This window comes from Natator depressus, chromosome 3, assembly GCF_965152275.1.
Source record: "Natator depressus isolate rNatDep1 chromosome 3, rNatDep2.hap1, whole genome shotgun sequence".
NCBI classification, from domain to species: domain Eukaryota; kingdom Metazoa; phylum Chordata; order Testudines; family Cheloniidae; genus Natator; species Natator depressus.
In genome coordinates, this window is record NC_134236.1 from 183,304,936 (window position 1) to 183,434,898 (window position 129,963).

The 129,963-nt window shown below is 46.8% G+C and overlaps 1 protein-coding gene across 2 annotated transcripts; it reads right to left on the reverse strand.

Annotated features, from left to right (window-relative positions):
* Positions 1–50,493: 50,493 nt before the first annotated feature.
* STON1 (stonin 1) lies at positions 50,494–112,453 on the reverse strand. 2 transcript variants are annotated; one of them, XM_074949442.1, is made up of 5 exons: positions 112,129–112,451; positions 62,956–64,206; positions 62,233–62,493; positions 52,451–52,653; positions 50,494–50,763 (listed from the first exon to the last, which is right to left on the reverse strand). In XM_074949442.1, the coding sequence occupies exons 2-5, from the start codon at positions 64,154–64,156 to the stop codon at positions 50,689–50,691; spliced, it is 1,740 nt and encodes a 579-aa protein (XP_074805543.1). In that variant the 5' UTR covers positions 64,157–64,206; positions 112,129–112,451; the 3' UTR covers positions 50,494–50,688. The 2 variants fall into 2 exon arrangements, with proteins under 2 accessions (XP_074805543.1, XP_074805542.1); XM_074949441.1 differs by having other exon boundaries at positions 62,233–64,206; positions 112,129–112,453.
* Between the last annotated feature and the right edge of the window lie 17,510 nt (positions 112,454–129,963).

The following is a 129,963-nucleotide window of genomic DNA, read 5'->3' on the forward strand; positions in this document are numbered from 1 at the left end:
AAAAAATTCTGCAGAAACTTTATTTTCCATCAAAAAATATTGTGATGGAAAATTAGTGAGCAAACAATGGGGAATTCTGAGACTAGTAGCCAGTCAGAGCACAGAAATTTATGGTAACTAATCAGAGCACAAGGGTGAGACGTGGTAGAGCCTTTTTCACAATAATACTTGTGCGCCCCATGTTCCTTTTGTTCATGGGGCAGAGGTGTGACATTCCCCTCTGGTGTTGTCTAGACCGGTGATCTGCTAGGTCACTCCAATCGTTGACTCTGGGAGCCAGCCTTACCCTGCTCTGCTGTGAGAACCCCCACTCCTGGGCTGTTCAGGCACAGCCTCTGGCATGTAAGCTGCTCCTTGCATTGTGCAACTGAATGACACTAGCCAATACCTCCGGTCCCAAACACAACCTTAGGAACCTCCGTCTTGCTGTGTCCAGTTATATCTGCTCGATGCTGCAAGCTTATATGAGTTCGTCAATTTAACAAAGAAATTGATATGCACCAGCTTGTTATCACAAGAGGAGTCTCTGTTGTGCTTCAAACCAAATGCACTGCTTCAGGTAGAATAAACAAACAGATTTATTAACTATAAATATAGATTTTAAGTGATTATAAATCAAAACATAACAAGTCAGATTTGGTCAAATGAAATAAAAGCACAATGCATTCTAAGCTGATCTTAACACTTTCAATGCCCTTACAAACTTAGGTGCTTCTCACCACAAGCTGGCTGGTTGCTCTTCAGCCGGGCTCTCTCCTTTGATCAGCATTTCAGCCACTTGGTGTGGTGTCTGTAGATGTAGGTGGAAGAGAGAGGAAGAGCATGGCAAATGTCTCTCCCTTTTATCATGTCCTTTCTTCCTTCTTGGTTTTGCTGCCCCCGCCCCTTCAGAGTCAGATGAGCATTACCTCATTGCAGTCCAAAACTGACCAGTGGAAGGGGGGTGAATCACTCAGAGTCTAACAGATCCTTTTGTTGTTGCCTAGGCCAGTGTCCTTTGTTCCTGTGAGGCTGGGCTGGGTTTGTCCCACACATGCTTTGATGAGGTGTGAACTGCCTCTCTGTTCTTGGAGAGTTTTTGCCTGGGCTTGCCTTAAGCCATGAGGATACATTTTCAACCTCATAACTATATACATGAAATTATAACCTATAACATTACTGTAACAATTACTATAACATCTCTATAACAATCATGCTCAGTGCATCATGAACCTTCCGAAGACGCCCAATATGACAAACTTTGCATTGGATACCACACAATCATGTTATAAAGATGAACATGGGGATGAAGGGTGTTCCCCTGAGGTACAGAGCGTCACAAGAAGTGAGCTGAAAACCATAAATTTAGCTGAAATAGGGCATGATAGGTGGAAGAGCTAGCTCAGTCACAAGCTCCATAATTCCCTGTAACGCTAAGAAAGGCACACCATGAGACCCACACATTGTGAAGCAACTGAAACTGGTTGTTCCATCCTTTATCCTTCTCCCAATTTCACAGAGCCAGGGAGTGAATGAGGCCAGAAAGCAGTGTGGAGCCACAGGGTTTCTTTGCTGGTGACCCTAATCAATGGCAGATCTTAGGGGAAATCAGTTGATTTTCAGGGTGGAACTTTAGCTTTCCACATAGAATTCCACATGGGATTTTGCTCTCCAAATAGAAGAATTATAGGGGAATATAGAGGCCATGTAACTTGAAGGTGTACCCTGTAAACTTGGGTAGAAAGAGTATACTATCCTGGAGTAATAGACTCTGAGGCCCTTATTATCTCACAGGTAGGAAGCTGTCTGAAGCTATTGTTTAAATACCAGCAACCTCGTATAACTGCAGAAATTATTGCCTACATTTGCATCAAGCTATCTGTTTATTAATAGAGCAGATTTACCCATTTAGCAGCTCATTTGGGAAAAAAAGTTCATTATTCTGAGATAGATAGATTAGATTAGACGTTTATCCAAATTATTCTCAGGAACCCAGTGTCATCTTTTTTTCTTTTCCTTCCTTTTGAGATTACTTGATAGATACTTGGATATAGTGCAGTTTGGCTGTATGAAGACTGAGCCCTTCCCGCTGGGTGAAATTTCAGCTTGGGTTTGCTTTTTAAGGCTTAAAAATGAAGGGATTTTAATGAAAGTGCTGGCAGACGCTTAATTATACAGCTAGAATAATAACTACAGCTATAAAAAGAAGACACATCCATAATAATATTGCAAGCTGAAATCTCACAAACAAGACAGAAAGCAAATACAATTTTCTACTGAAGTAACTTTGTACTGCAACGGAATATGTTTATTGACACTGACAACATGTGGAATTAAATGGCAGTTGCTTATTCAGCTGTTCTGTGTGTCCCACATCAACACAGGAAAAAGGCAAGCATGTTATTTTGCTTACAGAGCAATTTAAATGGTAAAATGAATTTTTAAAGCCTAGTATTCACTTGAAGCTGGCTAGGGCAGTGCACACACAAAGAGTCATTTTTCTTGTCAAATCTGATTGTCTTGTTCATAAAATCAGAGAATCAGAGAAGATTAGGATTGGAAGAGACTTCAGAAGGTCATCTAGTCCAACCCCCTGCCTCCAACCCCCTGTTGTGTTAGTAGCCTGCAGGACCTCATCTTCGGTGAGCTTAAACACAAAAAGGAAGCTTACAAGAAGTGGAAACTTGGACACTAGGGAGGAGTATAAAAATATTGCTCGGGCATGCAGGGATGTAATCAGGAAGGCCAAAGCACAATTGGAGTTGCAGCTAGCAAGGGATGTGAAGGGTAACAAGAAGAGTTGCTACAGGTATGTTAGCAACAAGACGAAGGTAAGGGAAAGTGTGGGACCCTTACAGAATGGGGGAGCAAAACATTATTCCAATTTCCTTACCCCCATTCCCTGTTCCCATTTCCCCCTTTAGCAAAACATGATTCCAATTTCCCCACCCCCATTCCCTGTTCCCATTTCCCACACCCACACACACCCCCACTTCTTGATTGACTGCAGACTATATAGTAAAACTTGAGTTCTGCTTAGCTATACCTTAATCAATCATTTTCCTGAAATTTAACTAACCAATCCTAACATATTGTAACATGATTATGTAACCAGTTATATCCCACCACCTTAATTAGTTTACACCCAGCAAAATTAATTATACAGCAGACAGGAACAATCACAGAACCAGACAGAGATTATACAGACAAACAATAGCAAAGTAGGAACTATAATGATAAAACAATACAGAAGTGAGGATTTCACATCCCAGCTATTGATAAGTGAGTTCTTGCCAGACAGAATGCTATCAAACTAAGTTTCCTTTTACATCTTCTAGGCACTTCCCTTTCTCTGGAGGTGATAGGCATTATCAGGGCAGAATTGTATTCCTAACAGCCCAATAGCACCTTATTTCAATGTGACTAGTTTGGAATGTGAGGATGTGACCGGTCGCTTCCCAGCTTATGGCTGCCTCTGTTGCTTAGCCAAAGGCCTTAATCTAAGAACAGGGCCTCAGACTGTCACAGTAAGAGAAGGACCTTACACTGGCAGACAGTGATTCTGATTCTTTCTTTTATACCTCTAACAAGCCAAGTGATAAGAATACACCTAAATTCTTAGAGTATAGGCCTTTACCGACAGGCCTGAATATCTATATCCTAACAGCAACCTAGTGATAGATGATGTGGATAAAGCTGAAGTACTCAATGCTTTTTTTTGCCTTGGTCTTCACAGAAAAGGTCAGCCCCCAGACTGCTGCACTGAACAACACAGTATGGGGAGGAGGTGAGCAGCCCTCAGTGGTGAAGGAACAGGTTAAGGACTATTTAGAAAAGCTGGACATGCACAAGTCCATGGGTCCGGATCTAATGAATCCGAGAGTGCTGAGTGAGTTGGCTGATGTGATTGCAGAGTCATTGACCATTATTATCCCGGGGGAAGGATAGCTCAGTGGTTTGAGCATTGGCCTGCTAAACCCAGGGTTGTGAGTTCAATCCTTGAGGGGGCCATTTAGGGATCTGGGACAAAAATGGGAGATTGGTCCTGCTTTGAGCAGGGGGTTGGACTAGATGACCTCCTGAGGTCCCTTCCAACCCTGATATTCTATGATTCTATGATTTCTGAAAACTCATGGCAATCAGGGGAGGTCCTGGATGATTGGAAAAAGGAAAATATAGTGCCCATCTTTAAAAAGGGGAAGAAGGAGAATTAAGGAAGAAAGGAAAGGAGGTGAATACAGACCAGTCAGCCTCACCTGGGTCCCTGGAAAAATCATGGAGCAGGTCCGCAAGGAAACCATTTTGAAGCACTTGGTGGAGAGGAAGGTGATCAGGAACAGTCGACATGGATTCACCAAGGGCAAGTCTTGCCTGACCAACCTGATTGCCTTCTATGGTGAGATAACTGGCTCTGTGGATATGTGGAAAGCAGTGGACATCATATATCTTGACTTTAGCAAAGCTTTTGATACTGGGGGAAGGATAGCTCACTGGTTGAGCATTGGCCTGCTAAATCCAGGGTTGTGAGTTCAATCCTTGAGGATGCCATTTAGGGATCTGGGGCAAAAATTGGGGACTGGTCCTGCTTTGAGCAGGGGGTTGGACTAGATGACCTCCTGAGGTCCCTTCAAACCCTGATATTCTATGATCTCCCACAGTATTCTTGCCAGCAAGTTAAAAAAGTATGGATTAGATTAATGGATTATAAAGTGGATAGAAAGCAGGCTAGATCGTCAGGCTCAGCAGGTAGTGATTAATGGCCCGATGTCAAGTTGGCAGCCGGTATCAAGCAGAGTGCCCCGGGGTCGGTTTTGTTCAATGTCTTCATTAATGATCTCGAGGATGGCGTGGACTGCACCCTCAGCAAGTTCACGGATGACACTAAACTGGGAGGAGTGGTAGATACGCTGGGTAGGGATAGGATCCAGAGGGACCTAGACAAATTAAAGGATTGGGCCAAAAGAAATCTGATGTGGTTCAACAAGGACAAGTGCAGAGTCCTGCACTTAGGATGGAAGAATCCCATGCACTGCTACATGGGACCGACTGGCTAGGCAGCAGTTCTGCGGAAAAGAACCTGGAGATTACAGTGGATGAGAAGCTGGGTATGAGTCAGCAGTGTGCCCTTGTTGCCAAGAAGGCTAACGGCATATTGGGCTGCATTACTAGGAGCATTGCCAGCAGATCGAGGGAAGTGATCGTTCCCCTCTATTCGGCTCTGGTGAGGCCACATCTGGAGTATTGTGTCCACTACAGAAAAGATGTGGACAAATTGGAAAGCATCCAGTGGAGGGCAACAAAACTGATTAGGGGACTGGGGAACATGACTTATGAGGAGAGGCTGAGGGAACCTGGCTTGTTTAGTCTGCAGAAGAGAAGAATCAGAGGGGATTTGATAGCACCCTTCAACTACCAGAAAGAGGGTTCCAAAGAGGATGGAGCTCGGCTGTTCTCAGTGGTGGCAGATGACAGAACAAGGAGCAATGGTCTCAAGTTGCAGTGGGGGAGGTTTAGGTTGGACATTAGGATACACTATTTCACTGGGAGGGTGGTGAAACACTGGAATGCGTTACCTAGGGAGGTGGTGGAATCTCCATCCTTAAAGATTTTTAAGGCCTGGCTTGACAAAGCCCTGGCTGGGATGATTTAGTTGGTGTTGGTCCTGCTTTGAGCAGGGGGTTGGACTAGATGACCTCCTGAGGTCCCTTCCAACCCTGATATTCTATGAGTCTATGAAAAAGATGGAGACTATGGTCTGAAGGTTCTGCTGATGGAGGCAGCCCTCAGACCATCGTTGGAGCCGTCCTGCTCTGAATTGGCACTGATAACTTCAGTTTCGGTGTGTAGTGCACCACCAGCACTGTGCCCTTCTCAGCACCATTCTCCATCCTCGGTGCCGAGTAAGACGCACAAGAAAGAGGGCACTTTCCGGCACTGAAGAGGGACACAAGGGGAACTACTGATGTGGTGAGACACGTGCCAGACTACTCATCCTCCCAGAGACATGATCAGCTCCGGTGACTCTGGCGAGGGCACCGACCACAATTCAGGACCCACCTCTGACTCCTGGTAGCAGTTGTGGTGCCTCGTGCCTGTGGGCCCCCTCAACCTCAGAGGCCCTCCGGGTTGCAAATGACTTAATGTACCTCCCGATACTGCTCATTCCCCAAGGGCCCATACCAGCCAAGGCCACTGGGGACAGAAGGGCACAAAGAGCGGAGAGCTCTTTAGCAGCACTGGCAGTAGCAGCACCTTCCAGGAGGTGCATGGCCCAGCTTCAGCAGTCCCTGACCCAGCATTGGTCACTGAGTCCCCGACACCACCTGGAGGCAGAACTGGGCACAGTGCCTCCATGGTCTCCAGATGAAGAGTCCTCGTTGGGGTCCGAGGTGGAGTCCTTCATGCCGTGGAAGAAGAACCAGTACCTAATTCACATACTGGAGTTTGACACAGGCACCACAACTGCTGCTTTGCCACTGGGTTACTGACCTACACAATGGCAGTATTGGAACCCATGGGGGTTTTCCCTGGCACCAGGGCCACCCTTCACAGCAGTCATACTCAGTTGTATCTGAGAGGCAGACCACAGCACTATCCCACCCGGCACCAGATACTGACTGTGGCACTGATGTCGGCCCTAAGGTCACCAAAATGGGCCAGATGGAGACAGCACAGGTTGAGGAGGAAGTAACAGGCCCTCCAATAGTGCTAGCCTCCTCATCGTCATCAGAGGAGGCAGTGACAAGTCCCTTGAACCCACTCCCACCGGATGATATCAGAGCTTGCCTGAAGTGGGTCACCACAGACTTGGGACTGGAGATGAAGGAATGGGTCAATGAGGTGGTATTGGGACCAGTAAAGGCATTTTGCCAGACCGCTTCCTCTCTGCGTCCTACCTTCAAAAGGATGGAGAAAAAGTACTATGTGCCATCCACTGGGTTTTTAGTACTTATATTCCCATCCCCCTCCTAGACCCCTAGTGGTATTGGCAGCCAATGAGAGGGACAGGCAGGGACAGCCCAACACCACCCCAAAAAATAAGGAGGCCAGGAGACTGGATTTGTTCGGGAGGAAAGTTTATTCCACGGGCATCTTCCAGCTCCGTATCTCTAACCAGCAGGCCTTGCTGGGGAGGTACAACTTTAAATTGTGGGATTCGCTGGCCAAGTTCTGGGACTCCATGCCACAGGAATAGAGGCAGGAGTACTCTGCCATCCTGGAGGAGGGCAAGATGGCGGCTATGGCCACCCTTCAGACAGCTCTGGATGCAGCCAACTCGGAAGCCAGAACAAAGGGGTCAGAGGTCACCATGAGGTGCTGTTTGTGGCTCCAGTCATTGGGCCTCTCCCACAAGGAGCAGCAGTCGGTCCAAGACCTCCCCTTCGAAGACAACGCTCTGTTCTCTGAACAGATGGATGCCAAGCTGCATGGCCTTAAAGATTTGAGGACCACACTCTGCTCTCTGGGCCTGTAGACACCCTCGGCCTCCAGGAAGCATTTTAGGCCACAACAACCTCCCAGGTGATCAGGGCTCCTGAAGCAGGAATTCTATCAGAGAAAAGGGAAGGATTATAACCTTTGCCAGCCCCTGCCTTCTACATCGGCCTCCCAGTCGGGCTCAAGTAGATACCCCGGAGGGTCCAGACAGGCCTTTTGAGGGTACACCCAAGAACGGCTTACCAGACTTTGTCCAGGATCCTTCCCCTTTTTTATTTATGGACTGCCTGTTTCCCTTCCACACTGCATGGTCCCACATAACATCGGACTGTTGGGTGCTCAGTACTGTGACTATTGGGTACACCTTGCAGATTTCCTCATCTCCTCTCTCCTACCCCCAACCTCATCCCTCCTCAGGGACCCTTTTCATGAGCAACTTCTCATCCAAAAGGTGGAAGCCCTTGGGATCTGAAAGGGAAGGGGTTTTACTCCTGATATTTCCTCATTCTCATGGCCAAAGAGAACCTATGGCCCATCCTGGACCTGCATTCCCTCAACAAATATCTCAAGAGATTGAGGTTCTGCATGGTCTCCCTGGCCTCCATTATTCCCTCCCTGATTCCGGGAGACTGGTACGCCACCCTTGGCTTAAAGGACACTTATTTCCACATTTCTATTTTCCCTGGACACAGGAGATTTCTCTGATTTGTGGTGGGCTGATGCCACTACCAGTTCACTGTGCTTCTCTTTGGCCTGGCTGCGGCCCCAAGGGTTTTTATGTATGGCAATGGTTGCAGCTTACCTGAAATGTCGAGGTGTACAGATCTAACTGTTTCTCAATGATTGGCAGATCAAAGGCCGTTTGCAAGATTAGGTTTGGTGCAGCATGGATATAGTATGGGCCAACTGTTGGGCACTGGGTCTGTTGATAAACAAACAGAATCAACGTTAGTCCTGGTACAGAGAATCGAGTTTATATGGGCAGTGCTCGACTCTACTCATGCCTGGGCCTACTATTCTGTGCCTCAGTTACAAAACAGCATTAATGGTCACAGTTTGTACTTTTAAAATAATCACTATCACCTTACTTTGTAAGAACAATTACCCCTATAGTCCTAGTTCTGGACTATGTCAGATCTGACCCCTGCATCACAAACCAGCTGCTTACCATCACTCAGGTATTGCCTCAAGCTGCTAGGTCACATGGCAACATGTACTTATGTAGTTCAATAAATGAGGCTAGGCCTCAGACCCCTACGGTTGTGACTGGCATCCGTCTACTCCCTGGGCAGACCCACTTGGACTCAATTCTCATGATCCCGCCAATAGTCTTAGCATCTCTGTCTTAGTGGATTGACCCACGCTTTGTGATGAAGGGGGTTCCTTTTGTGGCGACATGCCAGTCAGTAACCTTGGTTTTGTATGCATCAGACCTGGTGTGGGGAGCTTACTTCGGCAGTCTCAGAACCCAGGGTCTCTGGTCTCAGGAAGAGCTCTCCCTGCACATATACATCAGGTAGCTCAGGATGATATGCCTGGCCTACCAGGTGTCCTTTCTCCAGCTGTCAGGCAAGGTTCCCCCATGGGACTTAAACATGGTTTTGTCAAGACTCATGGGCCCCGCTTGAGCTGTTAGCGTCTTGTTCTCTACTGCTCCTCTTGTGGAAGTTTGCCTTTCTCGTGGCAATTACTTTGGCCAGAAGGGTTTCCATAAACAAGTCCCTGATTTCAGAACGCCCTTATACTGTGTTCTTTAAAGACAAGGTCCAGCTGCTCTCCCACCCGGCCTTCCTACCAAAGGTAATGTCACAGTTCCATAACAACCAGGACATCTTTTTCCCTGTCTTCTTTTCAAAGCCCCACAGCACCAATGAGGAATGTCAGCTACACACATTAGACAGGCCCTGGCCTTCTATGTCGAAAGGACTAAGCCCTTCCACCAGTCAATGCAACTTTTTGTGGCAGTGGCGGACAGGATGAAAGGACTTCTGGTGTCATCCCAGAAGATTTCGTCCTGGATAACCACCTGCCCCCAAGCTTGCTACGAGTAGGCAAAGATTCTACCTCCAGCCATTGTGACAGCTCATTCTACCAGAGTCCAGGCTTTGTCAGCAGCATTCCTCACACAGGTACCAATCCAGGACATCTACAGGGCTGTGACATGGTTGTCAATCCATACTTTTGCATCCCACTATGCCATCACCCAACAGGCTCATGACAATGACAGTTTTGGGAGAACAGTGTTGCAATCAGCACATCCATAAACTCTGAGCCCAGGGATACTGCCTGTGATTCACCTAGCATGGAATTGACATGAGCAAGCACTCGAAGAAGAAAAATGGTTTCTAATCTTCTGTAAATGTTGTTCTTTGAGATGTGTTGTTCATGTCCATTTCATGACTCACCCTCCTATCCCTCTATCGGAGTTACCAGCAAGAAGGAACTGAGAGGGTGAGGGGCTGGCAGCACCCCTTATACCACCGCATATGCATGGAGCTCCAAGGGGTGATAGGGCTGGTCCTACAGATACCACTAATCGAAAAATCTCCAGCAACTGTGCACATGGCACACGCACAGGTAGTATCAAATGGACATGATTTAGTTGGGGATTGGTCCTGCTTTGAGCAGGGGGTTGGACTAGATGACCTCCTGAGGTCCCTTCCAACCCTGATATTCTATGATTCTATAACATGAGCAACACATCTCAAAGAACAACAATTAAGGAAGGTTTGTAACCCTTTTATCCTATTCCATCTCCAAGAATATGATCCCAGCAGCCCCTCTGTACCCATCAACCCTTAAGGACTGCTACAGATAAACACGGAGAATGGGGGAATTATTGCCAAACCAAATATACCCAATTTATAGATCTTCATTTTTCTGTTTTTTTAAAGCACTACAAAGTAAATGTAGAAGAGAATGGAATGGAATGGACTGGGAGGGTAAAAATCAGCATGTTTCCTGCTGCCTTTGATTGAGTTATTAGGTGTTTAATTTAGCAGGTGATCTTCACATTGGACTTAGAAGCTAAAAAATAGCAGAGGAACTTGTTCTCATCAAGGCCAATTTACCATGACTGGAGTTGACTTCACTAATTTAAAGAGGAGTAGAGTTGAGTTTATCAGTTTAATAGTAGCCATAGTGATTCTAGCAACAGGAAGAAGTGTTTTTGCAGAGGACTATCATATCATATTTGTTACCATCAAAACTGTCATTTTAAAACTATTTTAATGTATTTCTACTGCAAACAATCCATTAGTAATATTCAGCCATAACAAAGCCCTTGTCCCACAATTCTTATTGCAGCTTTGTACAGCACAGCAATAATAAAGCCAAAGAAAAATGTTTTAAAGCAACATAATCCACAGTTACAGTTAAACACACATCTGGCAGACAAATACTATACTCAGTGCAAACTCTTAATATCAAATCATTTGTGTTCAGAAAGCTTAAACTAAGATTTGTTTAACCTCTGAATGATGAAGATGAATCCTTGTCACTTTTGGCCCCTGTACTGTGGCTCTCATCTGTGGTCTTTCCATGATCAACCATGAATTGTAATAGTATTGTGATTATTGCCTAATTCTTAAATATAGTGCTTTTTGTCAGTAGAGCTCAAAATGCTTTGGATTATCCCTATTTTGCATATTAGGAAACAGAGGCACAGACAGATAAAGTGACTTGGCCAAGGTCACCCAGCAGACTAGTGGCAGAGCCAAAATGAAAACCCAGATCTCCTGAGTTGCAGGCCAATACTTTATCCACGAAGCAACACTGCTCCTCCGCACCCTGTCCCCTTTGTACTAACTGTAGCCCTGGAAATAATTACTCTCTTATGAAACAGATTCCTCTGGTCCTTGATTTTCAGCCAAGCATCATGTGCAGAGTTGGTTCCAGATCTTGCCTCCTTTTGTGATCTTTTCTTAGAAGCCAATAGTTTATTTAGGTCTATGGGACATACCACATGAATTTTCACCCCACAATCTCTAACCACAAAGATCTCAAATAAAACCAAGTTTTATTGAAAGAGAAAATATCATATCAAAATAAAGTGTATGAAAAGAGTACCCTTACCTCAGTAAATCTAGACAGCTACACAAAAAACTGTTGATGATAGAGAGCAAAGAATAAAATACTTACACCTTTAATGTGTTTTATTGGTCCCTCACGGTCTGTTAAAGGCTCACTATTGCTTAGAGTTACCATACGTCTGTATTTTCCCAGACATGCCCAGCTTTTTGGTTCTTAAATCGCTGTCTGGGAGGAATTTTTAAACATCTAAAAACGTCCAGAATTTTGCCATTATTATTTTTCCCCAAAGAAGAGTTGATCATTCAAGAAAGAGAGTGAATGCTGATCATTTGAGAAAGAAAGTGAATGTTGATCACTCGAGAGAGTGCCCGCTTTTCCCCAGCTCCCAGCGCTTGCGTTGCAAAACAGCTGTTTCATGCGACTGGGAGGGAGGGGTGAGGAGGGGGAATGCGGCATGCTCAGGGCAGGAGGCAGGGCCAGGGCAGGGATTTCAGGAAGGGGTCCAATGGGGCAGGGTGGGGGCAGAATTGGGGAGGGGACTTTGGGGAAGGGGTTGGAATGGGTGCGAGGAAGGGGCAGGGGAGGGATGGAGTTGGAGCGGAACTGGGGGGGGGGGGTGAGCACCCACCAGCGCTGGGGAAAGTTGGCACCTAACCCTATGGTTCCAGACAGGTATGATCATTTTTCGATAGTGGTGATAGCGCAACATCGACAATTTCAGTGTCTTTTCTGATTTCATACCATGCACGGTAGTGTTTCCTCAAGCGCTCTTTATTTGATATTTTATTTTACTACCCCCAAACACAATGCCAAAATGAAAGTGTGTAAATTCACTGCAGAACTAAAGATGAAATTCCCGTGTTTTCGACGTCATAAAGAAGAATAGGAATCTGAGTGCTTGGTATGTAGACCTGGTACTTACGTCTCTGTGAAAAATAAAGGCACTAATGATTTACAAACTCATGTGGACTCAGACAAGCACAAAAAAGTAGTTCGAGGAGAGAGCTCATCAAGAAAATTGACAGATTATTTTGTAAAACCAGGCAGCAAATCAGAGGATGTTGTTACTGCAGCAGAGGGTGCTTTTAAGCATCATAATAGTGTGACAAAGCTCTGTCCTTGCCTCTATGGGTCCCGCGTTTCCTGGCGGATTTCGCTAGCCTCAGAGGCTCACTGTGACCCTCCACGTAACCCTTTTCTCTCTAAAGACAAGGGTCACAGTCTACTGAGCCATTTTCATCATAATCCAGCGAGGGAGGTGCAAGGAGTTATCCTTCCTTGCACAGTCTCTGTTGTCTCCCAGTCTCAGTGATTAATCAGGGGACACAGCGGGGGGGGGGGAGCCCGGGCCCACCCTCTACTCCAGGCTCCAGCCCAGGGACCCTAATAGTATCAGCTATGGTAGCTGACCTTTTAGAAACATAACATGTACAATTCCCTGAGCTATGATTTAATTGGGGATCGGTCCTGCTTTGAGCAGGGGGTTGAACTAGATGACCTCCTGAGGTCCCTTCCAACCCTGATATTCTATGATTCTATGATACTTCCCCCACAGCAGCCCTCACTTCCTCAAGCTCCACTTCACCCTTACCTCAGGGCTTCCTTCCTTGTGCCTGATATGGTGTGTACTACTCAGTCTCTCCAACAGCGCAACTTCCTCCCACAGCTGCTGACATGCACCCCCACCTGACTAACTGGGAGGCTTTTAACTAGTTTCAGCCAGCCCCTGATTGGCTTCAGGTGTCCCAATCAACCTAGCATTCTCCCTGCCTTCTGGAAAGTTCTTAATTGGCCCCAGGTGTCTTAATTGACCTGGAGCAGCTGTCATTTCACTTATCCTGGTACCAGGGATTTGTTTAGCCTGGAGCTAATATATCTGTCTCCCAGTACTTTTCTATAGCCATCTGGCCTTGCCCCGTCACAATAGCTTTAAGTCAATGGATTGCACATCTGTTTTGTTGAAGAAGACATTCCCCGATTCTGAAGTAGCATGGAAATTTTCAAGTGCTAGAACCAAGACAGAAGCAATTGTTATCTCTGTGCTTGCACCGCATTCTACTGATGTTGTTCTGAAAATGTTTGAAGAAAATGACATAGCTTACTGTGGAGTTGCTACAGATGGAAGCAATCATGGTTCAGTGAAAATATTTCCAGTAATTATTCAGTATTTCGATAGGAAGAATGGCAGTTTGCAGTCAAAACTGATTGAGGTCCAGAACACACCTAATGAGACTGCCGACACGATTGCTCATTACGTAAAAGAAACGCTTGAAAAAATGGTTTGTTCAAGAAGTGTATTGCATTTACAGGTGACAACTGCAATACAATGTTTGGAGGACTCCGGCATGATGAAGATGGAAAGAATGTGTTTGCAAACTTAAAGAAGTTGTTGCAGAAGACAACATTAATTGGTGTGGGTTGCCCAGCACACATTTTGAACAACTATGTTCACCATGCAGCAGAAAGAATGACTGTTGACACTGAGAACATTATTTTTAAAATTTACCAGTACTTTCATACCTACACTGTCTGAACTGAGCAGCTGAAGGAGTACTGTGAGTCTGTTGATGTTTAATACAGAAAGCTGCTTTCTCATAGCAAGACACAATGGCTGTCATTATTTCCAGGCATTACAAGGCTGATACAGATGTTACCAGCCTTGAAGTCATTCTTTCTGTCACAGGACAAACCACCCACAGAGCTTAAGACATTTTTTGAGTATGAATTAAGTGAGATTTACCTCTGGCACATGCATTCACTCATGAGTGTATTCCAAACTTACATCCAAGAAATCGAAAGGGAAAGCAATTCTGTTGTGGAAGTGCTGAAAAGTGTGAACTCAGTTCACACTATCCTTCTTGAACGCAAGACTCACAACTTTATGTCCCTGAAAGTTAAGGGACTACTGGCACAAAAGCGCATGGAAGGAATTGATGAAGAGTGTGACAAATTCTGTGCTGAAGTAGATAATATGTACAGCCAATGCTTGGAATATTTGGAGAAGTGGCTTAGACCCCTGGAAGACTTCTCTTGTTTCAGGTGGATTATCCTGAGTGAGACACCGAATTGGAGTGATGTGGAACCTTGTATCAAGTACCTGATTGATAAGGGGGTGCAAATTGATGACGTGAAGTGTTTTGATCATGTCAGCAACCTGAAGAAGTTTACGGAAAGTTGCAACAGTGATGAAGAGTTCAGTAATTATTTGCTAGCACACCAGAAGTGGACCAAATATTTTGAGAAATCCAAAAACATTGAGTGTCATTCAGAACTGTTAAAGATTGCACAGTTCTTCTTTGCTATTCCTTCTCACAATGCAAATGTAGAGCTAATTTTTTCACTGATGCAAAGCCAGTGGACAAAGGAAAGGAAAAACTTGAATGTTGAGTCGCTGAAAGAATTCTACTTGTACAGTACAACTTCAGACAAACTTTTTGTAAAGATTTTCATGCCTTCTTAAAGAGCGATCAACCACTGCTGAGAAAAATGCGATCTATAGAGAAGTATGTGTGGGCACATGAGGAGAAAGAAAACTGAAGAACTGGTGAAAGGAAAGGACTCGCTACATATAAAGAAGTACAGTAAACTTTAAATAATTAAACTTCACTTTTGAGGCCATATCACTTTTTCTTATATATACTCGATATGGACATGTAGCGCAAAGCATATATAACAGTATAACAACACATTAATACAACGCGAGTTGGTAGATACTGGTGCAAATACCTCCCCCCATGGAGTGTGCTCTTTTTTGAATGTTCAAATATGGTAACCCTACTATTGCTCCCTCACTGGTAAGTTGTGGTTGAACCTGTGAGTTTCTCAGTGTCCCATGGCACAGTGAGCTCCCGTGACTTCTTCCTATCAGACTCATGCGGCCTGAAATATCCCAGACTACCTTTGACGTGATGGTGTTAAGTTGTATTGCCATATTAATCATTAGGGTCATGGGGACCCTAATGTTTGTGAAGGTGCACTTAATATTTGTGGAACTGGAGTAATCTCCCTTTCTGGGCAATTCGGGGTCCCTCTTCCATCCCAATACCCAATAGTATGTGCCATTTCATTCAATATTATGTAGAATTCCATTTCCATGTATGAGACATATGGAAATATTTGAATTTACATGACCATGTCTGAAGCCCCACACCATTAACACTAACAATATAATTAGCAGTAGTGTCTTCTTTGAACCTGCAGCTCTGCGGAAGCTGATTCCATTAACATGTAAATAGTTCTTACTGATTGGGGCTGAGATAACATGCCACCTCTTCCCTCTTTCCCAGTGACTCTCTCTTGGCCAAATGGTATTGACATCTGACTTTATCTGACCTCTCTAGGGTTTCAGTTTAAAGAGATTAGGTCCTATTTTCCAGTAATCGTATTTTAATAAAAAGAAAAAGAGTACTTGTGGCACCTTAGAGACTAACAAATTTATTTGAGCATAAGCTTTCGTGAGCTTTTTTATTCTCGTGAAAGCTTATGCTCAAATAAATTTGTTAGTCTGTAAGGTGCCAAAAGTACTCCTTTTCTTTTTGCGAATACAGACTAACATGGCTGCTACTCTGAAACCTGTATTTTAATAGTAATTTCCACTTGATATAAAGTATGAATTCTTGACTGATGGACTGCCCATAGTTGGGACTGCCCCTTCAACAACACTACAATGATAGGCCTTCTGGATTTCCTTAGTTTTAAAACCCAAGTTGCCTATTTAATCCCACCCCTGTTTTAGAGGGAGACAAGTTTGCTCTACTTATGATGTTCAGGGCTTTGGGTGACTATCTCACTGGTGGTCCCTGTTGTCTTGATTTGCTCTTGGCCATGCCCCTTGCTGAACAGTTCCTGCGGGGGACCAAATATGCACCACATTCCCCTCACCATGCACACACACACACAAAGTCTCTGAAGCTTCTCTCACACCTTGCTCTTCCCCAGCTGATTGTTCAATCCACTCGTTCCCTCATTAGCTCAGCTATTTCCAACACCCAGTCCTCAGTAGCTTCCCTGGTCTCTCACAGCTATACTGCTGCCTTTGCCACAGGGCTGTTTTTCAATTCTCAGCCCTGCTATAGGCTAGCTTCTTCTCTCAGCCCTAAAGGGGCAAGTTCTCCTCCTGGTTTCTAGCTGTGGTTCCTGCATCAGGCTTTGCTACCTGGCCTTCTCTCTGCAGTTAGCTCCCAGGCTGCTGCTCTCACACACTAGCCCTCTGACTGCCTATTTCTGTTCCTGATCCTCTCATCACTTTTGATCATGCAGAACTCTCTACTGGCAAGCTAAAGATCTGGGGCCCTATTCCTCACAGGATGTCTTATGGTTCAATCTTTTTTCAGTCAGGTCATTCTCAAAAGGGGAGAGTGAGAGGGAAAGGGTACCCAGTATAGAGTGAACAGATTCATCACAATATTATATGATGTGAGATTGCTGATAATGTGCCAAATTCTTATCCACAAGTAGAACTATGCAACCACATTGATGACAGTAGGGTTAAAAGCAGGATTTAACTTTTTTTAAAAAAATTATTTCAGAAAGGCTTCTACTTTGGCTGTGAACATCTCATACAACTGTGATAAATAAAGTGGGGGGTGGGGGAGCTCCCTTTTATGGACACCCAGCCAGCCAGTTAGCTATAAAATCCCTCTTGGTAGCTGTTCTCTACTTCCTTTACTTTACTACTCTACTTGACTTGTAAAGAATCAAAAAGTCTCACTGCTATGCATAGGTAAAAGGAAGTGAGTGGGCACCTGGCCAAAAGAGCCAATGGGAAGGCTCGAACTTTTTAAAATTGAAACAAGATTCCCCTTTTGTCTATGTGTGGTTCTTGTCCCGGAGAACAGGGACAGGGCTGGACTATGCTGTAAGAGTTTGCGCCACGTATGAACAGTCATTAAATCATACCTAGAAACTACTCATTTGAAACCCCAGATATGTAAATGGATCAGGAACTGTCTAGGAAGATGCGATTAGGTTTCTCTCTTTTATTTCTTTATGGCTTATGGACTTCTCTGTGCTAACCCCCAGCTGCCTTTGTTTTGCTTGTAACCACTAAGCTGGACCTCAAGAAAACCATTCTTGATGCTTAATTATTATATTTGCTCTTTTAAATCTAGCAATAGCCTAAGTTCCAGATGTATTCTCTTTCCTTTTGTTTTTAATAAAATTTACCTTTTTTAAACATAGGATTAGGATTTCTGTGTCCTAAGACATTTGTGCATATTGTGATAGACCCAGGCCAGTTGGGTACAACAGAGTAGTCCTATTTGGAATCAGGAAGTGGGCGGGCAAAGCTAAAGGATCCCCCCCCCAGGCTAAGAGGGTGATCCACAGGACCTGGAAGCCAAATAAATACGGCAGACAACTAATGAAATAACAGAGTCAGGAGTGCGGTTAAAGGGTCAAATGAAGGGAATTAGACGGGGACACCGAGCAGAGAACTGCGGACAGCGCCCACTGCTTCTCAAAGGCATCAAGGGAGTCAGTGGATGCTGCACAGAAGAACTCTGCCCGGATACATGAATGGATGGAGGATCAGAAATAGGCCCTACAGTCACAGGAGACTCCATCGGCCAACCTCCTCACCCTGGTTTTATAGATGGCCACTTTAGCCAGGGCCAGGAGGAGGTTGACCAGGAGGTCCCGTGACTTTGTGGGGTCACGGATAGGGAGTGCTTAGATAAGGAGGTGAGGGGAAAAGTACAACCAAAAACGTAACAAAATATCTGTGAGGAGCCAGAATAGGGGCTACAACCTGGCGCGTTCTAAGTAAATGTGCAACGGGGTTTCCCTCACGCCACAAAAGGGGAAGGTGTTGAGGCTAGGGGTGAACCACGCGAAGTACATGCCCGTGCTCACGGCCCCGTGAAGGAGCTGCCAACTTATAACCCAGGAGGGCCTCGGGACCAGGGTGGAGTATATGCTGGCCCACGAGGGATCCTCACCCTCTAGCGGTAGCATGAGGTCCTGCCATTTTGTATTGGGGCAGGGCACCAGGGTGAGGACGTGAAGGGTTTGGAGCACGAACGTGTAAAGATGTTTCCTTGGTGTGGTCTGGAAGCAGACTGGCTGCAGATCGTGCAGCCGGCTCACGGTGAAGGGGCGGGGGGGGGGGGTTGGTTGGGTCCACAGGGCAGGGGCCCGATGAAAAGGTCCGGCGGGCCTGGGGTGGAGCGCACCCTCATGCAGGACCCGGTTGAGGTAAACCCGAGCAGCGGGCGGCAAGCGGCCCTCACCTCCTGAAGTAAGCGTCGGGGAGTACGAGGTCTGGAAACCCCCATGCTCTGAGCGAGCGTCAGGAGATCCAGCCAGTCTCCCCAGTCATAGTCCAGGAGGTCTCCGACTCTTGTGACTCCTGCCAGGACCAACCTCTGGTGCACCCAGGGGGACTCCGCCACCTGCACTCGGAGCCGCTTTATCACCCTGCCCTCTAAATTGTGACAGTTCTCTGGTGGAGAGAGATACGTGGCAGAAAGGTAAATGCCGAGATAGAGCAGTGGACCCACACTCCACCAGATGGCCTGAAGCGCGGGTGGGAGGGAGCTCACCTGCCACCTGTCCCCGACCACCAGGCCAGAGCTCTTGACCCAGTTGACTCGGGCGGAGGAGGCTGCCACATAGATGGCCTGGCAAGCCTCCACCCACACCAGGTCATCCAGGTCCTAGACCAGGAGGAGCACGTCATCAGCATATGCCGACAGGACCAGCCACAGCTCTGGCTCCTGTAGCACCAACCCTGTCAACCTCCTACAGAGGAGACAGAGGAAGGGCTCGATCGCCAAAGCGTACAGCTGGCCCAAGATGGGGCATCCCTGTCGTACTCCTTCCCCGAAGCTAACCGGTTCGGTCAGGGTCCAGTTGAGCCGGAGGGGTCCCACCCGCCTTGTCCCCCACCCTAATGAGCAGGGAGGGAGGGGGAGACACCAGAAAGAGAAGGGGAAAGGGGATGCAGGTCGACCACTCCTTCCTGCTAGGCTACAGGCAGGGGAGGAGGGCGCCAAAAAGGGGTGGGCTGGACAGGGGGCAAATCAGGGGCTAGGGATCTGTCACCGGCACAGGGTGGGATTCCGGCTCCTCTAGCTGCACTAGGAAAGGGGGGGAATACACCAGCTTTGGGGGGTGCAGTGAAGGGGTTTCAAAGTAAAATGGGGAGGGGCACAAGTGCACTGAGCGAGGGGCTAATCAGGCTGGAAGTAGGACAGGGAAACCAAGGGGCTAGCTTCAGAGGCTGGGGTGGGGCAAACAATCAAAAGCTGCAGAGGGAAAAGGGTGGGGCAGGCCAACAAACTGAAGCTAGTAAGGGGGGGCTGGGGCAGAGGGGAGGAACAAAAGGCTGCAAGAGGCACATGGGGCAAGTTGCAAGGGGCAAAGCTGGGGGGGAAATCAGTCCAAGAGGGGGGCACATGCACCCATGTGCGCTTGCAAAAAAAGAGTCCTTATTTGTGCTGGCTGCTGCTTCTGGCCCAAATGGTGGGAAAAGGGTGTGGCAAACCAAGCAAGCAGCTGAGTCCAGAGGAAGGAACTGAGGCAGATGGTAAACAGCCAGTGGGGGTGGTGGAGGGGCAGCGGTGGTGGTGGTGGGGGTTAGGTGGGGACAGATGGATCGGGGGGCAGGCTCCACACCACACACCCTGTGTCCCACAAACACAGTCAGAACCCCCACCACAAGAGCACAGTTCGAAAGTTACTCAGTCCATAATGGCCCCCTCCATGGTGGTCTGCAAAGTCTTTAGGTGCTCCCCCACTGGTAGATGGTCCTCTTCTTTTTCTCCTTGGGGCTTCAGAAGCTCCAGGCAGCAAGCTCCGTAGCAGCAGCTCCAGGAACTCCAGGCAGCAGAAAAGACCCCTCTCAGGTGGTGGTGGTCACAGCAGCAATGGCTGGGGCTGGGGTCCCTCACTCCCCCCCTCTGGGGAACGGGCCAGCAGCCCCCCCGCAAGGGGCTGTAGTTAGAGCTATAGCAGCACCTGAGGTTGGGGGGTTCCAGCAGCTGGTCAGCAACCAGGTAGCAGAGAAGGAGGGGGTGGTGGCTAGCCCAGCCAGGAGAGCAACTGGAGCAGCAGCAGCAGCAAGAGCCCAAAGCCCAGCAGCAGCCACAGCAGCAGGAGCAGCAGTCTCCCTCCTCACTCCAGGCCAGTTGGGTTCAACAGAGTAGTCCTACTGGGATCCGGGAAGTGGGTGGGCGAAGCCTGCCCACTGCTAAAGGATGCCCCGCCCCCAGCCTAAGAGGGGGATCCACAAGACCTGGACACCAAATAAATACGGGGGACAACTAATGAAATAACAGGGACAGGAATGTGGTCAAAGGGTCAAACGAAGGGAACCAGATGGGGACACCGAGAAAGAAACCCGGACAGCGCCCACTGCTCCTCAAAGGCATCGAGGGAATCAGTGGATGCTGCCCAGAGGAACTCTGCCCGGATACGTGAACGGACAGAGGATCGGAAATAGGCTCCACAGTCACAGGAGACTCCATCGGCCAACCTCCTCACTCTGGTTTTATAGATGGCCATTTTAGCTAGGGCCAGGAGAAGGTTGACGAGGAGATCCCTTGGCTTTGTGAGGCCACGGATAGGGAGTGCATAAATAAGAAGGTGAGGGGAAAAGTGCAATCAAAAGCATAATAAAATATTGGTGAGGAGCCGGAATAGGGGCTGCAGCCTGGCACACTCCAAATATATGTGTGCCAGAGTTTCCCTCACGCCGCAAAAGGGGCAGGTGTCTGGGATAGGGGTGAAACGCGCCAAGTACACGCCCGTGCTCACGGCTCCATGAAGGAGCCTCCAACTGATATCTCCGGCAGGCATCGGGACCAAGGTGGAAGGAGCCTCCAACTGATATCTCCGGCAGGCATCGGGACCAAGGTGGGCTCGATTGCCAGAGCATACAGCTGGCCCGAGAGGGGGCACCCCTGCGTACTCCTTGCCCGAAGCTGACCGGTTCAGTCAGGGTCCAGTTGAGCCTGACCAGACACTCTGCAGAGACATACAGCACCCGGAGAAAACCCACAAACTGGGGTCCGAAGCCAAACACTCGCAGAATGCTCAGGAGATACCCGTGGTCCACCCTGTCGAACACCTTCTCCTGATCCAAGGACAGGAGGGCGAACAACAGACCATCCCTACACTCGAGTTCCAAAAGGTCCCGGACCAGATATAGGTTGTCAAAGATGCTGCGGCCCGGGATGGTGTAGGTCTGGTCTGGGTGGACCACGTCCACCAGCAAGGACCCTAGCCGCAGCGAGATTGCTTTTGCTACGACTTTGTAGTCCGGACTGAGGAGCAAGACAGGACGCAATTTTGTAAATCACGGAGGTCCCCCTTCTTTGGCAATAAGGTGAGCACAGCTTGCCTGCACAAAAGAGGGAGGACCCCACTCTGCAAAGACTTGGCCCAGATGGTGACTAAGTCTGGGCCAAGGACACTCCAGAATATGCGGTAGAACTCCACGGTCAGCCCATCCATGCCCGGAAATTTATTGGTGGGCATGCAATGGAGGGCTTCCAAGAACTTGGCCAGAGTGAGAGGCAGCTCTAGCCGGTCTCGGTCACCCGCACTGACCATAGGGAGCTCCTCCCAGAGCACTCTGCAAGCGTTAGGATCGGTTGGATCCGGGGAGAAAAGGCTTGCGTAGAAGGCTCTCGCCCTCCCGCACATCTCCACATGCGGGATCTAACAAAGGCACCCTGGGCCTGATGATCTTCCAGGGCCCGGAGCTCCTCCCGCTTCTCCCGTCGTGCTCCGCAGAGGGGTGGATCCTCTCCAGCTCTAAGACCTCCCGTTCCAACTGCTCTAGCGCTGCATCCCTCCGTTTGCTGGCGCCCCGGGTGTAGTCACAGCAGAAGAGCTGGGCCCGCACCTTCCCCAGGTCCCACCACCACTGCGCTGAGGGAAAGGCATGCCGCTGCCCTCACCAGGCCAGCCAGAACTCCCGGAAGGACGTCACGAAGCCCACATCCTCCAACAAGCTGTTGTTGAAATGCCAATAGGCCAGCCCCAGCCTCTCTGCTTAGAGGGAGGCCGTCACAGTGGCTAAATGATGGTCAGAGAATGGGGCCAGAAGGATGCTGAAGGAGTGGGCTCGTGAAAGGTGGAAGCGTGATAAATAAATGCGGTCCAACTGGGAGTGGTGTGACTGATGGGCCTCCACCAGGAGAAAAGTGAACGTGGAAATGTCATCTGGGTGGTGGCCGCGCCAGATGTCCACCGGGGAGTGATGTTCCACTATCTCCCGGAGGACGTCCACGGCGACCGGGCACTGCTCGGTCCCCAAACGGTCCCACTCCTCGAGGGTGGTGTTGAAGTCCCACCCAGGACCAGGCACTCTTGAGGATCCAAGGTGCCGAGGAAGGCGGACGCCTGCTGATAGAATTGCAGCCGCTCTTGGCCTGATGTCAGGGCATAGACATTAACAAGGTTGACCATGAGCCTCTCCATACAGACCCGGAGGTGCAGCAGGCAGCCCGGCACAGCCTTGGCGACCCCCAGCACCTCGGGCTGTAGGTCAGGGGAGAACAGGGTCGCCACTCCAGCTGTATGAACTGTGAGATGGCTAAAGTAGACCCTGTCCCCCCATTCCAGCCAACAGCTGTCTTCGGTGGCCAGATCCGTATGGGTCTCCTGAAGGAAAATCACAGAGTACCCCCTCTCCCGAAGGAAGGAGAGCACCTAGGACCTGCAGAGACCCATCCTACAGCCCTGGGTGTTCAACATTGCAATGATGAGCAGTGCCATGAGGAGGGCTGGGGGGGATCCTCGTCAGCCAGGACGCTCGCAGCCCCCATTGGTCCACGCAGAAAACCGTGACCTACCCCATAGGTGAGCAACGAGTCACGGAAGCCACGGACCTGATGGTAGGCCACAGCAGCCTGCTTCCCGGTCCTTTTACTCTCCCCCATAAGGGCCCTTGCAGCCCAGAGGATCTGATGAAAGTCCCCCCATCGCTGGAGAGGAAGCTGTACCTTGTTGTGGGAGCCACGGACGTCTTCTAAAAACTCCTGCAGCTCCTCTCGCAGTGCATGGGGGGGTGGGATTACTGTTTCCTGGTCATCCCCTGACAGGGCCCCTGGCACAGCCCCATGGTCCACCGAGACAGGCAGGCAAGGTGCGGACCCCCGACAGGGCACCCGATGGCCTGGTGCCACACAGCCTGCCTTGAATTCTGGGGCAATAGGGGGCTGCAGAGGGAAGATAGCAGGCCCTAGTGGGTCGGGACAGGGAAACACAAAGGCTGCTCCCTGGGGGGTCTGTCAAGGTTCCTTCCCCACTCCAAACTCTAGGGTATGGATGTGGGGACCTGCATAAAAACCTCCTAAGCTTACTTTTACCAGCTTAGGTTAAAACTTCCCCAAGGTACAAGCTATTTTACCTTTTGCCCTTGGACTTTCGCTGCTATCACCAAACGTCTAACCGGTATATTACTAGGAAAGAGTCCGTTTGGAAACGTCTTTCCCCCCAAAATCTTCCCAAACCCTACACCCCCTTTCCTGGGGAAGGTTTGATAAAAATCCTCACTAATTTGCATAGGTAACCACAGACCCAAACCCTTGGATCTTAAGAACAATGAAAAAGCATTCAGTTTCTTAAAAGAAGAATTTGAATAGAAGAAAAGGTAAAAAGAATCATCTCTGTAAAATCAGGATGGTAAATACCTTACAGGGTAATTACAAGTACTCCTTTTCTTTTTGCAAATACAGACTAACACGGCTGTTACTCTGAAACCTGTCTTTATGCAAGGCACTGCATTTAGCCGTATGGAGTGGAAATCTATCAACTGCATGAAAAAACTTGTGCAGATACAGACAGACATCATCTTCCTTTCCAAATGCAAACAGATGGACATCGTACCAAAAGGACTGAAGGTAAAAAATCCATTAAAATCTACATACTACACAGACTATGCTGACAGCTTGTGCCACACGCTCTCAAAGAAACTGCAGAACCACCTGATCAACATCCTCTACAGCAAACAGGGAAAGATAAAGAATGAGCTCTCAAAAATGGATACTCTCATAAAAAAACAACCTTCCACATAAACTTCCTCGTGGATGGACTTTACTAAAACTAGACAAGCCATTTACAACACACACTTTGCTTCTCTACAAAAGAAAAAGGACACTAAACTTTCTAAACTACTACATGCCACAAGGGGCCACAGCAATGGTTCCCTCAACCCACCTAGCAATATTGTTAACCTATCCAACTATACTCTTAGCCCAGCAGAAGCAGCTGTCCTACCTCGGGGCCTCTCCTTCTGCCCCTCCACCCCCACGAACATGATACAGTTCTGTGGAGACCTAGAATCCTATTTTCGACATCTCCGACTCAAGGAATATTTCCAACACACCTCTGAACAACATACTAATCCACAGAGACCTCCCTACCAACACTACAAAAAGAAGGATTCTAGGTGGACTCCTCCTGAAGGTCGAGACAGCAGACTGGACTTCTACATAGAGTGCTTCCGCCGAAGTGCACGGGCTGAAATTGTGGAAAAGCAGCATCACTTGCCCCACAACCTCAGCCATGCAGAACACAATGCCATCCACAGCCTCAGAAACAACTCTGACATCATAATCAAAAAGGCTGACAAAGGAGGTGCTGTTGTCATCTTGAATAGGTTGGAATATGAACAAGAGGCTGCTCGGCAGCTCTCCAACACCACTTTCTACAAGCCATTACCCTCTGATCCCACTGAGAGTTACCAAAAGAAACTACAGCATTTGCTCAAAAAACTCCCTGAAAAAGCACAAGATCAAATCCGCACAGACACACCCCTGGAACCCCGACCTGGGATATTCTATCTACTACCCAAGATCCATAAACCTGGAAATCCTGGGCGCCCCATCATTTCAGGCATTGGCACCCTGACAGCAGGATTGTCTGGCTATGTAGACTCCCTCCTCAGGCCCTACGCTACCAGCACTCCCAGCTACCTTTGAAACACCACTGACTTCCTGAGGAAACTACAATCCATCGGTGATCTTCCTGATAACACCATCCTGGCCACTATAGATGTAGAAGCCCTCTACACCAACATTCCACACAAAGATGGACTACAAGCCGTCAAGAACACTATCCCCGATAATGTCACGGCTAACCTGGTGGCTGAACTTTGTGACTTTGTCCTTACCCATAACTATTTTATATTTGGGGACAATGTATACCTTCAAATCAGTGGCACTGCTATGGGTACCCGCATGGCCCCACAGTATGCCAACATTTTTATGGCTGATTTAGAACAACACTTCCTCAGCTCTCATCCCCTAACGCCCCTACTCTACTTGCGCTATATTGATGACATCTTCATCATCTGGACCCATGGAAAAGAAGCCCTTGAGGAATTCCACCATGATTTCAACAATTTCCATCCCACCATCAAACTCAGCCTGGTCCAGTCCACACAAGAGATCCACTTCCTGGACACTACAGTGCTAATAAATGATGGTCACATAAACACCACCCTATACCGGAAACCTACTGACCGCTATTCCTACCTACATGCCTCCAGCTTTCACCCTGACCACGCCACACAATCCATTGTCTACAGCCAAGCTCTGCGATACAACCGCATTTGCTCCAACCCCTCAGACAGAGACAAACACCTACAAGATCTCTATCAAGCATTCTTACAACTACAATACCCACCTGCGGAAGAGAAGAAACAGATTGATAGAGCCAGAAGAGTTCCCAGAAGTCACCTACTACAGCACAGGCCTAACAAAGAAAATAACAGAAGGCCACTAGCCGTCACCTTCAGCCCCCAACTAAAACCCCTCCAACGCATTATTAAGGATCTACAACCTATCCTGAAGAATGACCCAACACTCTCACAAATCTTGGCAGACAGGCCAGTCCTTGCCTACAGACAGCCCCCCAACCTGAAGTGAATACTCACCAGCGACCACATACCACACAACAGAACCACTAACCCAGGAACCTATCCTTGCAACAAAGCCCGTTGCGAACTGTGCCCACATATCTATTCAGGGGACACCATCACAGGACCTAATAACATCAGCCACACTATCAGAGGCTCGTTCACCTGCACATCTACCAATGTGATATATGCCATCATGTGCCAGCAATGCCCCTCTGACATGTACATTGGTCAAACTGGACAGTCTCTATGTAAAAGAATAAATGGACACAAATCAGATATCAAGAATTATAACATTCATAAACCAGTCAGAGAACACTTCAATCTCTCTGGTCACGCGATTACAGACATGAAAGTTGCGATATTACGACAGAAAAACTTCAAATCCAGACTCCAGCGAGAGACTGCTGAATTGGAATTCGTTTGCAAATTGGATACAATTAACTTAGGCTTGAATAGAGACTGGGAGTGGCTAAGTCATTATGCAAGTTAACCAGCTTGTTTTTTCCTACCCTCCCTTCCTCAGTTTCCAGGTCTGGAGGAGGTCCTGGTAGAAGACCGGCAGCCTGGAGAGGTCTCGCGGAACACCTCTTGGATGGAGATAAAGGAGCTGCCAGTCATATCGGAACCCTCGGAAGTGGCGCAGGAAGGCGTGCGCCAGTACGCTCCACACTGGGCTACCTGCACCATAAAGGAGCCTCTGCAGGGCCTGGAGGCGGAAGACATGGACCTGAGTGTGGAGACACTTCAGGCCCTGCCCTCCCTCCTCTAGGGGTAGATGGATAACCCCTGCAGAGAGCCAGTGCAGTCCTGACCAAAAGAACTCCAGAATCGATGTCCAGAGGTTGGCCAGGACCAGGGTGTTGAGCCGGTACCAGAGCATGGACAGGACTAGTTGATTAAGCACCAGCGCTCTCCCTCGAAGGGAGAGGCACCGGAATAGTCCTGTCCATCTCTGGAGCTGCTCTATCACCCTGCCCTCTAAATTGTGCCAGTTCTCCAGCGGAGACGCATGCGTGGCAGAAAGGTAAACGCTGAGATAGAGCAGCGGACCCATGCTCCACCAGATGGCCTGAAGTGCAGGTGGAAGGGAGCTCCCCTGCCACGAGTCCCCTACCACCAAGCCAGAGCTCTTGACCCAGTTGACCCGGGCGGAGGAGGCTGCCGAGTAGATGGCCTGCAAAGCCTCCACCCGTGCCAAGTCGCCCGGGTCCTGGACCACAAGGAGCACATGGTCGGCGTACGCCGACAGGACCAGCTGCAGCTCCTGCTACCGCAGCACCAACCCTGTCAACCTCCTGCGGAGAAGACAGAGGAAGGGCTCGATCGCCAGAGCGTACAGCTGGCCCGAGAGGGGGCACCCCTGCATACTCCTCACCCAAAGGTCCAGTTGAGCGTGACCAGACACTCTGCGGAGGCATACAGCTCCTGGAGAAAACGCACAAACTGGGGTCCGAAGCCAAATGGTCGCAGAGTGCCCTGGAGTTCCGTGGTTCACCTTGTCAAATGCCTTCTCCTGATCCAGGGACAGGAGGGCGAACGACAGACCATCCCTACACCTGAGTTCCAAGAGGTCCCGGACCAGATACAGGTTGTTGAAGATGGTGCGGCCCAGGACAGTGTTGGTCTGGTCTGTGTGGATCACGTCTGCCAGCACTGACCCCAGCCGCAGCGAGATGGCTTTCACTACGACCTTCTAGTCCGTGCTGAGGAGCGAGATGGGACGCCAATTTCATAAATTGCGGAGGTCCCCCTTCTTCGGCAATAAGGCGAGCATGGCTCGCATGCACGAAAGAGGGAGGACCCCGTTCTGCAAAGACTCAGCCCAGACAGTGACTAGGTCTGGGCCAAGGACACCCCAGAACACGCGGTAGAACTCACCGGTCAGCCCGTCCATGCCCGGAGATTTATTGGTGGGCATGCGACAGAGGGCTTCCAAGAACTCAGCCAGAGTGAGAGGCAGCTCTAGCCGGTCTCGGTCGCCCTCGTTGACCGTCGGGAATTCGTCCCAGAGCACTCTGCAAGCATTAGGATCGGTCAGAACTGGGGAGGAAAGGCCTGCGTAGAAGGCCCTGGCCCTCCCGCACATCTCTGCCAGATCCGTGAGGGGGGTGCCGTCCTCTGCTAGGAGGCAGGTGACGTGCTTCTTGGCCCCCCTCTTTTTCTCCAGGGCGTAAAAGAAGAGGGAGCCGCGATCCATCTCCCAAAGGAGGCAGATGCGGGATCGAGCAAAGGCACCCCGGAACCGATGGTCCTCGAGGGCCTGGAGCTCCTCCTGCTTCTCCCGGCATGCCCTGCAGAGGGATGAATCCTTGGGGCTGGCAGCCAGACGCCGCTCTAGCTCTAAGACCTCCTGTTCCAACTGCCCTATAGCCGCATCCCTCCCTCGGCTGGCGCCCTGGGTGTAGTCACGGCAGAAGAGCCGGGCACACACACCTTCCCCAGGTCCCACCACCGCCGCGCTGAGGGAAAAGGCATGCCGCTGACCTCGCCAGGCCAGCCAGAACTCCCAGAAGGACGCCACGAAACCCACATCCTCCAACAAGCTGTTGTTAAAATGCCAATAGGCCGGCACCAGCTTCTCTGCGCAGAGAGAGGCTGTCAAGGTGGCTAAATGTTGATGGGAAAACGGGGCCGGCCAGATGCTGGAGGAGTGGGCCCGTGAAAGGTGGAAACGTTATAAGTAGATGCAGTCCAACCAGGAGTGGCGCGACTGATGGGCCTCCACCTGGATAAAGTTGAATGTCGAGATGTCGTCCGGGTGGTGGTCGCATAGGACGTCCACCAGGGAGTGATGGTCGACTATCTCCCGGAGGACGTCCGCGGCGGCCGGGCACTGCTCGGTCCCCAAGCGGTCCCACTCCTCGAGGGTAGTATTAAAGTCCCCGCCCAGGACCAGGCACTCTTGGGGATCCAAGGTGCCGAGGAAGGCGGACGCCTGCTGAAAGAAATGCAACTGCCCCAGGCCTGATGTCGGGGCATAGATGTTAACAAGGTTGACCAAGAGCCCCTCCACATGGACCCGGAGGCGCAGCAGGCGGCCCTGTCCTCCAATTCCAGCCACCAGCTGTCTTCAGCAGCCGGATCCGTATGGGTCTCCAGCAGGAAAACCACAGAGTACGCCCCCCGCCCCCCGAAGGAAGGAGAGCACCTGGCACCTGCGGAGACCCATCCTACAGCCCCGGGTGTTCAACGTTGTGATGGTGAGAGGTGCCATGAGGAGGGCTGGGGGGATCCTCGCTGGCAGGGACGCTCGCGGCTCCCAACGGATGGCACAACAGTCTATGACCTACCCCGTAATTGAGTAAGGAGTCACGGAAGAGGCGGACCCGCTGGTAGGCCGCGGTGGCCTGCTTCCCGGCCCTTTTACCCTTCCCCATGAGGGCCCTTGCGGCCCGGAGGATTTGATGGAAGTCCCCCCATCGCTGGAGAGCGAGCTGCACCCTGTTACGGGAGCCACGGACGTTCTCAAGGAACTTCCGCAGCTCCTCTTGCAGCATATGGGGGGCCGGGGTCACTAGTCCCCAACTTTTTTCTGGAGGGACCACTGACACAGCCCCATGGCCCACCGAGATGGGCAGGCAAGGGGCGGACACCCGACGTGGCGCCCGATGGGCTGGCGCCACGCGGCCCCCCTCAAACCCCGGCTCAATCGGGGGCGGCAGAGGGAAGATAGCACCCCTGGTGAGTCAGGACAGGGAAATACAGAGGCCGCTCCCTGGGGGCTATCCTCTGGGAGTGAGGAGATGATGGCCCCGGGGCAGCAATGAATCATAGAATCATAGAATATCAGGGTTGGAAGGGACCCCAGAATGTCATCTAGTCCAACCCCCTGCTCGAAGCAGGACCAATTCCCAGTTAAATCATCCCAGCCAGGGCTTTGTCAAGCCTGACCTTAAAAACCTCTAAGGAAGGAGATTCTACCACCTCCCTAGGTAACGCATTCCAGTGTTTCACCACCCTCTTAGTGAAAAAGCTTTTCCTAATATCCAATCTAAACCTCCCCCATTGCAACTTGAGACCATTACTCCTCGTTCTGTCATCTGCTACCATTGAGAACAGTCTAGAGCCATCCTCTTTGGAACCACCTTTCAGGTAGTTGAAAGCAGCTATCAAATCCCCCCTCATTCTTCTCTTCTGCAGACTAAACAATCCCAGCTCCCTCAGCCTCTCTTCATAAGTCATGTGCTCTAGACCCCTAATCATTTTTGTTGCCCTTCGCTGGACTCTCTCCAATTTATCCACATCCTTCTTGTAGTGTGGGGCCCAAAACTGGACACAGTACTCCAGATGAGGCCTCACCAGTGTCGAATAGAGGGGAACGATCACGTCCCTCGATCTGCTCGCTATGCCCCTACTTATACATCCCAAAATGCCATTGGCCTTCTTGGCAACAAGGGCACACTGCTGACTCATATCCAGCTTCTCGTCCACTGTCACCCCTAGGTCCTTTTCCGCAGAACTGCTGCCTAGCCATTCGGTCCCTAGTCTGTAGCGGTGCATTGGATTCTTCCATCCTAAGTGCAGGACCCTGCACTTATCCTTATTGAACCTCATCAGATTTCTTTTGGCCCAATCCTCCAATTTGTCTAGGTCCTTCTGTATCCTATCCCTCCCCTCCAGCGTATCTACCACTCCTCCCAGTTTAGTATCATCTGCAAATTTGCTGAGAGTGCAATCCACACCATCCTCCAGATCATTTATGAAGATATTGAACAAAACCGGCCCCAGGACCGACCCCTGGGGCACTCCACTTGACACCGGCTGCCAACTAGACATGGAGCCATTGATCACTACCCATTGAGCCCGACAATCTAGCCAGCTTTCTACCCACCTTATAGTGCATTCATCCAGCCCATACTTCCTTAACTTGCTGACAAGAATACTGTGGGAGACCGTGTCAAAAGCTTTGCTAAAGTCAAGAAACAATACATCCACTGCTTTCCCTTCATCCACAGAACCAGTAATCTCATCATAAAAGGCGATTAGATTAGTCAGGCATGACCTTCCCTTGGTGAATCCATGCTGACTGTTCCTGATCACTTTCCTCTCATGTAAGTGCTTCAGGATTGATTCTTTGAGGACCTGCTCCATGATTTTTCCAGGGACTGAGGTGAGGCTGACTGGCCTGTAGTTCCCAGGATCCTCCTTCTTCCCTTTTTTAAAGATTGGCACTACATTAGCCTTTTTCCAGTCATCCGGGACTTCCCCCGTTCGCCACGAGTTTTCAAAGATAATGGCCAAGGGCTCTGCAATCACAGCCGCCAATTCCTTCAGCACTCTCGGATGCAACTCGTCCGGCCCCATGGACTTGTGCACGTCCAGCTTTTCTAAATAGTCCCTAACCACCTCTATCTCCACAGAGGGCTGGCCATCTCTTCCCCATTCTGTGATGCCCAGCGCAGCAGTCTGGGAGCTGACCTTGTTAGTGAAAACAGAGGCAAAAAAAGCATTGAGTACATTAGCTTTTTCCACATCCTCTGTCACTAGGTTGCCTCCCTCATTCAGTAAGGGGCCCACACTTTCCTTGGCTTTCTTCTTGTTGCCAACATACCTGAAGAAACCCTTCTTGTTACTCTTGACATCTCTTGCTAGCTGCAGCTCCAGGTGCGATTTGGCCCTCCTGATATCTTTCCTACATGCCCGAGCAATATTTTTATACTCTTCCCTGGTCATATGTCCAACCTTCCACTTCTTGTAAGCTTCTTTTTTATGTTTAAGATCCGCTAGGATTTCACCATTAAGCTAAGCTGGTCGCCTGCCATATTTACTATTCTTTCGACTCATCGGGATGGTTTGTCCCTGTAACCTCAACAGGGATTCCTTGAAATACAGCCAGCTCTCCTGGACTCCCTTCCCCTTCATGTTAGTCCCCCAGGGGATCCTGGCCATCTGTTCCCTGAGGGAGTCGAAGTCTGCTTTCCTGAAGTCCAGGGTCCGTATCCTGCTGCTTACCTTTCTTCCCTGCGTCAGGATCCTGAACTCAACCAACTCATGGTCACTGCCTCCCAGATTCCCATCCACTTTTGCTTCCCCCACTAATTCTACCCGGTTTGTGAGCAGCAGGTCAAGAAAAGTGCCCCCCCTAGTTGGCTCCCCTAGCACTTGCGCCAGGAAATTGTCCCCTACGCTTTCCAAAAACTTCCTGGATTGTCTATGCACCGCTGTATTGCTCTCCCAGCAGATATCAGGAAAATTAAAGTCACCCATGAGAATCAGGGCATGCGATCTAGTAGCTTCCGTGAGTTGCCGGAAGAAAGCCTCATCCACCTCATCCCCCTGGTCCGGTGGTCTATAGCAGACTCCCACCACTACATCACTCTTGTTGCACACACTTCTAAACTTAATCCAGAGACACTCAGGTTTTTCCACAGTTTCGTACCGGAGCTCTGAGCAGTCATACTGCTCCCTTACATACAGTGCTACTCCCCCACCTTTCACGGGAGGTGGAGGGGACAGGGACAGGGTTGGCATCAGGGGCAGGGCAGGGATCCAGAGTAAGAGCAGGGCAGGGGCAGGGCAGGGGTCGGGAGCAGAGTCAGGGAGAGGGGCAAAGGCAGGATCCTGGTCCCCAGTAGCCAGGCCGCTGGGAAATGGCCCCTCTTGGTCAAGCTCAGGAATCTGGGGGATGGAAGGGGGCCCTCCGTGATGCTGGGCTCTGGCTCCATGGCCAGCGTAGTAGTTATGGCATCAAAAGGTGGACAGCCTTCAGTGGGGTCCCCGCCCAGGAAGGAGGTTGGTTGCCCCATGCCCACGAGAGACATCCCATGGGGGCTCAGTTCCCAGCCGCATGGCACCAGCCATCGCCTAAGTAGGCTCAGCGGCCATCAGCAGGGTGCCACCCGTGGCCGGGCAGATGCAGGAACCCAGGGAACCCTCGGAGGCAGGAACGGAAGCAGCGGTTAGGGGGAGGGAGCATGGAGAAGGGGGGAGCCGGGGTGAGGTAGCTCAGATTGAGGCCTGCTGACAGAGGGTTGTCCTCCCCCTGGGTGTCCGGGGTCAGACCGAGGGCCTCAATCTCCTCGTAGATGGAAAGGAGCTCACCTTCCACCACCCCAGAGTTCTCCCTGCCAGTGCCCGAAGCAACGCTCACCTCGGGGCTCACAGGGGCTCCAGATGGTAACGGGGCAGGAGGGGCTCCATCGGGGGCCTTGGAGGGAAGGGACTCCAATGGAGGGATGGTACTGCCCTCCCGTGCTGCCACGTCTTCCCCAGCCGGTACCGGTAACTGGAACGCACCCAAGGGCAAGGCAGAAGGCTCGGCATTGGAGCCTCCTTTCTGGTCTTCCGGGGGGCTTCCGCATCAGTGGAAAGGAGCGGAGCTCGAGCCTTCCGCTTGCCCCACTTCCGCTGGACTAGGGCCCAGCCCTCCATGGCATCATCGGGGGGCCGACTAACAGGGGTTGGGTCAGGGGGCAGGGGCGATGGCTTGGGGACTGTGGGCAGCAGCGGCGGGAAGGTATGAGGGAGGGAAGATTACCTCTGGGGCGGGCCCTCTCCCATGATTGGTGGTATCCCTACCGCACCCTCCTCTGGGGGCCCCGCCGGATTGCAGACAGCAGAGGCGGGGCTCTCCCGCTCAACTGGGCATGCTGGGGGAAGCACCCTTTGGGTCCAAGCGGGAGCACTGGAGGACTGAGTAGGAGGAGGGGTGGCTCCGGGCACCAGGCAGCCACGGGCACCGGCGATGACGGGGCCGGCGCCCTGCCAGGGCTTCAGGGTCCCGGATGCCCCTCCTTGCCGGGCCAAGGGGCAGTCCCTCTGGACGTAACCCATCGCCCGGCAGAGGCCCCCTCCCCCGTGGAATAATGCACCCAGTAATGGGCCCCTGGTAGGGGACCAAGAAACCCCTCAAGCGCCTCTCCACCACATGCCGCCGGCGGCAGTTGAAGCTGCACTTGCCGGTGGAACGAGAGGACATGATGGAGGGTGGGGTCTTTGCAGCCCAGTGAGAGAGGGCTCACGACAGAAATGGGCTTCCCCAGGGTCCAAAGGGCAGGTAATAGGGCAGCATTGGGAAGGAAGGGAGGGACGAAAGTCAGGACCAGGCGGACGCCCAGGTCCTCTAGCGGCTCCAGGAGGACGAACACCCTCCCCTCCCCAACACTGCCAGGCCCTTCTCCACTGCCTCCTGGGCGGTGGCCTCTGATGCTAAGAGGATGACGACCTTGCCATATATTTTGGAGGCCACCACAATAGCCATGGGCCCCAGCACCCTCGCCAACGCCTGCACATAGGTCTCCATATGGGGCAAGGTGGGCACCAGGAGGCAATGGACGCCGTGCTTCCTGGTCATGGTGGGAAAGGGGCCCCGGCCACTATAGATGGTAGCGGAGGTGGTCGGCGGGAGAGATGACGTAGCGGCAGGCGGGGTGGGCTGCTGCCACTTGGGCATACGCCCTGGGGGCCGGGGGAGGGGCACCCGCAGAGTTGGTGGAGGAAGCAGTGGGTAGGGATGCCATGGCAGTGCCTGCCATGAAGGGCCTGGCTTTTTTAGTGGGGCCCTTCCTCTTCTTCTTACCCTGGCCCTTCCCGCCAGTTGGGAGGGCTCCCCCAGAATCTGAGGGGGCGAGGGACATGGCAGCAGCGGAAGTCACCCCGGTGCCTGCCGCTGCCGGCACCCCAGCGGGGGCAGTGGCAGGTGGTTTGGCAGCAGCGGTTGAGGTAGAGTCTTGGGGTGGGTGATGGAGGGACAGGCGGGGGAGGGGCAGCTGGGGCTGCTGGAGGGGTCCCACCTGCCATGTCCACCGCCATAATGAGCAGGGAGGGAGGGGGAAACACCAACACCAGAGAGAGGAGGGGAAAGGGGAGGCAAGTCGACCACTTCTCCACACTAGGCTGCAGGCAGGGGAGGAGGGCGCCAAAAGGGGTGGGCTGGACAGGGGGGCTATCAAGGGCTTGTAGGGGACAGTCACCGACTCAGGATAGGAATCCAGCTCCTCTAGCTGCACTAGGGGAGGGGGATCATAACGTTAGGGGGATACAGTGAGATGGGGCAAACTCAAACAGGAGAAGGGCACAAGCGCATGGAAGGGGGCATGGGTGCACTGAGTAAGGGGCCACTCAGGGCAGGGGTACCACGTGGGGAGGGGGGAGAACCAGGCTGGAGGTAGGACAGGGAACCAAGGAGCTAGCTTCAGAGGCCGGGGCGGGGCAAACAAACAAAAGCTGCAGAGGGAAAAGGGCAGGGCAGGCAAACAAACTGAAGCTAGTGAGGTGCTGGGGTAAAAGGGAGGGCAACAGGCTACAAGGGGCAAAATGGGGCACGTAGCAAGGGACAAAGCTGGGGGCTTACTGAAGGGGGTCAGTCCGGGGCGGGGCCACGTGTGCTTGCACAAAAAAAGTCAGTAAGGGCTAGCTGCTGTTTCAGGCCCAAAAGGTGGAGAAAGGGCACGGCAAGCCAAGCAAGCAGCGGAGTCCCAGAGGCAGGAGCTTGAGGCAGATGGTAAGTGTCCACTGGGGGTGATGGAGGGGGCAGTGCCGATGGTGGTGGTGCAGGGGGTTGGGGACACACACAGATGGATTGGGGGGCAGGCTCCACGCCACACCCCCTGTGTCTCCACACACACAGTCAAAACCCCCACCACAAGAGCACAGTTCAAGAGTTACTCAGCCTTCAGGCCCCCTCCACAGCAGTCTGCAGAGTCCCTGTGTGCTCCCCCAACAGCAGATGGCCTCTTCCCCTCCTCCTTCGGTGCCCAGCAGCTCCCAGGTAGCAAAGGCAACAGCAGCCCCAGGCAGCAGCCCGGTGACCAGGCAGGCAGAAAGGACCCCTCACAGGTGGTGGTGGTGGTGGTGTCTACAGCAGCAGCAATAGCTTGGGTAGGGGTCCCTCACTCCCCCCCTCTGGGAGCAAAGCAGCCCCCCAGGGCTGTAGTTAGAACAGTAGCAGCACCCAAGGGTCGGGGGGGGGGGGAGTCCAGCAGCTGGCCAGCAACCAGGTAGTAGAGAAGGGGGGTGGGTGGTGTCTGGCCCAGCCAGGGGAGCAGCTGGAGCAATGGCAGCAGCAGCAAGAGCCCAAGGCCCAGCAGCAGCAGTCTCCCTCCTTCCTCTAGGCCAGTCAGGTTCAGTAGAGGAGCCAAAGGCAGGGCTACTGGATGAGCAGGTTTCTGTTCCCTGACTGACCAGAGCAGGGGCTGCTCCAGGCTAATGAGAACACCTGACTCCAATTAACCTGCAAAGACTCAGGCCATTAAGTTAATGTGAACACCTGACTCTAATTAAGGCTCTTCTGATACTATAAAAGGGCTCACTCTAGCCTCAGGCTGAGGAGAACTAGGGGAAAGGAAATGTGACTGAAGGGCTGAGTAATGAAGAGACTCTCAAGTCATTGGTAAGGGAGCCCTAAGGTAAGAGAGAAGCAGGAGAGCTGTGGGGAAGTGGCCCAGGGAAATGTAGCAACTCTGGCAGTGAAAGGTTGGCTGCCAACAACTGCTACCATTAGGGTCCCTGGGCCAGAACCCAGAGTAGAAGGCAGGCCTGGGTTCCCCCCAACCCACCACTACAGAAACATCTCCTGGGAGGAGAAGATAGGCCCCTGTCAGGACAGGAGGCTAAACCCTTATGGAATAAGCCCATAGGGACAACAGAGACTGTGGGAGTTCTCTCACCAACCTCCTTGCTGACTTATGATGAAAAGGGCTCAGTAGACTGTAACCCTGGCCCTAGAGAAAGAAGGGCTATGTGGAGGGTCACGGTGAACTAGAAGCATAGATCTCAGAATTTTAAAAGGACACATTTTTCCTTTTGGCAGCCTGCAAAGCCAGGGAGGTTTTTTCTTTCTTTTCTTTGCTGCCTGAGGGAGAACAGGCATGCAAAGTCTTCAGCCTGCCAAGCCAGGGAGTTCAACAAGTAATCTTTTTTTCTAGCTTCATGGCAATGAAATAGCTATGCTAGAGTAGAGTAGGGCAGCCCTCTGCATGAGGTTGAGGTTGGGCACAGAAACCAGTCTTCCCAAAGTGGCATGCCATGGAGAAGACAGACCCAGATGAAGCCTAGCCATCCAGCTCCATGATGGAAATGCAGGAAGGGGATGGGGGAACGGGGACTTCCCAGGAGGGAAGGGTCAGCCCTCCCGCAACCATGATCCCGGTGCCAGGATGGAGGGATACCCTTAACTCAGGCTGAGTCCTTACTGAGGAAGAAAGGAATTTCTTCGTAGAGGTGAAGCACTTGGAGGTGGAAGCTGAGGTGAAGTGCTGGAAGGAGGAAGTGGCAGTAAAGCGCTTGGAGGCGGAAGCAGAGGAGAGAAGAGAGGCGAAGCACTTGGATGTGGAAGTGGAGGAGAGAGGCAAAGCACTTGGAAGTGAAGCTGAAGCGCTTAGAGCTTGAAAAGGCTAAGCTGGATCAATCACGTAGCCCTAACAATCCTTCTCCAGGTACTGCTCCCCATTACAAAAAATTCCCCACATACAAGATAGGCGATGATACAGAGGCCTTCTTAGAAAATTTTGAAAGGGCCTGCCTTGGGTACAGCATCCCTACAGACCAGTATTTGGCGGAGCTGAGGCCACAACTCAGTGGACCCTTAGCAAAGGTGACAGCTGAAATGTCTAAAGAACACATGAACAAGTACCAACTTTTTAAACAAAAGGCCAGAGTTCAGATGGGACTAACGCCCAAGCATGCCCGTCAGTCATTCAGAGCCCTAAGGTGGAACCCAGATGTGGCATTTTCCTGACACGCCTACCACATTGTAAAAAAAAAAAAAAAAAAAATTGGGATGCCTAGATATCGGGAGCAAGTGTTAAATGTCTGGACGATCTGTCTCTAATACAAATGGATCAGTTCTCAGAGGGTGTTCCTGAGGAAATAGAAAGGTACATCCTAGATGGGAAGCTCAAAACTGTAACTGAGGTGGGGGAGACCGGAGCGAAATGGGTGGAGGTAGCAGAGAAGAAAGCTAGTAGCAGTTGGTGCGGATACCAGAAGGGGCAACCTGAGATGACACCCCCACCATCGGAGTCAGCCCAAGGCCCCACCTCACAAGGAGGAACCCTTCACACAGCCAGGGAAACCCCAGATACCTTCTCGTCCCACAACTCCACTCTCCAACCACCCATCTCATCCCAGCCCACAGTCAGCTGGGTGATGCTTTAAATGTAATGAGCTGGGGCATGTGAAGGCCAACTGCCCCAAGAGCACCAGCCGACTGCAACTCATAGCCCCAGGGTCCCACCAAGAGCCTTCAGGCCCAGATGCCTCAGAAATACCCCCAGAGCAAAGTGAAACTGAGTGTGGGTGGGAGGAAGATTACTGTGTGGAGAGACACTGGACCACAGGTGTCAGCTGTCCACCAATCCCTGGTGGACTCCACATTCATTGATCCAGAGGCCCAAGTGATGGTACAACCCTTTGAGGCCAACTCTTAACTTGCCTACAGCCAGGTTGCCTGTCCAGTACAAGGGCTGATCAGGAATATGGACTTTTACAGTCTATGACAATTATCCCATTCCATGCTGCTGTGAGAAGACTTAACCTCACATGGTTGGCTAACAAAAAGGGTGGGGATGGTCACCCGCAGCCAGGCTAAACAGGCCTGCACACCTAACTCCATTCCTGAGCCCCCTACAGGGACCCAGGCAGAGGTGGTGAAAGCAGACCCCAGACCAAAGTCTATGGCAGCAGTTGTAGATTCAGTTCCTGAGACCCAGCCAGAACCAGCCCAAGAATCGGAACTGGCAGAGCAGTCAACACCAGAGACCCGTGCTTGCAACCCCACCAGAGTTGGGGGAGCCAGCACCAAAGGGCACCACAGAGCCTGCACTTGCAGCAACACTAAACCAGCACAAGAAGCTCAACCGGAGCCTGAAATACAACCTAGGGCACTAGTGGAAAGCGGCTCACAATCGACGGAGACAACCCCATCACCTGCATCACTTCCAGTGGAACCAAGCCCAAGTCCACAACCCAGCAAGGAACTAATGTCTCCAGCATCAAGGGAGCAGTTCCAGGAAGCAGGAAGTGGATGAAAGCCTCAAGGGAGCATGGAGTGACCCACCGCCTCTCAGTTCTTCCAATAGGTCCAGGTTTGTTGTAGAAGGAGGACTCCTACAAGGAAACCCTTCTTGTGCCCACCAGAAAGGACTGGCATCCTCAAAGACAGTTGGTAGTTCCAACTAAGTATAGGGAAAAGCTCTTGAGGGCCCATGATTACCCTAGTGGTCATACTGGGGTGAACAGGACCAAAGACCATTTGGGGAAGTCATTTCACTAGAAGGGAATGGGCAAGGACGTTTCTACCTACGTCCAGTCTTGAGGTGTGCCAAAGGGTGGGAAAGCCCCAAGACCAGGTCAAGGCCCCTCTCCAGCCACTCCCCGTAATTGAGGTTCCATTTCAGTGTGTAGCTGTGGATATTCTGGGTCCTTTCCCTAAGAAGACACCCAGAGGAAAGCTATACATACTGACCATCATGGATTTTGCCACCCGATGGCCAGAAGCAGTAGCTCTAAGCAACACAAGGGCTAAAAGTGTGAGCCAGGCATTGGCAGACATTTTTGCCAGGGTAGGTTGGCCCTCCAACATCCTTATGGATTCGGGAACTCACTTCCTGGCAGGGACCATGAAACTTCCTTGGGAAGCTCATGGGGTGAACCACTTGGTTGCCACCCTTTACCCCCATCAAACGAATGGCCTTGTGACGAAGTTTAATGGGACTTAGTGGGCCATGATATGCAAATTCGTGAATGAGCACTCCACTGATTGGGACCTAGTGTTGCAGCAGTTTGGGGTTTTCATCCTTTGAACTTGTTTATGGCCACGAAGTTAAGGGGCCATTACAGTTGGTGAAGCAGCAATGGGAAGAGGTTACATCTTCTCCAGGAACTAACATTTTGGATTTTGTAACCAACCTGCAAAACACCCTCAAGGACTCTCTAGCCCTTGCTCAAGGAAATCTACAGGATGCTCAACAAGAGCAAAAGGCTTGGTATGATAAACATGGCAGAGAGCATTCCTTCAATGTAGGTGACCACATCTTGGTCCTGAAAGCACTCCAGTCAAATAAGATGGAAGCATCGTGGGAGGGGCCATTTAAGGTCTGAGAGTGCCTCGGAGCTGTTAATTACCTCATAGCATTCCCAGTCCCTACCATAAAACCTAAAGTATACCATGTTAATTCTCTACACCCCTTTTATTCCAGAGAAATCAAGGTTCTCCAGTTTACAGCCCAGGAGAGAGATGATGCTGAGTGGCCTGAAGGAGTCTACTATGAAGGAAACCCACGGTGGCATAGAAGAGGTGAGCTTTTCCATCACTCTTCGGCGTAAGCAGTGACTGGAAATCCAGGAGCACCAGCTTTGTGCCAATGTTTTCAGCCACCCCAGGATGGACAGAACAGGCATACCACTTCATTGACAAAGGTGGTGCTCACCCATTTAGAGCCCAACCCTACCAGATGGCTCCAAGCCCAAACTGCAATAGAAAGGGAGATCAAGGACATGTTACAGATGGGTGTAATCCACCCCTCTGAGAGTGCATGGGCCTCTCTCATGGTTTTGGTTCCCAAACCAGATGAGGAAATCTGCTTTTGTGTGGACAATCATAAGCTAACTCACCCAGAAAACTATCCAATGCCATGCACAGATGAGCTATTGGAGAAACTGGGACGTGCCCAATTCATCTCCACCTTAGACTTAACTAAGGGGTACTGGCAAGTGCCACTAGATGACTCAGCCAAGGAAAGGTCAGACTTCATCACCCATGTTAGGGCTGTATGAATTTAGTGTGCTCCCTTTTGGACTGCAAAATGCACCCTCCACCTTCCAGAGATTGGTGGATAACCACCTGGCTGGATTTGGGGAAATTGCAGTAGCCTACCTTGACGATGTGCCTATATTCCAGGTGTTCTGCCCATGAATCTGAGAACAGGTCCATGGGTCCAGATCTAATGCATCCAAGGGTGCTGAGGGAATTGGCTGATGTGATTGCAGAGCCATTCGCCATTATCTTGTGGTGATCGGGGGAGGTCTCGGACAATTGGAAAAAGGCAAATATAGTGCCCATATTTTTTTAAAAGGGAAGAAGGAAAACCCAGGGAACTAGAGACCAGTCAGCCTCACCTCAGTCCCTGGAAAAATCATGGAGCAGGTCCTCAAGGAAACCATTTTCAAGCAGTTGGTGGAGAGGAAGGTGATCAGGAACAGTCAACATGGATTCACCAAGGGCAAGTCATGCCTGACCAACCTGATTGCCCCTCAATGATGAGATAACTGGCTCTGTGGATATGGGGAAAGCAGTGGACGTGATATATCTTGGGGGTTTTTTTTAGCAAAGCTTTTGATACGGTCTCCCACAGTATTCTTGCCAGCAAGTTAAAGTATGGATTGGATGAATGGACTGTAAGGTGGTGTGACGGGGCAAGGCCAGATGGCTATAGGAAAGTAGTGAGGAACAGGTATGTTAGCTCCAGGCTAAACAAATCCCTGGTACCATGGTAACCAAATGGCAGTTGCTCCAGGTTCATCAAGACACCTGGGGCCAATTAAGATCCTCCTAGAAAGCAGTGGAGATAGCTAGGTTGATTAGGACACCTGAAGCCAATCAAGGGCTGGCTGGAACTAGTTAAAAGCTCCCAGTAAGTTAGTGAGGCACATGTGTCAGGAGCTGTAGGAAGAAGCAGCTCTGCTGGAGAAACTGGGCAGTACAAAATCTATCCGGCACAAGGAAGGAGGCCCTGAGGTAAGGGTGAAGTAGATATTGAGGAATGGGGGCTGCTGTGGGGAGTGGCCCAGGGAATTGTACTTGTCCTGTTTCAAAAGGTCAGCTACCAATAGCTACTACTATTAGGGTCCCTGGCCTGGAGTCCTGACTAGAGGGTGGGCCTGGGCTCCCCCACCCCACTCTCCACAATTAATCACAGAGACGGTGAGATAATGGAGACTGTGTGAGGGAGGGTTGCTTCTTCTGACCTCCTTTGCTGACTTATGATGGAAAATGGCTCAGTAGGCTGTGAGCCCTTCTCTCTCTAGAGGTAAGGGTACATGGAGCGTCACAGTGAGCCTCTGAGGCTAGCCTAAATCTGCCTGGAAGTGTGGGACCCACTGAGACAAGGTCAGAACTTTGTCACAGTGGATAGAAAGCTGGCTAGATTTTTGGGCTCAATGGGTAGTGATCAATGGCTCAATCTCTAGTTGGCAGTCATTATCAAGTGGAGTGCCCCAGGGGTCAGTCCTGGGGCCGATTTTGTTCAACATCTTTATTAATGATCTGGATGATAAGAGAGATTCCCCCCAGCTTAGTGTCATTCGCAAGCTTGCTGAGGGTGCAGAGGTAGATATGCTGGAGGGTAGGGATAGGGTCCAGAGTGACCTAGACAAATTGGAGGATTGGGCCAAAAGAAATCTGATGAGGTTCAACAAGGACAAGTGCAGAGTCCTGCACTTAGGACAGAATAAATCCATGCACAGCTACAGGCTGGGGACCAACTGGCTAAGCAGCAGCTCTGCAGAAAAGGACCTGAGGATTACAGTGGATGAGAAGCTGGATATGAGTCAGCAGTGTGCCCTTGTTGCCAAGAAGGCTAACAGCATATTGGGCTGCATTAGTAGGAGCTCTGCCAGAAGATTAGGGGAAGTGATTATTCCCCTCTATTCAGCACCAGTGAGGCCACATCTGGAGTATTGCGTCCAGTTTGGTCCCCCCACTAGAGAAGGGATGTAGACAAATTGGAGGAAGTCCAGCAAGGGAAACAAAAATGATTAGGGGGCTAGGGCACATGACTTACGAGGAGAGGCTGAGGGAACTGGGCTTATTTACTCTGCAGAAGAGGAGAGTGAGGGGGGATCTGATAGCAGCCTTCAATTACCTGAAGAGGGGTTCCAAAGAAGATGGAGTTCAACTGTTCTCAGTGGTGGCAGATGACAAAACAAGGAGCAATGGTCTCAAGTTGCAGTGGGGGAGGTCTAGGCTGGATATCAGGAAACACTTTCACTAGGAGGGTGGTGAAGCATGGAATGGGTTACCTAGGGAGATGGTGGAATCTCCATCCTTAGAGATTTTTAAGGCCCGGCTTGACAAAGCCCTGGCTGGGATGATTTAGTTGCGGTTGGCCCTGCTTTGAGCAGAGGGTTGGACTAGATGCCCTCCTGAGGTCTTTTCCAACCCTAATCTTCTATGATTCTATAACACCTCCAAGCTGTCTTCCAACGCATAAGGGAGGCAGGAGTAACCATTAAGGCCCAAAAATGTCAAATAGGCCTAAACAGGGTAACATGCCTTGGAGACAAGGAACTATCAGCCCCCTACAGGCTAAAGTAAATGGTATCCAAAATTGGCCTGTCCCTAAGTCAAAGAAGCAAGTCCAATCCTTCTTGGGCTTGGCTGGGTATTACCGACGATTTGTACCACATTACAGCCAAATTGCCACCCCACTGACAGACCTAACCAGGAAAACACAGCCAAATGCAGTTCAGTGGCCTGAAAAGCATCAAAAAGCCTTTGATCAGCCTAAGGCAGCCCTTACGTATGACCCTGTACTAAGAGCCCCAGACTTTGACCAACCTTCTGTCATAACCACAGATGAGTCTGACCATGGTGTAGGAGCAGTTTTAATGCAGGAAGGACCAGATCAACAATTCCATCCTGTCATGTGTCTCAGCAAAACTTTCTGAGAGGAAAAGCCACTGGTCAGTCTCAGAAAAAGAATGTTACACAATGGTATATGCTCTGAAGAACCTATGCCCATATATTTGGGGACAGCGTTTCCACCTGCATGCCTCACTGAAGTGGCTTCACGCAGTCAAAGATTAACAAAAAACTTATTGTGGTGGAGTTTAGCTCTGCAGCACATTTCAGGAGCGTCTAACAAAGTGGTCTAACAAACCCAGGAAGGTTTCCCAGAATCAGCCAGTTAAAAATGTCCTGTATTCTAAGTCATTGTAGTCCTTGAAATGTGAAAAATACTATAGTTCTTCATGTAATTAGTAGTAAAATTAGAGGTGCATGTATCTTAACTCTGTTTCCTAAACCTCCAGGAAGAAATCCTAGCTTGTGTGGACCTGACCTGAACCAGGCTGGCCAGCACTGTCTGTGATATGGGGGGGCGTGTGATAAATGAAGGGCAGGGGGTTGCTCCTTTTTATGGATACCCAGCCAGCAAGTTAGAGAATAGCTACCAAGAGGGATTTTATAGCTACTTGCTTTATCTGTAAAAAATTAGTCTGGCTGCATGCATAGATAAAAGGAAGTGAGTGGGCACCTGGCCAAAAGAGCCAATGGGAAGGCTAGAACTTTTTACAATTGAAACAAGACTCCCCTTTTGTCTGTGTGGTTCTTCTCCTGGAGAGCAGGGACAGGGCTGGACTATGCTGTAAGAGCTTGCACCAGGTATGAAAAGTCATTAAATCATACCTAGAAACTAATCATTTGAAACCCCAGATATGTAAGTAGATTAGGAAATGTCTAGGAAGACGTGATTAGGTTTTTCTCATTTCTTTATGGCTTATGGACTTCTCTGTGCCAACCCCCAGATGCTTTTGTTTTGCTTGTAACCACTAAGTTGGACCTCAAGAAAACCATTCTTGATGCTTTATTATATTTGCTCTTTTTAAATCTAGCAATAGCCTAAGTTCCAGATGTAGTTTCTTTCTTTTTGCTTTTAATAAAATTTACCTTTTTTTAAAAACAGGATTAGGATTTGTGTCCAACATGCACAAACATTTTAGTTTAATTAGCTGGTGGCAACAGCTGATTTCCTTTGTTTTCTTTCTCAGCTATTCCCCAGAGCAGGTGTGTGAAAGGGCTTGAGGGTACCCTACAGGGAGGAATTCCCAAGTGTGCCTTCCTGGCTTTAACTGTTTTTTGGTTGGGTTTTTTTTCCACTTGAGTGGTGGCTGCATCTACCCATCCAAGGTCAGAGAGAAGCTGTAACCTTGGGCATTTACCACAAGCCTGGAGTAGCCAGTATTAATTGCCAGAGTAGGGAATCAGCCTTGACGACGACATGTCATGTTTATTATTGCAATAAATTTCACAGTGCTAGTGCTGCTGGAAAAAAAAAGTAGAATGTAAAATAATGGTACAGCTTGCACCAGAAAAGTGTTCCAAAAATAAATAGTTTAACCTGTTTGTTTGTATTCAAGCAATTTCATAGCCCACTCTTCCACCCATCTCATTTATCATATAGCTTACAGAGATTTATAAGTAGCCCACATTGCATAAACATAAATTGTATACTTGTACAGCTCTTGGAACATTGCAGCCCCAAGCTCTACCGTAATGCATATAAAAGATGAATAGTAATAGCAGCTTTTTCAGAGGGAGTCATGCTGAATAAACTGCCCCAGACAGTGCTGGTCCTAGCCCATTGGGGACCACAAGTAGGAATATTCTGGGGGTCCCCACACAACAATAAGTGAATAGGGGGCCCTCTTGAGCTGCATAAACCCTAAGCAATTGCTTAGTCTGCTTATGCTTAGCACGAGCTTTGGCCCCAGATAACAATGTACCTGTTACGTACACATTCTACTGATGTCTCCAAAATAGCAGCAGGAAGACTTCATTGAACAGACTGGTTGCCACCCTAAGGACTTAGAAGCATGTCAAAAAAATTCTAAATTTTTAATGAGCACATGTGCTGCTAAACTGAGTTACGGTGACTCATCTAACACTTTGATGGAGAATTACCAATGGTTATTTTCTCTGGAGTTGACTTAGGTATAGTAAAGGTATAAGGGAATGAGACAATATTTATTTGATCTCAAGATAGTTTAATATGTAGTGATTCACTGGGTTTAATTTAATTAGCACTGTGGATGCTAACTACATTTCTCAGTATTTCAGAGAATGTTCTACTAATTTCAATAATACAGGACATAGGATAGCATAACAACTATGATGAATATACAAATAGTTTCAATCTTCAGGAAATTCTCCCGGGGATAGTTCCTGTAGGATAGTGGGGAAACTGTCTAATTGGGTGTCTGATTTGCAGGTATAGACTGTTACATGTTTCTTAGGAAAATTAATCCCTGGTTTTAGTTGGCTGAATTATTTAATTATATCATCAGAAACTTTCTTCTCTAGGAGCTAAATTCACCTTGGGAGTTCTATTCAGTTACACCATTAACACTGATGACCTCTTTGTGACAGGAGTAAAATTAGCCCCTGGTGTTTGTTAATCCAATTCTTCAAATCTCTGAATATTCACACATTTCCACATGGTGGTACTGGTAGGCAGTAACTATTCATTCCGTGCTGTCCATATAACTTGTCAATATTTTAGGAATTGTGTGTTCATTAGGTTACATTCAAGTATCTCAGAGAATTTGGAGGAAATCTTGGATAGAAGGAGCCATGGTAGTCTTATTTTTAGCATATTGTGCTAAAAGTCCAGCTACCCAGTGATCCAGTTTACCTAGCGGTATTTAAAATTTAGGCAGAATGGCCTTATACTCATTCATACAGAGTGAAATCTCTTAATGGTGAAGTGCTATACATATTGATAAAGAAAACTGTTAATTTTAATTCTATTAAATATAAAATCACCTTGATAAAAATATTCAATAAAGGAAAAGAAAAAAAATTATAGTTTGAAATACAACTTTAATTTTAAAAAATCAATATGCTGTGTACAATGTTTTGTTACAAGATTATCAGCTTGATTTGTTTTGTACTTATATTGACTGAACAAAATGATATTTTGAATTAAGCATAATATTGATTCAAAGTTATTTATAAATGATTGAAATGATAGCTGAATATTACTAATGTCAGCAATTAGTTAGAACTGTTGGTCAGCAAAGACAAATACAGTTAAAGCAGATATATGGAAACTGGTACTGTAATTGAGTATTATGTCATATCAAGTAGGCTTAACTAAAAGGAACGCTTGAAAGCATTTTTTTTTTCAGCTTTGTACACTTAGTGTTTCATAATCTAGAAACACAGCAGCTTGGCACAACAATTAATGGAATGCATTATCAAATTGCTCTCTACAGAAGGGCAATAGAAATGGCAGCTAGAGAACTATCCACAATCATTACGGGTTTCTAAATGGATATCCAGTAACGATCAGTTTCCTCTCTTGTTCTCTTTCCTAGATGAACCACACAAGCATTGTAGGATGTTTATTTACAAGCACCAAGAATTTTCTGCTGTGCATTTTTGTCCATAACTACTACTATTTGTTTCTCTTTATTGTTAGAGACCCAGATCCAACTCCCATTTTGTCAAAGATTTCCATTGACTTCAATGGAAGTTTGACTGAGCACATAACTACTGTATGTCAAGTGCTCATCACACATAATAATGCTGTGAGAAGAAATCCAGCTTGTTACCAGCTGTTTGAGAAAACAGAACTTGTGTACCTGTTGTTGTAAATAAACAGATCTAAAAATTTTATTAAGCTAATGTTAAAAAAATATATATAATACATAGGTTGGGAAAAGTGTTTGTACATCTGGGTATAGTGCTTAGATTATCCACAAATATAAAGTTTGTTTTTAAAGTCATATGATACATAGAGTACATAATCAGCAATAACCCAAATTTAGGTGAATAGATTTAACAATACAGTTTAGATATTAGAATCCAAATACTTGGGTACATCACTCATGAAAAGTTGTACAGAGATTTGGTTGTGGAAAGCAAAATATATCAATGAGGGGAGACTGTCACTCAGTAATTGAGAATTAAGTTGGTTGTCCATTTAGAAAATGCAATCCATGAAGGAAAGTGTTTGTTACTTTCCTGACTGTGCTTCTCATCGGCACTCCAGCTCATCCCTCCTGGTATTGCCGATGTCCAGTGATGTGTTCTTTGTAGATATCCCTCGACCACCTGATGGCGTCTGACACCATGAGTTGCTGCATCAGCCGAGCGTAGGGTTGACCGATTCTGCATTCTGCATTCTCGCAGCTCCGACGATCAGTGCATTTGTCTGGACTTGGTAACCCTTAGCTCTCAAGGTTTTGGCCAGAAGGATATATTTCTCTACTTTTTGAGCTCGGGCATCGTGGAAGGCTAGGGTCCTGTTCTCAAATGGCACTGTGATATCCACCATGATGATCTTCTTCCAGTCTTTGTTGGTGATGACGATGTCCGGCCGCAGTTGGCTGTTGGTTCCAGAGATGACAGAGTTTATGGCAACCTTCCCCATGGGTGATGGGATGGCTGTGGCCAGGTGATCTTGGATGGTGTTGTGTCGCAGCTGAATTACACTAAGAAAACACCCTACTCTGCATCAGTGATTTCTGCTCCAAATGTAAAACTGACCTGCAAGATCTCAAAATTCTGCTTCCACTTGGCAAAGGAGCAACAGTAATTGCTCTTTGGTAATGTTATTAAATGTTGGCATTTTAAGTGAACAATGTAGTTGGATGAGTTTAAGTGCCTATAGCATTAGCTAGAGCCGAGCATAAGGCAGACATGCTGTGCTAGCTTCCCCATACAATTCTGTCAACATAATCAGTGATGACTTGTGCTTCCAGTCCTGAGCAACTGTTGAGTAAACACTGATCATCATGTATGATTATACCAGTGGTCCCTAGTGTGTATTCCCTCCAGCCCCAAGCACTAAGTCAAACCACATATGAACCCAGGTAGCTTCAATGGACATTTTAAAACAATTAAGCCTTAAAAAATCAGAACTTTGATCATAACAAAATAAAGCCAGAACAAAAAAAATTCTGATTAAAAACCACAAAATTCCTGAAGGATATAAATCCCTAAAGCCTGGTATATAAATATAACCATCAATTTTCTTCTGTAGCCAATTCCTTTATAGATGGCAATGTAAGAAAAAGTCTTACTTTCCCTGTATGTTTACTTTCCCCTCTGCCTTACAGTTCAAGGCAGTGATGCCATACAGGCTCTAGTTTCAAACCAACATCTGGAACTTGAGTCTTGAAAGACATCCACAAAAAACAACGGGTAGTGATTAGCCACCTTTATAACTCATAAGGCCAGATGTCAACTGGTGTAAACTGGCAACGCTGCATTGAACTTAATGGAGCTACGCTGATTTATGCCAGCTGAGGGTCAGGCCCTGTTCACTCTCCTAGGCACTGAAATAGATTAGCCTCACCTTGGCATAGGAATTTCAATCAAGACTGTCTGAGACTTTGCATTGAACAATCCTAGAGGAAACAGTGAGAGCAACATTTACAGCCCCTGGAGGGAGAGAATTAGGAGTTTTATTCCTGAGGAAGTTTTCTCACTCTACGTTATGTGGAAACTCTTAATGGGAAATAAGCGTATGCTTGTGCTGTTCACAAACATGGAGACGAACATATCATATTTACAAACTACACTCAAATGTGCAATTGATCCTGCTGTACCCTACCCAGGTGCTGGTTTGTGCCATAAGTATTTTGGATGTTTTTATTGTTAAATATCGATATGGCAAACAGACAATTTTTTAGAATAGTAACATTAGTTCTCAACATGGAGCATGAGACCGTTCACAAGTAATAGGTACTTTGCAGATAAATATATTACAATCTGTACACTAAGGGCTCAGTCCTGCAAACTTACAACTGTACAATCAGTGCTTACTCACACCAGTAATCCCATACTGGGCTGCACACTTGAATTAAGGCTATTTAAATGACTAACAATTTGCAATATCAGACCCAGAAGCATTACAAAAATTGTGAACAGTGGATTTTCAACTGCTGCATTTATTATACACTAGATCAGGGATCTCAAACTCAAATCACTATGAGGGCCACATGAGGACTAGTACATTGGCCCGAGGGCTGCATCACTGAAACCTTTTCATACAATGATACAAAACTATAGTCAAAAATGAAGAGCAATATAGTATGCTATTAAAAGTCAATGTATTAACTTTTTTAAAACTGTAATGCGAAGAGGGATTTTAATAAAATATAAACACTCAGTAATGCACCTCACTCAAATGACAAAACACGCATTTACTTTTACAATTACTTCGGTTAAAGCCCCCCACTCTGCCCCCGGCCCTGCCCCCACTCCACACCTTCCATGAGGCCTCTTCTCACCCCACCCCCATTCCAACCCCTTCCCCAAATCCCTGCCTCTTCTCCGCCTCCGCCCCTGAGCGTGCCATGTCCCCACTCCTCCTCCCTCCCTCCTGGAAGGTCCAAACAGCTGTTTGGCGGCAGGAAGCACTGGGAGGTAGGTGGAGGAGCGCGGACACGGTGCGCTCAGGGGGTGGGGGGAGGAGAGGCGTGGGGGAGGGGAACTTGGCTGCCGGTGGAGTTGGCGCCTATAGTGGGCCACAGGAAATAATTCTGCAGGCCACATATTTGAGACCCCTGCACTAGATCATTGCATTTTTTCTTACAATAACAAATATTTACTATGGAAATTAATTCCCACCAACATTTTCCTCCATTGTTTTCATATTTAAAGAACACGTAACCATGTATTACAAGTGCCTCGTCTCCTTTTACTGCATTAGGCAGGTGCTAGCCTTATCTGGGTCTTCTCCATCAAGCCTGATCCACTTCTTTTCAATTTCAACCTATGGTTAGAAAATATACATGTACAACATTAGCAAATGACTAGGTATTAGAAGCCTGACCATGCACTACTGAAGTCAATGGGATTTTTGACATGGACTTCAGTGGGTGCAGAATCAAGCCCTAGAGGTAGAGGCCTGAAACACAGGACTCAAGATCCAATGAATTTCAAATCACCACACCCAAAATTTGTTTGGTAGGGAAATGGGAAGTTGGTTTATCAGGTCTGGTTTGGGCCCCATCTCTAAGAATCATGTGTTCAGATCAAGGATATTCTTTTATTAAATAATTACTTTGTTCAAAGCCATTAAGCCAACAAAAAAATGCATGCAAGCTTATATGCTTCAAAAGTAAATCACACATGCTAAGGGCCTGTCAAGGTTCCTTCCCCACTCTGAACTCTATGGTACAGATGTGGAGACCTGCATGAAACACCCCTAAGCTTATTCTTACCAGCTTAGGTTAAAAACTTCCCCAAGGTACAAACTTTGCCTTGTCCTTGAACAGTATGCTGCCTCCATCAAGCATTTTAAACAAAGAACAGGGAAAGAGACCACTTGGAGACATCTTCCCCCAAAATATCCCCCCAAGCCCTATACCCCCTTTAGTGGGGAAGGCTTGATAAGAATCCTCACCAATTGGTACAGGTGACCACAGACCCAAACCCTTGGAGCTTAAGAACAATGAAAAATCAATCAGGTTCTTAAAAGAAGAATTTTAATTAAAGAAAAGGTAAAAGAATCACATCTGTAAAATCAGGATGGTAAATACCTTACAGGGTAATCAGATTCAAAACATAGAGAATCCCTCTAGGCAAAACCTTAAGTTACAAAAAGACACAAAAACAGGAATATACATTCCCTCCGGCACAGCTTATTTTACCAGCTATTAAACAAAAGAAAATCTAATGCATTTTCTAGCTAGATTACTTACTAACTTAACAGGAGTTGAAAGGCTTGAATTTCTGATCTGTTCCCGGCAAAAGCATCACACCGACAGACAGACCCCTTTGTCCCCCACCCCCTCCAGATTTGAAAGTATCTTGTCCCCTCATTGGTCATTTTGGGTCAGGTGCCAGCGAAGTTACCTTAGCTTCTTAACCCTTTACAGGTGAAAGAGTCTTGCCTCTGGCCAGGAGGGATTTTATAGCACTGTATACAGAAAGGTGGTTATCCTTCTCTTTATATTTATCACAGGGTCTTACCAAAATCACTGTCCATTTTGGTCAATTTCATGTTTTTAGATGTTTACATCTGAAATTTCAGTTTTTTAATTGTGAGGGTCCCGAATGAAAAAGGAGGCATGAAGGGGTCGTAGGGTGGGCACGGGATTGCCACCCTCACTTTTGCACTGCCTTCAGAGCTGGGCAGCTGCAGAGCTTCCTGCAGCTGTGGGAGATAACCAGAGGTGGGTCTGATCTCCCCGCAAGAGTGGCCGTGCAGGGGAAGAGGAAGTCCTGTCCCTCCCCAGCCCATGAACTGGCAGCTGGAGCCTGGTGAATGGTAGGAGCCCCTGGCTGGGGCACCCACCCTCTCCTTCCCCTCCAAAAACTACATTTCATGGGGGAGGTCTGATTTCACAGTCCATGGTGTGTTTTTCATGGCCGTGAATTTAGTAGAGCCCTACACATACTTTGTAAATGGTGTATTAGAACAAAAAGATTGCAGAAAGCAAAGAAGTGAAGAATACCTGGCAGTTGTAGCAAGTTTTCTGGTTCAAATGTTTCTGGGGCTGAACATCACACTCTATGCCCAGCGATTTTACTTCAGTCCCTGAGGCACACGCATCAAGCATGACAAACTGTACAGTTGCAAATGGATACCAGTCAGAAGGTATTTCCTGGTCTGATCCAAGTTCTAGTTTGTAAGACAGACTGTATGGATGATATGGGCCTTTGAAAGGAAAAATCACAGTACATTATTTTCTCTCCATTTTTAATACATGGTTAATCTGTTAACTGGGTATGGTAGTGCTATCTTTTAGTAAACTGTAGTTATTACATAATGCAAGATTACTCTATCATCTGTCTAGCTATTTATAAAGTGCCTAATCACTTGGTATCTAGGCACAAGATTATACCAGTTATCATTTTCTGCCTATTTCAACACATTTCTATAGCAGTCATCATAGTTTTTTCAAATCAGTTTTCACAAAAGTCACCACATACATTGAGAGCTGGATGGACACCATAAACCTGTGTCTAGGGCCATGGCTCCTGGATTTAAATGATTACATTAGAATTTCAGCTTTCATTTTTAAAATAATTCAGTTTCTATCTCGCATGGGTGTGAAGAAAAGCTTGAAAATATGACCCAAGTGTAACCATGCTGTGCTGTCTGCCAATAGTCTGAAACAATAGCCCTCAGATGGATGAATTACCCCATGTATCTCAATGGAGTGTTAAACTCTGAGGCTTGGTCTACACTTAAAATTATATCAACATAGCTATGGCGCTCAGGGGTGTGAAAAATCCACACCCCTGAGCACCATACCTATGCCAACCTACTGCTCAGTGTAGACACGGCTAGATCGAATGCTCCCAGTTGCTGGAGGACATGGAATTCCTACAGTGGCAGAAAAACACTTTCCATTGCTGTAGTCTGCATCTATGCTAAGAGTGTACAGCAACATAGCTATGGCGCTGTCACTATGCTTCTGTAGTATCTATCGGGTAGACATGGCCTAAGACCCACTGCTCTGGGCAACTTGCCAACACTGCCCTAGCAGAATATAATGTGTGTGGCAGGAGGTCAAGAGTGAAGTACAGAACGCCACCCGTCCAAGCAGGTACACCGCAACTGCTGAGATAAATGTGTGGGGACCTGCTGCTACCCTGGCCTCTCCAAGATGTGGGGGAGCTCCAAAAATCCAAAACTGGGGGAGGAGGAATCTCATGCCACCATCCCTGACTCTTTTCAATTGCATGGGGCCCCCAGCTGCTGCATGGGGGTAGAGCCATGGTGGGGAGGGGGCATGTGTTGCAGTATGCCCCAAATTGCCTTAATCTGGCTCTGAATCCTATAAATTCAGTTTTTTAAAATAACTTGGGAGAGGCAGGGGAGTTCATTTTTCCATCCATTGGCACACAAGCACCTCAGGGTGAACAGCTAGATTTCCAAAGACATTGAAATCAGCAAGTTTGCTTTGTGAGTTCAAGCAAAATATTGGAATGAAAAGAATCTTCTACATCACAGCTTCCTCTGCAAAGTCTTCAGAGCAAACTAAGTGGTAGTGCTGCCTTTTCTTCCTCCCCAATGCTTGTTAAAGCATGTGCAGTGTCAGTTTAGAGAGGAACTGTGTACTTTAACCACAGTTTGGCTTCAGGCAGGAAAGCATTTTTACAAAAAGGACTGACCATACTTTGTGAATGGGACTGTAGGTTTAGATTTCATCTATTACAATGAATGACATGTCAACCTGCAGCATAAAAGTGCCTATTCTTTATGAACTTACATTTCTCAATGGCAACCACTAAACAGGGAGGATGAAACCAAATTTATGTGAAGGTAAAGAAAAAGATTATATGCTTAGCATTATTTGTCATGTGGATGTCATCAACACATAGTGCTTACATTCACAACATCATCAGCAATTCATAGGGTAAAAATGGACCTTTGAAAGAAAGTAGTCAAAGCAATTACCTACAGTATCAATGCATTGTGAGAAGGTAAATGAAAACTGATTTACCTATCTTAATAAAATAGGAGGAGGGGAAATAAAGTGACCTTTACTTTCTAAAAGTAACCACAGTCATCAGGAAACAGAGTTTCTCTCTTGTTAGTTTTGAATATCTATTACTTGTATTAATCAGTTCTTACAAACTTAGACTGTCATATGGAGTATAGATATACTTAAATGTAACATTTTTAAAGTATTTCAGAAATATTTCAGATATCTTGAAGTCTTACTCAAGACCTTGTTGTTAACCAACTCTTATCCCAAATCTTTTATTGAGACCAGTAAGATCATTATCTATATTTATGACACTATAATTAAATCTCAGTCAGAACTTCCACTACGGGCCCATATTTTCAGGGTGTTTAGTTTGGTGTGAACACAATCCAGCATGAAATTTGGCATATAAAATAGGATTTTCAAAGGCACTCAGCACTGGCCTAACTCTGCACTCACTGAAGTCAATGGTAAAATTCCCAATGAATTGAAAAGTCCACCCATAATGTTTCTAGCAAGCAGAACATCTTAAAATAATTTTTAGAAAATAACACATATTTGACCAATTTTGATGGTCTGAAGGAGTCACATTTATCTATAAAGTATATACATGTATTTTTATTAAAACTACTTAGCTGCAAATTTCCCAAAAGAAAAATCTAGTTAAACCTACCGCTCCCTCATTTTAACTCCAGTTTGAAGTAAGAATATTAATCAAAATATTTCTTGTATATCTATTTTCCTTGCATATGCATATTAATTTTTGATACCACCATTCCTGAAGGCATTGTATGTCGGGGGGTGTGGCAGGTATAACCTGGTCCTTTGGTGAATAAGGAGTTATCCTCAACTCAACTTGCCCATTCCCTTTTTAGGTGTTGTGGGGATGTGCTATTTATTGGCTGCTTGGGAGAGAAGAGGGGAAGGGGATGGGAAATGTCTTCTGGAAGACTGGGATATACCATGAAGATCATGTGACTGAGCTGAATCCCAAATTGGGGAGGTTTCCCTTTGTTCTCCTCTCCTACATCCCGTCCCCTACTTGGGTTAATTTATTTTGCTTTTTTGCTATAAAAATAATCTGTTGAGAAAAAATCCTGACTACAGACAGCTTTTCCCCCATGCTGATTCATTCCAATACACGTAGAATCATAGAAGATTAGGGCTGGAAGAGACCTCAGGAGGTCATCTAGTCCAACCTCCTGCTCCAAGCAGGACCAACCCCAATTACATGGAATGCAAAGACATCCTTGGGCTAAATGTTCAGAACTGCAGGTATGCAATCACACTGGTAGGGCATGTGCTCTCCTTGATTGTTTGTACCTTGTAAAATATACATTAATATTTTAAAGTGTTGTTTTATATGTAATCTTTTACTAAAAGGTATCTTTGCTCCCCTTTATATTGTGTTTGCAATCCTTATTTGACTAAATGCACATGTAGCATAAACCAGGTTTAGATTATTAGATCTTGTCTAAGTGCAGAATTCTGAGAACTGCCATCCAGAAGCAGCACAAGAAATTCACTGCTAAGTCCACTCTCAAACTTTTCAGATTTCTTTTAATGAGATTTGTATCAAGGCAGATACCCATCAACCAACCAGATAATACATATAACTCTCTAATTCTTCCTTTCTTTGGTGTCTTGTTTAGGCATTCTTCCATTCATCTTGTTTGTATTTTTACTGTACAAAAGCACAGCTTTAATCCTTACCAAATACCATAACAAGATATTAGTTGTATAAATAGTGCAAGGGGAAAAAAAGTCTTGTATCTATAATTGTAGGTGCTAAACAAAAATATCTAGTTCCTAAAAATCTCTCTCTCAAAAAAAAAAAAATCAGACCAACAAAATAATGGGAGGAAATTTAAAGTATTACAAAAGACATCTATAATTTATATAACATTTTATAATTAATTAATTAATTAAGGGTCTAATTCTGCAGCACTTAATACTAAGTAGCACTTACCAACTTATCTACATGCTACTCAGTATGAAGAAGGCCTGCAATATCAAACATTTTAGGCCTGGTCTATACTTGATATATGGACAAGTAAAACTATTTTCGTTGTGTGATTTAGCAAAATAGTTATACTGATAAACTGGACACTGGTACCCCACTAGGAAAAACAATAATTTCTCCCCAGTCCATCAATACTCTCAATTCTCTCCACAAGCTTTCCACCTTACTGTCCATTCTTTCTTGTTAATCCGTTCCCTTCACCTTTGCATTCTATTATTTCCCTTCTTCCTCCTTCAGTTTCCATTCCCCCATACTCCCATCATATTTAATCTCTCGTTTGCTCTTTAGATGTCAACTCCTGCCTCTGAACTGCCCAGCTCCCAATTCCCACTTGTTAAATTTTTGAGCTTTCTCCCATGCTGCCCTTCACACTTTGGAGGATCTCCCCATAAACACCCACAAAGCTATCTCATTATCATCTTTCAAAACCTTGCTTAAAACTCTCCATTGCCATGAAACCTATAAAAAACTTGACAACGGTTAGGCCACTAGTGTGCTGAGACTAACGCCTGTTACGAGGGCCCTATCAAATTCACAGTCCATTTTGGTCAATTTCATGGCCAGAGAGTTTTTAAATAGGTCAATTTCACGTTTTCAGGTTTTACATCTGAAATTTCAGCTTTTTAACCAGGAGGGTCCTGACCCAAAATGGAGGCGTGGGGATTGCCACCCTCTGCTCTGCCTTCAGAGCTGGGAGGCTGCAGAGCTTCCTGCAACTAGGAGAGAGACCTGGAGGTGGGTCTGATCTCCCCTGAAGAGCGGCTGTGCAGGGGAAGAGGAAGTCCTATCCCTACCCAGCCCAGCAAACTAGCAGCTGGAGCCCGGTGAACGGTAGCCCCTGGCTGGGGCACCCCCAGCCCTGCCCTCCAATAGCTATATGTCATGGGGGAGGTCTGATTTCACATTCCGTGACATGTTTTTCACAGCCATGAATTTGATACGGCCCTACCTATCATAGTGGCCAATATTGTCTCCTTGTTCTCTCATGTCAGTCTTTATTCATCTGTTGTCTCTTGTTTTATACTTCGATTGTAAGCTCCTTGGGGCAGGAGCCATTTTTTGCTCTGTGTTTGTACAGCACCTACCACAACGGGGTCCTGGTCCATGACTAGGGCACTTAGGTGGTACAGTAATACAAATAATTAACAATAATTTCTATCCCTCCCTCTTATGTCTCTTTCCAACTTCAGTCCTTTCTCACAGCCTGACCTGAGCTGCTTCCTCATCACCCATAGCATTTGCTGATGTTGCAACTCCTTCCCTCTCCCCTTGCCAACTGCTCAACACTCTCTAGCCCCAGTTTCATCCCTCAGTTTCCTCGGGGTCTCTCACTTGAAAGCAGGGAGGCTGCCTGAATGGCTGGAAAGGCAGAGAGGGGAGTATCTGTCATGAACCCCAGCTACTCTGGAAGATAGTCAAAAGCAAGGGAACTGAAAGGGGATGCCAGGATGGAACCATAAACCACGAGCCACAGATCAAAGACAAAAGTTAGGCACTTCTAGTAGAAAATTGCTTCTCAACCCTGTATACCTTACTAGAATCTTCTATGTGGTAGGTACAAGCTACATTTTGGACCAACTGTAAAAATCAATGTAGTACTTTACTGCACTTGTACTTTTGTCATCCATACACTGATAGACCATTCTAAGCTGGTGAATAGATTCATCACACCAAGTAGTTGCTGTCTATCTGCAGAGTTTTCCTCAAGAGTTTATAAAACAAAAGAAAAATAAGTTAACAAATTGAAAAATTGCTCAGGAGATATTCAGTCCAGTCCTGTGACCTTTGGGCATGAAGCCCAGCCTTCTCAAAAGCACCATGTGTCGTGTCTTTCCAGCCAGACACTCTTATGGCCTTTCCCTACTCAAAGGGAGTGGTAAGCTGGGCTGGAACGAACCTGATAGCCTCCCTGTACCTGAGTTTGTGGGTCAGTCTTTCTATAGTGGGTATCAGTGCCCTGTAATGGATGAAATGCCAGAACTACTCGTGTGTGAGATCTCATCCTTTAGTGACTGCACTCTATAAAGGATACAGCCTCTAATTCTACCAAATGTGCAAGAGTATTTAATGCAATGTCATTAGTTAATATATTTTTTAAAACAATATACTAATCTGATTCTTATCTGCTGGTAACACTGTGAGACCACACATTCTCACAGTGACTTTACTGCCATAGGACCAAATCCTGTGCACCTTATCCATGCAAGGAATCCCATTGTCTTCAATGGGATATAGCATACTAATTACAATAACCAGAATTTTGTCCACATTTAACTTTTTTCACTGGGGGGGGGGAGTGGGTAGGGGAGGGCATATTTACTAGAAATCTATTTGTACATTGTTTTCTCAATGTCATCAGCACCTTTATTAAGAAATGGAACACATTTTTTCATTCATTCTATTCTACTCCATTTTCAATGGATAACACTTTAGAAGAAAAGAGCTATCCTAAACAGAAAAAGTACATTTAGAGACGAAATTTCAAACAGTAGGCAGGTGCATATGCAGTCCACATACTGGTTGAGGCAATTTAAATTTAATATTTCCATTCTTTTTGTGTCTGTTCTATTATATTTCTATATATTTATATTATATCTGTTCTAATATTTCCATTACAAGAATCTCTCTCTCTCCCTCACACACACACACAATATCAAACTGGGAAAATTTAACATCCTAATTATTTTAAACCATGAGCATGCTTATAAAGGGCTATAGATATAGGATATAAAAGTTAAAAATGGGAAAGAACTACTTTAAAGAGTTTATTTGCTTTTTTAAAAAACAGTTTAGAATTTAAACTTTTGAGTGATGGAGGGTCTAACAGGGAAGGCTGTTGATTGGAGGCGGTGACTTTGTACTAAAGTATAAATGAAAGCTGCACTTAACAGCGTTAAAGTTTTGCTGGGCTTTTTCAAGATGTAATTTGAACTGCTAGGTGGTAAAATATAAGATATCTTGCTATTTTGATCCATTTGCTAATCTACCTTCTTGCACCCATATTTCTAGAAGGTATAATTTCTGAAAATGGTGTACATACAAGAGAATGTAATCGTTGTCATTGCCTTGCACAAAATATTCCAAAAGCCTCACATACACAATGCATATCCAAGGGGCCTTCATTCTCCAGCACTTACTAAGACAGAGCAAGACATTTTTTAGTCTTTTTTATGCCTCATGAAAATAATGCATTGTTCTATTAATCTGAAACTGTCACTAAAAATAAGGTTTTTAAAAATGAATCTTTATTCATATTTTTCTCTTTTTAAAAAAATCTATTTTTCCTGAATGAAATAAAGTTAACTGGCTTCCCCAGTGGAAAAAATGAACAATTTCCATGTGTATGATTAAAAGTAGCGCTGTCGATTAAATGCAGTTAACTCACACAATTAACTCAACAAAATTAATCGCAATTTAAAAAATTTATTGCAATTAATTGCAGTTTTAATTGCACTGTTAAACAATAGAATACCAACTGAAATGTATATAAATTTTTTTGATGTTTTCTACATTTTCAAATATATTGATTTCAGTTATAACACAGAATACAAAATGTACACGGCTCACTTTATATTATTTTTATTACAAATATTTGCCCTGTAAAAATGATAAAAGAAATATTTTATTTCAATTCACCTCATAAAAGTACCATAGTGCAATCTGATTATTGTGAAAGCGCAACTTACAAATGTAGATTTTTTTTTTGTTACATAACTGCACCAAAAAACAAAACAATGTAAAACTTTAGAGCCTACAAGTCCACTCAGTCCTACTTCTTGTTCAGCCAATCGCTAAAACAAACAAGTTTGTTTACATTTGCAGGAGATAATGATGCCAATTTCTTATTTACAATGTCTCCTGAAAATGACAACAGACGTTCGCATGGCCAGCGTTGCAAGGTATTTACATGCCAGATATGCTAAACATTTGTATGCCCCTTCATGCTTCGGCTACCATTCCAGAGGACAGGCTTCCATGCTGATGATGCTCATTAAAGAAATAATGTGTTAATTAAATTTGTGACTGAACTCCTTGAGGGAGAATTTTGTGTCTCCTGCTCTGTGTTTTACTCGCATTCTGTCATATATTTCATGTTATAACAGTCTCAGACGATGACCCAGCATGTTGTTTGTGTTAAGAACACTTTCACTGCAGATTTCACAAGACACAAAGAAGGTACCAACACGAGATTTCTAAAGATAGCTACAGCACGCAACCCAAGATTTAAGAATCAGAAGTGCCTTCCAAAATCTGAGAGGGATGGGGTGTGGAGCATGCTTTCAGAAGTCTTAAAAGAGCAACACTCCGATGCAGAAACTATAGAACCCGAATCACCAAAAAAGAAAATCAACCTTCTGTTGGTGATATCTGACTCAGATGATGAAAATAAACACGCGTTGGTCTGCACTGCTTTGGATCATTATCGAGCACAACCCATCATCAGCATTGACACATGTCCTCTGGAATGATGGTTGAAGCATGAAGGGACATAAAAATCTTTAGTGCATCTGACACGTAAATATCTTGCAACACTAGCTACAACAGTACCATGCGAATGCCTGCTCTCACTGTCAGGTGATATTGTGAACAAGAAGTGGGAGCATTATCTCCTGCAAATGTAAACAAACCTGTTTGAGCAATTGGCTGAATAAGAAATAGGAATGAGTGGACTTGTAGGAATCCAATTACTTTTGGACATAACTCTACATTTGTAAGTTCAGCTTTCATGATAGAGTTTGCACTACAGTACTTGTACTAAGTAAACTGAAAAATACTATTTCTTGTATTTTTACAGTGCAAATATTTATAATAAAAATAAATATAAAGAGAGCACTGTACACTTTGTATTCTGTGTTGTAATTGAAATCAATATATTGAAAATGTGGAAAACATCCAAAATATTTATATAAATGGTATTCTATTATTGTTTAACAGCACGATTAATCATGCTTAATTTTTTTAATCGCACGATTAACCACAATTAATTTTTTTAATTGCTTGACAGCCCTAATTAAAGCTTAGTTCACTTTTTTTTTTTGCAGTGGGCATTTATTTAAGGCATGACGACCACAGAGAAGAAACATAACCCAAGGCACTGTGGTGTTAGTGTTTATATTTTTCTATGAATACAAACTCAGAATATTAGTTAGTCCACAAACGTGGTACTAGATGGCTGTGCTTTCACAAGGAAAGCGAACATGTCAATGTTGAAACCCAGTAGACCTCTGGACTCCAAGGGAGATTGACCACATCACCTTCTAACTACACTGACACTATCTCTTGGCAAGAAGATGCAATAAGCTTAAGACTCCGAGGTTCTAGTCCCAGCTCTGCCACTGACCAGCTCGGTGATGCTGGTCTGTTTTTGATTCCCATCCCACCTTTGTCTGTCTTGTCTCTTTAAATTGTATGATATTCATGGGCAGGAACCATTTTTTAATATGGGTTTACAGAGTGCTGAGAACAATGGGGCCCTGGTCACAGTTAGGGGCTCTAGGCACTACTGTAGTACAAGTATTGAAGAAGAAGCTACCATCATCAAGATGAAATTGCACATTAGAAAAAACATTTAAGGTCAAATTCTCCTCTCATTAAAAGGCCCAGTCCATCTCCCATTGAAGACAATGGGAGTTGCACTAGGACTGGGCCCTTACACTAGTGTAAATTAGGAAAGTCAGTGAAGTTATATAAGATCAGCATGAGAGAAGAATCAGGCTCCTCCAGTAGAAGAGCTGCACCCAAAAAATACTATTTTGATAATGCAGAATATATTTACTTGAGTTTTTATCCGGAAGTCTGTCTATCTTCCACACTACAGCCCTATAGGCACTTTCATATTTTGCTGTTCCAATTGAGACCTGAATTACAGGATCAGATTCAACTTCATGTAAAGAACCAAGGCATGTTTTTCTGTTCATTTTTGCTTTTAGGGACTTCTGTCTTTGGAGATTCATGGTCCAAAGTGCTTTGATCCACTGTGCAGGAACTGGAAAGCATATCATGACATTTTCACAGTATTTCATGGAATGCAAACGTGCTGGAATCAGAGAAGTAGAAGACATGTTTATAAAAGCCTGAAGTTCTATGTATGCTCCCTGAACAACTACTGCAGCCTTTAAAGAAAATGGAAGGTCTTGCCCAATATACAGTGTCTTGAAACGCATCAGTTCTATCCTACAGGCATCCAGAGGTGTAAACTTAATAATTCTAGATTGCTCAAACTCATGTGTTTTGACACACTTATGGAAATGGTAGTCAAGAATATCAATCCATTTCTTCTCCAGGTCCTTGTCAAAATAAAATTCATCTCTTTTCTGGAGTGCTAGATCATTTAAAGTAAAAAAGCATTCAGTATTGCCATTCACAAAACACATACAATAAATGTGTGTGATGACAGCACTTTCTACAAGTTTTCCTTCTGTTTTAGTGACTTTCCCCCAAAACTTATCCACTATTTCTAGTATAATTTCTTGTTCCTCATAATTTCTCTTTTGCTTACAAATGGCAGGAAGCTTCATTAACTCTTCCTCAACTGTTGCAAGGAAGTCAGTGAAGTCATTGTAATCCATGGTTCCTAACTTTAGCATCTGCTCCACCTCTGGTTCATGGACCACTTCTGCTTTGGGGTGGTATTTTCTTTTCTCTGTATAAGACACATATTCAATCTTCACGGTATGGATTTTTCCTGAAACACTACAGTTCTCTAGCTTGGGTTCTGACAGTTTACAGTATGGTTGGAGCTGGAATTCTTTAAAAGGTTTTTCAAGGCCCTTCTCGTAGTACATTTGTAAAATGCCTCCAGGTAGGACTTTAAGATAAATAGGACCCCACTGCCGAGATGACATCATATTCTTCTTCTCAGGAATTCTTAGCATGAAAGGCCAACCATCTTTTTTCTGGCTCCTGAAGAGACTGTATGGAATGAAAGAAGAGAGATTATGCCATGCATGTAAGCTGGAGGCAGACAGGCTTCCCAAAGTATCAGTTTGCAAATGTTCAAGCCTTTCACAGATATAACTGAAGGAATTCTGATTGAGACTTTTCTGATCATGGCAAGTGTCTTTTTCTTTAGGACGGCAAATACTTCTGCAAAGCTTTTTATCCTTTCTTTGTGTGTCAATATTATAGGGAGACATGCTAGTTGAACACCCCTCTTTCCAAAATAGACTTGAAAAAGCACACTCATTCTGAAAATATTGGAAGCGTTCCAATTCCAACTGATCTTCTAATTTATTGCAGCTTTCTTGGTAAGTAGGATTTATTTCACCCGGGGCTCCTTGTTTAGAGACTAAAATCTTAGGTGGATTATCATTAGGTGCAGTGCTCAGTTTCTGAAAAGCTAAGGAAGAACAAGTCCCAGGTGGTGGGTGAAGGTTAATGTTTGATGACAATTCAGGAATAGGATAAAGGATGTGAATTCCTGATTTGGGGATACAGCGACTTCCTGGATATTCTTTGGTAGGTGTAGAAAGTGGAGAGTTACTAGGAGGTCCAGGATTTAAGTAAAAGTCAGCTACAGGAGAAGAAAGTGGAGTTCTGTTTGTAGAAGTTGACCTACTTGAAGATTTATGCATATTAGCAAGATTGAGATTAAGACCATTTGCTTTACAGGTATTACTATTTTCCACTGATTTTTGAGGAGATTGAGACAGGGGTTCATCATCAAAAGTGACCCAGTTTGCTGGATATGTGGAACACATCTTGTAGGAAAAAACTTGAAACACTTATACAGGTATCACCTCTGAGTCATCTGTTGAGAAATAACACAAAACAAGAACAGACGTAATAAGAAATAAATGCAATTACTTGAAAAACTTACAACATTCAAATTTCATAAGGCCTAAATTTTTATGAGCATCCAGTTTTGGGTGCCTCAGTTTCTGGATGCACAACCTGATTCACCTTAGGCTTGATTTTTAAAGTACTGAGCAGACATTTTTAAAGTACTGCCACAGACCTCCAATTGCTGTCACAAATTGGGCACCCAAGCTTAGCGGACAGCTTTGAACATTTGATACACACACACACACACACACACAAACACTGTAAGTGGAGCTGACAGAAATACCTATAGGTAAGGTTGCCTAACATTTTCAATTAGAAGGTTCTGTTATCTTTGGCAAAATAACTGTTTGAGCTGAAATTTTCATGCTGGGTATCTGCCTCATGATGAATTTTTTGGGGAAGTTCAGCAAAAATGGCTCATCTGTTTCCAAGATGGAGGCTAGGAGAAAAATGCATTGCTTTGCCCATGTTAAAAAATTCTTACAACTGTTTTGCTGAGAAGCTAAGGCACCTCCATGCTTTGGGGCAGAGACTTAACATTTGTAGATGGGCATGTGTGTGCATGGAGGAAGCTTCATTAACTCTTCCTCAACTGTTGCAAGGAAGTCAGTGAAGTCATTGTAATCCATGGTTCCTAACTTTAGCATCTGCTCCACCTCTGGTTCATGCCCTATGCTCTTTTTCTGTCTCTGAAATTTCACCCAAATTTGGCTGAGTTATAAGCCTCTGAAAATATAAATTTACATATCTCAGAAGTTTGTTGTGGCTGGCAGAAAAATTCCCTGAACATTCCATCCATACTGAGCCTGATCTACCCACACAGAGTTCTGTGCCAGCCACAATTCACATGCTCCAACAAGGGGTTGAGCAGATTTGAGGCCAGTGAGACTGATGCCTAGGCAGTATGGAGGAGGAGGAAACCGTCGAACTCAAATGCATACGACTAGGTGCAGAGGGACAGGACGGAAGGGTCCTATGGAGGAAAAAAGTAATTAATGTAATTAAAGACTGTCATATTACATAATCATGGGGGGGCATATTAAGGTTGAACAGGCAACTTGAATTCTGGCATTTCCTAACTTTTGAGTGCTACACTTTACAACCTTAAAACATTCTTAACATAGGGATGTGTGCATGGGGGGTGTGTGTGCTATGTATAATTTTATTTACAAACACATACCTAAAAGTTCTGCTCACTCCACTAGACTTTTGTGCTGGCTCTTTTTCTGATGATGGTTGTTGGTAATAGCAGTAGGAAGAAACACATCCAAAGTGTGGGGGACAAACATATTATTCTTGCCCTTTGCACCTGTGATGTCAAAAGCCAGCTTTGAAGGAAATACTAGGATTTGTCCCCACTTAAGTTTAGTATCCATGCCTTTTTGTTCTTCAAGACAGTTAAGAATAAATAACTTGAGCAAAACTACAAGAAAGTAAGACTGAAGCATTCAGACCAAATTGTGGTGTTAGAAAGTATCTTCATTGTCTATGCTAAGGTGAGCCAATTTTTCCCAAACCACACAAAGTTTTCTGTAAGTACTGTAAATAGATGTGGTCACCTTAGGGCTTCTTACCATCAGGATTTGCACATTGTTAGCAAGATATGACTGAAAATTCCACATATAATTTGTTCTGTGGTTGTCTGAAATGGTTCACATTAAATTTGCTTTTGTAGTAGAGGCATGAAATGAACATTTCAGAAGTATAAATACATTTCTAATATTAAAAGTATAAAATGACATTCTGTATACCATATTTTTGTGGATACTAAAATTTATTGTAAATAGGGCTAATAACAATATCCTTTATGGGGAGAGCTGGCAGAAACACCTCTAAGAAAGGCCATCTAACATTGTCCATTTACAAGCAACTGATAACAGACCTTATATTTGCCAAACTTTAACCATCCAGGCTGAAATTTTCCATGAAGGATGTCTAACTCAGACAAAATTATTTTTTGAAAATTTTAGCTAAAACAGTTCTGCTATTTCTCAGAGCAAAGCTAGAGAAGATTATGTTGTTTTGCCCTTGTTAAAAAAAAATCTTACTACCATTTCATTGAGAAGCTCTAAGGCCTTCATGCTTTGGAATAGGGACTTGAAACTTGGCAAGGGTGGGAGTCAGCTTGATATCAGGAATGTGCGTTTTGCTGTCACCATAAAAATCCACCCTAATTTTGCTGAATACTGGCGTTTCCTAACTTTTGAGTGCTAGGCCTTACAAACTTAAAACATTCTTAACTAGGGTTGTCAAGCAATTGAAAAAATTAATCGCAATTAATCGCGCAGTTAAACAATAATAGAATACCATTTATTTAAATATTTTGGACGTTTTCTACATTTTCAAATATATTGACTTCAATTACAACACAAAATACAAAGTTTACAGTGCTCACTTTATATTTTTTCTTTATTACAAATATTTCGACTGTAAACAAAAGAAATAGTATTTTTCAATTCACCTAATACAAGTACTGTAGCGCAATCTCTTTATCATAAAAGTTGAACTTACAAATGTAGAATTATGTACAAAAAAAAGACAGTTACCTTTTCTGTAACTGGTGTTCTTCAAGATGTGTTGTTCATGTCTATTCCACGTGCTCGCCATGTGCACCAGTGCCGGAAGTTTTTCCCCTAGCAGTACCGGTAGGGGAGTGCCCCAAGCGACCCCTGGAGTGGTGCCTCTATGGCGCGGTATAAGGGGTGCTGCGCGCTCCCCCCACCCTCAGTTCCTTCTTGCCAGACAACTCTGACAGAGGGGAAGGAGGGCGGGATAGACATGAGCAACACATCTTGAAGAACATGAGTTATGGAAAAGGTAACTGTCTTTTCTTCTTCGAATGATTGCTCATGTGTATTCCATAATAGATGATTCCAAGCTATATCTGTTGGAGGTGGGTAGGAGTTCACAAATTCTCGGGGCAGAGCACAGCTCTTCTGAACCCGGCGTCTTCCCTTGTCTGGTTTCAGAGTAGCGGCCATGTTAGTATGTATTTGCAAAAAGAAAAGGAGTACTTGTGGCACCTTAGAGACTAACAAATTTATTTGAGCATAAGCTTTCGTGAGCTACACCTCACTTCATCGGATGCATTCAGTGGAAAATACAGTGGGGAGATTTGTCTGGGAGACGATCGCATAATGCGAGGTGAGCATGTGAACTGAAGACCATGTGGCAGCCCTGCAAATGTACTGAATGGGGACATGGGCTAAAAAGGCAGCTGACGAGGCTTGTGCCCTAGTCGAGTGTGCTCTCACAATCGACAGTGGAGGGATTCCCGCTAGGTCATAACAGGTTTGGATGCACGAGGTGATCCAGTTGGAGAGCCGTTGAGTGGAGATCGGCCAACCCCTCATGCATTTGGCCGAGGCGATGAACAGCTGCGAAGGCTTCCTGAACGGCTTAGTCCGTTCCAGGTAAAAGGCCAGAGCCCATCTCACATCCAGTGTATGGAGGCAGCGCTCCTCACTGAATGCATGGGGCTTGGGGCAGAGGACCGGCAGGAAAATGTCCTGACCCATGTGGTAGACGGAGACCACCTTCAGGAGGAATGAAGAATGCAGTTGGAGCTGGACCTTGTCCTTATGGAACACTGTGTACGGGGGCTCAGATGTCAGGGCCCTGAGTTCCAAGACCCATCTAGCAGATGTGATCACCACCAGGAAGGCTACCTTCCACGAGAGATGCGACCAGGAGCATGTAGCTAACAGCTCAAACGGGGGACCCATCAGCGGACCAGCACCAACTTCAGGTCCCACTGCAGCACTGGAGGCCTAACATATGAGAAAAGGCGATCCAACCCCTTTAAGGAATCGGCCAGTCATAGCATGGGAGAATACCGTGTGCCCCTGCACCAGCGGGTGGAATGCCGATATGGCCGCCAAGTGCACCTTGACGGACGAGGGCGCCAACCCTTGGGCTCTAAGGTGAAGGAGATAGTCTAAAATGAGCTGGATCAGGGCAGCCATGGGCAAAACGCCCCGCTCAGCCACCCATCAGGAAAATCGAGACCACTTTGCCAAGTAGACTCGACGCGTGGAGGGTCACCTACTTTCCAAGAGAATGTGCTGAACCCCTTCTGAGCACGTTCTTTCCTCCCAGCCTAACCATTGAGCAGCCATGCTGTGAGGTGGAGTGCCGCTAGGTTGGGGTGGAGGAGGCGGCCCTGGTCCTGGGAGAGCAGGTCTGGGTGGGGCACCAATGGCCATGGCGGGGCGACTGCCAGGCTCAAGAGGGTCCCATACCAATGTTGCCTGGGCCATGCCAGGCTAATCAGGAGGACCTGGGCCCTGTCCATCTTTATCTTTTCCAGGACCTTGCCAATCAGCGGGATCATGGGGAAGGCATAGAGAAACTGGCCTGACCAGGATAGGAGGAAGGCATCAGAGATAGCGCCCTCCCCCACCCCCCCGAGCAGAACTGGGGACACCGGCAGTTCTGCTGAGTCACGAACAGGTCCACCTGGGGAGTTTCCCACTCTTGGAAAAGTCTGTGCACCACCTCTGGGTGTAGAGACCACTCATGCTGAGAGGAGAAGTCTTGGCTCAGGTGATCTACCCACGAGTTCCATGCGCCTGGTAGGTGGTAGGCTTGTAGGCAAATGTCGTGGGCTATACAGAAATCCCACAGCCTGAGGGCTTCCTGCCAGAGGAGCAGGCCATGCCTTCCCTGCTGATGTAAAACATTGAGGCCGTATTGTCTGTGAGAACTCTGAACACTCTGCCTTCCAGGTGTGAGCGGAAGGCCATGCTCGCCAGCTGGACCGCCCTGAATTCCTTAACGTTTATGTGCAGGGCAAGGTCCTGTGCAGACCACAGACCTTGGGTGTGAACATCCCCACATGGGCTCCCCACCCCAGGTCCTAAGCATCAGACACCAGCTCCACCAAGGGGGGCCTACCCCTGAACGGGCCCCGAGGAGGACCACCATTGTAGGGAGGCGATCACCGGCTCGGGAACAGTGAGGACCTTGTCCATCCTGTCTCTGGCCTGGGAGAAGACCGAAACCAACATAGCTGGAGGGGCCTCATCCTGAGTCTGGCGTGGCAAACCACATATGTGCACGTCGACATGTGACCCAGGAGCTGGAGACACGCTCTGGCTGTCATCACTGGAAACCTTGTGATTGTGTCAATGAGCCCTTTCAAGGTTTCGAACCTGTCTGGTGGGCAGGAGGTCCTGGCCGACGTGGTGTTCAGGACTGCGCTAGGATATCAGGACTGCCAGATAAACTCTATGCGCTGTACCGGGACTAATGTGGACTTGGTGTCACTCACCAACAGGCCCAGAGTGGCACATGTGGACAGGAGGAGCGCCACGTGATCCCGCACCTGCGAGCGGAAGCTTGACCAGCCAGTCATCCAATAAGGGAAGATCTGGACCCCACAACGTCTGAGGTAGGCTGCCACCATGCACTTTGTGAATACCCTGGGAACAGTGGACAGGCCAAACGGGAGGATCATAAATTGGTAGTGTTTCTGCCCAACAGTGAAACGGAGGAAGCGCCTGTGCCCCTCGAATATATGGATGTGGAAGTACACGTCCTGCAGATCGAGGGCGGCGTATCAGTCCCCGGGATCCAGGGAGGGGATGATGGGGGCCAGAGAAACCATGCAGAACTTGAGCTTTATCACGTACTGGTTCAGGCCTCGCAGGTCCAGGATGGGCCTGAGCCCCCGTTTGGCTTTTGGGATAAGGCAATAGCGGGAGTAGTACCCCTTGCATTTGATCTCCGCTGGCACCACTTCCACCGCTCCTAAGCCAAGGAGCTGCCCCACCTCCTGCTCGAGCAGGGCCTCGTGAGAGGGGTCCCCCAGGAGGGGCGGAGGGTGGTTGGGTGGGGTAGAGGTAAACTGGAGGGTGTAGCCCCGGGAGATGGTGTTGCGGACCCATCAGTCCGAGGTCAGCCGTGACCACTCTGGGAGAAAAGCACTGAACCGGTTGGAGAAGGGAAGCTTTATTGCGGGTGGATCCCTGATGTGAACTGGTAGGTCGCCCACGGGTGACCTGTCAAAACTGCCATTTCCCCACCTGTTTGCCCTTGGAGGACCCAGGCTGCGGGGCAGACCGGGACTGCCTCTGCGTGCGTTTCATATAGTTCCGTGACTTTTTATAAGGGGGCTCATATTTAGAGTGGGTGGCCTAGCCAGAGCCGGAACATAGAGGCCAAGTGTCTTAAGCGTAGTGTGGGAATCTTTTAGGCTGTGCAGTTTTATGTCCGTCTGTTCTGCAAACAGGGCATTGCTGTCAAATGGGAGGTCCTGCAAGGAGTTCTGTGCCTCACTGGACAGCCCAGACAGCAGGAGCCACGACGCTTTCCCCCACCAGAACTTTGAGCTCATTCCTGTCACGCTCCTGGAGGGAGTCCTCGAATTTGGGCAGAGAGCCCTACAGATTGAACTCATACCGACCCAGGAGAGCCTGATGGTTCGCCACCTGTAACTGGAAACTTGAGGACGAATAAAGTTTTCTCCCAAATAAATCCAGCCTCCTTGAGTCTTTATTTTTTGGAATAGGGGCTGGTTGGCCCTGCCGTTCCCTGTGGTTGATCAACACGACCACCAGGGAGGTAGGGGCAGGGTGGGTGTACAGATATTCATGCCCCTTGGCAGGCACAAAGTACTTGCGTTCCGCTCTCTTACAGATGGAGGGAAAGGAAGCCAGGGTTTGCCACAAGGCATTTGAGGTTTTTGCCACCCCTTCGTGGAGTGGAAGGGCTGCTCTGCCTGGTACCAAGGCAGATAAGAAGTTGAAGAGGGAGTCCAAGAGCTCCTCCACATCCTCAGCCTGAAGGCTGAGGCTTGATGCCACCTTTTCAATAGTTCCTAGCGGGCTTTAGAGTCCTCCTGTGGAAAGGAGGCAGGAGGGGCCATAATTGCCTCATCAGGGGAGAGTGAGGAGGCAGGCGCGGTACTTTGCGTGTCCACCGGCACCGACACCGAAGATGCACGTCCCACCGACTCCTTCCTTGGAGTCTGGGAAAGGGATGCTGACGGCCGTTCCGAGGCTCCAGCCAACGAGCAGGCCCCCACCGGGGGCTGCATCAGTGGCCAAGGGGCCCATTGGTACCATTGGGTGCCAGCCATGGAGCCTGGTGCCACTGCACCTGCACCTGCTGTGGCACTGGCGGAGCAGGCTGTTCAGCCTGACTGGCCTCTCCCGTTGATTGATGACTATGAAGGGAGGCCAGGCTGGCGTACAACCTGCCACTGTCCTTGGACCTGGAGGAGTGGTGGCATCAGGAATGGTGCTGACCACAAGACCGTGATCCCGATGTGGAGGAACGGTACTGCCGGTTGCAGCTGCTCCACAATCGTCTCCGGCAGGTGGATCCGTGATGGCAAGGCGCTGGTAATCGACTCCCGGGACTGCAGGAGCGGTGCCATGGCGGGGTCCTGGAGCAAGATGACGAATAGGAACAGCATCAACGTTCATGTTACAACTGGCTAAGATAGCACCTTGGAGATGAGGACCTTCGGTGCTGTCTGCCTCGGTCTTGATGGTATGCACTCTTCAAGGCGGAGCGGTGCCTGGAGCCCCTGTCAGTCGGAACCCAGCCAGACAACCTGGTGGGGGTTGACAGTGACCGCCGTGGACTATGCACGGGATGGTCGCTGAGCAGCGAATGGTGTCGGGAACATTCCCTCGACTGTGAATGGTACCAAGCCGGGGGCAACTGCAGAGATCCCAGCGGCGGCTTGCCTCTGGACCGTGGAGCCAGATGTGGCGGTGCCCCTGGTACCAGCATGGACTTAACATCCTGGGCCGCTTGCAGGGGCTCCGGAGTGGAGGGCATCCGGACATCTGGGGAAGCCTGGACCTGAGTCCGAGGCCTAGAGGCCGATGGAGACCGAGGACTGCCCAACATGGGTCTAGCCTCTCCCCCGGTGCCACCGCAGAGAAGGCCTCTTCTTAGCCTTCTTGGCGTGCCCCACGGACGGGGAGTGGTGCCGACTGGTAGATGGCGCCAGGGGGTCGCCGCACACCGACACCGTGGTACCCGGTGCTGACTCGGAGCGGCGCATCGGAGTCGGGGTCAGCGCCGACCCCATCTGGATGGCCCAGAGCTGAATGTCTCTTTCTCTCTTGGTCTGAGGCTTGAACGACCTGCAAATCTTGCAGTGATCGCTGAGATGGGTTTCACCCAAACACTGTAAACAGTCTGCGTGTGGATCACTCACAGGCATCGGCAGCCTACAGGTGTCACATGACTTAAAACCTGGGGCACGGGGCATGCCCAGCCCCAGGCGCACTAAACTAAAATAATCTAACTACTTCAACTACAGGTACTACTACACTGAACGAACAAGCGTCCTGGAGGAAAGCTGCAGACAAGCTGGAGCAGAGCAGTTCCGAAGCACCTTCATTGGTGGCAAGAAGGAACTGAGGGTGGGGGGAGGGCACAGCGCCCCTTATACCATGCCACGGAGGCGCCACTCCAGTGATCGCTAGGAGCACTCCCCTACGAGTACTGCTAGGGGATAAACTTCCAGCACTGGTGCACATGGTGAGCAAGCACACCTATTGTGAAATACACATGAGCAATCACTCGAAGAATAACTGCATTCCAAAATAAAACAATGTAAAACTTTAGAGCTTACAAGTCCACTCATTCCTACTTCTTGTTCAGCCAATCACTCAGACAAACATATTTTTTACATTTGCAGGAGATAATGCTGTCTGCTTCTTGTTTACAATGTCATCTGAAAGGGAAAACAGGCGTTCGCATGGTATTCTTGTAGCTGGCCTCACAAGATATTTATGTGCCAGATGCGCTAAAGATTCATATGTCCCTTCATGCTTTATACGTCCATTCCAGAGGACATGCATCCATGCTGATGACTAGTTCTGCTCAATAACGATCCAAAGCAGTGCAGATTGATGCACGTTCATTTTCATCATCTGAGTCAGATGCCACCAGGTTGATTTTCTTTTTTGGTGGTTTGGGTTCTGTAGTTTCTGCATTGAAGTGTTGGTCTTCTAAGACTTATGAACGCATGCTCCACACCTCCTCCCTCTCAGATTTTGGAAGGCACTTCAAATTCTTAAACCTTGGGTCAAGTGCTGTACCTATCTTTAGAAATCTGATATTGGAACCTTCTTTGTGTTTTGTCACACTGTAATGATAGTGTTCTTAAATCAAACAACATATGCGGGGTCGTCATCCGAGACTACCATAACACAAAATATATGGCAGAATGCGGGTCAAACCATGGAGCAGGAGACATATAACTCTCCTCCAAGGACTTCAGTCACAAATTTAATTAACACATTTTTTTTAAACAAGCATCATCAGCATGGAAGGATGTCCTCTGGAAAGGTGGTCGAAGCATAAAGAGGCATATGAATGTTTAGCATATCTGGCATGTAAATATCTTGCAATGCCAGCTACAAAAGTGCCATGCAAATGCCTGTTCTCAATTTCAGGCGACATTGTAAATAAGAAGCGGGCAGCATTATCTCCTGTAAATGTAAACAAACTTGTTTGTTTTAGCGATTGGCTGAACAAGAAGTAGGACTGAGTGGACTTGTCAGTTCTAAAGTTTTACATTGTTTTGTTTTTGAGTGGTTATGTAACCAAAAAAAAATCTACATTTGTAAGTTGCACTTTCACGATAAAGAGATTGCACCACAATACTTGTATGAGGTGAACTGAAAAATACTGTTTCTTTTGTTTATCATTTTTACAGTGCAATTATTTGTAATAAAAAATAATAAAGTGAGTACTGTACACTTTGTATTTTGTGTTGTAATTGAAATCAATATATTTGAAAATGTAGAATAACATCCAAAAATACTTAATAAATTTCAATTGGTATTCTATTGTTTAACAGTGCAATTAAAACTGCGATTAATCACAATTAATTTTTTTAATCGCAATTAATTTTTTTGAGTTAATTGCGTGAGTTAACTGCGATTAATCGACAGCCCTATTCTTAACATAGGGTTGTATGTGTGGAGAAGATGTGTGCTACATATAATAAAAAAAAATGCAACTTGCACCTCCTCAGTAGACATTTCATGAGGACCTCCAGAACCTTCCAAAGACATGTCTGAAATCTCGCAAGCCTTTTTGGGATTGTGCTAAAGTTCCTAAAGCATCCTCATGCAATTCTGAGGCACTTTGGAAAGTTTTCTAGGATAATGCTAATGTCCAAAACACACACCTAATTGCCAACTCTGAAAAACAACTTCGAGCCTACCCCAGAAACAATGGTCTGCACTGAATATTTTAGAACATTGCATGGCAGATGCTGTCATCTCTTACACCTTTGGAAGATGAGAGACAACACACAGGGTGACTCTGGACACCACCAAAACTATGGACCATGTTGTAAATCAGTGCCCGCTTTGTTTGCCAGTGGCATCCCAGATTTACATCAAGCCACTCCCAAAGCTACCAATCAGCTCACTAATCTGGACTTGGTTATTTGAACATTGTTAATCTTCTTCTTTCATATGGCAAGAGAGGTGAAGTGGTAGAACAGTTACAGGTTGGGAGCTAAATTCTCCAAACTAACATACTAGAGGAGCTAATCAGGACTTTCCCTGAAATTGCTCCTCCTTGCAGCAAGGGGTCGCTGTTGTATGAGACACAGAAACCAAAAGCAGGGAGGACACCTGTAACACAACGTACCTCAAAAGAGCACCCTGTAACTCCCATTTCATCATTCATATGTGGTTGTGATATTTCATGCAAAGCATGCCATGTATGATATTATATGAAATGTCATGATCTGCTGAAACCCACTGTTCTGTACTAATATGTATGTCATTAATGTGTATGAAGTTATGATATTTTCTGTATGGTTGTTACTGAAATATGTTGTCAGTTTGAGAGTCTCTATTACAAGGGTGGTGTTCCCTATCCAGGAGGGTGTTAACCAACCATCAATCACCAGAGGAGTTGTAATCAAGGGATTTACAGTTCAATGACAGTTGCACAAGACCACAACAGGGACTGCTCAATCCAGTGACTCAGCAAAACTCACCCGGACATGTCTGGGCAAGTGTCTTCTAGGCACATGAACTAAGGATATAAAATAGGGGAGAGTGGCATCATGCTTTTTCCTTTCTCCTCCCCCATCTACGCTGGAAGCAACAAGAATGCTGAGAAGATGAAGACTTCAACTGAGGAGACTGGTTGTATTGAGACCTGTGTATTAAGAACTGTAACATCCAATGGGGTAAGAAAATTGCTCAATCTAAATACTGCCTAGTGTAATAAGGTTTAAGATTTAGATTGTGCACTTATCTTTTATTTTCTGTGGGAACTATCTCTGATGTCTTATGCCTACCACTTATAATAACTTAAAATCTATCTTTCTGTAGTTAATAAATTTGTGTTATACTTTACTTAAAAACAGTGTATTTTTCTTAAAGTGCTTGGGAAATCTCAGCTCAGGTTAAAAGGCTAGGGCATAATCTCTCCACATTGAGGGAGGGGTGGACTGGGTAATAAACTTACACTGGTCGGGCTTCTGACCAGGGCAAGACAGTACAGCTCCGGGGTGTAAGGCTGGGGAACTGGAGGGAATTAGCTGGTGCCTTTCTCTGAGTGATTTGTGAGTGGCTCTGGGAGCATTCATGCAATCTAGCTGGGTGTGGGGATCCACATGCTGTTGTGCTGAGTGATAACAGCACCTGGAGGGGTTTGCTGCTTGTCACTAGCAAAGCATTGTATCTTCAGGGAGAGGGACATGGGGCTGCAGAGAGACAGGGACAGGTTGCTGGGTCAGGGAAGACACAGGCTATGCCTGAGGTGACAGGGCTTGAATTCTGGTGGAGATAGGTGCAAAGGGGTATGGAGACAGGCTGAGGGGGTAGGGTGCGGGACAAAGACAGGCAGTTGGTGTGGCATAGTGGCAGGGGAAGAGAAATAGGTAGGTGCATGCTAAGGGACAGGGAATGAAGGGCAACCACTTGAGCACACTTCCCCTCCAAAACCTGGAATGGAACCCAGGATTCCTGAGTCTCAACATTCCTTTGGTGTCAGCAAAGAGCTGTGAATCCCACTAGCAAAATGTGTCCCATCAGCCTCTGGCGGCTGGTCCACAGTGAGATAACAGCCTCATACAACCATCTGTTACTCCATTAGTGTGCTGGGGATCTACAGGTCCAAACCCTGCTAATGACCTCTGGGTCGGAGGGGAGGAAAGACAATATAGTAGATACTTTTGACAATTTTGGCCTTAATCTCTCTGTGCATCAGTTCCTCCATTATAACACCTACTGGTGTTGTGAACATACATTCATTCATGTTTGTGAAATGCTCAGATACTATGGTAACAAGTGCCACAGAAAAGCCCATGAGAAAATTAATAATTCTGTATTCAATGCAGGGTTTGGATGGTGAGCAGTAAATAAGGCCTGAAGTCACATTTTGGCTAAAGAGAAATAATTAATAACTACTTTTGTTAGTCTCTAAGGTGCCACAAGTACTCCTTTTCTATTTATTTTGTGTGTAGATTATATTTTGCTTGTAATTTGTGGGATGACTAAAAGAAGTGAAGATCAGATACAGGGAACTGAAGATGATGAAAACACCCAAAATACTCAAAATGATTTCAGCTTCTGACTTAACCTGTCAGAGACTGCAGACATGTGGGCACATAGAAGAAACATTTTAGATTAGCAAATCCAAACCCTTTTCAGGGTGGTTTATAGGCCTCGTTGTTTATAAAGAGACTCTTTTACACTTGACTTTAGCCACAAGTCCAAGAAGTAGTGACATATTCATGCTGCTGAGCATTGATTTGGCTGGGAGTCTGGAAAAGTACAATTCATTCAATCAGTAAATAAATTAGGTTTAACTGAAATATTCCTCTGATATAAGCATTAGTATGCTTATCTGGATGATGGGATGGATTGCACCCTCAGGAAGTTCGCCGATGACTCTAAGCTGTGGGGAGAGATAGAATCATAGAATATCAGGGTTGGAAGGGACATCAGGAGGTCATTTAGTCCAACCCCCTGCTCAAAACAGGACCAATCCCCAATTTTTTGCCCCAGATACATAAATGGCCCCCTCAAGGATTGAACTCACAACCCTGGGTAGATATGCTGGATGGTAGGGATAGGGTCCAGAGTGACCTGGACAAATTGGAGGATTGGGCTAAAAGAAATCTTATGAGGTTCAACAAGGACAAGTGCAGAGTCCTGCACTTAGATGGAAGAATCCCATGCACCGCTACAGACTGGGGACCGATTGGCTAAGCAGCAGTTCTGCAGAAAAGAACCTGGGGATTACAGTGAATGAGAACCTGGATATGAGTCAGCAGTGTGCCCTTGTTGCCAAGAAGGCTAACGGCATATTGGGCTGCATTAGTAGAAGTATTGCCAGCAGATTGAGGGAAGTAATTATTCCCCTCTATTCGGCACCGGTGAGGCCACATCTGGAGTATTGCATCCAGTTTTGGGCTCCCCACTACAGAAAGGATGTGGACAAATTGGAGAGAGTCCAGCGGAGGGCAATGAAAATGATCGGGGGCTGGGGCACATGACTTACGAGGAGAGGCTGAGGGAACTGGGCCGGTTTAGTCTGCAGAAGAGAAGAGTGAGGGGGGATTTAATAGCAGCTTTCAACTACCTAAAGGGGGGCTTCCAAAGAGGATGGAGCTCAGCTGTTCTCAGTGGTGGCAGATGACAGAACAAGGGGCAATGGTCTCAAGTTGCAGTGGGGAAGATCTAGGTTGGATATTAGGAAACACTATTTCACTAGGAGGGTGGTGAAGCACTGGAATGGGTTACCTAGGGCGGTGGTGGAATCTCCATCCTTAGAAGTTTTTAAGGCCCGGCTTGACAAAGCCCTGGCTGGGATGATTTAGTTGGTGTTGGTCCTGCTTTGAGCAGGGGGTTGGACTAGATGACCTCCTGAGGTCTCTTCCAACCCTAATCTTCTATGATTCTATGATCATTAAATGTAATCTGTATGAGAATTCAAGCAGTAAACCAGTGTGGAAGAAAAAAACTACTAAGGTCCTTTGACCTAAATCTCCCTATTGCAGAATAACTGTATGCGCTATGGAAGAATGAGAAAAAGTCATATGAGTATACAAGTGGGTGGCCAAGAGATGCTATGACAGCAGAGGGGTTTCTAAAGGCCCCTGACTATCCAGCCAGTTCTGCTTAAAAAGCCCCTGACTGCAATATTGCAATATACAACCCATGGCCTACAGTCAACCGCACTTGGCTTAAACTAGAAAAGTTGCTTATTGATGCAATATGTATGATATTGTCCTTATAAGGCATAATTGGTTGGGTCTGTTGGAAAACTACCCATGCGGAAGTGTATTGTTCAAAATGCCACTGAAAACCCTATATAAGTTTGTTGAAGTATATGGAAAATAGAGCAGCTCCTGGCTAGCTGTCTCTCCCTTCACGCTTATATTACAATAAAGGAATCTCCGGCTGTTCTGATTCAAACACAACGCGTGGTTAATTTTCCACCTCACCAGTGATACTCAGACTGAGGCTCGCGAGCCACAAGTGGCTCTTTAATGTATCTCCTGTGGCTCTTTGCAGCATGTTATTAAAACATTGGTTAATAATTAAATCACACAATCTACGTTATTAACCAGTCAGGATGCTTCTACTGTGTTATTAACCAATTGTAGAATACTTGGTCAGTTATTTTATTGAGAGAATAATTATATATATATATATACACACACACACACACACACACAATTTTATTTTTTTATATATATATATTATGACAAAGTTCCTGCTCTACCTTGGTGGGTCTTGCGCTTATTGGCGGATTTGCTCGCCTTGGAGCTTCACGGCAGCCCTCAGCTTGGCCGTTCTTCTGAATTCACAGTCCAGGTCAACTCCTCCTGTGTCTGATCAGGAGTTGGGAATATTTGGGGGGAACCCGGGTCCGCCCTCTACTCCGGGTTCCAGCCCAGGGTCCTGTGGAATGCAGCTGTCTAGAGTGCCTCCTGGAACAGCTGTGCGACAGCTACAACTCCCAGGACTACTTCCTCATGGCCTCCTCCCAACACCTTCTTTATCCTCACCATAGGACCTTCCTTCTGGTGTCTGATAATGCTTGTACACTTCAGTCCTTCAACAGTCCGCGTTCTCACTCTCAGCTCCTAGTGCCTCTTGCTTCCAGCTCCTCACACGCACACCACAAACTGAAGTGAGCGCCTTTTTAAAACCCAGGTGCCCTGATTAGCCTGCCTTAATTGATTCTAGCAGCTTCTTGATTGGCTGCAGGTGTTCTAATCAGCCTGTCTTAATTGTCTCCAGAAGGTTCCTGATTGTTCTGGAACCTTCCCTGTTACCTTACCCAGGGAAAAGGGACCTACTTAGCCTGGGGCTAATATATCTGCCTTCTATTACTCTCCTATAACCATCTGGCCTGACCCTGTCACTATATATATATATAAATAAAATAGTGTATATATAGTTTATATATATAAAATAGTAAATTAAACAATGAATTCACCCTACTGTGGTTCTTTTGGGTAATGCTGATTGCTAATATGGCTCCTGAACCCCTTAGATCTGAGTATCACTGAAGTAAAGAGTTAACCTGGACTTTAATTTTTAACGTATAATTTAAAACACGAAACACATAACATTATATCCTTATATTAGATATACTGTCCACAAAGAGTTCTCCCCCCCTCCACTCCTTTTGGTTGATGAAGAAACAAGAAATAAATCTCTAATTATTATAAGGAAACAAAATACAATGAAACACCGCAGGGCTTGTACAAATGCTGTTCATTCTAGAAAGGATATCCTCATTATGTCAGTACACATTCATGTCTGCATGAAAGCACAAGAATGGGAGTGTTCCTACTCATTGTACCACCTGCATGTATATTTCTATATAATTTAGGATTAGACAACAGTTACTTGGAAGCATTTTCCCTTCACAGCTATATAATCAATTTGTTTATCTGAAGTATGTGTCATATAGCCATACAAGCCATTCCTAGTCTGCAAGGATTAGGAAACCAGTTTGTTTCTAAAAAGGAAAGAGTTCAGCCAAATGAATTTGTATGTTGTGCCATAAACTTTGCAATTTCTTTTGGGCCATCTTAAAATTTAGGAATGCATCCTGGACTATGACAAACTTTGTGCTCATTTTATTGCTGAACAAACAAGAATTTAGAATGGAGTTGTTTTAGTCTCTCATTATTTTTTGAACTCTAAACCTTTTTCTTCACAAAAAATATTTGCAGTACAGGAGTTACTTTTAGTAAGATTCCTCCTCCACCTCTCAAAAGAGAGGGAGTTCCAAATGGTTGCATTGTAGTTAGGATCCATTAGAGTCTCTATTATCCACTCAAACACTGCATACAAGTTTGAAGTTTAGCAATGGACAGAAAACCTGGGTCATTTCCTCCCCACATCATTACCATTTTTTCTACTGTTTCAGCCACTCCCCTTTAGTTGCCAGCCTTCTTCATTCATCTCTTTTCCCGTCTCCCCTCCCATCATCTTACTCCTGCAATCTCAAAATTACATGGTCTGTTTTCCACAGGCAAGCTGGCATCATCCCAAAATACCTTGCTACTTTTTCTTAAATCACAGGTGGGGTAGTACTCACTCAGAGCATCACTTTTGCTCTGACAATCAGGAGCAAAGCATCCTGGGGCACATCAACAAGTTGGAGGGTGGTGGGAGTGGGCACAGAAGTTCTGCATTAGAGCTCAAAGGGAGGTTACAAGAGACAAGTAAGTGATGGGAGCAGGAGAAGATGATGAATGGGCAGAAAGGAAGTGATCGAAAGAGAAATTCTACTGAAACACTCAGGAGAGTGCAGAGACAGGTCTTGAATTGAGTAGGACAAAGCATAACCCTTTCATTTAACTATTTTGACACACAAAAGTTGTTAAACACGGACTAGCATAAGTGAAAAAAATGACAAAATATAAAATGTGACTGTAAGTACCTACATACATATTATATAAAATAAACATATTTTTCCCAAACAGCACTTTGTGAACTATTCCCCTTCCCATCACTGACACTGCATCTTTTCAATGTCAGTTATTCCACATGTTAATGTTTGTATCTATTCTTCTATCCACAGTTATTGCCTTTCCACACATTTTTTCTGTCTGAACATGAAGTTACAGCTTTTTCCACCAGATTTTGTTTTAAAGCTCCAGTCTTTTTACCTGTGAAATATTTAACTTCAGTTAATAAATGTCTATGAAGAAAAACATTTTTCCACATGCATCTCTCTCTCATCTGTATTTATGCCATTTGTATGCCTTTCAGCATGAATGCAGCTTTTCCTTATTACTTTTTGAGATATTGGAAGTAAAAATACTACATATATAAAAAATAAAAAGGAAATATTCATATATATAGTACAGTGAAGCCTCAGAGTTATGAACAACAGAGTTATGAACTGACCAGTCAACCACATACCTCATTTGGAATTGGAAGTACTCAATCAGGCAAAAGCAGAGACCAAAAAAAAAAACAACAAATACAGCACAGTATTGTGTTAAATGTAAGCTACTAAAAAAATTAAGGGAAAGCAGAATTTTTCTTCTGCATAGTAAAGTTTCAAAGCTGTATTAAGTCAATGTTCAGTTGTAAACTTTTGGAAGAACAACCATAATGTTTTGTTCAGAGTTATGAACATTTCAGAGTTACGAACAACCGCCATTCCTGAGGAGTTAGTAACTCTGAAATTCTGCTGTAGTTCATTTGACCTCCACTTATGGAACTCTAGATCTGACCACAGCACCAAGAAAAAAAGAATTTTTTAAAAAATTAATAATATAGTAATAAAAGGGAATTCACACCCTGCATTTGTAATGGGTAGTGTTAGTGCCATTCCATTTGCAGCTTACAAAATAAGCATTTGCAGTCTTACATTGCTGTATCCCACTGCTGTTACTTCTCTGCTGCCTTTCACATGCAGAGCTCAACAAATTAATCTTTCTTTAAAAAACAACCTGAAACGAAGTGCTTCAATTCACTCCTTTTCAGGAATTTTAAGAAACTTTTCCTTGAAAATGGCAATGAAGCAGAGCTTTAAATATACCAGTTCTCACTCTTGAAAAACTAGAATGGGATCCATGTAAATGTAACCCACAAGTTCTTAATCACAGGAAAACTGCACACAAAGACATTGACCTTATATTAGTACATATGCTGTGCAGCTCATAACATCTAAATCACAAACATGTGTGATATTTAATGCAGAAATGTGACAGGAAATACCATTTGTAGAATACTAAAACCACACCAAAAAAAATCTGTGTTCAAATGATAAGGGTCTGTCAAGGCTAATTCCCCACTCTGGCACTTTGAGTGCACAAGGTGGGAGCCTGCAAGGATTCTAAAAAATAATAAGAAAAGGAGTACTAATGGCACCTTAGAGACTAACCAATTTATTTGAGCATAAGCTTTCGTGAGCTACAGCTCACTTCATCGGATGCATTCCTCATGAAGTTGATAGATTTCCACTCCATACGGCTAAATGCAGTGCCTTGTATAATGACAGGTTTCAGAGCAGCAGCCGTGTTAGTCTGTATTCGCAAAAAGAAAAGGAGTACTCGTGGCACCTTAGAGACTAACCAATTTATTTGAGCATAAGCTGTAGCTCACGAAAGACACAAAAATCCAATTCTGTTCTTAAAAAAGGTAAATTTTATTAACCCCCCCCAAAAAAAGAAAAGAAAATACATCTGGGAATTCAGGTTATTGCTAGATTTTAAAAGAGCAACTACAAGGATTAAGCACCAAGAATAGCTTTCTTGAGGTCCAGCTTAAAGGTTACAAGCAATACAAAAGCACCTGGGGTTAGCACAGAGAAGTCCACAGTCCACAAGCCATAAATAAATAAAAGGGATAAACCTAATCACGTCTTCCTAGACATTTGCTGATCTACTTACATATCTGGGGTTTTAAATGAGTCGTATGATACTGATGATTTTTTTCATACCTGTCCCAAGCTTCTTACAGCATAGCTCTGCCCTGTCCGCCTTTCCCGGGGGGAACAACAACAGACAGACAAAAGAAGAGTCTTTTCTCCATTTTAAAAAATTCTAGCCTTCCCATTGGCTCTTTTGGCCAGGTGTCCACTCACTTCCTTTTACCTATGCGTAGCAGAGAGACTTTTTAACCCTTTACAGGTACAGCAATTAGAGAACAGCTACTAAGAGGGATTTTACAGTGACTGGTTGGCTGGGTGTCCATAAAAGGGAGCTCCTCCTGCCCTTCAATAATCACAGGGTCTCACTTAAATACATTAACATAAATTTACTCACTCATTTTTAACTCACCCTAATCAACCCAAGTAAATCCTTAGTTTTATCAGATTAAATCCAACCTGTAGCATTTTCTGAATAATTGTTGTAATTTAATTTCTTGGTTTTTAATATTACTAAAAAAGAAAAGAAAAAAGGGAATGATACTTGACATCTTGGATTATTAGAGGCTGGACTTTATACAGGATGATCCTGTTATCCTCTCAGTAGCTGAGAAAGTGAAAGAGGGTTTTTCAGGATAGAATAAGAAAACAAGCAGCATAAGGGCTCTCTCTCAGCAATGCATTTTAAAGGATAGACTGAAAGAACTGTTAGCCCTGGTCTACACTACAAGTTTAGGTCGAATTTAGCAGCATTAGGTCGATTTAACCCTGCACCCATCCACACTATGAAGCTATTTTTGTCGACTTAAAGGGCTATTAAAATCGATTTTTGTACTCCTCCCCGACGAGGGGATTAGCACTAAAATCAACATCGCTGGATCGAATTTGGAGTAGTGTGGACGCAATTCGACGGTATTGGCCTCCGGGAGCTATCCCAGAGTGCTCCATTGTGACGGCTCTGGACAGCACTTTCAACTTAGATGCACTAGTCAGGTAGACAGGAAAAGCCCCGGGAGCTTTTGAATTTCATTTCTTCTTTGGCCAGGATGGTGAGCTCATCAGCACAGGTGACCATGGAGTCCCAGAATCGCAAAAGAGCTCCAGCATGGACCGAACGGGAGGAACTGGATCTGATCGCTGTATGGGGAGAAGAATCCGTGCTATCAGAACTCCGTTCCAAAAGATGTAATGCCAATATATATGCCAAAATCTCCAAGGGCAAATGCAAGGTGTTTACAACCCTCACAACTGCAGCAGTGATTGAAGCGGGCTCCCGCTTGCAGTGCTATAGTGTATGCGCGGGCAATCCACGAAAAACGGCAAGAAATGATCGTCTGCTGTTGCTTTCATGGAGGAAGGGAGGGAATGGTCACTGACGACATGTACCCAAAACCACCCACGGCTACCTTGTCTGTTATCTCATTTTTTTAAAATTAATAAAGAAAGAATGCATGGTTTCAAAACAATAGTTACTTTATTTCGAAGGGGGGGAGGGTGGTTGGCTTACAGGGAATTAAAATCAACAAAGGGGGCGGGTTTGCATCAAGGAGAAACACACACAACTGTCACACCGTAGCCTGGCAGTCATGAAACTGGTTTTCAAAGTCTCTGTGATGCGTAGCACGCCTTGCTGTGCTCTTCTAATCGGTGTCTGGCTGCTCAAAATCAGCCGCCAGGCAATTTGCCTCAATCTCCCACTCCGCCATAAACGTCTCCCCCTTACTCTCACAGATATTATGGAGCACACAGCAAGCAGCAATAACAATGGGAATGTTGGTTGCGCTGAGGTCTGACCAACAGCGCCAGTGAGCTTTTAAACGTCCAAAGGCACATTCTACCACCATTCTGCACTTAGAATCATAGAATATCAGGGTTGGAAGGGACCTCAGGAGGTCATCTAGTCCAACCCCCTGCTCAAAGCAGGGCCAATCCCCAATTAAATCATCCCAGCCAGGGCTTTGTCAAGCCTGACCTTAAAAACTTCTAAGGAAGGAGGTTCTACCACCTCCCTAGGTAACGCATTCCAGTGTTTCACCACCCTCCGAGTGAAAAAGTTTTTCCTAATATCCAACCTAAACCTCCCCCACTGCAACTTGAGACCATTACTCCTTGTCCTGTCCTCTTCTACCACTGAGAATAATCTAGAACCATCCTCTCTGGAACCACCTCTCAGGTAGTTGAAAGCAGCTATCAAATCCCCCCTCATTCTTCTCTTCTGCAGACTAAACAATCCCAGTTCCCTCAGCCTCTCCTCATAAGTCATGTGTTTCAGACCCCTAATCATTTTTGTTGCCCTTCGCTGGACTCTCTCCAATTTATCCACATCCTTCTTGTAGTGTGGGGCCCAAAACTGGACACACTACTCCAGATGAGGCCTCACCAATGTCGAATAGAGGGGGACGATCACGTCCCTCGATCTGCTCGCTATGCCCCTACTTATACATCCCAAAACGCCATTGGCCTTCTTGGCAACAAGGGCACACTGCTGACTCATATCCAGCTTCTCGTCCACTGTCACCCCTAGGTCCTTTTCCGCAGAACTGCTGCCTAGCCATTCGGTCCCTAGTCTGTAGCGGTGCATTGGGTTCTTCCATCCTAAGTGCAGGACCCTGCACTTATCCTTATTGAACCTCATCATATTTCTTTTGGCCCAATCCTCCAATTTGTCTAGGTCCCTCTGTATCCTATCCCTGCCCTCCAGCGTATCTACCACTCCTCCTAGTTTAGTATCATCCGCAAATTTGCTGAGAGTGCAATCCACACCATCCTCCAGATCATTTATGAAGATATTGAACAAAACCAGCCCCAGGACCGACCCCTGGGGCACTCCACTTGATACCGGCTGCCAACTAGACATGGAGCCATTGATCACTACCCGTTGAGCCCGGCAATCTAGACAACTTTCTACCCACCTTATAGTGCACTCATCCAGCCCATACTTCTTTAACTTGCTGACAAGAATACTGTGGGAGACCGTGTCAAAAGCTTTGTTAAAGTCAAGAAACAATACATCCACTGCTTTCCCTTCATCCACAGAACCAGTAATCTCATCATAGAAGGCAATTAGATTAGAATCTTGTTCAGCCTATAGTTGAACTGCTCCTTACTACTGTCCAGGCTTCATGGGCCATGGGAGCAAGGGATAGGATGAAGTTGGTCCAACCGCGTGGTGCTGCCGGCTGGGAGAGCAGCCTGAGGCAGACGCCTCCAGCTCGCAGGAGATCAGGATAGCAGAGTGGCAGCAGAAGTGGTGGAGCGAGCAAAACACCATTGATGAGGACGGCTAGCAGTCCTACTGCATCGTCTGCTGCAGAGTTGCAGCAGATCAGGATAGCAGAGTTGCAGCGGAAGCGATGGAACCATTCACCATTGATGCAAAGGCATTGGGAGCTCAACCCAGAATTCCAATGGGCGGCAGAGACTGTGGGAACTATGGGATAGCTACCCACAGTGCACTGCTCCGAAAGTCGACGCTAGCCACGGTACTGTGGATGCACTCCGCCGACTTACTGCGCTTAGTGGGGACGCACACAATCGACTGTATAAAACCGCTTCTGAAAAATCGACATCTATAAACTCGACCTAATTTCATAGTGTAGACATACCCTTAGAATCTTTCTAGAAGTAAAACTAAGCTTCAAATTTTTGTTTCATATCCAAACTTCCCCAAAACTTAATGGTATTTGGTCTTCAATATTCTGGTTCTGGATCCATTTCTAGTTCTTTCAGAGATTTCATTCTCAACCCCAACTTTTTAAGTTTTAGTTGGACTATAAAAATATATTCCAGTGAACTATATTGTAAGTTTTTGGGCAGATAATGATTAATATATCATTAATAATACATTTTCTTCCGCACTTTTCAAAACCTAATAATCCTTGGCCCTGATTGGAGGGTACACTATGCTAAACACACAAACAATTTCAGGGTTCCACATAAGATTTTGGACCAAGTTCTGAACCTGGCTCATGAGTTGAGGTGTCACCCAGGCCAAACTGCTTAGGTTCTTTGGTGCTATAAAAAAAACCTAAAATAGAAAGACTAAGCACCAGATACTATGCTTGTCTCATGGGTTGCTGATCTCCTAATGATGGACATCTGTCTTGTGTATATGCTGATTCTCTGAGATATGTCAGGAGCTTCTAGTATTGACCATCAGGTTTTGTTGACTCACATGTGCAGCCTGGCTCAACTGTGTGATATTGCTCAGTAGTAGTTCAGCTCTTTTCTGTCTAAGCAGTCTCAAAGTATTATTTTTGGGTAGTTGCTCATCTTCCAGAGGGATTTATCATAGAATCATAGAATCATAGAATATCAGGGTTGGAAGGGACCCCAGAAGGTCATCTAGTCCAACCCCCTGCTCGAAGCAGGACCAATTCCCAGTTAAATCATCCCAGCCAGGGCTTTGTCAAGCCTGACCTTAAAAACCTCTAAGGAAGGAGATTCTACCACCTCCCTAGGTAACGCATTCCAGTGTTTCACCACCCTCTTAGTGAAAAAGTTTTTCCTAATATCCAATCTAAACCTCCCCCATTGCAACTTGAGACCATTACTCCTCGTTCTGTCATCTGCTACCATTGAGAACAGTCTAGAGCCATCCTCTTTGGAACCCCCTTTCAGGTAGTTGAAAGCAGCTATCAAATCCCCCCTCATTCTTCTCTTCTGCAGACTAAACAATCCCAGCTCCCTCAGCCTCTCGTCATAAGTCATGTGCTCTAGACCCCTAATCATTTTTGCTGCCCTTCGCTGGACTCTCTCCAATTTATCCACATCCTTCTTGTAGTGTGGGGCCCAAAACTGGACACAGTACTCCAGATGAGGCCTCACCAGTGTCGAATAGAGGGGAACGATCACGTCCCTCGATCTGCTCGCTATGCCCCTACTTATACATCCCAAAATGCCATTGGCCTTCTTGGCAACAAGGGCACACTGTTGACTCATATCCAGCTTCTCGTCCACTGTCACCCCTAGGTCCTTTTCTGCAGAACTGCTGCCTAGCCATTCGGTCCCTAGTCTGTAGCGGTGCATTGGATTCTTCCATCCTAAGTGCAGGACCCTGCACTTATCCTTATTGAACCTCATCAGATTTCTTTTGGCCCAATCCTCCAATTTGTCTAGGTCCTTCTGTATCCTATCCCTCCCCTCCAGCGTATCTACCACTCCTCCCAGTTTAGTATCATCCGCAAATTTGCTGAGAGTGCAATCCACACCATCCTCCAGATCATTTATGAAGATATTGAACAAAACCGGCCCCAGGACCGATCCCTGGGGCACACCACTTGACACCGGCTGCCAACTAGACATGGAGCCATTGATCACTACCCGTTGAGCCCGACAATCTAGCCAGCTTTCTACCCACCTTATAGTGCATTCATCCAGCCCATACTTCCTTAACTTGCTGACAAGAATACTGTGGGAGACCGTGTCAAAAGCTTTGCTAAAGTCAAGAAACAATACATCCACTGCTTTCCCTTCATCCACAGAACCAGTAATCTCATCATAAAAGGCGATTAGATTAGTCAGGCATGACCTTCCCTTGGTGAACCCATGCTGACTGTTCCTGATCACTTTCCTCTCATGTAAGTGCTTCAGGATTGATTCTTTGAGGACCTGCTCCATGATTTTTCCAGGGACTGAGGTGAGGCTGACTGGCCTGTAGTTCCCAGGACCCTCCTTCTTCCCTTTTTTAAAGATTGGCACTACATTAGCCTTTTTCCAGTCATCCGGGACTTCCCCCATTCGCCACGAGTTTTCAAAGATAATGGCCAAGGGCTTTGCAATCACAGCCGCCAATTCCTTCAGCACTCTCGGATGCAACTCGTCCGGCCCCATGGACTTGTGCACGTCCAGCTTTTCTAAATAGTCCCTAACCACCTCTATCTCCACAGAGGGCTGGCCATCTCTTCCCCATTCTGTGATGCCCAGCGCAGCAGTCTGGGAGCTGACCTTGTTAGTGAAAACAGAGGCAAAAAAAGCATTGAGTACATTAGCTTTTTCCACATCCTCTGTCACTAGGTTGCCTCCCTCATTCAGTAAGGGGCCCACACTTTCCTTGGCTTTCTTCTTGTTGCCAACATACCTGAAGAAACCCTTCTTGTTACTCTTGACATCTCTTGCTAGCTGCAGCTCCAGGTGCGATTTGGCCCTCCTGATATCTTTCCTACATGCCCGAGCAATATTTTTATACTCTTCCCTGGTCATATGTCCAACCTTCCACTTCTTGTAAGCTTCTTTTTTATGTTTAAGATCCGCTAGGATTTCACCATTAAGCCAAGCTGGTCGCCTGCCATATTTACTATTCTTTCGACTCATCATATGGGGTTCTGTAAGGCTCCATACTGTCACCACTGTCATTCAACACATGCATGAAGCTGAGGGTGGGGGAGGGATTGCAAAGTGATTTAGGCTGCATCCAAAACATGGATGACACTTGGATTTGTGTTTCATCTTCATCAGGCCCTCTTGCTACCATTTCCATGTTTACTCAGTGCCTACCTAAGAGAGGAACTGGAAGGAGAGCAAGTTACCAAACTCAGGATAAGACAAAAGAGATGCTAGCATACTCAGTGGTATAAACAAGGCAGCTCTTGCCCCTGTTATTCAGGTGATTTTCCATCCTTTGCACCAGTGTTTCACAATTTAGGGGTACTCTTGGATCCTCTGTTGCTTCTAAAATCACAAGTGACATCAGTGGAAATACTTCTTAGCCTCCAGGTCTGGGAAATGCTCATATCCTTTTCTATTGGATCTGAACCTGGAAGTAGTAATCCATGCCTTTGTCACTTTAAGACTAGATTATTCAACAGGCAGACAGCTGTACTACTGTACATGGGGTTACAGCTGATGCAGAGTACACCTGCCTGTTTGACAATGCTAGTTGATGGGAAGATGTGATAAGAGTTCTTCAGAAATTCTCCAGAACTGTACTATCTGCTCACTCCAAGAGGCAATTAAAGTTACTGACTTTGGTCTATAAAGCATGAGATGGTTTGGTCCCAGATATCTGAGTGACTAGCCCTCACCCTGTACTCCACCACAGCAGTTGACATCAGCTGAGACATCAAGCTAAAATCCCCAGATTTAAACATGAAGTAGCTGGTGGGTTGGCATCCTCTGCTCTAAAATTAGCTCTCCCTGCTGGTGCAACAGAGCCCAAGTTTACTGGCCTTCAGGGCTCAGTAAAAAGACATCTCTTCTTTCGGGATTTTTTTATGAGGGGTGAGAACAAGTGGCTAATGGGGAATTGGTTTCTTGATCCCTCAAAGCATAGAAATGTATGACAGTATGTGTTTATTAAATTGTATTCATATGTCCCAAGTTCTAGTGAAATACATATTTTATAAATCTAAATGCATACATATATATTATATACAAGCACATACTGCATTCTTGCCAGTTTTAGATTTTTCTGTGCATGGATAACTCAAATTACTTCAAGACGAAAAAATGGAAATTTGGCAAACAATATGCAGTTATTTTTAGATGTATAAAAATGCACCCATTGAAGTATCTGAATGCCTATGCAGAATAATAATAAAAACATTACTTGACAAAAACAGTTCAATAACTCCCTCCAAATAAGCTTAATTTATCTCACCAGCTATTCTAACTCCGGACATTGAGCTGACAGATGCAGATTGCTGGCCTTCCTCGTCCATGGCTTAACAGTGAAATCCTTGCTGATCTTAAATACAAAAAAGAAGCTTACAAGAAGTGGAAGATTGGACAAATGACCAGGGAAGAGTACAAAAATATTGCTTGGGCATGCAGGAGTGAAATCAGGAAGGCCAAATCACACCTGGAGTTGCAGCTAGCAAGAGATGTTAAGAGTAACAAGAAGGGTTTCTTCAGGTATGTTAGCAACAAGAAGAAAGTCAAGGAAAGTGTGGGCCCCTTACTGAATGAGGGAGGCAACCTAGTGACAGAGGATGTGGAAAAAGCTAATGTACTCAATGCTTTTTTTGCTTCTGTCTTCACGAACAAGGTCAGCTCCCAGACTACTGCACTGGGCAGCACAGCATGGGAAGGAGGTGACCAGCCTCTGTGGAGAAAGAAGTGGTTTGGGACTATTTAGAAAAGCTGGACGTGCACAAGTCCATGGGGCCGGATGCATTGCATCCGAGAGTGCTAAAGGAGTTGGCGGATGTGATTGCGGAGCCATTGGCCATTATCTTTGAAAACTCATGGCAATCCGGGGAAGTCCTGGACGACTGGAAAAAGGGTAATGTAACGCCCATCTTTAAAAAAGGGAAGAAGGAGGATCCAGGGAACTACAGGCCAGTCAGCCTCACCTCAGTCCCCGGAAAAATCATGGAGCAGGACCTCAAGGAATCAATTCTGAAGCACTTAGAGGAGAGGAAAGTGATCAGGAACAGTCAGCATGGATTCACCAAGGGCAAGTCATGCCTGACTAATCTAATTACCTTCTATGACGAGATAACTGGTTCTGTGGATGAAGGGAAAGCAGTGGACGTGTTCTTCCTTGACTTTAGCAAAGCTTTTGACACTATCTCCCACAGTATTCTTGTCAGCAAGTTAAAGAAGTATGGGCTGGATGAATGCACTATAAGGTGGGTAGAAAGTTGGCTAGATTGTCGGGCTCAACGGGTAGTGATCAATGGCTCCGTGTCTAGTTGGCAGCCAGTATCAAGCAGAGTGCCCCAAGCGTCGGTCCTGGGGCTGGTTTTGTTCAATATCTTCATAAATGATCTGGAGGATGGTGTGGATTGCACCCTCAGCAAGTTTGCAGACGACACGAAACTGGAAGGAGTGGTAGATACGCTGGAGGGTAGGGATAGGATACAGAGGGACCTAGACAAATTGGAGGATTGGGCCAAAAGAAATCTGATGAGGTTCAACAAGGACAAGTGCAGAGTCCTGCACTTAGGACGGAAGAATCCAGTGCACCTCTACAGACTAGGGACCGAATGGCTAGGCAGCAGTTCTGCGGAAAAGGACTTAGGGGTTACAGTGGACGAGAAGCTGGATATGAGTCAGCAGTGTGCCCTTGTTGCCAAGAAGGCCAATGGCATTTTGGGATGTACAAGTAGGGGCATTGCCAGCAGATCGAGGGACGTGATCGTTCCCCTCTATTCGACATTGGTGAGGCCTCATCTGGAGTACTGTGTCCAGTTTTGGGCCCCACACTACAAGAAGGATGTGGAAAAATTGGAGAGAGTCCAGCGGAGGGCAACAAAAATGATTAGGGGACTGGAACACATGACTTATGAGGAGAGGCTGAGGGAACTGGGATTGTTTAGTCTACAGAAGAGAAGAATGAGGGGGGATTTGATAGCTGCTTTCAACTACCTGAAAGGTGGTTCCAAAGAGGATGGATCTAGACTATTCTCAGTGGTAGAAGAGGACAGGACAAGGAGTAATGGTCTCAAGTTGCAGTGGGGGAGATTTAGGTTGGATATTAGGAAAAACTTTTTCACTCGGAGGGTGGTGAAACACTGGAATGCGTTACCTAGGGAGGTGGTGGAATCTCCTTCCTTAGAAGTTTTTAAGGTCAGGCTTGACAAAGCCCTGGCTGGGATGATTTAATTGGGGATCGGTCCTGCTTTGAGCAGGGAGTTGGACTAGATGACCTCCTGGGGTCCCTTCCAGCCCTGATATTCTATGATTCTATGATTCTCTCCCTGGCAGCCGCAGCCCTGGAGCTGGGGAAAGTCGTCTCTTTCGCTGGCTGCTGCAGCCCTGCACATCCCAAATTCCCCCCACCCCCTCTTCTCACCCCACTGCCCCCTCCCACCTACCCCCTATTCCTCCCAAGGCCACCACCTCACCTTACATATGCGTCTTCTCCAGGGTCCAGGCACCTAATTAGTGGAGCCACGCCTGCACGGCTCCACTAGTTAGGTGCGTGGCCCTCCATCCTCTCATGTGCGGCCACCCAGGCGTGCACCTTAGAGGGAACTATCCGTGGACCACCTGAATGGAGCTCGCGGACCACAGTGTGAGAACCTCTGCCCTAATGTTTGCTAGCTATTGTACTGTCTAGGCACAATACGGGAGATTTAGAATGGAATTTTCACCTTCGCTCTGGATATTTAAGCACCAGGTTTTAAAGATGTATTCTTGGTATCGTAGTTTTGTTTATTAGAAAAATTGAACAGGGCTTAAAGGACTCCCTCTTCAAAAAATGCTTCTCAATTTACATGTATTTTTCTTAGATTTTATTCCTAAAAAGAAAGACGACTGCATTGTGTTTTGCTTGTGACTAGAGGATTGCACTCTTTGCCTCCCTGCTCTAGATACAAATAGATTATTCTCCAGTGGAAACTTACAGAATGTACATGTAAACAAAAGGCAGAGACAGCTGGAAAGAGAGAAATTTCTTTTCTTTACCTGAATTTGTACTATTTACAGATTATTTCCCCTCCCCAATATTACTTGTTTCACTATATTTAGAAAAAAAGAGTAATTGTTGCAATATCAGAAAAGATACTGAGACAACAGAGTCATGTGAATTTGTAGTATATACTGCATTTTCTCCTGGTTATTAGCCGGTTTGCAGGAACTGTCGTGCTTGCAGCTAATCTCTTTAATTTGGAATTTTTGACTATTGGCACCAAGAGCCATGAGAATTAAAAGCTTTCAATTTTCAGACTGTGTTCATACTAATGCACTAAAGGAAAAAAACCTAGGCAGAGTCCCCCCCATCACATAAAACTGTCTTTATAATTCTTCTTTGTCCCACCTCAAAAGGAAAGCTTGCCCAGTAATATGACTGCAACTTTCATATGAAAGATGTGCATGGGAATGATCTAAATTCTCATTGCTAGAATTTGTCTACACTGGAAAAATCAATAGCAACATTATAGACATTGCAGCTGCACTGGTGGCAGCAGTGAAAGCATGGACTATATCATAAAAATCTCCTAAAGTCTCTCACCTAGTCCAAATGATCTAGAAAGATCACAGCAGTTTACATTAGTCTGGGAGCAGCCTTTCAGGACCTAACTAGCACCTTTGAGGACTAACAGCTAGGCTGCTTTGTGAACTTTCCTCTACTGCACTTCTGCACTCGAAAATCGCTGCTGGAAGGGCAATTTTCATGAGGACCTCCTGACTTTCTCCCTGGACCAGCAGTGCCAGGAATTTTAGGTTTTTATAAGGTCCATTGGCACCACAGTCAATGTGAATGCAATCCAATTTGATAACTCTTCTGGATACACACCAAAACTTACCTTTCTTCTTGGAATAAGGACAGGATGAGGGTTGGACAGGATTTTTAATTATCATGGTATAAAAGTTATAAGGAGGAAGGGAATTATGACTCTGTAGGTAGGCAACAGTGGATAGAAGCAGATCAGCATGATTACTGTACAGTTTAAATATTGGAAGGAGCACCCAGTGCTAGGATGAGTGCCTCTGACATTTCTCATTTAGAAATCTAAATAAGTAAGTAAACAAACATTGGCCTAAGGAAAACTTTGCTTCTAGTACATTTTTCAAAGAACTAATCTAAAACTGTTAAGGCTATAAACCGTCATGAAATTCACATGGAATGGAAAATATACAAGAATATCTCAAAAGGTAATACATAGACATTGGTAGTCTACGGCCAGATTCCCATCTATAATATCTATCCTGTTCTTTCTAGCTGCTGCTGAAGTAGGCCTCTCATTCTCAGAAGAAACATCACCTCTTTTAGTTTACAACAGAAAGAGATGAGACACTCCACTTTGGCTTACATCAAAGCTTACTGTGTTCAAAACAGTTGCCATATTTGCTATGGAATAGTCACACAGAACACAGCCTGGTCTGTTTTGAAAAAATATATTTTCCTGTTTCTGAGTCCAATCTATTAGGCTTCCCCTAACGCTCAGATCTGAAGTAATTTCAAAATTTATCTTAAAAGGAAAATAAACCCACCAGACTTGATTGGAAAAGCAAAGATACTCTGAGGCATCTCATCAATAATAAGTAAGAATGTAGATTGGAGAGTCTATGTATGAAATATGGTTTAATCTGGTCTCCTTTTAATGCCATATGATCAATGAGACACTTTAATAAACTGATGCTATGGCATGCATTAGAATATGACAGACCTTGCCCCAGAAGATTTTTTGCAGAGTTTAACATCAGAAACAAAATTTACAGAAATATCTAATATTTAAAGAATATTACATAGGCAGCCACCGTTAAGCACTACATTTTGAGGCATTAGGATGGAGAAGTGCTGGTAGATGCTGAGTCTTTCAAAAACCCTACTCTACTTCTGCAACCCATATCCCACGTGTGAGCTGCAAGAGGCTGGAAGATGAGCTTCCACTCCTCGTAAAGGGGAAAGCTCACTCTATTGATGTGGAAGAAACTAAAAAGTTATTTGTCTAGGACCCCAGTTCACATCTGTTCACTGTCCATAGTCCAGTTTTTAGGCACGTTATAAAATTCATATAAAGCAATTAAAAAAGGGCCTAGACCCATAGATCATACAAGAAAATACAACACAGACCCGTTTGCTATCGTCTGAACGCCAAACAAAATTTCTCAACTCAGTCTTTGCGAGTCCATCTCTCCCAAAGAAAAGCCTATGTAAACAGGTAGGTCATGCAGCCTATTCTGAAAGTTGCAAAACTGGGGCTGTTCTGGTCAAAAAAAAGAAGGAAAAAAAATCCCAGACCCAGGTATACTTATGACTGACTCTTGGTAAGAAAAATATACATAAGGCTAATACCATGTCAACGGTTCTCAAACTATGGAGCAGGCCTCCCAAGGGAGGCATGGGAATGGATCAAGAGAGGTGTGAGCTTTATGCTTTTTTGGGTTGTTGTTTTTTTTTGAAGAGCCCTAGCTGTCAGTGCCAGCTGGGGCTCATGAAGAAGGGCCATGCACACCCAGGAGGTGGGGGATAAAGGGGATAGCTGAAGCCCCTCCACCTGGCTGCGGGCTTGCCATCCTCACCCCCCCCCCAATCCCTCACCGGGAGGCAGCCCAGGCTCAGGCTCTCCTTCCTTCTCCCACTTCCCCCGTCCTGCACCTGGAGGCGGCAAGGCTTCAGCTGTCAGCTCCGGGGGGCAGCAGGAGCACAGAAGGGTGGCAATGGGATGCTAAGTCTGCTGTGAAAAGTGCCATTGATGAATATTACTTTTCACATTGCAACCCTTACTTCTATGCTGCTGCTTGCATGTAGCTGCCTTCAGAGCTGGCACCCAGCTAGCAGCTGCTTCTCTCCATTTGCCTTCAAAGCTCGGTGGCGGTATATGTACTTGTGGGGGAAAAGGGGGCGTAAATGACTACAGACACAAAGAAGGGGGGGCCTGATCAAATAAGTTTGAGAACCACTGCCATATAATAATATGTATATCATTAAAACTAACTAGGAGAATGAATTACAAATGACTAGCTGATGGTACATAGCTGTACTCTTAATACAAGACCAAATATTTTTCTCTCTCTCTGCTCCAAGTTCTTGACCAGTGGTATTGAATCCCAAAATGCTACAACAGGCATCCTCTCTGTGGAGAGGAAATATTGAAGATATTTCTCCCAACCAGATCATGAAATTATATTATTCTTTTCTTTTACCCCACAGTGAATAACTGTTGGACTGTCTATTTTAAACACAAGTGCTATATCTTCTGATATCCCTCTTTAGGACCCCTTGACTAAATTGTACATCTCTGGACTTGAGGTTTATAACTCAGAAGCAAATGAGGCAGGATGTATCCATGGTATCTAGGGCTGTCAAACGATTAAAAAAATTAATCGTGATTAATCACGCAATTTAAAAAATTAATCGCAATTAATCACACCATTGAACAATAATAGAATGCCATTTATTTAAATATTTTTGGGTGTTTTCCATATTTTAAAATGCATTGATTTCAGTTATAACACAGAATACAAAGTATACAGTGCTCACTTTATATTTATTTTTGATTACAAGTACTTACACTGTAAAAAACAAAAGAAACAGTATTTTTCAATTCACCTAATACAAGTATTGTTGTGCAATCTCTTTATCGTGAAAGTTGAACTTACAAATGTGGAATTATGTACAAAAAATAACTGCATTCAAAAATAAAACAATGTAAAACTTTAGAGCCTACAAGTCGTCTCAGTCCTATTTCTTGTTCAGCCAATCGCTCAGATAAACAAATTTGTTTACATTTGCTGCCCGCTTTTCGTTCACAATGTGATGATGTCACCTGGTACGAAATACCACCTGGGACACTGCCAGCACCCAGGAGACATAGGGTGACAGCGAGCTGAGCAGGCTCCATGCGGGCTGACCTGCATTGCTATACAGCAGCAGCTCATTGCCTTTTGGCAGCAGACGGTGCAGTATGACTGGTAGCCATCGTCGCCGTACTCCTGGGTGCTCTTTTAGCCGACCTCGGTGAGGTCAGTCAGGGGCGCCTGGGCAGACATGGGAGTGACTCAGCCAGGTCATTTCCCTTTTTAAGTTTCGTCTCATGGAGATTCAGTCCTGCCAGCATTCGTACTGCACCATCTTCTGGTGAGCAGCCAGGAGATGACGATCGCCAGGAGTCATACTGCACCATCTTCTGCCGAGCATCCAGGAAATGACGATGGCTAGTCGTACTGCACCATCTGCTGCCAGCAAAATGTATGAAGATAGATGAAGTGGATCAAAACAAGAAACAGAACAGATTTGTTTTGTATTCATTTGTATTCATTTTCTCCTCCCTCCCTCCATGAAATCAATGGCCTGCTAAACCCAGGGTTTTGAGTTCTATTCTTGAGGGGGCCATTCTGTTTCTCCTTGATGCAAAGCCACCCCCTTTGTTGATTTTAATTCCCTGTAAGCCAACCCTGTAAGCCAGGTTGTCAGTCACCCCTCCCTCCGTCAGAGCAACGGCAGACAATAGTTTTGTGCCTTTTTTCAGCACAGACGCCATAGCACTGGGAACATGAAGCCCGCTCAGATCACCACGGCAATTATGAACACTATAAACACCACACACATTATCCAGCAGGATATGCAGAACCATAACCTGCAAGAAAAGCGAAACCAGGCGAGGAGGAGGCGACTGCAGCACAGTGACGAAAGTGATGAGGACATGGGCATAGACTTCTCACAAAGTACGGGCCCCTGCAATGTGCACATCATGGTGTCAATTAGGCAGGTTCATGGCGTGGAATGCCGATTCTGGGCCTGGGAAACAAGCACAGACTGGTGGGACTGCATAGTGTTGCAGGTCTGGGACGATTCCCAGTGGCTGCAAAACTTTCGCATGCGTAAGGGCACTTTCATGGAACTTTGTGACTTGCTTTCCCCTGCCCTAAAGTGCAAGAATACCAAGATGAGAGCAGCCCTCACCGTTGAGAAGCGAGTGATGATAGCCCTCCGGAAGCTTGCAATGCCAGACAGCTACCAGTCAGTCGGGAATCAATTTGGAGTGGGCAAATCTACTGTGGGGGCTGCTGCGATGCAAGTAGCCAACGCAATCACTGAGCTGCTGCTATCAAGGGAAGTGACTCTGGAAAATGTGCAGGTCATAGTGGATGGCTTTGCTGCAATGGGATTCCCTAACTGTGGTGGGGCGATAGACGGAACCCATATCCCTTTCTTGGCACCGGAGCACCAAGGCAGTGAGTACATAAACCAAAAGGGGTACTTTTCAATGGTGCTTCAAGCACTGGTGGATCACAAGGGACGTTTCACCAACAACGTGGGATGGCCGGGAAAGATACATGACGCTCGCATCTTCAGGAACTCTGGTCTGTTTCAACAGCTACAGCAAGGGACTTACTTTCCAGACCAGAAAATAACCACTGGGGATGTTGAAATGCCTATAGTTATCATTGGGGACTCAGCCTACCCCTTAATGCCATGGCTCATAAAGCCATACTCAGGCAGCCTGGACAGTAGTCAGGAGCTGTTCAACTATAGGCTGAGCAAGTACAGAATGGTGGTAGAATGTGCATTTGGGCGTTTAAAAGCGCACTGGTGCAGTTTACTGAGTCGCTTAGACCTCAGCGAAACCAATATTCCCATTGTTATTACTGCTTGCTGTGTGCTCCAGAATATCTGTGAGAGTAAGGGGGAGACGTTTATGGCGGGGTGGGAAGTTGAGGCAAATCGCCTGGCCGTTGATTACGCGCAGCCAGACACTAGGGTGGTTAGAAGAGTACAGGAGGGCATGGTGCGCATCAGAGAAGCTTTGAAAACCAGTTTCATGACTGGGCAGGCTATCGTGTGACAGTTCTGTTTGTTTCTCCTTGATGGAAACCTCCACCCCGGGTTCACTCTACTTTCCTGTAAGCTAAGCACCCTCCCTTCCCCCCTTCGATCACCGCTTGCAGAGGCAATAAAGTCATTGTTGCTTCACATTCATGCATTCTTTATTTAGTCATCACACAAACAGGGGGATAACTGCCAAGGTAGCCCGGGAGGGGTGGTGGAGCAGGGAAGCACCGGGTGGGGTGGTGGAGGAGGGAAGGACAAGGCCACACAGCACTTTAAAACTTCAAAACTTATTGAATGCCAGCCTTCTGTTGCTTCGGCAATCCCCTGGGGTGGAGTGGCTGGGTGGCCGGAGGTGCCCCCACCGTGTTCTTGGGCATCTGGGTGAGGAGGCTATGGAACTTGGGGAGGAGGGTGCTTGGTTACACAGGAGCTGTAGCGGCGGTCTGTGGTCCTGCTGCCTTTCCTGCAGCTCAACCGTACGCTGGAGCATATTAGTTTGAATCTCCAGCAGCCTGAGAACTGACTCCTGCCTTCTTTCAGCAAGCTGATGCCACCTACTATCTTCATCCTGCCACCTCTCCTTGCAGTCATATTGTTTTCCTGCACTCTGAGATTGTCTACCTCCACGTATTTTGCTGTGCTCTGTCAGTGTGGGAGGACAGCATGAAGTCAGAGAACATTTAATCGCGAGTGCATTTTTTTTTGCCTTCTAATCTTCGCTAGCCTCTGGGAAGGAGAAACATATTCAGCTGGTGGAGGGAAAAAAAAGGGAGAGTGGTAGTTAAAAAGACACATTTTATAGAACAATGGTAAACCTTTCTTTCACGGTAAACCTTGCTGTTAACATTCATAGCACACGTGCTTTCATTACAAGGTCGCATTTTGCCTCTTATTGAGGGTATGCCAGTTTGGTGTGAGAGATCACACATGCAGGGCCGGGCAGCAGAATTCGGCTTGCAGGCAGCCATGGTAAGCCACAGTCTTTTGGCTTCTTTAACCTCCATAACATGTGGGAATGGTTTCAAACAACAACGCCCTCATTTCCTATATGAAGTAGCCGTGGGGTTGGCCATTTAAAATGGGTTGGCAATTGAAAAGGAGGGGTTGCGGTTTCCGGGTTAATGTGCAGCAGAAACCCAACTAACACCCCACACACACACACCCAATTCTCTGGGATGATGGCTTCACCCCTCCCCCCACCGTGTGGCTAACAGCGGGGAAGATTTCTGTTCAGCCACAGGCAAACAGCCCAGTAGGAACGGCCACCTCTGAACGTCCGCTTACTAAAACCACCCTATTTCAACCAGGTGACCATGAATGATATCACTCTCCTGAGGGTAACAGAGAGAGTTGTTTGAATGCCAGCAAACACCGGGACCGTACTCTGCAATGCTTTTTCTGCAGTGATTCCTGACTACGTGCTGCTGGCCTGGCGTGGTGAAGTGTCCTACCATGGAGGACAGAGTAAGGCTGCCCTCCCCAGAAATCTTTTGCAAAGGCTTTGGAATTACATCCAGGAGAGCTTTATGGAGATGTCCCTGGAGGATTTCCACTCCATCCCCAGACACGTTAACAGATTTTTCCAGTAGCTGTACTGGCCGCGAATGCCAGGGCAAATTAATCATTATTTATGCTTGTTTTTAAACCATGTATAATATTTATAAAGGTACACTTACCAGAGGTCCCTTCTCCGCCTTCAGGGTCCGGGAGCCCACCTTGGGTGGGTTCGGGGGGTACTGGCTCCAGGTCCAGGGTGATAAACAGATCCTGGCTGTTGGGGAGACTGGTTTCTCCGCTTCCTTGCTGTGAGCTATCTACAACCTCCTCATCATCATCATCTTCCTCGCCCCCAAAACCCGCTTCCATGTTGCCTCCCACTCCTTGGCCAGAGTCAAAGCACAGGGTTGGGGTAGTGGTGACTGCACCCCCTCGAATGGCATGCAGCTCATCACAGAAGCGGCATGTCTGGGGCTCTGAATCAGAGTGGCCGCTTGCCTCTCTGGTTTTTTGATAGGCTTCCCTGAGCTCCTTAATCTTCAAGCGGCACTGCTGCGGTCCCTGTTATAGCCTCTGTCCTTCATGCCACTGGAGATTTTTTCAAATATTTTGGCATTTTGTCTTTTCGAACGGAGTTCTGCCAGCACGGATTCTTCTCCCCATACAGCGATCAGATCCCATTCCTCCTGTTCTGTCCATGCTGGAGCTCTTCAGCGATTCTGGGACTGCATGGTTTCCTACGCTGATGGGCTCTGCATGGTGACCTGTGCAGGTGAGCTCACCACGCTGCCCAAACAGGAAATGAGATTCAAAAGTTCGCGGGCCTTTTCCTGTCTACCTGGCCAGTGCATCTGAGTTGAGAGCGCTGTCCAGAGCGGTCACAATGGAGCACTCTGGGATAGCACCCGGAGGCCAATACCATTGAATTGCGTCCACAGTACCCCAAATTCGACCCGACAAGGCCGATTTCGGCGCTAATCCTCTTGTCAAGGGTGCAGTAAAGAAATCGATTTTAAGAGCCCTTTAAGTCAAAAAAGAGGGCTTTGTCATGTGGACAGGTGCAGGGTTAAATCGAGGTAACGCTGCTAAATTCGACCTAAACTCGTAGTGTAGACCTGGCCTAAGACTCATTGTTTTACTTCTGTTTAGTATGTAGTCAAATAAAATATGTAAATTGTTTTTAATTCACCTTTTCATACAAATGTATGTTTCTCTCATTTATACAATACACCTCTCTGCTGGATCTGCCTTCTTGTATAAATAAAAATCTTCAGTTAAAAAACACAGTTGGGGGAAAAAGCACACATAATGAGGATGAAGTTACTATTTTTCTCAGCATGGAAAAGAATTTCTGAGTATTCTTTAAAGTGCTTTCATTCTACAGTTTTCACTGAGTTTAGTTAATCAGTCCTAGTTTGCATCTTTTCAAACACACTACTCCTCAGCATTACCATAGTTACTGCAAAACTTACACTTTGTGGCCAGATTTCAGAAAGTCAATAGACAGAGAAGAGTTTTGCATGAACTGTTCGTTGACACCAGGTGATGTTTTACTTTACTTTAAAGAACCTCGATGCACTTTGGCCACTATCGGAAAACAGGATACTGGGCTAGATGGACCTTTGGTCTGACCCAGTATGGCCATTCTTAACATTCTTCCTGTAGAGAAAAGCTCTCTTATTTACAGTATTGTTCTATTTAGGCCATTAAGCTAATGTAATGCTTTTGAACCTAAGGAAGTAATTTTAAACTTAGTTTAGAAAACGTTACCACTGTGAATGTAGTTTTGCCATAAGAGGACTCTGTTCATCTTATTGTTAAAAAGGACACTAGCAGATAGTTTAGCCCACAAAATTAGTTGTTTCTTTGAGAGGGTGCGGGAGAATTTTACAATACCAAGCAGTAAAAATTAGTCATGTGGGCCTTCTTTGTTTTTGTTTTTAACCTCAACAGACTATTTCGTAGATTCCAAGGCCAGAAGGAGGAGAGGTAGATACGCTGGAGGGTAGGGATAGGATACAGAGAGATCTACACAAATTAGAGGATTGGGCCAAAAGAAATCTGATGAAGTTCAACAAGGACAAGTGCAGAGTCCTGCACTTAGGACGGAAGAATCCCATGCACCGCTACAGACTAGGGACCAAATGGCTCAGCAGCAGTTCTGCAGAAAAAGACCTAGGGGTTACAGTGGACAAGAAGCTGGATATGAGTCAACAGTGTGCCCTTGTTGCCAAGAAGGCCAATGGCATTTTGGGATGTATATGTAGGGGCATTGCCAGCAGATCGAGGGACGTGATCGTTCCCCTCTATTCGACATTGGTGAGGCCTCATCTGGAGTACTGTGTCCAGTGTTGGGCCCCACACTACAAGAAGGATGTGGAAAAATTTGAAAGAGTCCAGCGGAGGGCAACAAAAATGATTAGGGGACTGGAGCACATGCCTTATGAGGAGAGGCTGAGGGAACTGGGATTGTTTAGTCTACAGAAGAGAAGAATGAGGGGGGATTTGATAGCTGCTTTCAACTATCTGAAAGGGGGTTCCAAAGAGGATGGATCTAGACTGTTCTCAGTGGTAGCTGATGACAGAACAAGGAGTAATATTCTCAAGTTGCAGTGGGGGAGGTTTAGGTTGGATTTTTCACTCGGAGGGTGGTGAAACACTGGAATGCGCTACCTAGGGAGGTGGTGGAATCTCCTTCCTTAGAAGTTTTTAAGGTCAGGCTTGACAAAGCCCTGGCTGGGATGATTTAATTGGGGATTGGTCCTGCTTTGAGCAGGGGGTTGGACTAGATGACCTCCTGAGGTCCCTTCCAACCCTGATATTCTATGATTCTAAGGGACCACTGTGATCATCAGCTCTGACATCCTATATAATACAGGCCACAAAACTTCTCCAAATTAATTCCCAGAGCATATCTTTTAGAAAAACATCCCATCTTGATTTTAAAATTGTCAGTGATGGAGAATCCACCATGACCCTTGATAAGTTATTCCAAAGGTTAATTATTGTTAAAAATTTACACCCTATTTCCAGTCTGAGTTTGTCTAGCTTCAGCTTCCAGTCATGGGATCATGTTATACCTTTCTCTGTTAGACTGAAAAGCCCATTATTAAACATTTGTTCCCCATGTAGGTACTTATAGACTAATCAAGTCACCCCTTAACCTTCTCTTTGTTAAGATAAATAGATTGAGCTCCCAGTCTATCGCTATAAGGCATATTTTCTAATCCTTTAATCATTCTCATCACTCTTCTCTGAACCCTCTCCAATTTATCAACATCCTTCTTAAGTTGTGGGCACCAGGACACAGTATACCAGCAGTATATATTCTCTACTGCTACCCAAGATAGCCCTTTTAGCAACAGTCACACTGCAAGCTTATATACATCTGCTTATCCACCGTGACCCCCAAATCTTTTTCAGAGTCATTACTTCCCAGGATACAGCACCCCATCCTCTAAATAAGGCCTACATTCCTTGTTCCTAGACGTTTACATTTAGCCATATTAAAATGCATATTGTTTGCTGACGCACAGATTACTAAGCAATCCAGAATGCTTTGTATCAGTTACTTGTCCTCTTCAATCCTTATCACTCCCCTAATTTTTTCTCATCTGCAAACTTTAACAGTGATGATTTTATGTTTTCTTCCAGGTCATTAATAAAAATGTTAAATAGCCTATGGCAGAGGTTCTCAAACTGTGGTCCACAAGCTCCATTCAGGTGGTCCACGGATAGTTCCCTCTAAGGTGCGTGCCTGGGCAGCCACGCACAAGAGAATGAAGGGCCACCTACCTAATTAGTGGAGCTGCGCAGGCGTGGCTCCACTAATTAGGTGCCTGGACCCTGGAGAAGACATACATGTAAGGTGAGGTGGTGGCCTTGGGAGGAATAGAGGGTAGGTGGGAGGGGGCAGTGGGGAATTTGGGACGTGCAGGGTTGCAGCGGCCAGAGAAAGAGGCAACTTTCCCCAGCTCCAGGGCTGCGGCTGCCAGGGAGAGCTGGCCCTCCTTCCCAGCCTCAGCTCTGTGGCGGGGGAGATACCCCACTTCTTCCCAGCCCGGGGGCTGCCGCGGCAGGGAAGAGACCCCCCCTTCTTCCCAGCCCCAGCTCGGGGGCTGCCACAGTGGGGAGAGAGGGCACATCCATTGCATTAGAAAGGTAAGACTACTGATATTAAAATATGAGTTGTGTGCTTTTATTTGTAGAACAAAAAAACTTTAATTATTATTAAGGATGTTTTTTATAGAGAGCTTTTATCCAAAGCACTTTACAATAGCTAGCTAATAGTACAAACAACATTTGGAAAGATCATTAACTGGTCCGCCGAGACCCTCAGCAATTTTCAAGTGATCTGCAAAAAAAAAGTTTGAGAACCACTGGCCTAGGGCCAAGAACCTATCCCTGCAGGACCCCTCCAAAAACACACCCATTGGATAATGGATTTCAGAGTGGTAGCCGCGTTAGTCTGCATCAGCAAAAACAACGAGGAGTCCTTGTGGCACCTTAGAGACTAACAAATTTATTTGGGCATAAGATGCAGTGAGTTCTAGCCCACAAACGCTGATGCCTAAATAAATGTGTTAGTCTCTAAGGTGCCACAAGGACTCCTCGTTGTTTTTTCCATTGGATAATGATTCCCCATTTATAATTACATTTTGAGACCGAGCAATTAGCCAGCTTTTAATCCATGTAATGTGTGCCATGTTAATTTTATATCTAATTTTTTAATCAAGAAGTCATGCAGTCCCAATTCAAATGCCTTACATAAATCTAAGTATATTACATCAACACTATTACCTTTATCTACCAAACTTGTAATATCACAAAAAAAAATATATCAGCTGAGTTTGATGGGATCTATTTTCCATAAACCTATGTTGACAGGCATTAATGTTATTACCCTCCTTTAATTCTTTATTAATCAAGTCCCATATCAGCCATTCCATTGTCTTTACAATTAAACATTCTTCTAGAAGAGGGAAGGCAAACTAGGGCTTTCAATCCGGCCCACGTGATTGCCAGACCCCAGTGCAGCGGGACTAAGGCAGGCTCCCTGCCTGCCCTGGCCCCGCGCCACTCCCAGAAGTGGCCGGCACCACATCCCTGTGGCCCCTGGGGAAGGGGGGCAGAGGGCTCCCTATGCTGCCCTCCCCTGCAGGCACTGCCCCCCGCAGCTTCCATTGGCCGGGAACAGGGAACTGCGGCCAATGGGAGCTTCAGGGGTGGTACCCGCAGGTGAGGGCAGGGCACAGCAGAGCCGCCTGCCCCACCCCGCGCCAAGGAGCCACTGCCGGACATGCTGGCCACTTCCAGGAGTGGCGCGGGGCCAGGGCAGGCAGGAAGCCTGCCTTAGCCCCACTGCACGCTGCTGCCACCCTGGAGCCGCTCGACGTAAGTGGAGCCAAGCCGGAGCCCGCACCCCAAACTCCTCCTGCAGCCCGCACCCCAACCCCCTGCCCTGAGTCCCCTAACCCCCTGCCTTGAGCCCTCTGCCACACCCCTCCTGCACCCCAACCCCTGCCCTGAGCCCCCTCCCACACTCCACACCCCATCCTGCACCCTAACCCCTTGCTGCATCCCTCCTGCACCCCAACCCCCTTCCCTGAGCCCCATCCTGCACACCACACCCGCTCCCACACCTCACACTCCCTCACACACCCCAACCCCTTACCCCAGCCCTACATTTATGGCCCTGCATACAATTTCCACACCCAAATGCAGCCCTCGGGCCAAAAAGTTTGCCCACCCCTGTTCTAGAAGAATATTAAGGACCCAAACACTTAAACACCAGTGTAGTGCATGAGAACCAGTAATTGATAATTGTGGAGGGGGAGTGGGGGACAACAACTATAAAACTGGCCTCTCAGCTGGTATTTGTACTGTCCAAGCTGAGTGATGTGCAAAAGGTTACAAACAGAATAAATGACAAAAAGGATGTTTTTAAAATGCTTCCATCTTTAATAATCTACAGCAAGCTGTTATTAATAACAAAGGTAAGGAAACTATTTATAATATGGCTCTGAACTGGACAGTGTTTCTGTAGTAATGTAATGTGCTACTTTCTCATGCTATACAATAGTCAGTTTTTGAACCAGCATTTCAAACTATGCCACATTTTAGCAGCCAAGAGGAAAATGTAAAGTGCTAATATATTTTTACTGGCTAATACACTATTTCATGTTTGTGCAGCTCTTTCAGTGTGAAAAGCATTTATGTGGGCTATAATTAATATTTTCAACAGATCAATGCTCTCTCCTAAACTACACAGGAACACCACAAGTGCCTTCCTTAAAGTCTTTAAAACAGTGATCAGAGGATATACCAGTGTGAGAGGAAATCTGCACAATTATATTGTTACATGTTTAATTAGATAAATGTATAGCACAATATTTTTACATTTACTGACAATGGCTTCTTCATAGCCTTCACTCAGATCAAATTTTTGATGAGTGCACTGTCAGTAACTGTCAAAACTGGTCCCTGGAAGAGCCTAATTTGGATTCACATCCAGATGTATAATTTGCTGTTTTAGTTGGGGTGGAGATGTGTATGTTTTTAAGATACATGTTTGCTGCACTGACTGGCTTAAAGGCGGTAGGGAAAGTGATATTTATACCTATCAAGAAAACTTTAAAAACTGTGGGTGACTGATAGTGTTGCTCTTATACCCCTGAAGTGCTTTGAAATCCCTAAATAGAAAATACTATTGAAGTAGAAAGAATTATTTGGAGCAATAAAATCTCATTTCTCAACTATATGAAGCAAGGGGAAGTTCACTGTGGAGTTTTGCTCTTTAACTTGCTTAATTAAGTAAGTCTACCACTAGGCTTATATTCATATGGGCTGCAGGTTCAATGTCTAAATACGGATTTAGAAGCCTAGATTTAGGCAGGCCTGCCTGAAAATTCGGTCCATTAAGATTGCAACAAGTCAAAAAATTCAGAGTTACAGAAATTCTGTGTTCTTGTTATTGGGGGCGGGAAGGGGAGGGGAGTTCATATGTGTATGTTAATTAAGGGCAGAATATCTGCCTTAACTTGGAATTTCCTGTTGGCTTGATTTATTATCCTAATATTGCTCCAGTGTAACTTCTGGCCATACTCTATGATGGCCAAACTATTTTTATGCTCTCAACCACAGCTATTTATACAGTATAATACTAAGTGCTCATTTCCATCAGGGTATTCATGCAAATATTCAAAGAAGTAGTTTGATTTTATGTTGTTACATGAAGGTCACATAATGTTTTGTTGCTGTATACATATTTTCAATGCTGTAGACAATCAAAAGTTTATTCTTATCCAAAAACCTACTTTTTCCCTCCCTTAAATTGTAATAATTTTATAAGAGGCTCAGCCTCCAGATGGGGAAAGAAGGCTCTTTCCCTTAGTTTCCTCTGATGTAAGATATGTCTTCACTACCAACGTTAAAGCACAGTGCTGCTGCGGCAGCACTTTAACATGGCTGTGTACTCGCGGCACCATAAAAAACAAATAAACCCATAAAAAACCTAAATAAACCCATAAAAAAACCACCCCCACAAGGGGAGTAGCTACCAGCTCTGGGAGCACAGCTTCCAGCACTGGTGCACTGCCTACACTACCACTTTACAGCGCAGAAACTTGTATTGCTCGGGGGGTGTTTTTTCACCCCCGAGCAATACAAGTTCAAGTGGCAGTGTAGACAAGGCCTAAGCAGAGCTCCAAGGTTCAATACTAGCAGGCTTAATAGGGCTAAAAGAAAAAGTGAACGGAGCTGTTGTTTGTAGCAATGAAACAAGTTTCCAGCAGCCTTTGACCTTCAGAATCTTACTATCTCCTGTTTGTTGGAAGAGCACGCCACCATCAGTTTTCCAACAAAGGGACAATAACGCCACTTACTCAGTGTCTAAATATCGACTTAGGAATTTAATTCTAGGCATTCATATTTGAAAGATTGTATCTAATATTTTTTCCAACAAGTTTAGGAAACTAGTCTTTTATTTCCCACAAATATCAGAACACTATATATACATACATAAGCAGAAAGAATATCCCATCTTAAGCATACATACATAAGCAAAATGAGCATTCCACCTTAAACCAGTAAAACTAACTCTCTGGACCTGATTCTGCAAGGTGCTCAGCACCCAAACTCTCATTGACCTCCACAGGAGTTGAAGATGCTTGGCACTGAATGTAATCAGGACTTTTTTCTTTACCTTTCTGTAATAAAAGTGGTAGAACAAAATCTCTTAAAAATTAGATTTTTAAAACTAAACTAAATAAACCCTCATGCCAGAACTACTGGCTACATTTTAGCCACCATGAAAATTTCACTAATAATGGAAAATGTTGACAATTTTAACTACAGTCAGTAGCACAAACACTAGTGTGCTAAACCTTGTTTCTCTCAAAGCAAGCTGAAAAAAGTTAAACATTTAGTGAATACTGAACAGGCAAGAAAGAAACCAAGGAATTTGATCAATCATTCTCCAAGTATGTTAGTGGGAAGTCTAGGCTCCCACATTACTTTGCTTTCATAATATTCTCCAGGAAGCAGACTCCTTGAACAGTGGAAGACAAATTCCCTGCTGGTGTAACTCCACTGACTTCAGTGGAGTTATCCCAGCAGAAAATTTGGCCCTGGAATTTTTAATTTGAAGTCCAGAAGCTGGCCTCACATAAACTGCAGTATTTGTTTGTTCCCCACAAGTTTGGCACTCTGGTGTAGTTCTTATAAAACAGCACAAAAATAAAGAATTTGAAAAATTTATGCCAGAGCTAGCAATATGGCATATAAGCAACTGGTTAACATATTTTAAACTTTGGACCACAATTAAGTTCACCATCATTTAAAATAGGAGAGGTTTAAGAGTGACATCCTTTGGCAAATGTAAAGACGGGACAGGCAGAAAGCTCTGCCAAGGGCATCAATGAGGGGGGAAAGGGAAAGGCAGAACCCCCTCCCCCGAGTTTCATACAGAAGGTGTGCGAGCTCCCAGGTGGAGCTCTTAACTACAGCACAGCATTAGAGCTAGTCTACACTGGCCACGTTAAAGCGCTGCCGTGGCAGCACTTTAATGTGGCTTGTGTAGTCGTGGCAGAGCTCTCCCAGCGCTCTAAAAAAACACCTCCACGAGGGGCGTGGCTCCAAGCGCTGGTGCACTGTCTACACTGGTGCTTTACAGCACTGAAACTTGCTGCACCCAGGGGGGTGTTTTTTCACCCCCATAAGCGAGAAAGTTGCAGTGCTGTAAAGTGCCAGGGTAGACAAGTCCTGGTGTGAAATGTAAGTTCTGCAGAGGAGAGATGCCCCTGAGGCAGGGAGTCAGTATTGTGTTTACAAACAGAGACAGGGTGATTAAGGTAAGAAAGGGCTGGTGATTAAGGATATGGAAGTTTAGCCTGTAAAAGAGGCTCAGATATTTAAGTATGGCGTGTATAGTTATTGACCACACATGTTATCACATGTTCACTGTGATGTTTACATCTGAGTGGAGGCACTGATGGCAACACAACTTTTAGTTGATTAAGGACTAGAAGATTTGACCCTCCAACTTTCTTTCTAAAGGAAGAGCTCCCCAGATCTCCTGTGCCTGTTTATTTTCTTTTCCAGCCTGCAGTGGCCCTGATATACCTCAGAAGACTCAGTTTTTTTCTCAACTTTAAAATATAAAATGTTCTTGGTGTTTGGTTTTAAATATTCTCCTGTGAGAACTGCAACTCCCTGTAGTGTTGTGTTTAAGAGGCTTCTGGAAAGAAACTAGCTTTTAAACAGAAGTAAAAGCAGCGTTTCCAACTCTCATGATTTTGTCATGAGTCTCATGATAATTGTTTTCCTTAAAGCCCCAGCTCCTGGAGCCAAGTGGATATGTGATGATTTCAGCCTTCATTCTTAAAGAAAAATGAAGTTTCTAGTCCTCCACAGTGGCTGTGGAGAAAGTTTCAAAATGTGACTCCAGTGCACCCTAAAGGCTCAAAAAGTAGAAGGCAAATAAAAAGAACTCCAAATCTGTTATTTTCACATAATCTCATGATTTTAAAACCAATCTCATGATTCTGGTGAGCCTGATTCATGATTTTTGAACATTTGGGATTGGCAATACTGTGAAAGTGACTTGAAAGTGTCAGTTTCACTCCTGTTTAAGGTTAGTTTCTAGTCTGTTATTTGTCATAAGGTGACACCTCTAGAGCCCCAGGCAGGTGCAGTATAAACTCATGGGGGACTTGCCCTAGTAAGATGTTTCCAAAGTTAAATGATCTATTCCAAATTTGTTGAACTGCAAAAAAGTGATAGAAACTAATCTAGATTTTTCTGTTTCAATTTTGTTTCAATTGTTGTATTCAAGAGTTAGTAACAAAGAATATACCTAAAACATTTAAACCAGTGTTACTTAAGTGACTTGACACAAGATGTGAGAACATGTTAGTATTAGACCTGAGTGGGTCTAATATTCATTAAATCCTCTTTTTTATATAGGAATTAGATACAGTGCTCCTCTAAGGTAATTTCTAAGTTATCTGCAAAAAAAAAAAAAAAAAAAAAAAAACCCCTAGAGTTGTCAGGTGCCTAAGTAGGCCTTGGAATCACAATTAAAGTTGCCCCCTCCCTCTCCCCCCAACCAAAATCTGAAATGGCGCCCCTGAGCTCTGACTTTGGGAACAGCAGCATTCAGAAAGAAATTGTCTGGCATTTTCCACACAACCAGGGAGGAGGGTAGTAGTTAGTGCTGTTCCTGTTAGTACACAAGCTACGCTACACTTCTCAACAGCTACTGGGAGAGTTTGCACTTTGCATGAAGTTCAACTTGCTGCAAATGACAATTTTCAACTTTGTGAACAGAAGCACACGACTTGCCTGACTAGCCTGCAATCATTCAGCGAATGCAAGAAGCCGAATCATAATCAACTAGTCCGAGCCAGCAGCGGAGGGGACCTTTCCCACTCCCAGGGTCCTAAAGCTCCAGCTCCCGCTCGAGCCCCACCGCCCCATTCCCACCCTGGCAAAGGGTGTGGAGTCCAGTGGGAAGCCCACGCAGGAAGGGTGGCCCAGGGCCCAGGCCCGGGCCTGGCAGTGATCAGCTCAGCTGCCGCGCACAGCGGCTCAGCCCTGCCCGCACTCTCTCCCCAGCCCTGTTGGCCACGGAACAAAGTAACTCACGCCGGAGGTCTCCCGAGTGCCCCAGGGGGTGAACACTGCAGAGAGCGACCCAGGCAACAGCCCAATCTCGCAAGGGGCGAGGGGACTGACGGCTCCCATCTCCCCCTGCCCGCTCAGGCTGCAGTCGGACCCCAAGCCGGACAGCTGCTCCCTGCCTCAGGCCGGAGTCAGCCCGGGGTACCCCCTGCCTGGCGGGGCGTTGCTGCCTCTGTTGCGCCGGGACCCCCTTACCCGTGTGCACTGCGCGGCGCCCGGGATCGCAGCCTTAGCGTCGGCCGCCGCCGGGGAGGACACGCTCTAGACTGGCGGAGGAGGAGGGAGTGGGGGCCGACGCACAATGCAGGAGGCCGGAGCTTCCTCTGCTCTCAGCCCTGCTGCAGGGAGGGCCCTAGGCGCCGCGGCTGCAGCCCCACAGGCCGGGCTATAGGCCAAGCTCGCAGCCTGGATCGTAGCCGGGGAATCTGAGCGTCTAAGATGGAGCCAGCCCACGGAGGAAGACGCAATGGTCATAGGCACGCAGCGTTTTTACACATTTAATTTGCTCAGGAGGTAAAGTAAGCCGGTACAGGCTGGTACAGCGTACTGGTAAAAAGTGGCCGCCAGTACTGGCTTGTACCCAGCTGCCTTTAGAGCACTGCCCCTTTTGCGCCCCCTGTCAGCTACTCTGCTAGGTCCCTATTTCACAATATTTCACAAAAAAGATTTCACAATCTTAGGACTGCAGTATAGTACTAAAATAGTGCTGCTGTTCAGGTGAGACTATGTCAAGGTCTCAGAGTAACAGCTATGTTAGTCTGTATTCGCAAAAAGAAAAGGAGTACTTGTGGCACCTTAGAGACTAACCAATTTATTTGAGCATAAGCTTTCGTGAGCTACAGCTCACTTCATGGGATGCATACTGTGGAAAGTGTAGAAGATCTTTTTATACACACAAAGCATGAAAAAATACCTCCCCCCACCCCACTCTCCTGCTGGTAATAGGTTATGTAAAGTGATCACTCTCCTTACAATGTGTATGATAATCAAGTTGGGCCATTTCCAGCACAAATCCAGGTTCCCCTCCCCTCTCCCCCCACACACAAACCCACTCTCCTGCTGGTAATAGCTTATCTAAAGTGACCACTCTCCTTACAATGTGCATGATAATCAAGGTGGGCCATTTCCAGCACAAATCCAGGGTTTAACAAGAACGTCTTGGGGGGGGGGGGGTAGGAAAAAACAAGGGGAAATAGGTTACCTTGCATAATGACTTAGCCACTCCCAGTCTCTATTCAAGCCTAAGTTAATTGTATCCAATTTGCAAATGAATTCCAATTCAACAGTTTCTCGCTGGAGTCTGGATTTGAAGTTTTTTTGTTGTAATATTGCAACTTTCATGTCTTTAGTTGCGTGACCAGAGAGATTGAAGTGTTCTCCGACCGGTTTATGAATGTTATAATTCTTGATATCTGATTTGTGTCCATTTATTCTTTTACGTAGAGACTGTCCAGTTTGACCAATGTACATGGCAGAGGGGCATTGCTGGCACATGATGGCATATATCACATTGGTGGATGTGCAGGTGAACCTGCAAGGTCTGTTCGACCCATGTCAAGGTCTGTTCGACCCATCTCTGGCTAATATTCTGATGGAAGTTAAAGAGGTTATGGCAGGTTTTATAGTCTAAATTGGTGTAATGATTAATATCCCCTCTCTGTAAAATAGATCAAAACAGCATCCACTTGAAAATCATATTTTCTGACAATTTTTTATTTCTACCATACCAAGTAACACTTACTATTGGTGTAACAGAGAAGTTAGCCAAAAAAGACTTTTTTCACTTTACTTTGTTCTTCTGAAAGCACTTCGTGTATTCACTTTCATTGCTTTGTTGATCATTTTCACTTTCTGTCTTCCACACTTTCATGATGACATCACTCTCACTCTTTGTTCTGGGATGCGTTTAGGTATGTGATTTTTTGCCGTGCCCTGGAAGAGGGTGTTTTTCAGGAACACAACAGCAGATCTGCTGCTGTTTCTGAGCTTGGAGCAAGATGGTAGCTTCCCAGGATTCCTGACTCCTGAGAGCAACAGAAGCTGATGGGATGACCAGAATAAGACCCTGTTCCCCAGACTCTTTGATGGGACTGGGGATCGATGGCAGCCTGAAGGGTCAGGGAGCTCTAATCTTCCCTCCCTAGATAGAGTGACTGTAACCTGGTGTGACCGCCGCCTCAGTGGGTCACCACTGAGAATACCAGATTCAGGAAAAACTGCTACCCAAAACTGGTGGTTATTCTTCCATAAGATATACCAAACCAGGAACAAAAGTAAACTTCTGTCTCACCACACTGGTTGTCAAGAAATCAGAAATGCAGTCTCCTTAGGTATCCCAGACCTGGTTTCACCTCCCGGACACTAGACTTAATGATGAGTGGTTATTTAAAACCAATTTCATCAACTAAAGTGTTCTTCTGATCCCAAAGGACCAGCCACATACCCAGGTCAATATATAACTCGGATCTTACACAATAATCACACTGTTGCCAATCCTTTAGTATCTAATATCTAAAGGTTTATTTATAAGAAAAAAGAGAGGTGAGAGTTAAAATTGGTTAAAGGAATCAAATACATACAATAATTGCAAAGTTTGTGGATCAAGCTTGAAGCAGTGATGGCATAAACTGCTGGCTCATTAAGTCTATGGTTGCTTCCAAATGATTGGAAGGACCTCAGTTCCTTGATTAGAATGTTTCCATAAATCCATAGTCCAGGGATTAGAGCAGGAAAGAGGCAAAATGGAGATGTTTCCAGGGCCTTTTATACTTTCTGCCATATGGTGGGTGTGCTCTCAGTTCAGTCAGTGGAAAAGTACAGGCAGAAGATGGAGTCCAGTGTCACCTGAGCTGGTCACATGCCCTTGCATGCTTCAGTGAGTCATAGCAGGGGCCATTCCCCATATTCTGACTGCAACATCCACAGGAAAGTCCATTAGGTGAGGATAAGCTTCTTCCATGGCCCATTGTGTTTGTTGATGTGTCATCAACTTGAATAGTCCATTCACAACATGCTGACTAGACTGGATGTAAACTACCTTGTGAGTGTTACCCAGGAGCAAACACATTTGAAATACAGGTATATAGTCAATATTCATAACTTTAGATATGAAAATGATACATGCACACTAATAATCATATTCAGCAAATCATAACTTTTCCATTGACACCTTGCATGACATACCTTGCAACTATTTGTTGCAATTGTATAGCAGTGGTAGCAACAATGATATACATGGTCATATTTTAATCATATAATATCACACCTGGGGATTAGGGGGTTTGGTACGTCTTTCACTAGATCCCTTCATGGACCAGGGAGCAATGGGAACCGCAGTGAAAGTGTGACACAACAGCCCAGTTGTGGTTCCCTCTCTGTCAGCATCTCTTATCAGGCCTGACATACTCACTAAATCTCATGTACAGGTGTCATAATATTTATTTAAAAGGTGACGTACTATATTGTTTGAAATGTAATAATACACTGGTCAATAATGTCACTGTGAAATGTGTGTAACAAGTTGCTAGGAGAAATTTTGGATACTGTCAAATATTGTGTCCTGGAGACAGTAAACAGACAAAACTGACAAAACAGGTTGTTTCTTTACAAAGGGGAAAGAAAATATGGTGGCAGATGCCTTGCTCAGGAAAGAGGGCTCTGACCTGCTGCCTCCAGGTCAGCCTGTGGCTAACCCTCCTGCAGCTTTGTAAGGGGGTGGGTGGGAGGTGTGACCCTAAGGGTATCCCAATGCCAGAGGACAAGGGGCTCACTGATATCCGGTAATGAGCTTCAGCTGGTCTGACCAATTCAGCGTACCCAACTCACTATGGTTATAATCTATATCTAAAAGGTGTCATGTAAGATATCATTAGAAAACTAACAGCTTACTGATCATCGATACTCTTGCATGATATATGCATAGAGTGCGTACAAAAACTTATGAATAGGCGCTAGAATTATATTGTTAAAAATTGTTTGTTTGGCAAGCAATGCATAAGCAGTCTGGCCTAGGCAAAGGAACGTATATTTGATTCTCTGACCAGTAGGGTCTTCAGGCAAAGACAATGAAGGTCGATCTTTACACAATAGGTAAACTAAGCTAACAAGTTGGGGAGGAGACAGGCGAGAAGCTTGGTCGGGGTTTTACTTTTCAAAAAATATATTGCAAATGTTTACTGGTCAATAAAGATGTGGGGGCTGAATCTCAACTGATAAGCAATTGAATCAACTGATTGTATAAAATATTACTGTATTATAAAGTATATTGTGAGAGGTCTTTTATGAAAGCCTGTGACACACTGGTGATTAATATCATTGTGAATTGTATGAATTATTACTGCACAAGGAATTATGGGTACTCATTCGTATGAGGCTTTCCAATCTGTGATCAAACAAAGGGGGAAACATGCATTCCCCAGACATCAACCTGTCTCCAGTGAAATTAAACAAGGTGTGACGAGAAACAATTGAAGCTCCATTTACATAGAAATCAGCAGGGGGGTGGAAAAGCCACAGGAAGTGAAAAACAGCATGAGGTCATCTTGCCTTTTGAAACAAAGAAATTGAACTTTGGAAGATATAAGCAAGGACAGAAGCCACCTTTGGCATCTATCACTAGACAGACACAAGGGAACAGAGCTCTTGCAAGCTGAGAAAGATAGGTCCTTCAGCCAAGGGGGGTTGAAGTCTCTGGGAACCAAACATAGGTGAGAAACCTGCTTAGGCAAAGATCTTTCTCCTAGACAGACAAGGGAAGCCAGCCCCTTGTACTTCTGTGAAAGGTTCTGACTGAGAGAAAGTCAGCCATGAATGGGAAGAAGGAAGATTGGTAAGAGAAACCATCTTGAACAAAGTCTGTACCTTGCTAGATTAAGTTTTAGACTTTTAGATGCTTGTTTTCACTATTATTTGTTTGTAACCCTTTCTAACTTTATTCCTTTTATTTGGCATCATTTAACCTATGTCCTATTATTAATACAATTGTTTTAGTTTTAATATAAACCAACTCAGTGGTGTTTGAAGGGAAGGGTGTATTTACTCCACTTGAGTTAATAAGGTGTGATTTTTTTTGGTCTTTTTAAAGGCACAATAAACTTTATTGTTTCTCTGAACTATCCAGGAGAGGGCTGGATGTTGCAGAGCACAATTTTAGAGAAATTCAAGACTGGGAGTATGTTGGTATCACCTTGCTTGTTGTAACCACAGCTGGTGGAAGTGGAGCTGTAGACTATCTGCTGGGGCCAGAGCTGATGAACAAGGGCTGTTTAAAACATAGACACTCAGGGTGTAGGCTGGTTGGGAGCATCCCAGGTTGGAAACTACAGAAGCAAAGCATTGTGAGACACCCAGGGCAAGTAGTGACACAACTCTTACTGGTCTGGATTGCATCGCAACACCCATGTCAGAGGGGAAGAAGAATGGGAGAGAGCCCTTCACTCTTCAGGACATCTCTGTATGTCATAGAATCATAGAATATCAGGGTTGGAAGGGACCTCAGGAGGTCATCTAGTCCAACCCCCTGCTCAAAGCAGGACCGATCCCCGACTAAATCATCCCAGCCAGGGCTTTGTCAAGCCTGACCTTAAAAGCTTCTAGGGAAGGAGATTCCACCACCTCCCTAGGTAACGCATTCCAGTGTTTCACCACCCTCCGAGTGAAAAAGTTTTTCCTAACATCCAACCTAAATCTCCCCCACTGCAACTTGAGACCATTACTCCTTGTTCTGTCATCTGCCACCACTGAGAACAGTTTAGAGCCATCCTCTTTGGAACCCCCTTTCAGGTAGTTGAAAGCAGCTATCAAATCCCCCCTCATTCTTCTCTTCTGAAGACTAAACATCCCCAGTTCCCTCAGCCTCTCCTCATAAGTTATGTGTTCCAGTCCCCTAATCATTTTTGTTGACCTCCGCTGGACTCTTTCCAATTTTTCCACATCCTTCTTGTAATGTGGGGCCCAAAACTGGACACAGTATTCCAGATGAGGCCTCACCAATGTCGAATAGAGGGGAACGATCACGTCCCTCGATCTGCTGGCAATGCCCCTACTTATACATCCCAAAATGCCATTGGCCTTCTTGGCAACAAGGGCACACTGTTGACTCATATCCAACTTCTCGTCCACTGTAACCCCTAGGTCCATTTCTGCAGAACTGCTGCCGAGCCATTCGGTCCCAAGTCTGTAGCGGTGCATTGGATTCTTCCGTCCTAAGTGCAGGACTCTGCACTTGTCCTTGTTGAACCTCATCAGATTTCTTTTGGCTCAATCCTCCAATTTGTCTAGGTCCCTCTGTATCCTATCCCTACCCTCCAGCATATCTACCACTCCTCCCAGTTTAGTGTCATCCGCAAACTTGCTGAGGATGCAATCCACACCATCCTCCAGATCATTTATGAAGATATTGAACAAAACCGGCCCCAGGACCGACCCCTGGGGCACTCCACTTGACACCGGCTGCCAACTAGACATGGAGCCATTGATCACTACCCGTTGAGCCCGACAATCTAGCCAACTTTTTATCCACCTTATAGTCCATTCATCCAGCCCATACTTCTTTAACTTGCTGGCAAGAATACTGTGGGAGACCGTGTCAAAAGCTTTGCTAAAGTCAAGGAACAACACGTCCACTGCCTTCCTTTCATCCACAGAGGCAGTTATCTCGTCATAGAAGGCAATTAGATTAGTCAGGCATGACTTGCCCTTGGTGAATCCATGCTGACTGTTCCTGATCACTTTCCTCTCCTCTAAGTGCTTCAGAATTGATTCCTTGAGGACCTGCTCCATGATTTTTCCAGGGACTGAGGTGAGGCTGACTGGTCTGTAGTTCCCAGGATCCTCCTCCTTCCCTTTTTTAAAGATGGGCACTACATTAGCCTTTTTCCAGTCATCTGGGACCTCCCCCGATCGCCATGAGTTTTGAAAGATAATAGCCAATGGCTCTGCAATCACATCCGCCAACTCCTTTAGCACTATCGGATGCAACGCATCCGGCCCCATGGACTTGTGCACGTCCAGCTTTTCTAAATAGTCCTGAACCACTTCTTTCTTCACAGAGGGCTGGTCACCTCCTCCCCATGCTGTGCTGCCCAGTGCAGTAGTCTGGGAGCTGACCTTGTTCGTGAAGACAGAGGCAAAAAAAGCATTGAGTACATTAGTTTTTTCCAAATCCTCTGTCACTAGGTTGCCTCCCTCATTCAGTAAGGGACCCACACTTTCCTTGGCTTTCTTCTCGTTGTTAACATACCTGAAGAAACCCTTCTTGTTACTCTTAACATCTCTTGCTAGCTGCAACTCCAGGTGTGATTTGGCCTTCCTGATTTCACTCCTGCAAGCCCGAGCAATATTTTTATACTCATCCCTGGTCATTTGTCCAATCTTCCACTTCTTGTAAGCTTCTTTTTTGTATTTAAGAGCAGCAAGGATTTCACTGTTAAGCCAAGCTGGTCGCCTGCCATATTTACTGTTCTTTCTACACATCGCGATGGTTTGTCCCTGTAACCTCAATAAGGATTCTTTAAAATACAGCCAGCTCTCCTGGACACCTTTCCCCCTCATGTTATTCTCCCAGGGGATCTTGCCCATCAGTTCCCTGAGGGAGTCAAAGTCTGCTTTCTAAAGTGCAGGGTCTGTATTCTGCTGCTCTCCTTTCTTCCTTGTGTTAGGATCCTGAACTGTCCTAAGGAGGAGTTTACAATCTGGGGAAGCCTTAGCTCAGTGCCCCTGTGGAAGAGAATGGCAGGCAGAAACATTCATGGAGGAGGTGCAGAAGAGGTGGGCACAAGCAGGTCTGGAGAGAGTCCAGCAGAGGGCAATGAAAATGATCAGGGGGCTGGGGCACATGGCTTATGAGGAGAGGCTGAGGGAACTGGGCTTGTTTAGTCTGCAGAAGAGGAGAGTGAGGGGGGATTTGATAGCAGCCTTCAGTTACCTGAAGGGGGGTTCCAAAGAAGATGGACCTCGGCTGTTCCCAGTGGTGGCAGACAACAGAACAAGGAGCAATGGTCTTAAGTTGCAGTGGGGGAGGTCTCGGTTGGATATTAGGAAACACTACTTCACTAGGAGGGTGGTGAAGCACTGGAATGGGTTACCTAGGGAGGTGGTGGAATCTCCATCCTTAGAGGTTTTTAAGACCCGGCTTGACAAAGCCCTGGCTGGAATGATTTAGCTGGTGTTGGCCCTGCTTTGAGCAGGGGGTTGGATTAGATGACCTCCTGAAGTCTCTTCCAACCCTAATCTTCTATGATTCTATGGCGGTGCTGCTTCCCCATCTATCTGAAAAGATCAGAAGATTCTGATCAACAGCAACAGAGAAGAAATCTTTATTAAACCTTTTATAAATTGGAGGAGATGCTACTTAAAGGGTGCTCTATTGCCAACTGGAAATTTGGGGGATTAGTCCATTTTAAAAAAGTCAAGCTCAGTGTCCCTTTATTAGGGTATTATTTTCATCTTTGAAACCAGTGATCAAAGTGACCTCACCTGCATTATAGGGTGGGCCTATCTCCTGCAGTTTTAGGACATTTTCTTGTTAGTTCATTCAGTACTTGAGATAGGATGGGATTAGACCGTACTTATCCACAGGCAAGATACCACATATAATGGAGAAAGCAGTTAATCTCTGGAAATAAACATACTTTCTTTTCCAGTGTTACTCAGCACTGCCCCACAGGTCAAGTCTTTTGTAGGTGCAAGATAATTTCTTTCTTACACTGTATGCATCCCAGAGATTCCTTTAAACAATTTTCTCCGTTCCTGAAAGTCAAACAACAGAACTGGATCTGCTGAAAAGTAAAACCAGCAGAGCCATTAATCTGTAGTTACAGCCTAATCTTGTTTCATTTCCTGTATTTTCTCCAGTTTACAATAAGTGTACAAACCACTGAACCATCAAGTTTCTAAACCTTTATGGTTTTAAATAAGTCTTTTGGTGAAATTACAATTCTATTCTAGTTAAGTCTCCAGCGTTTAACTAATTTCTCCAGAGGATATAGGCCCCTTTTCAGTGGGGGGAAAATCATTTATTTATTCTAGCATGCATAATTTTTTTTAATTTAAACAGAGGAGTTACTTTCAGACTTGTTTGTTAGAAGAACAATACCAGTGCCTTTCTCTACCCATTTTTCTTTTTAAAGATGATGTAGCTTTTGCAGTATAATGCTTCATCTCTATTTTTGTATGTTCTTGTAGTGGGGCCTTAGTATAAATCCTGGGAGGTGAGCCGGTGCAAGCCCACCAATGTCTAAAGGCCCCTTCCCCAGCCGTGCAGGAGGGACCACTGGACCAGGGAACCAACTGAAAATGGGGGACAACTAATGAATAACAGGGTCAGGAGTGAAGGTCACTGGTCCAAAACTAGGGATCCAGAGGGGGACACCAAGCAGAGAACCCTGGACAGTGCCCACTTCTCCTCAAAGCTGTCTAAGGAGCCAGAGTGTAGAAGAAGCGGGAGCCGCGATCCATCTCCCGAAGAAGATGGATGCGGGATCGAACGAACACAAGGTCCTCCAGGGCCCAGAGCTCCTCCGGCTTCTCCTGGCATGCTCCGCAGAGGGATGGATCCCCGGTGCTGGTGGCCAGACACCTCTCCAGCTTCAAGACCTCCCGCTCCAACTTCCCTATCACCGCATCCCTCCACTGACTGGCGCCCCGGGTATAGTCTTGGCAGAAGAGCTGGGTACACACCTTCCCCACATCCCATCACCGCCACACCGAGGGAAAGGCATGCCGCTGCCCCCACCAGGCCAGCCAGAACTCCTGGAAGGATGCCATGAAGCCCACATCCTCCAGCAAGCTATTAAAGTGCCAATAGGCCAGCCCCAGCTTCTCCAAGCTGAGAACAGGGCCAGCTGAACAGTGGAGGAGTGGGCCCATTCCAGATGGAAACGTGATAAATAAACGCAGTCCAACTGGGAGTGGCGTGAAGGTGGTATCGTCGTCTGGGTGGTGGTCATGCCAGATGTCCACCGGGGAGTGATGGTTGATGTTCTCCCTGAGGACAACCTGGCTGCCCTCGAGCCCTGAGCGATCCCGGCCCAGGATCAGGCACTCATGGAATCATAGAATATCAGGGTTGGAAGGGACCTCAGGAGGTCATCTAGTCCAACCCCCTGTTCAAAGCAGGACCAATCCCCAATTTTTGTCCCCGATCCCTAAATGGCCCCCTCAAGGATTGAGCTCACAACGCTGGGTGTAGCAGGCCAATGCTCAAACCACTGAGCTATCTCCCCCCCCATCCTCACGAGGATCCAAGCCAAGGTGCTGAGGAAGGCGAACGCCTGGTGATAAAAATGCACTTGCTCCATGCCTGTGTTTGGGGTGTAGACGTTGACTAGATTCAACGTCAGCCCCTCCACACAGGCCCGGATGTGGAGCAGGCGACCCGGCACGACCTCGGCGACCCCCAGCACCTCGGGCCGTAGGTCGGGGGAAAACAGGGTGGCCACCCCAGCCAAATGGGTGCTGAGGTGGCTAAAGTACACCCTGTCCCCCTTCTCCAGCCACCAGCTAGCCTTGGCGGCTGGAGCCATGTGGGTCTCCTGCAGGAAAATCACAGAGTACCCCCCTCTCCCAAAGGAAGGAGAGCACCTGGCTCCTGCAGAGACCCACCCTACAGCCCCAGGTGTTCAAGGTGGCAAAGATGGTAGGTTTCATAGTGAGGGCTGGGGAGGATCCTCGCAGACAGGGGTGTCAGCATCCCCCAGTGGGCCTTGCAACAATCTGTGCCGGACCCCAAAAGCCAGCAGAAAGTCATGGAGATTGCGGGCCTGCCGGTAGGCTTTGATGTCCCGCCTCTCAGTCCCCGTTCCCTCATGCAAAACAGCCCTCACGGCCTGGAGGACGAGATGGAAGTCCCTCCAGTGCTGGAGAGCGAGCTGCACCTTACCCTTAAAGGCACAGATTTCCATCAGGAAGTGGCACAGCTCATCCTGCAGTGCAGCGGGGGACGGGGTCACAGGCCCCCTGCTGTCCTCCGGCTGGGCCCCCAGGACAGTCCTGTGGCTCACGGAGACGGGCAAACGGGGTGGACCCCCAATGCGGCACCTGTAGTGGTGGTGCTGCACTACCTGCCTCTGGCACTGGTGAGGGAGGGAGCAGCGAAGGGAACAGAGCAGCCCCTAGAGCAGGGGTTCTCAAACTAGGGGTCGGGACTCCTCAGGGGGTCGTGAGGTTATTACATGGGGGTTCACAAGCTGTCAGCCTCCATCCGAAACCCCGCTTTGCATCCGGCATTTATAATGGTGTTAAATATATTAAAAAGTGTTTTTAATAACTGTGTGAAAGGGGTCACCAGTACAAAGGTTTGAGAACCACTGCCCTAGAGGGTCAGGGATGGGGTACACGAAAACTGCCCCCGGGGGTTGTCCAAGGACAGGGGAAATGAGACAATCCTGGGGGCAGCAGCAATATAGGGAGTGGAGGGGAAGGAGGCGGGCGACGCATCGCTGGGAGCAGGGTTGGGGTCAGGGGCAGGAACAGGGGCAAAGTTGGTAGCAGGATCCCCGGTAGTCATGTCACTGGCGTGCAGCACCTCTCGACCAGGTTCAGAGGCTGAAGGGGCAAGGATGAGAAGGAGGCCCTCACCCACGCTAGGCCCAGGCACTTCAACAGGCTCTGCACCCTCAACCACGGTGCAGGGCATGGTGGCGTCAGTGGCAGGGCCCCCCCACCCGGGAGGGAAGGCTGCCACCCTGACTCAGAAAGGGCCGGGGAGGCCCAGCCACTCAGCACCGACCATCGCCACCAGGGACTCGGTGGCCTAGGGCAGGGTGCCATCTGTGGCCGGGCAGATGGATGAACTGAAGGGTGCCCCAAGATCGAGAGCAGGGGCAGCAGTCTGGGGCAAGGGGGAAAGAGGAGGAGGGGATAGTGTTACCAAGATCAAGGCCCACTGGCAAAGGGTTGTCCTCCCCCTGGGTGATTGGGGTCAGACCCAGGGCCTCGAAATCCTCAAAGATGGAGGTGAAGTCTCCCCCCACCACCCCAGAGTCCTCCCCACCTTGCAACCAAGTCAGCAATCGCCTCGGCGCTGATGGGGAGGCACAGTTGACAAGGGTCCTAGGGGGTGCCATCTGAGGCCTCCTTGGGGAGAGACTCCAAGAAGGGGGCAGTCCTGCCCTGGCAGGCTCCACCTGCTGGGCTCTATCAGGCGATGCGGTGGAAGGCTCGGCAGTGGCGCCCCCCCCCCAGCCATGGTCTTGCAGGGGGCCTCCCCCCCCACATCAAGGGGGAGGTTCTGAGCCCGAGCCTTCCTTTTACCGTGCTTGCCCTGCACGAGCACCCAGCCCTCCAAGGTGGAGGCAGAGGGCCAGCCAGCAGGGGCAGGGCCAGGGGACAAAGGCGATGGTGTCATGGGGTGGCAAGGGGGATGGCCCGGCTGGGCTGCCCATGATTGAGGCGGGGCCCATCCGCTCATCTGGGCACACTATGGGGGCTACCCCCAGGGTCCGAGCGATGGCAGAAGGAGGAGGGGCGACTACAGGAGCCAGGTCACCAGCGATGGCATGGCTGGTGCCCTCCTGGGTCTCCGGGGTCCCAGGCACCCCCTCCAGGCCAGGGAGCAGTCCCTCCGGACATGCCCCATTGCCCAGTAGAGGTAACACCAGGCCTCCCCTAAGGAGTAGTGCACCCAGTAGTGGGCCCCCTGGTGGGGCACCAAAAAGGACCCCCTTGAACGCCATCCCATCACACACTGCCGGCGGCAGTTGGACTTGGACCTGGACCTGCCTGCGGAAGGACTGGATGTGACAGAGGGCAGGGTGCTTGCAGCCAAGTGGGAGAGGGCTGATGATGGAAATGGGCTTCCCCAGCGTGGAGAGGAAGGGTAAAAGGGCAGTATAGGGCAGGATGGAGGTAAAAACCACCCCTATGCCCAGGGGCTCAATAGGTACATAGATGCCCCCCACCGCCAGGCCCTTCTCCACCACCTCCTGGGTGGCGGCCTCTGATCCCAGGAAGAAGATGACCTTCCTGTACATCTTAGAGGCCATCACCATGGCTGTGGGCCCCACCACCCATGCCAACGCCCATAGGTAGGTATCCACGTGGGCCGAGGTGGGCACCTGGAGGCACCGGATGCGATGCTTCCTGGTCAGGATGGGAAAGGGACCCCAGCCGCCAGGGATGGAGCTGGAGGCAGCAGTAGGGGCAGATGATGTGGTGGCGCACACAGGGGCTGTGGCCACCTGGGCATATGCTCTGGGGGCCAAGGGTGGAACACCCCCAAAGCCAGTGGAGGGAACAGCAGGGGAAGGGCGGGCCACAGCAGATGATGGGGCCGTGGAGGGGTGGGCAGCCCCAACCACAGTGGGCTGTGCCTTCCGGGCGGGGCCGTTGCCCTTTCTAATCCCCTGGCCCTTTTTCCCCGGCCAAGAGGGCTCCCCCTGAAGTGGAGGGGGTAGTGGCCATAGCAGTGGTGAAGTCCGGACCAGTGGTTGAGAGGTTGGCCGCTGAGAGAGACAGGGAAGTTGGTGGGGGCCCAGTGTCAGCAAGAGGGGCTTCACCGATAGTTTCCCCCGCCATCATAGCAATGGGCAGGAGGCAACACCAGAAGGAGAGGGGGAAGGGAGGCAAAAGGGAAAGTCCTACCACTCCTTCCCGCGTGGCTGAGAGCAGGGGAGGAGGGTGTCAATGGAATAGCCAGGGAGAAGGGAAAAGGCCAACCACTCCTCCCTGCTAGGCTGCAGGCAGGGGTGCCAATGGGGCGGGAGTGTGGGAGGGGGCCAAGAGAGGAAGGGAAAGGGGGCGCGAGTACTGGCATGGGGTAGGGATACTGGCTCCTCTGGCTGCACTGGGGAGGGGAGGGACTACAACATCATTGGTAGGGCTGTGAACAGTGTGGGGGCAACTTAAAAGGGGCACAAACACTTAGGGAGGGGGCATGGGTGCACAGGTGAGATGGGCAGAGCTGGAGGGGGCAAAGAAAGGTAGGTGGGAAAGGGGAGCAGGCTGGGAACGGGCCAGGGGCAAGGCAGGCAAATCACAGGAGGGAACTGCAAGTATGAGGGCAGGGCAGGCAACCAAACCAAAACCCAGAGTTCGGGGTGGGGTAGGTGAGGTAGCAAACACTGAAGGGCAGGGGCAGGGCAGGCAAACTTACAAAGGCTGGAGGGCTGGGGCAGGGCAGGCAAACTAACACAAAGAAAAACTCCCAGGAGGTCAAGGCAGCAAGGGGCAGGCAGGGCTGGCTGCAAGGGGCAAACTACCACAGGGAGGCTAGGGGGCACAGCAAAGTGGGGACCCCCACCAGCCAAACGCAGCAGAAGAGGGGAGGATAAGTCCGGGGGGGGGGGGTGTCACATACGCCCACGTACACCTGTGGAACTCAGTCTATTATGCTTGCTTGTAAACAGTCCCAGATGGATACAAGGCCGAAGCAGACAGTTGCATTGAGGGGTGAAGAGCAGGTCCGGGTGGTAAGTGGGGTGGAGGGGGAGCAGATGGGCGAGGGGGAGGGCTCCATGCCTCTCCCCCTTGGTCACCACAACAGCAACAGGAGTTACCACCATCCCAGAAACGAAGATGTTAAAAGTCACTCAGTTCGTGAGCAAACTCCCTCCACAATGTCCCACAGCAGGGATCCTTCTCTTCCTCCTCCTCGATGGTAGCAGCAGGCTCCGACACAGCAGCAGCCAGCCAGGGGAGACCCAGGGGTGGTGGTGGTGGTGGTGGCGCAGTCAGGCGCTCTCCTCCAGAGGCGGGCAGGCTGGCAGGGAGTTCCAGCCAGCAGCAGCAGCCCAGGGGGAGATTTCCAGCCAACAGAACAGCACAGGGAGGGAGCTCCAGCCAGCGGCAGCAGCACCCACAGAGGATTGGCCTGTCACTGTAGTGGGGTGGATTGGCCACCCACAGACTTGGAGGGAGAGAAGCCCCTCATTGAACCCTGGTGGGTAGAGCCACACCAAGCTCAACCGTCCCGCCAGAAGTTAATGGGTGGGACAGGAAGTACAAAAGGCAGGCTAGAGAACTTGGGAGGCAGCTGCCAAAGGTGCCAGACATCTCCTGTGAGCTTTCAAGTTGGGGGGTTGCTGCAGACCCCAAGGGAGCCGAGGACTGGCCAGAGCCATTTACAGACCCAAGAACAGAGGAGCTGTAAGCGCTGACAGAGGCCTTCTTCTCCAACGACCAGGACAACCCTCTACAGAGCCAGGTACACCATGAGGGGAAGTTGGGAAGTGGCCCGGGGTAGCCGACCCATCTTGCTGCAATGCTGACAGTGAGTGAGTCAGAGTGTTGCAGTCAGGATCCCCGCTGAACCAGTGGCAGACTGCTCTGCCATTGCTAGGGCCCTGGGCCGGGATGTCGTGGAGAGGGTGGGCCTGTTCCCCCTGCCACCCCAATCTGTTGATGGCAGTCTCCCCCTGTCTTAGGCAAGAAGTCTGTGCTTGTTGGCCCTCTGCCAGAGCTAGGAGGCCTGACTGTTTGCTGCTCAGCTTGAGTGCAGGCCTGAGCCCTCAGACTCTCTATTGCTGCGCCCTGATCAAGTGCCTGGGCTAACTGACTGGTTGCTGCCCATCCTGAGTACAGACCTGAAACAGGGACTCTTTGCTGCCCTGCCCGGCTGGAGCTCCTAACTGACTGGCTGCTGATCACAGGCCCGAGCTCATATCTCCCATCACCCCCCTGATTCCCCAGGTCAGGCAACCCTCCCCCAGAGACTTAGTGGGGTGGATTGGCCACCCACAGACCCGGAGCGGGAGGAGCCACTCCCCTCAATGGACTACAGTTGTACAAACTTAGAATAATAGGTAGATGCAGAGGCTAATGCAAATCCTTTGGTCAATTTTTCAAACAAAATAGGTTCCCTTTTTATGTTCCTCTCAATCTTCCTTTATACTGGTACAGGGGGAAGTTTAAATTTATTTATCATATTTATTTCAATGTAAATAAAAAGTGAGGAAGCTATCCCTGGGTAAGGTGATGTGGAGTTTGTGAAGTGTAGAAAGGAAGGAAGAAAAAATGCTTAGTAACCTTTCCATAACAGTTGTTCTTCGAGATGTTGCTTATGTGCATTCCAATGTAGATGTGAGGGTGTCATGTGCACGGTTCCTGGAAGTTTTTCCCCTAGTGGTATCCACCGGATCGACTGTGGTGCCCCCATGGAGTGGTATATAGGCACCTGCTGTCCCACTGCCCCCTCAGTTCCTTCTTGCCAGAAACCCCAACAGAGGGGTAGGCAGGCGGGTTTTGGAACAGATATGAGCAACACATCTCTAAGAACAACAGTTACAGAAAGGTTAGTAACTGTTTTTTCTTCTTCAAGTGCTTGCTCACAGGGGTGGCAGGTTTGTATAATTTTTGGTGGTGCCCAGGATGGGTCCAAGTCCCGCCCACCCCCACCTGCCTTGTAAGCCGATACATATTTTTTAAAATAATGTAAAAATGTGAGGGCTCTGAAAATGAGGGGTTTCGGGTGTGGGAGGGGCTTGGGCAGAGGGTTGGGGTGCGGGGATGAGACCTGCAGGGTGGTGCTGGGGATTAGGGGCTCACAATGCAGGAGGGGGCTCAGGGCTGGGGCAGAGGATTGGAGTGTGGGGGAGATGAGGGCTCTGGCTAAGGGTGCAGGCTCTGGGGTGGGGCAGGGCTGGAGATGAGGAGTTTGGGGTGCAGGCAGGCTGCACCCAGCTGGGGCCAGAGAGGAGGACTCCTCCCAGCCCTCTCCCTGCTGGCAGCAGCGAGCTCCGGGAGAGGGGGCCCCCGCACTCTCTCCTGGCAGGACACTCACCTCGTACCACTGTGACTGCACGTGCTCCTAGGGCCCCTCTCAGGTCCAGGAAACCCCCTCACCTCCCCTGTAGTGGGTGCAGGGGGGGGGGCTGCCATCACATGTGCACCTCCTCCCCTGTTGCTGCCCCTCACTGGGGGTGGGAAATGGGGCTGCCCCTTGCCTGGAATGGGGCAGGAGCGGTGACTCCTGGCGGACGGGGGGGAGGGCCCTGTGCTGGTGGAGGGTCCTGCCGGAAAAGGGAAGGGTCCATCCATTTGAGGCAGAAGAGTTGGGTCAGGGTCAGCCTGCCCTGGCACTAATGGTTACGGGGTGGGGGGGGTTGCTAGGACGCTGCAGCAGCAGTTGATGTTGGGAGCTGGCAGAGAGGAGTGCAGCGCAGAGCTGTAGGGGGCAGCCACCTGTTGCCCAGGGCGCAGGCAGGGATGCTCAGGGGAGGCATGCAGGGGCGGCAGGTGGGGCTGGGGGAGAGACTCAGCCCCCAAACATTGGTGGAGCCAGGCCCTGAATATTGCTGGAGCATGGGCACCACAGGCCTATGTAACTTGCTGCCCCTGCTTGCTCATGTCCATTCCAATGTTGGTGATTCCCAAGCAATCAGCTAGGTGGTGGGATCGGAGTTTTGCTGAGACGCAGACTGGAGGACCACTTGACCAAAGGTTGCATCACTTCTAGCTTGTTGTGTGATGGCATAGTGTGTGGTGGCTGTGTGGATAGATGACCAGATCACCACCCTGCAGATGTCCAGGATTGGGACTTGAGCCATGAATGCCACTGATGAGGCTTGCAATCTCATGGAGCGCACTGTCAAGCGATGCGGTGAGACCTTTGCCACGTAACAGCACTGGGTCATAGCTGATGCAGGATGTGATTCAAGAAGAGATCCTCTGGGCCAAGTCAAAGTTTCCTTTCATCCTGTCTGCAATAGCAATGAAGAGTTGAGTGGTATTCTGAAATGACTTGGTCCTTTTGATGTAGAAACCCAGTGTCTGTCTAACGTCCAGAGAGTGGAGTCTCTGCTCCTGCTTATTAGCATGAGGCTTTGGATAGAAGACCAGAAGAAAAATGTCCTGGCTATTGTGAAAATGTGAGACCACCTTAAGAAAGAAGGATGAATGTGGTCGAAGTCGTACCTTGTCCTTGAAGGCCATATATGGCAGTTCAGAGGTGTGGGCCCAGATCTCTTTTTGCTGAAGTAATAGCTACCAGGAAGACTGTCTTCCAGGACAGATAGTGCAAAGGACACATTACTACTGGCTCGAAAGGGGGCCCTATCAGCCTTGACAAAACCAAGTTAAGGTCCCACGGAGATA

What these genes read in the sequence shown, in the direction of transcription:
- STON1 (XM_074949441.1), bottom strand. Translation starts at nt 64,156, where the DNA reads ATGTGTTCCACATATCCAGCAAACTGGGTCACTTTTGATGATGAACCC. An exon ending in ACTTCCGGATAAAAACTCAA is followed by an intron (nt 52,654 to 62,232) that starts GTAAATATATTC and finishes TTCCTTTCAAAG; the next exon opens with GCCCATATCATCCATACAGT. An exon ending in AAACTTGCTACAACTGCCAG is followed by an intron (nt 50,764 to 52,450) that starts GTATTCTTCACT and finishes TTCTAACCATAG; the next exon opens with GTTGAAATTGAAAAGAAGTG.